Genomic DNA, 132,017 nt, shown 5'->3' with positions numbered 1-132,017 from the left:
TGTGTTCCAGGTTTGTCTTGATCGCCAATGATATCGGGCAGCAAAAGCGCGGAGCGATGAAAGCACGTGGAATGCCTTTTTTTTTTCCGCCAGCTGGCATCACGTAGCACGTGCTCTTTTAAGGAGTGGACAGTCGAACAATAAGCCGTCACATTGAAGGCATCAAGTTTGCCAGAGGTTGATGGCTACAGCACACTAAACGTCTTCGATAAATTCGACCGTAATTATTTCAGCATGACGTGACTTATCGTCGGATCTCGTTGTTCATCGTTGCCGCCTCAATATATATCATCATCATTAGCCACCAGTTCAAAATGGCTGGGCGCGATTCTAGCGCCCTGGTTGGGTGTTCATAAAGTGCTCGAACTTTGGACGAATAGCTAATTCGTGAGACAGACAGACAGACAGACAGACGGACGGGCGGACGGACGGACGGACGGACGGACGGACGGACGGACGGACACCAAATTTCTGTGTTCAAGTATCCCAATAAAGACTATAAAGACTACCGTCTTCAAAAATGAAATAGCTCACAGACGAAACAGAAAAGTGAAAGATTCTTCCTCCTCTTTGCAGGTCTCAAAGATGGCGGCACGCAGCTGAAGCTCATCATCGACTACGAAAATGGCGGGCAGGCTCTCTTCAAGCCTATGAGGTAAGGTCTTCCTTGTTTCGATGATGGTATCCGGCTCGAGCTATAGACGTGTCTTAGACTTTCTTTTCTTTTTCATGCGTTAGCTGTCCACGTGCACCCAAACTCTATATATTCAGCCACAGCTTGGCAATCTCACTCATTAGTCGACTCACTCCTACTCAGATCGAGCCGTAAGCTTTGGCAGTGAGCAAGTGCCTAATTAGGGGGGACTTTATTTTTGGCCCTGCGGGATTTCGACAGGGTCGTTCCGTAGAAGTGGCGCGGTCTCTTAGAGCTTCGAGCTTGAGCGTATGCACGAAGGTACACTTGCTGGCTTTGTATCCAAAAAAGTGGAGTGTCGCTTAAAAAAAACATACTAAATTAATTTGCGCTCACTCGTTCTTGCAACACACTCTTCCTTTAATTACTCCCATTAAAAAAGAGAGAATTAATGTGTGAGTTTAACAATATCCTCTCGAACACTTTGAGAAGCAGGGAAATTTCGCTCTTGTATATCCGATGGCCAGCACCATAAATAATTCTAACCTCACAGAACTCCGAGTTTTAAGGGGTGAAGCTGTTTACGCAGGACGTAAAAAACTGTGGTGTGTACAAGTAAGTACAAAAAAAAAATCCGTCATCATCGCGAACGGGTATCTACTCGCCACGGAGGGCACTCGGCTGCTGACCCGCAGGTCGCGGGTTCGAATCACGGCCGCGGTAGCCGCATTTCCGATGGAGGCGAAAATGCTCCAGGTCTGCGTGCATAGATGTGTAGGGAACACATTAAAGAACCCCAGGTGGTTGAAATTTCTGGAGCCCTCCACCTACGGCGTCTCTCATTATCGTATCCCTAACAATAATTATTCCTATTACCATTTGCCGAGACTTTCAGGGTTCTTAAGGAAACGTTTAACACAAAGGCACTATAGTCGAGCTGTGCCTAAAAATTTCCCGTGTTAAGCTGGTATTGTGAGGAAAGCGCTGTTTTTTCTTTGCTACGCGCCATGGCGTGATGTCTGGCCACTTGTAAGATGGCGGATTCTAACTTTACTTTCGTGGCGCGACTTTCCACAGAATTATTTCTTTTAAGTACTCCATCGTTTCGCCGGCTTTTTTTTTGGGGGGGGGGGGGTTGCCATTTTCTGTTCGAAATGCCTTCTTGCTGGGCCTCGTGATGCCAAGTACCTGAAAAAAGGGCTGACAAAACTCGTGCGTGTGGGCGGCAGTTTAGACTTGCTTGATGACAAGAAACCGCCGAGTTTCGGCCAGAACAACAACGACGTAAAATACGGCTTTGAGACTTCTTGCGTCACGTTTCCTTTTTGAGATCCAGACGTCAAAAAATGAGAGAAAAAAAGAAGAAAGGAGTTGCTGTAAACACTTCGAGAGACGGCGTGCGCCCAGTAGTTTTTTTTTCTTCTTTTCCGGTCGTAAAGAAACTTGCCTTTCTGTACTTGATGCACGTTTCTTTCCTTTTTCTTTTGCCAAAAAAAAGTCTTTGCGTAATACTAAGGAACTGCCCTCACGAAAGACTTCTTGGCACATTCTCGCAATTTCAGCTGGAATTCGTTTTTTAAAACTCGGTCTTTCTTTGGACCGTAACTCTCAGACGACGTGTCTTGCGCCTTTTAACAGAGGAGTGAAGAGACTTAAAATCTTTGAATAGGTGTCGCCGAAGCCGACGTTCATTGTCATCGAGAAACACAGGAGAAATGGCGACACCATCGCCCGTCTCACGGCTAAGGCGTCCAACGCGACGGGACTCCTCACACGAGTCGCGTCCCGGAGGGCAGGAATGAGAGAGGAGAGCCTGATCAGGCTCATACAATCCTCCATCATCAGTCACGTCGCGTATGTTGCAGCCTACCACAGATGGCTGCAACACGAACGCAACAAAATCAACGCCATCATCAGAAGAGCGTACAAGGTCGCACTGGGCCTGTTCGAGTCCATGAGTACGAGCCACTTCTTACAACTCGGTATACACAACATGCTCGAGGAAATAGCCGAAGCGCAACGAATTGCTCAACTGGAGCGGCTGTCTACGTCCAAAGCCGGTAGGAAGATACTGGAGGATCCGGGAATAGGATGCCTGAGCGAAGCACAGATTAAGCTCCCCATCCAGAGCGACGACACAGAACGACGACACGGATACAAAAGGACGCGAAGGACACGAGCGCTTCTAAGCCAGACTAGAACCGACCCCATTCCGGAGAACGTGAATCCCGAGTACAATGAGGGAAGAAGGGCGGCGAGGGCAAGGGCTATCATTGACCTGCACGCCAACGACGCGCACGCGGGGTACGCGGACGTGGCGCAATACCAACAGAACGGCATTCGCAGGGGTCGTCATCGAGGCGTCAACCAGCGCAACAACGATGGCAGCGAGCGTGAAAAATTGCAGAGCTGAACAAGCGGAGGAGGTGGCCATCGCCCTGGCCATCGCCGCCACAGCCTGCCACATGGTGCCGAGTGACTCTAGACAGTCTGTGCGAAACTTCGCCAAAGGCCAAACCTGTAGATAGGCCGAGCGTATATTCACTCTAAGCCAAAATTCGGCAAAGTTTGACTAACTGCAGATGTTAAACCAATGAACGAACGGTTCATCCAACAGGAACTAAATGCGTGGCAGTGCGTGACGTGCGCAAACGCCCGACAATGAAGGGACCAACGGGGAGGGCAACTGCGCCGCGATCGCCTCCTGTCGATGCTGCACTGCAATGCTCAGCGTGGTCGGCGATCATGAAAACAAGTTATATAGGCTATACGCCACAGTGAAAGCGAAGCAATATGAAACGAATAGAAGGTGTTATGAGAGGCAAGTAGTACAACACGCAGTCAGTGCACACAACAAGCGCCCTCGCGTTTTCACCATGCCGGCGCGGGCGGGCCGAAACCAAGTGAAAATTGCCGAGCACGGGCAATGCGGATAACTCGCTTCAATGTGCTGAATTAGTTCGAACTACAATGAACACTGACAACGCTAATAAAAGTAAGCTGTTCATCAGCGGTCGTGTGACCACAACTTCAAAGCGATATATAGAAAAAGTAGGCTTCGTACTTAATCGGTATCAAGCTGACTTCCGGTGTGACTGCATTGCCGGCACAAGCGAAGGAAACGTCGCGTACAAATTCACAGAAAATGTAGCTCAGGCAAACTTATGTCTTTTTCTCCATGCGACAATCGTTATCAAAAATCCAGCGTGTAGGCGATCGCGGATACGTCTAATCGTGCGGCCGGCGGTAAACAGGGAGCGACATACCAGCACGATGGAAGAACCGTGCCTGCGAATGGTCTCGTCGCTGTAAGTATAAAGATATCTACATCACCCGGTAAGACACCGCGAACATGGGACACTTACTTATTGTTCATTTGTGACAATAAAGTAACGACGACGAAAATTCCACGCGAGCCGCATGTTGCGATCACCGGTGGTCGTTTAGCCGTACTCGTAGTAAGCCTAGCGACGCCGTCGGCAGGCCGACACGGTATGGCATCGGCGGGGTGCCTGGCTGCTTCGCCGGCTTTCCCGCATAAGCGCCGCTGCTATGTTTGTGTTTGCGGACTCGCGCGCCAGCACTGCGAACGCTGGTTCAGTCGACATGATCGAATGCCAGCTGATAATTCGTAGTCTTGGGCTGGAGGCATGTTGAAGATTAGATGGATCCATATTAAAAGATCGGTGCGCATCAGAGCTATGAATTAGCCCATGTAAATTTTCGCGTTATTGTATCAATGTTTATTGTTTTTTAAGCCGAGTAAAAGTCGCCCACTGGCACTAGATAGGAGGTCGAAATACTGTGCTATATATACCCGATAGTCTGTTCTCGTAGTATAGCGCGGGCAGTCAGTGTTTGCGGTGTTTTACTTTGAAATAATAGTGCGTATGTATATATATATGTGTGTGTGTGCTGCATGAATAACACGCTATGTTTCTCAATGCTGATTAAATTGGAATAATCATAAAATATACTGCACACACGCAGTGTCGCTATTTTTTTGCCATTGGTCCAGACGGTTCAACTGTTAGTCCCACTGGAGCATTCTACTGCGACCAACGTTTAAACCAAGTGGAGTAAGTGCTTGGGGTAACAGTTGAACCCTTGCAGTTACTCCCGCAGTTAGTCCGAAATTGGTTCAAAATCTGTGGCAGCGCATTTAAACCCCTAAAGGACCAATGGCATACCCCACTTTAGTCCTTTTCGGCTTAGAGTGTTGCGTGCGGCCAAACTTCAAGACAGAAAAATAAGAATGAAGTGGTTCCCGGCGCACGTGGCCGACGCGTCGGAACGCAATGACAACCACAACCAGACGGCTCACGCAGCGGCGCGAGCGCTGACCAACCGCGCCCTGGTGACAGACCGTCCAACCTGGTTCGAAGCCAAGGACCGCATGACGGACTAACACGACATCACGAAAACCTTCCGCATGGCTTGCAGGACTTTCCCATTCCCGCACCAGCGGCTGGGTCGAGCGGAGGCGGTACTACTGAGACAGCTCCAGACCTATTCACTACCGAGTCCGGCACTGATGCAACGCATGTACCCCGAGACATACCCGGCTGACAAGTGCGAGGTCTTCCGGAGGGAGACGGCAGATCACACGCACATCTTGTAAGGCTGATTCAAGCACCTAGAGGAAGCAAGATCAAGAACAATCCCCGTCACGGCTCGATGTGGCCGCGAAGAGCTACGACTGGGAAGAACAGTTCTGGGCCGTTCAGCAGGTCCTCGGGGCGCTCGAAAGACAAGGACTCAGCGAGCCGGCAACGGCGAGCGGAGACTTTCGCTGAGTAACGGCAACACCGAGGACGGCGTAAGCCCCCGTCGGGACGCGCGAGTGCCCAACTGCAGGCACAAATAAAGTTTATCCAATCCAATCCAATCTACAAGTGGTCTATAGGCTTCTTGAAGTCAACATTTTCTGCCTTGAACAAGGCAAGACCATTAACCGAAACGTCGGCTACAGCTACAGCCCCGATCTTCTGAATTCGGCAGAGGCGTGTATATAAATTTTCCAGAGAAAAAATGGGGGTGGGGGGTGGTGGGGGGGAGGAGGCGTGGTTTTGGGTTTACAACTTTCAAGTTAATTTGCTGAAAATTTCAATGTTCGTCGCCGCAGGGTTTTTTCCAGTAGTGTGCAGCGCGTTTAGAACAAAATGCAGCCGGCAAGGTGTGTTAGGCTTGTATACGTAGAACTTTTGTTGCGGGTGAAAGGGGGGGGGGGGGCTTCTTTAATCTGAAGGGGGTGGCCGGGCAGGCAGGTGGTCATTTTGCGCTTAGTATGCCACAGCGAAACTATACTACGGGGGGGGGGGGGGGGGTTCGATGTGCCACACCGATGTGCCACACATGAATATGCCTCGGAGATGTGTAGAGTGGTTGAAGCTTTGTGTATTTGGATAGGAGTATAGAATAATGTCTTGTGTCTCACTCTGGTACACATACAGCTTCAGAAGTCCGGAGCAGAGATGCGAACGGCGGGAAAAAAACGATAAAACTGCGGAAATAAGCTGTTTTTCTTCTTCGTTTTTTTTTTGGCACAGTTGAAAAAATTGGCGAAAATTTGCGCGTGCAAAACGTACAGAAATATGGCTTCGGTAATACCCAGCGTTGAACTCGAAACCAAAACGTCGCACGTGAGACCAAAACACCAAATGACGGCTGACCAATCGCCATCGACATCACTTGAAGTCAGCTTTGTTGTTTGGGTCTGGTGATGTTGGAAGCGGTTTTCGATGCTTTTCGTACACGTTATTGTTCAGTTCTAGGGGCGAAGCTCCTTACGCCGTGGGCTGTTCGTCCCGTGTTTGTAGTAGTAGCCACCTCTAGTTTAGTCCTTATAATGTCCGCTGGATGGCGGTACTTGTATATGATGAATGAATGATGAAAAGATGTGATAATGACAGTACTTGGAGTGTTCACTAGATGAACGGGCGGACAGACAGACATACGTAAAGACAGACGTACAGATGGACGTACAGACAGGCGTACAGATGGACGTACAGACAGACGTATGGACGGTCGCACGGATGGATGGTTGCACGGGCGGACTGATGGATGCTTCGCCCTCCTCATCGTCATTCACTCCGCACGTTAAAGAACCCCAGGTGGTCGAAATTTCCGGAGCCCTCCACTACGGAGTCTCTCATAATCATATGGTGGTTTTGGGACGTTAAACCACATATATCAATCAATCAATCATCAATCGTCATTCACGCCGTGGATATGCTGTGATATTTTTTTTAATTCCCTCGTACATTTCTTCGACCTGTGACGAAAGCCCGCTTGTAAAGCCGTGTGCAAGCAGATTCTGCAATGGTTGGGTCAATTCACGACGTGCGCACGCACTGCACGATTGGGGACACCGTTGGCGGGAAACGGGGACTCGCTTTCAGTAAGCACTGCAACAGCAGTTGGACTTTTCCCAACGGAACATCTTAACATGATGGAGAAAGCTACAGATGAAGCCAGTGAGACCGACTCTGAATAAGAGCTCTGAACTTCATCTTTTTATCATTTCGATCGATATTTCCGCAGTCGAAACCACGACGAAATTGACATTTCTTGGTTTTTATTCTAACTGCCGGAAGAATTCTAGGAAGCCGCGCCCATTCACAGAGAGCCGAATCAGTTAGCGGTGATGCTTCTCGCCTGCCATCGATCTGTTAAATGCCGTATTCGTTTGTGAAAAGAAAGCGTTTCGTTTCTTTTATTAACATGATGAAAGTGATTGCTTTTGACACTTGGCAAAAAAAACTATAACCATATGACAATAAACTACTGCCATATGCTAAAAAAATTGTTATTTTGTATTTTTTCAACAATTGTGAAAAAAACGTGAAAAAAAGAGGTTTTTTTTTGTATTACTCGAAATTTCCGGAAATTTTTCATCTATAGTCCGGAAAGACCCCTTCGGATGACCGAAGTGCGGCAGCCCATCGCCGCCGCGACTGATGAAATAGCCCGGCCCGTGCACTCGACAATCGGAAGGCCGGGGTCCACCGCGGCTCCCTACCTCATGGCGTCAGTCTGTAGTGCGCGCCCACTGTAGTTTAGTTTAGTTAGTTTAGATTTTACCACGTACGGTTGTACAGTAAGTGGCTGGGACAGATGAACTAAAGCTGTATAAAACAGCTTGACAAAGCCTGATATCCCCATGGTAACTGTAGCAACAATGCGGCAAAAGCAATGTAAACACGGGAACGCTTAAACCAGCAATGCATATGCTTTGCATCGGAAGAAAAAAGTTATACAAACTTATAGAAACCAGAAACTCACATGCTACCCATCGAAAGAAAGAAGTATACAAACAAAAAAATAATACTACACGCATACTAATAAAGCGTATATAAAATAGAAATACTAGAAAGTGTACGAACATTTTCACCATGAATTCCTAATTTATTTAGTGTATTCGGCAAGCAATAACGCAACGTCTGAAAACCATAATTTCTACGCGGTCTCGGCACATGCGAATGTTCAGAGTGTCGGTTTAGACGCGTCGAAGGATTTATTTGCAGGTTAGCTAAACTGCGTATATAGGAGCTATACCTTTTATGGTATCAGATCTAAAAGAGATTGCCAAAGAACATTCGTAGAGCTGGTTTAATTTGATTATTTGTAGTCCTGCGTGCATTTCGTCTCCAAGAAAATACGAACGCTGCGGCCAAGTGCTGTATAAAAGCTATAGCCGGTATGGTCTCTTGCATCGTGTCAACCGAAGCCACATCGCCGTTCATTCCCTTCTTTTCAATTACCACGCTTCTCAGCACGACGCGGAGTCTCCTCTGACAGGTGCGCTGCAGTTTCGGCAGCGTATATAATTGACGCGCCACCTTCGACGCTTTGTCTTTCGGACTCGCTTCGCAGTCCCGTGCTTTCAAAAAGTCGTGATCCCGCGAGTGCGAAAGACATTCGAACACACTTCTATACAGTCGTCCGTACCTAAATCAGCTCAACAGACGGTTGCACGATGCAAATGAGACCCGCATGACGAGGTGCGGTCGTCGTTGTTTTAGTCGTCGTCGCTGGTTGTCGTCGTGAACCTCGTTATTGTTCTTGTTACTGCCGACACCGTTGTTGATGCTCGCGTCGTTCCTGTACAGTTCAACCACAAAAGCTTACGGACTGCGTGGCGAAGAGCCTCGTCGTGACATTTCTGCTACGACAAGGGCGTAGCCAGAGGGTGGCACACCGGGGGCACGTGCCACCCCCCCCCCAACTTTCGAAATTTTTTTTCGCCATAGCATAGATAGCGAAGTTTGCCATTTAAGGGGGTGTCCCTCCTTAAATCAAGGTGGCGCCTCTCCGAAAAAAAAATGGCAGCATATCCACGGAGTGAATGATGGGGAGTGGGGCGAAGCATTCGTCCGTCCATTCGTTCTTGCTTCCGTCCGTTCCTGCGTTCGTCTGTGTAACCGTCCATGCCTCCATCCACCCGTCTGTGCGTGCGTCTGTTCGTGCGTCCGTCCCTGCGTTCGTCCATGCATCCACGCCTGCGTCCGTTCATGCGTCCATCCACGCATCTGTCTGTGTGTCCGTTCGTCCATCTATTCAGCACTCCAAGTACCACCATCTCGCATTTTTCCATCATATATTCTCCATATAGAAGCACCGCCATCCAGCGGACATTTCAAGGACTAAACGGGCGGTGGCACATGCACACTATCTTACGGCTTGCGCTTTGGGTTTACTTCCCACCTTTAACTACCTCGAGTTCATGGTATATACTGGTTCACTGTATTCATGGCTATGCGGCCCAACGCTCGCTAAACCTTTCTAAAACCAAGGTGGTTACACCCAGCGAGTATAACGTAGCAACCCTTTCTTGTGAGATCGTGCTCAATGTACATGCCAATAGCTGCTAATGGGGATCGCAGCGTGCGCGTTACCTAAAGGCCGAATGCTCCTGTCTCTCATTCCCCATTAGCAGCCATTAACATGTGCATTGAGCACTATCTTTTATTGTTCAACAACGCACAGAAGAAATCTCTCACCGGAACCACCTTGGAGGTCAAAATCGTAAGGACCGCTACTTCGGGTATGTGCCAGTGTTGCTTACGTACTACGAGGGACGCACAAGCCACGCCATAAGGAGCTTCGCCCCTAAAAAATTCTGGCTATGCGCCTGGTCAGTGGCGATCGACAGCACCACTATGCTGAATTAGGACGCATCCCTCCCTTAATCGACGGCCTGTCGTCTCGCTCAGCTCGTATATCTCGCATGCACCTTCCACTTTTTTGCGATGCGCGCTCTTCGACAGCCGTGGCTATGTGCTTCTGTCTCAAGAGAGGTGTATTGTCATGCCTGCTACGAGTTACAAACTTTCCCACGAAGTGATACCAGCGCCTCCTCTATTCGACGGAAGGCGTTGGTGATACCTACCGTACGGCGCGTCGTTCGAAGCGCGCCTTGGTAGCTTTCATTCTGCCGTCATAGTAAAGGTGTGCCACTCATACATCAGATAAGCGCTCATCTGAAAACAAAGAACTAAAGCGATGTTCTGCGTGGCCGTATAAAATTGGTGTGCCAATGAATAGCAAGAAGACCCGTTTCCGGCCTGACGCTGTGGTCTGCGGGTGGTGGTGGTGGTGGTAAAAAACATTTATTTCAGAAAAAGTCTACTAGAGAGTGCCGACGTGGCCCATCGGCGTGCTAGAGTGGCAAGACCCTATTCCGGGACGCCAGTAAAGCTGGAAGCTGCCCGTGCGCGCTCCACCAAGGAGCGTTGTGCAGCCAAGGTAGAGCAGCCGAGCAGGTGCTCCTCCCAAGCCTCTCTAGTTGGAATAGGGAAAGGGGATGAGAAAGGGGCGGGATTAACTGGGCATGATGCTACGACGTGATATGTGTCGGCGAGGACATGACAGATCGAGCAGGTGCCATTGATTTCCGGCAAAAAGTGCCTGGCGACCGCCTGACTGATAAAGGTGTTCGTCTGCAGGCGGCGTAGCAGTCGTTCGTCCGCTTTCTCCAAACCGCGTGCGGGGTCCGGGTAGAGGCGGCGCGAAGCCCGGTAATAAGCCAAAATTTCGCGAAAGCGCGTCAGGTTGGTATTGCCAGATTCCGTCTTGGGACATGGAGGGGCAACGGCCCGGACAGGAGAAGCGCGGGCAGCGGCATTTGCCGCCTCGTTGCCGAGCAGGCCCAAGTGACCTGGGGTCCAGACTATACGAATGGGATGAGGGTTAAAGCGCCAAGAGGCTGCCTGTAGTAGGCTAGCCGCCAGCGGGGCAATTGAACCCTGAAGGTACTGAGAACAGGCCGAGCGCGAGTCCGTCAGGATGGTGCGTGAGGCAGGGTGAGAGGCGGCCAAAGCTATGGCAACCTCTTCAGCGTGCGTTACTGTGTCTGCTCGAAAGGAGAGGCCATCTACGTGTTTGCCCTCTGTAATCACGGCAGCCGTGAAGTGACCCGAGGGGGAGGGACCCGAGACGTCCACGTAGAAAACACCAGGACGATCGGAGTGTCGCGTATGAAGGGCCGCGGCGCGTGCTAGTCTACGGCCAGGATGGAGGTCGGGGTTCATATTACGGGGTAGAGGTTCCACCCATAGCTTTTGACGCCAGAGCTCTGGTACCGGCTGCAGAGGGTCTTGGTCAGATATCGGGTTAAGGCCAAGTCTGTGTAGCAGACGGCGCCCTGAAGGCGTCTGCGACAGTCGATTGATTTGGTTAACGCGATGAGCTTCGCGCATCTCTGCAAAAGTGTTGTGTACCCCCAGAGCCGCGAATCGGCTGTTGGAAGTTGCGATAGGTAGGTCAAGAGCGCCTTTGTATACTGAACGAAGAAGGACGTCCAGCTGGTGCTCGTGTCGACGACGCAGGCGAAGGTAAGGCAAGGCGTAGAGGACGCGACTGGTCACAAACGCGTGGGCCAATCGGATAGACTGAGACCCGTGGAGGCCGCCGCGCTTGGTAGAAACTCGCCGTATCATGCGGCTCACCTGTTCGCTGGTGCGTCTGAGGCCTGCTATTGTGCCCTTTGGATCCAAGGACGATGTGAGGTGAAGGCCAAGAACCCGAATATTTTGCACTGACGGGACGGGCCCGGACGGAAGAAAAATTTGAGGCGGCGGTAGCGGAGAGACTGAAAGAAGAGCCGATTTAGCTGGAGAGCACTCCAGGCCGCATGAACCTGCGTAGGTGTCCACCAGAAGGGCAGCCTTTTGCAGGCGTTCTTCGATTTGCGCTAAGGAGCCGGTGTTAATCCAGATTGTGATATCGTCCGCATATATAGTGCGTGTTGTATTCCCTCGACCTTGCTTAGAAGAGAGGGGAGGTTCATCATCGCCAGGTTAAAAAGCAGAGGAGACAGGACTGCCCCTTGAGGTGTAACCCGCGTGCCTAATAAGTACGGGCCGTGTTCGGTAGAATTAAGGCGAATGAAGACGGTGCGATGTGATAGAAAGGCGCGAATGTAGTTGAAAGTCTTCTGCCCGCAGTTTGTGGTAGACAGGTGAGTTAGTATAGTGCTGTGTTTGACGTTGTCGAACGCCCCGCGGAGATCGAGAGCGAGCACGGCTTTATCGTTATGGCGCATAGTAGTCGGCTCTATAATATCGTGTTGAAGCTGGAGCAGGACGTCCTGCGCTGACAGATGCGGGCGAAAGCCAAACATCGTGTCGGCAAAGGTCCTCCTGGCCTCCAAGTAGGCGGAAAGGCGTTCGCGAACCATGGTTTCCATGAGTTTGCCTGCGCAAGACGTAAGTGAGATGGGTATCAGTGCCTCAATAATAACGGACCTTGCCTATTTGGGAATGAATGTCACGACCGATGTGGTCCATTCCGTTGGAAGTGGAGAGCCGTCCCATATCGAATTTATAAGGTGGAGTAGCGAGAGGTGTGCTTGGTCGGGAAGATTTGCCAGGAGCGATACTGTGATTCCGTCGCGTCGAGGGGCCGTGCCCCGTCGCATTTTCGTGAGTGCAAATCGTAAATCAGAAAGCGTGTATGGGGCGTCGAGGTCGGTGTTAGGGGCGCCGGAATACGTATATGCTGGGCCTGTGGGATCAATTGTGCGGCAGATGTAGCGGTCACAAAGTTCTCGCGCGAGTTCATCTGTAGTGCCCTAAAAGGCATGCAGAACACGGTGGAGCTGGCGTTGCGTTTCTCCCCTGGTGGTGGAGGGATCGAGAAGGCTTCTAAAGAGTCGCCACGCACTCTTAGAGCTCATCTGGTTTGCAGCCTTCGAACAGGTGTCTGCCCAGTTAGCATCGGAAAGTTGTGCAGAGTATGCGGCCGCCTCTGCAGTGAGCGCCTCAATGCGAGCGCGAAGTTTCCGATTAAGTTTGTTGCGTTTCCAGCGCCTTAAGAGCCCGCGGCGAGCGTGCCAAAGATGTAGGAGGTGTGGATCAATTGCAGGAGTCAAATTAGAGGTTGCAAGGGTGCGAGTGTTCGCTTGTTTCAAATGGAGGGCGTATGATGCCCACGCTGCATATTCGGTCGAGGAGAGGACGGCGGGGAATGGTTGCATTCTGAACTGAGTCCAATCGGTGAGACGGGCTTGGCCCCAGTGTTGGCGCATTTTCTGCCGCGGTGTGAACGAAATGCGGAGTAAAAAGTGATCGCTGCCTAGGGTTTCGCCTAAATTTTCCCATGTAGCATCGCGGATGTGACGGGTGAGGGAGAGGTCGGGGCATGTGTCTCGCGTGACCGAGTTGCCGGAACGTGTGGGTTGTGCCGGATCGGTAAGAAGCGTCAGGCTCAGCGAGGAAATGAGCTCCTTGAGCTCTCTGCCCCGGGCCTTCTCGTAGTGGTAACCCCAGTGAGGGCTGGGGGAATTAAAGTCCCCGACAATCACCAGTGGTTGTCGGGCCGCTATACGCAGCGCCCGATGGAATGGTCTGCGGTAGACGGCGCGGACGAGCAGTTTGGCGCGCGCTTACGTGGTCCGTATATACTTTTTTTGCAGGTGCACCCGAACCTCTTACTGTCAGGCGTCTCGTTAGTCATCGTGACCGTTGTTTTCTTCGTTTTGTCGTTGTCGTCCACTTGTCGGCGTAATTTATGCGGTTGACTCGCTCATTATCTTCATGTCGTTTACTTCTTTGCCGTTTCGTTCTTGACTCTCCTGACTCTTTTTGTCATCATACCAGAGTACGTCTCTGTCAAACGACCTTCAAAGGGCCCTTTACGTACTTTATTATTTCAGTGACGCACAGTCAATAACTAACTAGCAACGTTCTGCGTTTCTATCTAGCCCCGCCGCGGTGGTCTAGTGGCTATAGGTTGCTCGGCTGCTGACACGCAGGTCGCGGCATCGAATCCCGGCGGCTGCATTTTAGAGGGGGGCGAACATGTTGTAGGCCCGTTACTCAGATTTGGATGCACGTTAAAGAAACCCAGGTGGTCGAAATTTCCGGAGTCCTCCACTACGGCGTCTTTCATAAACACATAGTGGTTTTGGGACGTTAAACTTCGCGTATCAACCAATCATGTCTGTCTGTCTGTCTGTCTGTCTGTCTGTCTGTCTGTCTGTCTGTCTGTCTGTCTGTCTGTCTATCTATCTATCTATCTATCTATCTATCTATCTATCTATCTATCTATCTATCTATCTATCTATCTATCTATCTATGTTGTTTTTTGTGTGCATTTGTTTGTGTGTGTCAATGGGGGGGGGAGGGGGAGAGGTGTTCGTTATTCGATACAGGACTCGCACTGCTTGGTGCCTACTCCTGCACCTCTTCACTGAATAAGATTCTCGGCGTCGCTTTTCTGTAATCTGCATACCACGCCGAGAAGTGAAGAAAGAAAGAAAGAAAGAAAGAAAGAAAGAAAGAAAGAAAGAAAGAAAGAAAGAAAGAAAGAAAGAAAGAAAGAAAAAAAGAAAGAAAGAAAGAAAGAAAGAAAGAAAGAAAGATGTAAGGCTGTTCGGGCCTTTGTCTTGACCAGAACACCGACTAGCGAATGCGCGCAACGGTTTGATCATTATGCGCGTCGGATCCTTGTGCGAGCGATTAAACACGTGCACTAGGAAACCGGTCTCGCGGTCGCGATGAATGGCTTCATTGTTTCAATCTTCCTCAAACCTTGGCTTTCGGCTGCGGTCAGGGTGCACCGCGTGAATTTGCTCTACACTTCAAGCGGGTAAAGATTTCGCTCGAAACGACGTCTGAAGTAAAGCGGCGTCTTAAACGTCCTCGCATATTATTAAGCGGGGAGACTTAGATGCCTCGTCAAACGCGAGAATTGACCGCTGGCGTCGTCAGCCGAAGTGACGCGAAAAATCATTACTACGTGACGATGTCGCCATATGGCGTCACATATTGCCCGAATCGATGTCGTAATCGTGGCCTATTTTTTTTTTAGCGCAAGAACTTCCGAACGAACGTAAAGAATTACCCCCGTATTCTAGAACGCCCCTTCACTCAACGCTTCACCTTCACTTGAGAAAGCCCCGCCGCGGTGGTCTAGTGGCTAAGGTGCTCGGCTGCTGACCCGCAGGTCGCGGGTTCGAATCCCGGCTGCGGCGGCTGCATTTGCGATGTAGGCGGAAATGTTGTAGGCCCGTGTGCTCAGATTTGGGTGCACGTTAAAGAATCCCAGGTGGTCGAAATTTCCGGAGCCCTCCACTACGGCGTCTCTCATAATCATATGTGGTTTTGGGACGTTGAACCCCACATATCATCATTCACTTGAGAAAGCCGATGGAAGCGCCATCTTGAGGCAGGGCAGGTCACTGCATATCAGTGATAATTTGCTGCTATTCTTCAGTAGCCCAGCGCCATTTTCAGCTGAGTAGCGGCGCAGTTCTCGACTCTGTCGAGTGATGGGTGAAAGTCGAGTCGAGGAGCGTTTGTGAATGCGGGCATTAGTCCTCACGAAAGAAGACATGGTCGTTTGGTCGAGAGAATGCCGATCACGGAGGACTTACGCAGAAGGACGCTCCAGCCTCCTCTTTCTGCGGAGCGAACATCGCGCGTTTCCGACCGAGGTCGTCTGCGCGCGCGCTTATCTAGTGAGCGAACATCAGCGCGCGGCTCCTACCCCCCCCCCACCCTCAGAAGGCGGGAGCTTCTACGTATTGCCTTATCAACACGAAAAAAGTGGTGCCAAGAGTGTACCTGGAGCGGCCGTCCACATATAGATGCGATCTACCCATAACAAACTGTCACCAGCAGCGACACACGACGTATAGCCCTTAGTACCAGCATGCACTGACCACGGCAGGCGCTTCTCATCAACGCCGTGACTACACACGATCGAGCCTTGTTGTGGTAATCTACTGTGGCCGCGCCGCAGGAATCTTGGTTACTTAGCAAGTGCATGTTCACTACAATTATTATTGCTCCTAAAAATTTTGCTCGTAAAGCATTCGAATATATTTTGCTATCGCATTCATTGCTTCGCCCTTTTGGAGAAACTCTGACTTCATTTTTTGCTGTTCTTTTGGTAAAACTGCGTGTGCAGTCACTTAGCCGTGTGAACACGCGTACGCAGCCCATAGAACGCACCTCACCTGTGAAATATGACGGCGCCACAGCTGCTGTCGTGGCTTTGAATAGTCAAGTAACCCTGCGCGAAAGTGTCGTAAATCACGTGGTTTCCGAGTCGTGATCCTGTCCTGGAGGTCGTACGTCGTCTGACGTATGTATACTTGCCGTTTCATTTTTCACTCTCGGCATCGCACTCGTAGGTGAGCTACGTAGCAATATTTTCTGCGGAGAGGGCGAGCAGCTCCTTTCCGAACTGTGGCCCGGTATAGTAGAAAGGCTGATGAGGGATTATGTCGATGTTTTGCCAATGCATTTTCGGGAAGTCACGCATACTCACCGCAGCGATGGGCCGTGGTCACGTGGTAGTTGAGCGCTCCTATCGGTCGGCTCGCTTTGATGGCGAACGTCTGCTGTGGGGCCCGATTCTTGTAGAAAAAGGAAGTTGGAATGCTTAGGAGGGAGCGTTTCTCAATGTCGTTGAAGCTTACTGCGTGAACCCAACACGTGACCGGTTAGCTCGTGTTCTTGAACTTTCTCTGGAGGCGGCCGGAGCTACGCGGAACAAGTGTGACTAAAATGGCTTACGTTCGTGTAAATATTGGTACGAGGCAGCAAGCCTGAAAGTCTCGGGGAATCTCACTTTTTTTGCGAGATCCCGACGCAGAATGTCGCCTCCTGGACCAACATGCACTGCTGGCTTCTCGGGGCGTCCAATGAAGGTCGGCTGCGTGATGCGATGCTTTCTCCTGCATCTTTCTTCCTACATGATTATCCTGCGCAACCGTAAATGAATGAAATGAACTGAGAGGTAGCATCACGTGACAATATTTAAGCCTCGAATCACAAAAGTGCTAAGAAACAGGCCCGGAAATCACGTGACAGGCGAGCTCTGCTGCTATTGGTTGTATCGTTTTGGATGCGTCTGCTGCAGTGCTGCGGCGTTGCAAGCGTTGAGAAGAAAAAATAAAAAAGGGGGGGGGGGAGCTAGGAGGGTGTACTACGGGACAACCTTAAAGCCGAGCAAAAAAAAAGTTATAATAATTGTAAAGAGGGGCATGCTGGGAATACTAGCGGAAGCAAGGAGCGCGAGGAGGAATCAGCTCCCGGGGAGGCTCTGTTCGTTTTTGCTGTTCCTGAGATTCTCGGTGCGACTAATCTCGATGGGTGAGCCGTGAATCACACAGTTCCCTCATTAACAAACCAATTATATTAATTAAGGAATATGTTCGATGATGAGTCACATATAGTTTCAACTCATTTATTATATAAACTAACGAATTTCAGAAAAGAGAGGATGACATGAGAACGCTCGGTGTAAGCGTTCGTCAATTATTTTCTTTTACCGTGAGTCCAGAAAAGAAACAAAATAAAATAAAGAGAAACAGGGCAAGCTGCGAAATATGCTATAAGCACGAGATGGTAAACGGCTTCAGACCTGGCTGGATTGTGGACACTGAATGCGTTCTCTCATAAGCTTTCTTTTTACCTGTGTTACTGCTTAAGCTCGCATTCCGCCATTTGGCGTTAACAAAGAGTATGATCATCACGAATCTTCGTAATCAGTATCATCATCATAATCTGTGCGCATCAAAGAACACCAGATGGTCAAAATTTCCGGAGTCCTGCACTACGGCGTCTCTCAAACTCATATCTTGCATGATTTCGGCACGTAAAGAAACTATATATTATATTTTTTTTTCTTCCATGGCTTTTCGTGTCTGGTATGCAGGTATGTATGTGCCACAGGTGATTGGCACTTAGTATGTACCCAGAACGACTAGAACACGCAAGCGTCATTTTAACGCGTGAGCGTTAACAAAAACCTGACATCGGCAGCGTTGACCCCACGAATACAAAGAATAAATGTTAGGGTCCCAGCAGAAATCGAACCCAGCATTCTGCGTGACAATCAAGAATTCTACCACAAAACCTTGCCAGGACTCGGAACTACTTTTCAAATAGGCTCTAATGTCCGTGAAACGCCACTTGTGGTCGCACTGCTGGCTACCTAATGTTATAAACATCACATATGTACTCCTATAATACAGCCGTCACTTCGGGTTAACGTCCATTGTAGTTAGATGCCATCAGTTGAAGTTCATTTATGTAGCTGTTCCCAGGGTTGCCATCCTCGCGAGCACCAGCGCTTCATATCGGCTTATCGCTTCTGTTGTTGGTAATACTCGTGTTCCTGTTGGTATCTTTGCGAAAGTGCAAACAACTGGTTTGCATTTACTGACTTGTTATATATAAACATCTGCAACTGTTCAACATACGTATGTGCGTACAACATTTGTACTTATACTTAACTTCATTTGACAACATTTCTCGATAAAAATGTTTCAACACGGTCACCTTCTCTCCGCTTTCTTCGCATAACGTTAATTTCCGAGGTATACGTGGGATATGCCGAATTTTTCCCTAACCACTTGCTCTGAATGTTTGAAACTGGGACAGCTTAATGTACTCTCATAGCAGAGTACGTAGTACTCCAAATAGTTTAGCATTTTCTTAAACACATAGCTGTAAGAAGGGGGACACTCACGAAGGCACAAGGAAAAAAAATGGATGCACGCTCCGCAGCAAAGGACGTCGAAAAAGAATAATCTTGTCACGAGGTGCTGCGTGAAATGTGGCGCCATCTAGGAGTAATGTGGCGCCATCTAGGAGTGTGGCGCCATCTAGGAGTAACGCGGAGCCACTGATAGTGGCAACACAGTACACTATAGTTCGGAAGCCTTGGTGTGTACGCCACCTCTGGAAACGGCGCGCTTAAGTAGGCTCCCTAGACAGGCACAGAACTTTATTGAGGTCCTCAGGAACACTACCTCAAGGAGGTAGAGCAGCGGGCCACTCCCACGTGGGAACGGGTATAGGCCGAGCCTCACCGCCGCATCGTGGGCCCTCTGGACAGCCCAGAGTTGGTGTGCAAGTTCTGAGCTCCTGAGCGCAGAGCTCCATCCCTCTTCGGCCATGTGCCGAGAATCGCGTGATGAGGGTCACTGCCAGAGCATATGTTCTAACGTGGATACGGCGCCACAATCTGGGCATGCTGGATTAATGCTTTCAATAAACTGGCTGTGGGAACGAAGACTGGGGTACGACCTGGTTTGAAGCATGCGGAGGGTAGATGCCTGGGCCCTACAAAATTGCATATGAGAAAGGGGGAAAATCCCATTGTCCAGCTCATAATGTTTGGTTACCTCGTTGAAAGTGAGGAGAACATCTCTAAAGACCATTAGGTTGGGTCCCGCAGGCTGCTTAGCACGGCGAGTAAGTTCGCGTGCTCGGGCGTGGGTGATCTCGTTTAGGTTTGCCATGGAGGCCAGATGTGATCCGAGGTGAGCCGGAAACCAAATTATGGCATGTTCTGAAATATCGCTATTACCTAAGGCTCCCTAGTTTCAGTTTCGAAACCCCCTGAATTGTTTAGCGAAACGTAGGATACACCCGTTTTGTTCGTAGCGTCCCATTGTCAGCGGGATGTAATAAGCCGTTCGGTCTTTAAAACTACGTATCGACGCATTTTCTAACTAAAAGTTCACACTGCCTAGCAGATGTTTTCATTGTTGCAGCTGAAATAGTTGTAATATCTACTTTTTGATTGACAATGTTCACAAGTATGAACGCAGCCACTAGATCAAGATAGGCGGACGTTGAGCAAGTGGTTAAAGCAAAGCGTTAGAAAGCGGTCGTAGAGTCGTTTCTCAAACACCTTTAGACACACAGGTATCGTTGAACAGCTGCTACGGGACGGCTTTATGCTCTCCCATAGTAGAGTACCTAGTACTCTAAATCGTTAACTACTTTCTCTAAACACACATGTATGATTTTTTTTTTTTCGTTGACGTATCCCAAGAAAGACTATCATCATTGAAAAGACGGCTTTCGTCTCGAGCGCTTTGAGTCGCTTGGCGCGAACGGATAATTGCACGCTGTGAGTATCGAAGTTCAGTCGTGTAGGACGCGTTCGATAATTTCCGTTCAGCACGGGCGTGAACGGGTCTTTTTCAACTCGCGGTGCCAGCTGCGTCGTATATACATGAACTCCTCGGCTCTTATGCGCCATAGGCGCGTCATCTTGCGGACCTATAATGCGAGCGAGTTATCCCGAAACTGTCGCGCGCCTTGATAAAGACCGAACGCGGTTCTCGAAGCTAGTTTCGTACGAATGCGCGCGCTTTTCTTTCTTTCTTTTTTGATGTCCGTCTAGTCGTGAGCGTCTCCGAGAAATGGGCGCGCAAACGAATTCGAAGTCGTAAAATATGCTGGAGCGCAGCGCGTCGATATAGAGTATGTGATGCGGTACCGAGCGTACAGGCTGTCAACTGGTGGTGCGGTTGTATCATATATGAAATGAACGGCTGGCGTCTCATCACGCTGGCGATGCGAGTAACGACTGAGCAATCGCGCGAGTTTTTTTTTTTTTTTTTTTTTTTCTGGTTTCGTCTCGTGCCGCGTTCTCGCGCGCACAGTCCGCACGATATCGTTCCACGCGTGTAGACCCACATGTACCACGTGCGGGCAATCTTTTGAGGAGGAAGGCCGGCGTTGCAAGGAGCCGATGTGACGGGGAACAGAAGGCTCTCAGCAGAGGCGGGCGGGGGGGGGGGGGGGTGAGGGCGGACTATGTAGGCAGGGAGAAAACAATAGGGCAAACTCGCAATAATGTACGCAACTGGGACAAAAATCGTGTTTTTCGTACTACAGAAATCGTGAAAAATGAAAGAGCAATCACGTATTTTTAGTACCGAAAGAGCCCCCCGCCGCGGTGGCTAAGGTACTCGGCTGCCGACCGCAGGTCGCGGGTTCGTATCCCGGCTGCGGCGGCTGCATTTCCGAAGCCGGAAATGTTGTAAGCCCATGTGCCCAGATTCGGGCCCGGTGGTCGAAATTTCCGGAGCCCTCTACTATGGCGTCTCTCATAATCATATGGCGGTTTTGGGACATTAAACCACACATATCAATCAATCAATCAATCAATCAATCAATACCGAAAGAGCTTCTTTATATTCAATATATGGGCAGTTACAGTCGAGACGGAAAGTGACAAGGGCAGGGAAAGAGGGGGAGGGGGGTTGTTCTGTTGTTTTGTGGGTAGCGTAAAGGTCTGACCACATGTAAGCGTCGCAGCGTGTCAGCGCATGGTTATTTGGCGTTGGGACGTGCCCTCTTCCTATGGAGAGAAAGGATGCGTGGCTACGCAAGGCTGCGATCCCTCTTTCTATAGGGACAGGGTGGGGCGCGGGTTCCGAAAAGCACGCGCTGCGACGCACACGTCTGGTCAGCCCTTAAGGGCCGTTCCCCGCGCTTCCCGCGCAGCCGCAACGCGCGTGCCGGGACCCCTACCGCACGCAAGCGGGGGACAAATAAGCCAATTGGCGACGCTGCGGAGGGTGAAAGAGCGTCGCCCATTGGCTCATTTGTCCCCCGCTTGCGTGCGGTAGGGGTCCTGGCATGTGCGTTGCGGCTGTGCGGAAAGCGCGTGGAACGGCCCTAACAGCGCCAGGCAGACAGCATGGGGCCGGGGGAGTTTGCAGACCCCTACCGCATAACACCGCGATGGCATAGCTGAGCTGCTAAAATTGCGCTTTGCTCTATACCTCGGGGGACGTTTGTTCCATCACTGGTCAAGGCAAGTCGCATTGCGATGGTGGAAGTAATGCAAACACCCGCGCAGGTTTACACTATTTAAGCGCATGTAAAAGACTTAGCAGTGGGCTTAGCTCGGCTTTGCCAGGATATACGTAACATGAGCTACAGACGGACGGACGGATGGATGGATGGACTATCCAGCGAGCTCACGCGAGTCGCGCGCCAGCTGTGCGCCGTGTGACGTCACTGGTCCTCGGGCATGCGCAGTACGTCTCTCGATAAGCCACGCGACTCCACTAGTACTCCGTCATATGACATGGATGATGCGCCTGGAGGTTCCAAACTTCTTTTCCGCTGCCCATGAAACATCATTCTTCGGATGCACAATGCGTAGCCAGTCGTGAAGTAAGCGCAGTTGGCTGCACGATTCTGAACGCACAATTTCGCGCAGGCGGGCATTGCGTCCCCTGGACGGGGCAACACCGCTAAATAGGGAACTCACTTCAGGTGGCGTAAGTCCTTTCTTCACGCAGAAACCGATGTATCTTGCACGGCGGGCAACGATGGAACTGACGATGTTGCTTGTGATTGTGTGTTCCTTTACTCTGTGTTTACGATATTTGTGGCCAAAGTATGTCATTAAGCAAGTACCAACTAAGCCAACAATCAGTCTTGAGCCTCGCGAAACTGCTCAACCTCGCCCAGTGTTGCTTACGCTACAAAAGAAAAGATAAGAAATGCCTAATGTCGACAGTGTTTATTCGAAATTTCTTCCGCGGCGACACTCGGAACCATTTCGCGCTCCTGGTGTGCGGGAAATCTGAAGAATTTCATTATCGGAATGGCGAGCTGGCCTAGTTGGTAATTAAACATGATCTTGCTGTGGGCAGCGCGACCCAGACGGAGGACTGAATGGAACGAACTCAGGCAAGCGCTGACTGACAACTGGTTTTATTTCTTCACACATTGGGTAGTATAAGTACTATGGAAATTATCACGTAACGCGTACACCATTCACGACAGGTACACGCAGCTTGATCATTTCTTTGATCATTTCTTTCTTTATTAAAGGGTCTTCCTTTGCTAGTTAGTGCTTGTCCTGCGTTGTGTCTGTTCTTCTATGTCCCGTACCTCGTCGATTGCTGTATAGACACACATAACCCTCGATTTATGTGATCTGTCATTATCTCCATCTGCTTCTTCGATGTTCAATAAGAAATCTTGAAGTGGAGAACCGAGTCACCGTATACGCAGTGACCGACGTTCCTTACAGCTGCGTCGATGCGGTACACGGATGAGTCGTTACATCTATATATATACACTCACACACGCACACTTACACACGCGGGAAAAAGGGGGGTTGGCGAAGCCTTTTCAATTTCTCCTCGCCGCGCGGTCGTGACGGGCGACACTTTTGACAGGCTTCCAGCGTGTACCGGACGGACGGGCCGTTTCTCGATCGGCGGCGCACTTCTTTTCACCCCCCCCCCCCCCCCACCACCAACCACGACATCACTTGTAACGTCGCGTCTGGCGTCCCCACTGTCGAGTCAAGACTCGGACGAGAAAAAAAAACTAGTTACAAGACGAGCTATAGATGTCCAAAGCTCAATAAGATGATTGTCAAGACGATAGTAAAAATAATACAAAGAGAGAAAGTTATACGGCCAGGTCTTTTCGTTTTTGGACACGTGGGCGGTCTGGAGAACGCTGCAGCCTGTTCCCCGTCTGTCTGCAAGGGGGAGTGGCGTGACATTTGGAATTTATTTTCTTCCCGAAGCCTTCTTTTTTATTCTGTGTGTTTGTGTGAGAGTGCCGTATATGGTATCGACACGTGCTGGCAGTTGGGACACCTCGAAAGGTCTTTACTGGTATTTACTGTATGTGACGCTCTCTCTACACGTAGTGTCCTACAGATAAGTTTAATCGTACACCTTAAGATGCTAGCGAGGACTCGTGCAATGTGCTGTTATTACATACACACGTGTCAGTAAAGGTCTACAGACTAACTTTCGAAGCTTAGTTTGGTCCGTCATACTTATCTTCTTTATTGAGAGAGAGAGAGAGAGAGAGATGGCCTTGAGCAAGTGTGAGGCTCAGAAAATGAAAAGTATATTTTGAATGGCGTACTTACTGACGTTGACAGTTGCATGACGTCAGGCTGCTGAGTCAAGTCTGCGTACTCACGCATTAGTACTAGTTGTCATGACCATAGAGTTCCTTATAAATACAATAGAAGGAATTCTTCGCTAGTGTTCATGGCAGCTGCAACGCACGGCGCTTCAGCCAGCGCGGCATTGATGGGTATAGTACACAACTGTGACTTTTCAGTAGAAAAACAATCTGTAGGGACAGCTGGTCACAAAGCGGTGGAAGGTCCAGTATCCATATACATGGCAATATCTCCTTCTCTATCATTTTTTTCATCTATACTATCCCCCACCCCCCCCCCCACGATAGCTTTCTTCACATTACCTGGTTTTGCACCGCTTTAAAAACTGGAGGCATTGCACGCACCTATCTGCACCTCGCGTGGTTTTGCGGCACCTCCGAGATGCCCACGTTTGACCAAGTGACTGTTTTATGATAACGCCATTGTGTGACGTCACGATTAGGGGTGTTGCAAGAATTCTTTTACCGGAAAGGGAGGCACCCACGATAAGACAGTTTTCTTCAGGGGAGGTGAAGTGGGGCAGGCAGGCGGGGAACTTTAGCACTGTGTCATGGCTATGTTTTCACTTGGGGAGACAATGGAGAAGCGCGCAGAAATTGGAGAGGGGGGGGGGGACTCCAGCCACTCCTCTCAACCCTGTGGTCCCCGCTGGTTCCGCCCCAGGTCATGGTGACGCTATAATGACCTAACAAATTTTGGCAACCTGTGACGTTAGATTTGTGACGCCATGATGGCGTCTCGTTATCGTGTCGTGGTCATTTTTTTTTTCATCGCTTCGTGTTCACGCCGATGCCGCCGACGGGAAACTTTCGTGTTTTGATGGCGCACAGGATGACGCGCTAGTCGTCCTGTTTCTTTTATTTCGTTTTTTTTTCACCTTTCCAAGTCACGATTCGAAACCAACTCGCCCTACTTTCCATTCTAAAGACTGTCGGCTTGGACATGTAGTCGTTAAGTGAACGTTGCGTAAGTAGCCGTAAACGCGTTGCTCATTCTGCTGAGCTTGCATGCTTTTCAACCGAATAATTTTTCGAAACCTTTTCTTCGTCGTTTTGTGCGCAGGTTCTCTCGTGAAACGGAGACCAACCCGAACCACTTCTACTTCGTCGACTTCGAGCGGCACAACAGCGAGATCGCCGCCTTCCACCTGGACAGGTATAATGCTTATTTCACGAGAGTAATCCACCTTGCGTGATGACGGGATCATTCTGTCTTGCGAGTTGTCTCGTGTAATTTATACTCGCAATTATTCACTGCGGAGGGACGACTTCTCCTTCCCCTCCCTCAACAACTGGTCCAGAATCGATAGCCACGTTAGACAACGGAAATCACGGTCTTACAACGTTATAAGTAAGGAGTTTTGCGGACGCCGAACAGCGAGACGTACTCGTCTTGTATAGAAGCCGGGACGTGTGAAACAATGTTCACTATAACGTTGACTATGATTGCAAGGTAGTCATCTTTCAGAGGGCCCCGCTATAGGACTCTAGCCCCGCGTTATGTCCGTCCCAGCGGAAGGCACTGTTGCGAGGACGTGTTGGCGAGCGTCGGAGTGAAAAAGATGTATCAAACTGGTCCATTGTCCGCCATGTCCGACCATGCAGCCTTGGAAATTTTTAACAGGCATCTATAGACTTCCCGGAAAGTACTGCACTGGATAAACTGTGTTACCTGCTCGTACTCGATATGCAGATCTCCTATCCTCGTCCCCATCATTATCATGTTAATCAATCTTCTTGAACCATTCCTCTCGTTCTAAGTGATGGAAAGATTGCTGATGCATTGCAGGAGTTTTTTAAAGGTTCTCAAAGGTATAGGATATTAAGTCTACCATTTTAAATTGTTTTCTTTTTTGCAAATTATTGTATTCATTGCTTCAAATCTATTCAATTTTTGTCTTAACTATTATTCATTTATATTTCTGTCTTAATTAATCGAAGTTTAAACATTATTATCATAATTTTCTTAAAAAACTAACCGGCTCCTGGCCAATCCCTAGCGAGTGGGCATGGGCCACAGTCTCTACGGTATACTCTACCTTACTCTGCTCTACTCTCCTCTATCTCCTGTTTACCCTTGGAAGACTATACCAGTCCAGAGCTAGCTCAGGCCGACATCCCTGCCTCCTTATAGATTCAATCGCCCTCGCTCTCTCGCAGACTCCTGGGATTCCGGCGGGCGCCTCCTGTGGTCGGCCGGGTGCTGAACATGACGACAGAGATATACGCCATCACGGACGAGGACATCCTCAAGACCTTCTTCGTGTCCCCGGGTACGTGCACGAGACGCCGTTTATACTTTCAAGAGGAGTTTGATGTATGCTGCTTGGTTCAACCGTTTATAATTCCAGAAGAACAGTTTGATGTATACTGCTGGTTGGTTTAACCGGTAATAGCTTGAAGAGGAGTTTGATATAGGCTAGCTTGTTTGATATTCTTAAAAAAAAACGCTGTGCAAAAACAGGATAACCAGAAAGGGACACAACAAACGCCGCTTCCCTGTTTCGTTTCCTGCTCGTCCTCGCGTTTTTGCGTGCCCTTTTCTTTAAGTGTGTACATTGTACTGTGCATCATCCAATAGAAGTGGTTTTTAAGTATACTGTTGTGACAATTACCGAAGGCGGCAAAGTACTCAGCCAAATTCCAGTGGTATCCACACCAAACATAACAGTTTTCCTTCATATTCTACAACTCACCATCTTGTCAGTTCTGATTGGTCTGTTGGTTATGCTGATATCGCAGAATCCGAGAGTTATTTATGCACCGATTTCCACAATGTTACGTGCCACCTGCCTCCTCGAACATTTATGAAACTTCAATAAAAAGAAACCCTCCCGAATGCATCATGAATAAATGTCGAATACGACGGAACAAGACATTTTGGTGTCCAAACAAGCTGGCGGCTTGAGGCTTGGAAACTCGTCACGAAGGGTCGTCTACTGGCAGAAAGGCGTACAATTAAGGATCTTTGTTTCCCCCAATTGAGTTACGCGGAGTTTCTTTTCGTTTTGTTTTTTAGGGGCGAAGCTCCTTAGGGCGTGGGCTGTGCGTCCCCTGTAGCCTGTATGTAGCCACCTCTAGTTAAGTTCTTGCAGTGTTGATGGCGGTACCGTCCCCTGTATGTAGCCACCTCTAGTTTAGTTCTTGCAGTGTTCACTAGATGGCGGTACCGTCTCCTGTATGTAGCCACCTCTCGTTTAGTTCTTGTAGTGTTTACTAGATGGTGGTACTTGTAGCTGATGATGAAAAGATGCAAGATGTTATAAACTAGAAAGCGGTACTTGTAGTTGATGAAAGACGCGAGATCTTATAAAATAGGAATGATGTCACATATGGCGCGTGTCATTGGTTGAAGGCAATCGTTCGATTTAGTGCGGCGACGTACGCTAGGGGGAGCGATGTAATAAAATCGAGTGGGCAAAATGTACAGAGGATTCATGGTTTACCAGGTTTACCTCCGGAGCTTCGCCCACTCATCATCATTCACTTCGTGGATATGGCGGAATTTTTTTATTGTGTTCGGAATCGAAAAAAAAAAAGGTCAGAGGGAAAAACTAAATTATGATTCTCTCAATGTTCTCTTGTGAATGAGAGCTGGCGAAAAGTCACGCCAACATTTTCTCAGCACGTTCCTTTACTGAGGCTTAGCTCTCCTCTTCAACTGCTAACACAGGCTTGTCTAAGGGGATACTGAAAAAAAAAATTTAAGCCGCTGATATTTTATTAAATATAATGAATTCGGTGCTTTATGCACTGATTGCCGCGTCTAGCAGCCTCGCCGGGAATCGATGGAGGTGTCGTGTGCGTAGATCCACAGCTCCGTACGACGCGCGCTTGCAGTGCTTGAGATATACACCCAACTGTTCAAAAACACGTCAAGAACACTCTGTTTCTCGGAACAGTCGCGTCTTCTAAATGGGATCTCTCTGATTTCGGCAATGAAATCTCTATGACTTATTGCGCGATTTTTTCACAGATTTCGACATCACTCTATGTTTGAAGTAAGTAAGTCGAACTTTTAATTATTATTGCGCGTAGTATTTGTGTTAGCAGCAAAAAAACATATGGTTGCAACGGAAACCACGTAGCATGACTCTCTATGCACAGATGAATGGCTGGCGAGCCGCAGTTTTGGGGGTGGCTCTTGTACTTTTATTGCGATAGCAATTATATGGCCAGTCTCGGCTGGATTTTACCATTGCCAAAGCTGCCGTCATGTACTGTTTATATATATATATATATATATATATATATATATATATATATATATATATATATATATATATATATATATATATATATATATATATATATATATATATATATACTCAAGAAAGAAAAAAAAGTTGCCCGCGCTCGGCACCCATCTCGTCGCAATGTGCGCCAACGCGCGCGTTTATCTCCCACGCGTTTTTCGCCCCGCGCATGGGGGCGGGAGGGTTAGGTGCTTGTGCGCTCGCGCTTATCTTTCGGTGGGGAGAGTCGTGGGCCATGGCCTCTCACCGGAATGATTGCTTTAGTTGCCCGAGAGACAAAGGTCAACTTCGCTCGCTGGACAGGCCCCGTTTGCGAAAAGAGCGCGCTTTTCAAACACAGGGAAGTAGCAACTGGGACCCTCGTTAGATCTCACTCATATGTGTGCCTGTGATTATGTTTCGTGCATCGTTTTTGTTTAAACAGTGCGTGTTGTCTTCGTGCGTCATTCGTGCGTCATTTGTGCGTCATTTGTGCGTGAGCAGCGCGCTGCACGTTTCGATCTGCTAGCCGTTCTGAGCGTTACATTTCAAGTTATTGCTATCGCATTCATCGCTTCGCCCTTGCCGCAAAACTGTGATTTTATATGTATTTTGATATTTATTTTTAGGTTGGTAATCGACTATAATAAACAACAAAAAGGATATCAAAAGGCTGTTAACCACAACAAACAAAATAAAAGGCCACAACACCGCAAGAACACTGACATTTAACCACCCATCAGTCAGAGCATACGACGGAACAAAAGGTTAGCGAGAAGAAAGTAAGAGGCTGTCAACAACCAGAATATAATACAATGCTACGATTCACGATCCGATGGCCTCGCCATGGTGCTCTAGTGGCTAAGGTACTCGGCTGCTGAACCGCAGGTCGCGGGATCAAATCCCGGCTGTGGCGGCTGCATTTCCGATGGAGGCGGAAATGTTGTAGGCCCGTGTACTCAGATTTGGGTGCACATTAAAGAACCCCAGGTGGTCAAAATTTCCGGAGCCCTCCACTACGGCGTCTCTCATAATCATATGGTGGTTTTGGGACGTTAAACCCCACAAATCAATCAATCAATCACGATCTGATGCCCATTGGTTCGCCCCGTCATCACCATTCACTTCTTGGGTCGACCAGAGCATTTTTTTTCCTTTCACAGCGAACAACCTGTGTTTCCACGGCAAGTGCAGCTACTACTGCGACACGTCGCACGCCATCTGTGGAAACCCTGACATGCTGGAAGGCAGCTTTGCCGTGTTCCTTCCCTCCAAGGACCTCGCGCCTCGGAAATCCTGGAGGCACCCCTGGCGAAGGTGTGTACACTGTTTCCCTGTCCGTACGGCTTACCTCGTCGCGGTGGTTTTGGTGGTTGTGTTGTTCGGCTGCTTACCTGGAAGTCGCGGGCCCGAATGGAGTCCGCGGCGCCCGCATTTCGTTGAAGTCGAAAAATTCCTGAGGCACGTGTACTTACAGGGGCACATTTAGGTGCTCATAGAAGATCCCCGGGTAGTTTATATTGATCCCCAGGCGGGTGAAAACTCGGACTGCGGCGTGCCTCATAATCAGCGTGGTTTGCAGTAGGAAAAAAATCGCGGAATTATTATGTTACAGACAACAGTCTTAGTCTTGCTTGCGAAACTTGATCGCAGTAATTTTGGTCTTTTTGTCTTTCTTTTAGGTGCTTTCTCAGCGCCCAGCCATCTTGAACTGGTGGCTGCGTTCAAGCTTCTGAACGTTGTCGATCAAAAAGCAGATATTACGCATATCTGAGGCACTGACTACGTCAGTACGTCAGTATTGGGCGCTATGTTCCTTTGCCAGTAAATACTTAGATACGTGATTCTAAAGACACTAGTGTTTCTTGGGCTGCGCTGCAAATGTGCTATGTGCAAAAAAAAAATCGCAGCATGTCTACGAAGTTAATGATGTGTGGGGCAAAGCGTCTGTCAGTCCGTCCCTGCTTCCAACCGTCCGTTCGTTCTCGCTTCCGTCCGTCCGTCTGCGCGTCCGTCCGTGCGTCTGTCCCGTCGTCCGTCTGCCTTCTGTCCGTCCATCTAATGAACACTTCAAGTACCTCCATCTCAGATCTTTTTATCATATATTCATCTTATACAAGTGCCGCTATCCAGCGACATTCTAAGGACTAAACAAGAGGTGGCTGCTACTACTACGACGACGACGACAGAGAACATAAGACCCGTGGCGAAAGGAGCTTCAGCCCTAAGAAAAGACCGGTGGAAGACTATCATTTTTCGACGACATTTTCAGTGAAACGCGCAGACACGCGGCCAATTTTCCTTTATCTGAGTGAACTGTGTCCTTCCTTGCAGGTCGTACCACAAGCGGCGGAAAGCCAAGTGGGAGCTGGACGACGACTATTGCGTCCAAGTGCGTAGCACGCCCCCTTACGACCGGGGGCGGCGGCTGCCGGACCTCATGGATATGGCCGTCTTCGATTTCCTCATAGGTGCGTTGCCATGTTTAAATGAAATCGAGATGACACACCCATTGCGCGTAGTCGCAATGATAAAGGAAACACACCCAGGGAAACATTAAGTTGATCAAAATTAAATATTAGGATTGCGATATTGTTGTGAGATCTTACCATTGTAAACAAGAAAACGACAAAATTGATAGAGTGGCACCCTCTGTCACACTCTTTGAGCACCGCATTATAATGGCGCCACGTCCTATATATTGAATAGTCAGTAAGTTACAGATCAAGAGGAAATTTTTATAAATATTGACAATAAGCTTGCAGTAAGCGAAGTCTTATTGAGTATTACGGCCGCAGAGCTGTCTTCTGGCCACTTATTCACAGAAATGGGCAGCTCAGCGAGTGATGTTTTCTATTCAGCGCGGGTGATATAAATTTATCAGCCAGGGACATTCTGTGGCTGTTTTCGGCCGAAAAAAAAAACATCCTTATTTACCTGCTTCCCTCAAACAGTGACTTCATCGACGATTTGGTAAATAGAGCACTGCAAACATAACGAACTGGAATCACTGGGTGTACGTGCAACGTATACTTCCTCACGTGTTACAGTATTGGAGCTGCCTTCTTTTTTTTTTTTTGGTGATAGTAGTTATAAGGACACTCTCAGCTGGATTTCGCTGCCGTCGTCGGCATTGGGGACTGCTGTCATTTACCGTAAATATATGTGTGTGTGAAAAAGCAAGAAAGAAAAAATATCCAGAAAAAGACTACGACCTGCTTGGGAGTGCAGGGCATTAGCCACTGAGCCACGAAAGAGCACCTCCTTCAACCTTGAAATGGCAAGCTATTTATGTGCACCATTTACCGCTGGCAACCAGCATTACCAGCGTTACCAGCGAAATAGCACAAGCAGCGCGCCTTGCCAGATTGTCATGATGCGGCCTTTGCCTCGTGGAGCGGGGGGGGATGTAAACGCACACACGTGCTTACCTCGACTCGTGGAGGGGAGAATCTTACGCCTTGGCCTTTCACCGAAACGATTCTGTTGTAGTTACCGGGTGCACTTGGATCGCTGCACAGTCTCAGTTTGCGAAAAGGGCTCGCTTTTCAGACACAGTGAAGTAACAACTGAGACACTTCTTTGCCTTCATCTGTACCTGCGAGTACGTTTCGTGCGTCATTTGTGCGTGAGCAACGCAGGGCATGTTTGGATCTGCTTGCCATTCTTCGCTTGACATTCCAATTTGTTGCTATCGCATTCACTGCTGCGCCTTTGCAGAAAAGCTGTGACTTTCTCCGTTCACTTCCGGGTTCATGCAGCTCATACTTTTCTAGACGGAATTTGTTTTCGATATTTAATATTTCAATCAATCAATGAACGGCAGATTCACGCAGTGCACAATACAAGGGCATATATATGTGGACATGTGTTCGGGAGCAGGTCTCATATATTTGCGCCTGCGCTCTGATATCGCAGGCAACATGGACCGTCATCACTACGAGACATTTCTCTCGTTCGGCAACAACTCCTCGCCGCTGCACCTCGATCACGGACGAGGGTGAGTTACCATGTTTGTGTTTTTCTTCATCTTCCTATTTCTATCGCTCGTCCACTGGACGTCCTTTTCTTCGGAATACAGTGATGGCTAGTGATTAATAGCCGTGTCACACGGTGCACTGCTGATTATGATTAACCCGAATTGAGTTCCAATTTTTTTAATCTAATTCGCTTATACAGTTGAGGCTTGCCTGAAGGTACTGGTCAAGATCCAGAAGCTCCATTCAGGTCAGGCTCGATCACTATAAAAAAGTTACCATGTCACTCCGCTATATAAGCAGCACAGTTTTGCGAGTTGACACTTCTACTACACCTGTCACGTCACAATACCCTCCGCCACTTTTCATTTCCAACTCCCGATCAGGCGCTCGAGCCACCGCTTAGGACACAAGTCCCTGCATGGCGTAGTCTAATTTTTATATTCTCTAGCTTCATTCATTTATATAAACAAGATTTCTCTAATGTGTGCCCTTTATGGTGTGCCCAAATAGAAAACGTGAATGTTCGACTAGGGCTGACATCACCTAGAACTAAAGTTATAAAGCCCAAAGGAGTACTTACACATTTTTGAGGGATACCAAAAAGGACATCTTTCATTTTTATAATGTGCATATCAATGCTTGCCTCCACAGAAGTCAGACAACACGAAAAAAATACTTTGCTTTGATTTTAAGGTTCGTCGCCCAGCATTGTCCAAGCCAGCCCCATCGCGATGAACATCATCACGACAAGTCAACACAGTTCATGCACTGGGTTGGAGAAATTTTGGTTCTGCGTGCAGCCTAAATCGCAGAAATCACTGTCAGAGTCGCCGGACTGTAAATCACTTATCGTTGTTTGAGTTAACCACGTGCGACTGACAGCAAACCGGCTGTTGCTGCTAGTATGTCACGAGTTGCAGTCGTCTCGTGAAGTCAGACTCCTCTTGACACATCACTGCGAAGACATCCTCTCGACACTGAAACCGAAATTGCGAATTCCCCACTACAGTTGTCTTAACCTAGTGGGTATTAAAAATATATGCAGTGACTTCCCAAGCACCAAGGTGCACAGTTTTTAGGGTTCTTGACACTCGTGTTTTTATTTAGAGCAACAACCTGAAAATATTTGAAATTCGTTTCAGCACTCCTGTAATAATTGTAGCTTACCTGCTACCACTCAATTCATGGTCCATCACCATGAGTGGGTACATGACGTAAAGAATGACGTCCATCCTTACAAGTCATCATCATCATCGTCGTTCACTCTAGTTACAGCTCTCAAATAACGTCTGAATACCTTCCCGACACACAGTGAGTTCATTTTTTTTTTCATTTATTCGCTGTTGTTCATTCTTTGGTTTATTTCTCTGCGCAGCTTTGGCAAGCCCAACCACGACGAGCTGAGTATCCTGGCTCCGCTGTACCAGTGTTGCCTGCTTCGGCGCTCCACACTACGGCGGCTTCTGTCGTTCCACAACGGGCCAGAACCGCTGAGCGTCGCCATGCGTCGCTCTCTGCGCCGGGACCCTGTGAACCCCGTGCTGACAGAGTCTCACCTTCGCGCCCTCGACCGGCGCGTCCAGCTGGTGCTCGATGTGGTGCGCGAGTGCGTGGCCGACCGGTCGGCCGCCGAGGTGGTCATCGTGGACGACGCCTGAAAAGCGCTCCCTTTATCCACCTTAGCTTGTACGCCGGTACGTTTGTGTTGGCTCAGTGACTCGTTTGGAGAGGCCGCGGAGCGTTCAAAGTGCTGGGGTTGTGGAGGCCGCGGGATCTATGAAGTAAGGAAAACTTGCAAATGAAGTACGCCATTATACCGTGTGGTGAAGTAGCGCACGCGGACAAAGGTGACAATATGGGCACGACACTCGTGTTTTGATACTGATCATACTGACACTGTGTTCTAACACTGATCATACTGAACGAATTCTAAAATATTTTGCGGCGCTGAATCCATGAGGCAATAAGCTCCTTCAGTGAATTCATTCCATGGCTACATTAAAAAGTGTTGCAGGGCCCCTTTAGACAAATGCATTAATGAGTTTGTGATGTTTAATTGCAGCTTGCTTGTTCGGCACAATGCTGTCCCCTGTTAAAAAAAACAGAAAATAACCGGGGGAGGGGGCACATAAACCTACCCCGCGCTCATCACGTGTTGGGCCGACACAGAATGTTTCACTCACATTGCACAATTCTTCCTCCTAACTTTCTTCCTTTCCTTATTTCAATCTTCGCACAGATAAAAGTGGTGCTTTCACGAAACACCTGACGTGTGTACCCTTGTGTCTTGTCCTACTTGCCCGCAGGTTCTCAAACTACCAATACATATCAGGTCTCTGCTATCCACGGTCAGAATATCAGAGGGACACCGGCCGTGCTGACCAGGATTCATCTGCTTCCTCCGGCGCACTCCCGTCAAGAACCCAATGTGACGTCGGCGTCTTCTAAAGACACGTGACCACTGCTGCGCTCTCGCTGGTCGAAAGCGGTGCACACGCACATTGCACTACGATGTGGTTGGGCGTTTGAGCATGCACAATGAACAGATTTATTTTCTTGTTATATGTGACGACAACCGGAGTGGCTGGACAGTACGGCGCTTGCTTGGAACCAAGGGACACTTACGCTTCAGGGATTCTTTCTGACGTGTTCGTGCTTTGAAAAATCCGGGTGCACAGCGAGTTTACGAATATGCACAGCGAGTTTACAACGGTGCACAGCAAGTTTACGAAAGCCGGTGGACGTTTTATGCATAGGCTGTGGTGTACGTTTTGACGACCACACCGATATCGAAGATGTGGCTCGCAGGCCCTTTTTTGGATGTCTTTCCGCTGCCCGGGACTGTGTAGTGTGCTCTACGTGAGACATATGTTCCCTCTCGGTAATAACGTGCAGTGGCGGGGAGGCTGCACCTGCTTGAAGACCTCGAAGGGGGTGGTCTACAAACAGCTGACTCCAGCAGCTGTGTCACTGTGGTTTGTTATATACCTTAGACGTGTTCATTTTTTTCAGGTATGTGCTGGACAGTGGGCAGCTTGTCGCAGACTTTATGTATATTTCAAAAGCACGCCCATCGTTCGCAGATCGTTGAAATTATAGGTGTCTCGTTTCTGTGTGAGGACGCCTAAGCCAACACTCGCTGTAACGAAAACTCGTTCGAGCTTCAAACTCGCTATAGATGACGCTAGTTGTTACGAGGTCGCCTTTCCTTGTTCAGCATTGCTAGGCTCAGCTTTTCCCCCTCCTGTGGTTCTGTTATAATAACAATGAAGCACGATTGTCAGTAACGCGTTTGTTTCGGGCAATAATAATTAGTAAAGCATACCACTTCCGTTCCCTATAGAAGCATCCGTCATCTGCAGCTTTACCCGCCTGGTAACCGCCGTTACCAATCATCCCTTGTTAAGTTTAGAATTAGCTAAAGCCATCACTCATTTTCTGTTCCGATCGTTGCTATGCGTAAAGCTTTCTGTTTGTCTTTAATTACTTATATACTTCATTTAAAGTTTCCCCTCTCCTTACCGTTGTGTACACACCGCTTTCGATGAAGCCTTCGGCCGTCCATTTCGTTATGATAAGGGTTCGTGCACGTCTCCTACTTTGCGAAATTGAATTCTAACGCGAATCACTTCACTCCGAAATGCCGTCATGCTCGGCTCCTGTACCACAATCGTAATATATTGTCAGTGCATTTGCAGCGCCGGCGCTTCTGCCGATGATGGCCTTGCATCGTCATCATGCGTGTTCACCATCCTCCTTCCTCTAAAATATTGTTTTCAATCTGTCGTCTCGGCTTGCTGTTGTAGAATATGTTCGTAAAGATACCTTCGCTTTTAACGATACACCGCTTAGAACGCGAAATTTGGCCGCGACGCGTTGACTTCGTTGTACCAAGAACCTACTAGCGAATTTCGTGCAAAAGGTTTCTCTAGAAGGTGTTTCCGGGAAAAGTTCAAAGAGTTTGGCCAGACCTGGAGCATCTATTGGCATTGGTGCGGTAACCACGATAACCAAACGTGCACCGCAGATACTGTCGGCGCTGGTTGGGATTCCTCGTGAAAGTGTAGTGTCTGCATTCGTATAGTAGCATGCGTACGAGTTACATTATCTGCTGTGTTAGGCTTTTGGCAGTAGTGTCCGTTTCTGGTCCTTTGTACTACAGCCCCGTTTCAAGCTGACAAAAAAAAAAGCCTTAGAGCACGCAGCGTCACGAGGTCCCTGCCACCAGGTGTGCTTCTGTTCCTGCCCCTGCATTACGCGATAGTGCTCAATGCGTAGATGGCGCTTGCTCTAAGGCAGTTGCCAAGAGGGATCATGTGTTTCAAAAGTCGCAGTGCACCTTTTTCAAAGAGAGAGCTACGTTATTTAACTGTGCTTTGTTTTCAACTGTAGTCTTCTTGGCCTGTGATGTGGTGTGCTGACGACATTTCCGCCCTTCGCCAAACATCCAGCGTGTCGCCTCGAGCTTTAAATGCTAATGTTGTATAACTTTTGATGCGTCTTCCTTTTCTTTTCGGCAATGGAATTACAGATAGTGAACTTGCCGAGCTCACTGCGTGTTACGGCCCACAGTTGGTCTATTGTGCCGGTTCATAGCGTCCTTAGGATGGGCAGCACATTTTTCCGGTGCGCAGATAGTGGTACAATCTCGGTCACATTTAAGTGGTGCATCTGTCTCGCACTTCGTGTTCTGGTTTAAGGTAACCTAGGGATAACGTCATCTACTAGGGCACAATTTTCAGTTTTCATATAATTCGTTGGCAGTTTTGTCAGGGCCGTAACGATGCGCCGAGCTATAAACTGATCGCATGCACGCAATGTTACACTTCAAACTTGGGCGCAAGTTTTAGTCGTTGGGGAAGTTGCGCCATCTTTCAAGGATTCGTTGAAACACGCTTATGTCATTGCGTTGTTTTAGTAGCCTGTGTCTTCGACAGATGGCATCTATGTTTTACCTGCTGGCTGCTAACTAAGCCTAACGTGGAGATAAATCTTTTGTGCGCGTTACATGGTTACATGACGTGCACAAAAGCTTTGCATAGTTACATGGCGTGATGTTACGTGATGTCACGTCACGTGATGCATGTGGCGCGCTTTTACATATCATTATCGCGAGCGTAGGCTCGTGCATGGCTAACAAAGTTACATTTCCGCTCAATTTAAGGGGTTTTGGGGTAATTTTAGGACACATAAGCTTTCCTTCATATCACTTTTTTTTATATGTGGGCGATGTGTCTTTGAACTAAGGTTTTCGGCAGCTTTAAAGTGTACAGACATTGCGCAGCCTGGGTTATTCGAGTTAGTTTCAGTTCACGCGTAGGTTGTCTCAGATCTGTGTTGATACAGATCGTGTTTTCGGTCAACCTAGCGATGACGATGTGCCTACATAATTCACGTCGTATAGTAGGTATTTTATTTCTTCATATTTCGCTGCACAAGTTTCTACAGTGAATCAGCACAATTTTCTTTTTTGTATTGTGTCTAAGATTGCCCGTCCACACTAAGGCCGACGTGGCATCGCTCCCTCGACCTTTCTTTTTCTCTACGTGTGTGATAAAGCTTTCTAGTCTATAGTACAGCTCTTTCTTTTTTTTTACTTGTCAGCTAGCGCCATCATGCAGGCATGTGTCTGCGGGAGACTAGCTGACAGACCGTGATGAAGGTGATTTCTCCATACGCTGTATTTGACCAAAACATCATTGTCAAAAATCATGCGTTTTGTTGCGACGTTAGCAGTAGCCTCACGCTATATTTGCTCGTTTGAAAACTATCAGACGCGTTTGTATAAACTCGTTTAAATGTTATCTTAAAATAGACTGTGTTTGCCTTGTACGCAATCACGTGAAGATTTCTAGTGCAGCTTTCAACGCGGGCTCGCCCGTAACGCCCGTTTGTGACGTCAGATCTTGCTGCGACGTCGTTTATAGAAACGCCGACTCTTCCTAGCCGTGCTTCGAAAGAAAAGTCGCGAACAATGTTGCCAGTGCCCCTCGCTCAGACGAGTCTGTAGGCCTGCACATACACGTGTCAATTCGTTCACTATGCGCAGGTCTTGAGTTGTATAGGTGGCGCCGGTAGCGCAGCAAGATTGTGGGGATCACGTGACAAACCTACGGCGTTATCTTTAGAGGGTTGTTCATTTCGGGTCTGTTTTTGTACGCTCGCGTCACGTTGATTGCTAGCATTTCGAATAAGGATAGGTCTGTACGCTTGCAATAGCCAAACTGTGAATCAAATGGGGAGGTGTACAGCGTGTTTAATGTGAACGTTTGTAATGTTTAGTGTGCGTGAACGCGCCAGGCTGTGTGCGCACGTGCGAGTTAGGTTTATTTTTTCATGCGCGTGTGTACAGAGCTGTGGTGAAGTTATCGCGTTTTGTCACGAGGAGCGCCCGCATTTGCAACTGTCGATTTTGTTTACATGCGTTGGCGTCAACGTGGTGCTGATGGCTTTTGTTCTCAACGCTTTGGCGATAACACCGGACGTCCGTCGTTGTCAGATAAGGTACGCCTGTTTTATGCGTTTTATGGATGTCTCGATGTTTATCTCTCTCACCTCATCCTTTTATTTCCGCGTCGGGTTCACTATCTTACCTGTGTTAAGGAAAAAAAAAAGTGTCGCGATTTTGTACGCGTGTATTTGTACAGGCTTTCACTTTGAACTGCTCGGTTGTGTGTACAGAAACCATCAACGGTTATCTTGCGGGTTTTCGGGGGCGTACACTGATCAGCCTTCGTATCCCTTTCACCAGGAGGCAGCCCAGTCTGTAGAAAGAACACTTTTGCCGTCTGAGCGTTTTGTGTGACGTGTGTGTGTGTATCCTCCCATACAAACCGTGTTCAAAGCCGCGAAAAGGCGCGCCTTACACGTGTGCAGCCGAATGTGTTTTCTCGAAGGCCTTCTCGCGGGATCCCGGTGACAATCGAGTGTGTCGTTTTTGGCTGCTGTTGTCTGGCAATCGCGTGTAGTATAATTACAATGTCCAGCGCTGTTTTGCAACGGAGCGTCGTAGCACACCATGAATTCCTTCTCCGGATGCTCTCGCGTGGTACGCGGGCTTGACTTGTTATTCCACAGCATGTGCTGAAAGCTTACAGCGCCGATCTGCGCAAGACGATCTGGTTCCAAACCGGGTTTTGTCGTATGCTGCATCCTCTATACAACAATCTAAGATTATACCGTACGTCTGCCTTCTCGTATACAGCCTCAAAGATCGCAGGATCAAATACATTTCTATGAAGTCTGATTGCTTGAGGCCTGTAGGCTTACATTTATGCGAAGGTCAAAGCACGCCAGATGGTCGAAATTTCCGCAGCCCACCACCACGGGGTCTCCTATTGTCATGTCATCGTAAAACTTCAATAGTTATTCTTATATTTTTCTATACCGCCGTTTATGGCATTTTTGAAAGATGAGGTTGATTGGTTAAGCGCAAGAACTGCTACGTCAAGTAACCCTTCAAAATACCATTGGGTACCCAATGTGAACTTGTCAAGAGGTCACTGTATAACACGATGAAAACGATTCAGTGTTTCTGTCATCGAAAACCTTATTGAACGAACGGACATCAAAGAAAAATGTCACTGTTGAAATAATGCCGGATATTCTACACTCGACGTTAATTTCGACCGCTAGCCAGTGGTACCAGTGTCGGCATAAAAATACCACAGTTTAACTTGACCAGAACTTATGGGACACCATTCTATAATAAGATAAAGCAAGGCCCACTTGCACGTTGTTTCCAATAAGGTCAATCGTGACTCTCCATTGAGACAGGATCGAAGCCGCGCACAAAGGCATTTGAGATACGTTCGCCGGTAAAGGGCTTCTCAGTGTGCTATGACTGTCCAGTGCCTCCGCCATGGCGTCCTGTTGGTAACTGGGAGGAAATCGCGACTTTGTACACACATCCCGCTGTAATAGCGGCACACCTTCATCGACCTGTACGTCGTCGCAGCCATCGAAAGCCAATGTTGTAGAGTACGCATCTGTAGCTGCGAGTAGTAGCATTTCGGCGAGCATTCGATTTTCGAGTTGATAGGGTTGAAACAACGGAGTTTATTGGAGGTTAAAAAGCGAGAAACTGAAAGGAGAAACAGTGCATAGTTTCGGACGTGAGAGCATCGAGACACGACGTACAATTTCTGTACACTCAGCTTTTGATTGATTGATTGATATGTGGGGTTTAACGTCCCAAAACCACTACATGATTATGAGAGACGCCGTAGTGGAGGGCTCCGGAAATTTAGACCACCTGGGGTTCTTTAACGTGCACCCAAATCTGAGCACACGGGCCTACAACATTTCCGCCTCCATCGGAAATGCAGCCGCCGCAGCCGGGATTCGAACCCGCGCCCTGCGGGTCAGCAGCCGAGTACCTTAGCCACTAGACCACCGCGGCGGGGCACACTCAGCTTTTGGAAACACTGATTCATTGAGATTCAATAGCATAGACACGTTAGTACACGTCATGAACTCTCCATGTGTCGTATCACTGCGTTTAACAAAGATGTCAGTAGTTCGCTGCGAAACTGAAGCGCGAACTTTTCTTTCCGAGTGTAAAGCCCGAATCGTTGCGCTGTGACGTCACATCTTTGGTTGTCACCAAATCGGATAATTCTTTAAAGGGGATAGTGAGGTCGTCCTTCTAGACACAGAAAACATCAAGTTTGGTACCACCTGCTTTCAAGGTTAACCTAATATTTATCTATCGATAAAATATACCAGAGACCCAAGGAGGTGCTCAAAAAGAAATTTTGTTACGTCGCGAACAGTTGGGACGTTATATATCGTCGCGGTTTCATCTCTAACGCCATTTCTTGTTTTTCCGATTCCACTCCCAGACAGTATACCCAGATAACGGTGCCGTCGACATGTCTAGGTATCTGAGGGAAGTTATCTTAACATACACTCACATAATGTTTCTTTTGTAATGTCTATTTTTGCGTATGACACAAGCTGTGATACGGCGGTGCATATCGACGATTAAATGGCTCAGTGGATCTGACGTTAACGTCAGGCAAGTTTCGTATATATATATTGTTTGGTCTACCGCGCAAGGATATGGAAGAAGTCGTTTAGACAAAGAAATAAAGTAATTACCCGAAAACACAATATTGCTGAGGTTTCTTTTTTTTTTTTGCTAAATCATATGAGGAATAGATTTCGAACGCTATGCAGCAACCATGTGACCGCTTTCCAATGGGGTGAATTCATAAATGTATGGCTGCTGTTGTTTGAGCGAACACGTAATTTTTGTAAAACCGTGGGACGTAGATGCGAGAAGCAGGGATGAGGGCGCCACCTTGCGACACCGAGTGTAATTAAAACGTTCGAGACTGATAGTGTCACTTCTGGTTATTTATGGTGCAGGTGGCAACAGGATCATGTCTATGTGTCGTTAGTTTTTCTTCTTTTTTTTTTTACAGAATAGTGCTTCGGCAAAAGCTTTTGTAACTGACGTGTAGTTCAATGAGCCGTCGCAAGGGGCCGCGACCATCTCACAAGCTGCCATTCCAATATCCGGTGTTCGGGTACAGGTGAAAGCCTATAATATCGTGGTTCACCGCGTGAACATCGTCGTTAAAACAGGAAAGGGTAACTCTTTGCGATCGTCTCAGGTTCTTAAGGTTCTCAAATTAAAATGAAAGTTGTGTTCCAATGATTTTTCTCCACTCTTTTCCCGTTTACCATGAATTGAAATCTGTAAGGGAACAACGTAAAAAATACTTCGGCGGTTTTTATTATGTTTTTGCCACAATTTGTGTTCTTCGCCGTTCTTTTCTCGCTTTTGCAACATTTACGCACATCTATCAATCTAGACGAAATTATAGCCCCTTCAACTCCTGTATATTTTCTATAAGTCCAACATCAGTTAACAACACCCAACCTAACCTCATGTCAAGAAACGTAAAAAGTTGAAGTTCGATTATAATTCTTCGTTACCTTGGGAAAGAACTCAGGGAAGGAGAGGGTATGGGACCTTGCTAATGTTCCCGAATTATATTCTGTTACGACCGCACATATACCTTATGTAGTCAATAAAACACGCACACTGGCGTAGGCTTCTGTATCGTGACGTTGCATTTAATCCCAGAAACAGATCAGTACCCGAAGACGAGACATTTCTTTTAATGTTCGCTATCTCGAAGTCATATCAGTTCCTTGAGAGACGCTGTGTACAACATGTATCTCCGTTTTTGACTCTCCAAGCAGGCCCTGGAGGCTTATCAGATAACGGCGTAAGAAGGAAATGTGTCGGGCCAACGCTGGCACAAATCATTGCCAATATTTTCCAGAACTGGGCCAATGTAGCCCGATGCTGTGCCGACGTTGGGATACGTTATCAGCTCTCTAATATCTGTCATCGCGCGCAGCAATGCGCCGAAAACGAGATACGCTTCATTTTTTTGTGTTATGTTTCTCGTGCCGAACTATCAGTAAACGTTACAGAAATGTAGGCGCCATATTTCTTCTTCTCGGTCTGGCGTGTCGCTACTTCATTTACGCTTTGGTGTTTCGCGGCAGGGGGATGTATTTCTTGCGTTTCGCGGAAGCTTATAAGCTGAAGCTGAAGGGAGTTGATTCTATACACGACGTGAATATGATATACATATGACCTATTTTGTACAGAGGTGACAAATAAAAGATATATGCCACTGTTGACACTCCTTGTGACCTTTGAGTGTGATTGAAAAGAACATCGTCGCCGTACCTGGCATTTTGGCGCGATCCGATACCCTTACAAAAATTGGTCTGGTTCTTGAGTCGCCTATGAGTCACCCAGTCCGCTTGCTCCCTGTAGACCCGACCGCCTTTTACACATAGCACTAGCAGACATCCTGCAGATGTCAAAGAACTTATCTATAGAATTTACGCTCAAAGTGTGTGCCGATATATATGTGCTACTTGCAGAACAACGGTAGCAAGCCCTTAATTTCTTCTTTTAAAAACGGTAGTCTTTCTTTGAATATTTCAACGATAAAATTGTGTTGTCTGTCGAACGATTCAGCCACCCGTCGGAAGTTTAAACCCATGCTCAGAACCCACCCCTCTATCTGGTAGCTGTGTTCATACTTAAGAACATTGTCAATCAAAAGGCAAACCTTACGCATATTTGAGGCGCAATATCAATACGTGTTTGGCAGTGCACCCTTTTATTTGAAAATTGCGTAGGTAACTAATTTTAAAGACCTTAAGTGTTTGTTGATCTGCGCTGACAACGCGACGCTATGAACGAAAAATCGGGTGTTTCCTATGTTTCGCTGAAAAATTCAGGGGCTTTAACTAAAACGCCCCGGTACTTCCACCTACTAATGGTTCTGCGTTTAAAAAAAACTTTCGTTTTTTTTCACATTACTTGCACATGGCGCCATACTTCATGCAGCGCCTCCACACAAGAGACCAACTTCTTTCGACATCCTTTGCAATGAAACGCTGAGACACGCGGCCAGTTTTTTTTTTTTAAAGAGAATGCACGGATACTAGTAAACGCAGTGTTAAATATATTCCTCGTATTAATTGGGATGTACAGTCCTGGTTGAAAGTTTTCAGGCCATGCTACCATAGAATTATATGGGATAGAAGCGTAGACACTTTGACCCCTCCCCCCTCTTGTAGCTTCAGTAAGTTTTTGTAACTGAATATATATATATATATATATATATATATATATATATATATATATATATATATATATATATATATATATATATATATATATATATATATATATATATATGTATATGTAACAGTACCAGAAATAAGATACCATTCAAAGCGGCAATCGCATAAGATAGTCAGGATAAAAAGTTGAATAATCGATGTAGATTATGTCAGCATTCTTCGGAAAACCTACTTTCGATCACCTGACAAGCACGACATGGAGACGGTGCACTAGTCAAAGCATACTCAAAACAGAACAGCGCGCTTTGCTCTTTGTATAGAGAAATGCGGAAGGGACGAGAGCCTCCTCCGCTCCCACTCAATTGCTGGTGTTTCTAGTCTATGCTGCCAATGATGCACAGCTGCTAACTGGCTTCACAGCCAAAATAGGTAGTCTATAGGAATCGGCATATTATTAAGACAAAAGACTGCACGTGATGTCATCGTGGTCTACATTCAATCCGAAATTAAATTTCAATAGCGACCCGCATTGAGCGCCTTCCGAATGGCTGACTGAACGCCTCCACACCAGTCGCGTCACACGAAGGCTGCTCCACGCTACGCCCGTGGAAGCCCAGCGTCGTGCTCGGCGAGGGAAGTGCCCTCCTGTGCTGAAGCGACTTCATCCCATCAAGGTTGGATGCGGCTTGCACAGTATGGCGGCCGCGGTCACGAACGCGCCAAAAGCGAACGTCACGGCCACCAGGGGCGCAGCGGCCTCGATGCCTTCCAGGGACAGGTCTGGCAACCAGCCTCGGCGTAGCAGGCGGGCGGGTGACCAGGCCTGTCGGGCAGGCGACAGGGTCCGCTGGGCAGGCGACAGGGCCCTTCTTGTAGGCGACAGGGACGCCGACCTGTTCGAGCCGAGGAACGATGGACGTAACCACGTGGTCTCATTCGCACATTCACCCTCCAAGCGTTAGCTGTATATACAGGGTGTCCGACGTAACTTTAGCCATTGTTTAAAAATATGCCGGTACACGTAATTACGACGCGACCAAATGCATGTCGTTCACCGTTGCCTGGAGTTAGTCGGACTATTTTTGTGTTCTCAAATATTGTTTAATCAGATATGTTTAAATAAGTAACTTTTGAAGGAACGAATATGGATAAAGAATTTCAATGAGAAAGTTGTGGATCAGTTTGCAAAACGTCCAAATATATAGCCTTTAACTTTATATCTGTTAAGTATTAGTGTTTTCCTGCTAATTACAAATGCCCGCGAAATACAAAAAATACCACGTGACAAACCCTCTCGCGCGCCAGTGCGCACAATGATTCTAGTGCTCTAACGTTCCGCGTACAGACGACCATAGCATCGACCCCATTGTGCTGTCTCGGCAGGGCCGCAACGGTGGTGGTGGCTTTAGGATGAACATGTTTTGCTATCGGCCACAAAAACGATAACCGCTGTGACTGCTTATCGCTGTCATGAACCGGTGTGAGAGGCGCGTGTCGTTCGTACACGGCATGACACAAAATTAACCGAGGTAAAAACCGGACCTGGCATTTGTTTTCATGCATTTGCCCTTTTCATGCGCCTGTCTTGGCCTTCATGTCCTTGCATTTCTCGTTGTGGCATTCTTAAGTCTGAACAACGTACCAACAAGCCCAGAAGCGCGTTTTAAGAATGCGGCACAAGCCCGACACGCAAATATACGGTGCACTTACTTTTCGCATCTGTAAGACACCAGTGCCGGATGTAGTCCACGAAATGACAAGCTTGTAGGTAAACATTACATAGTTGCGTATATCTACGCATAACATCGGCTTTTACTGCGTGCTGATTTCACAATCTTCCTCAATGTTTGTCAGGCATTTCAGGTTTCCAATCTGAAACCAACGACCCGTACGTATAGCTCTATGGCAAAACCAACTGCCTCAAGCGTCTGACGTCTGGGCAATGAGTGAACGTAATTTGTTGGCGTTTCCCCATTCCACTGTACACTTCCATGGAATAGCTGACTATAGACACATGGAATCTCATCACTTTAGCACGCGCCCCTACAGAGACACCCTCCTGACTATACAGCCATTGCAGCGACTTCCTTTCTTGCTCAATGGGTCTCTTCGTAGCACCCAGTCTTCATGTGAAATCACGTGCCATGCTCGTATCATCGTCTGTACGCAATGCACTTCAAGTCATGGATGCATCTTCTCGCCTTGCTGGCCTTTCAACATTGTCGTTGGCAGGCTCGATGCAAGTGGTCAGAATGGCTTGCTTGTGGGCGCCTTGGTGATCTTGCATGTTGAGTGGTCAGTTGAAGCAAACATGACACGTACGGAAAAGAATAACAGGACGGCAGCACATGCCTTCTTCGTATTTTCTTCTTCTCGCACGTCTAAGGTTTGCTGCAATTGACCGCTTAACAAAAAATATATATTTTAAACACCACGGCTGACACGCGAGGCTAGACAACACACCCACTACAAGACGTATATCACCCTCCCCCTTACACACATACACACACGTGCGCACGCCTGTACACACAAGTCTGTACGGCTGTCTGCGGGCGTTCATCTTCACCCTACGTTGAGGGCTAACCCTGGCGACAAAGACTGGCAACACACGTTATTTCGCTTATCTCTTTCAATAGCGGTACACTGTTCCCCCTGGCGCCGGGATAGAAAAGCGCTTCAGACTGACCTGGGAGCTGGCATCGCCTTGCAGATCATGCCTTCATCCTCAGACGAAGACGGGTGCACGCCCCGCACCGAGTGGGTGTGTGCCTGCTTCCGGTACACCCTGACGGCCCCGGGGGATAGAACCGTCGTACGGTGGCTGACGGCGGTGGCCGAATCCTCGCAGCGTGCCACGCGTAATACTTTCCTCTGCCTGGTCGCGGTGCCCGGGGTCTTGGAGAAGTCTGGGGACCGTGCGAGACTACACGGGAGGCTAGCGCTCTCTGCCGCGACGCTCATCATTGATGTCCTCGTTGAAAAAACGCCTATCGACAACCGGAGTCGAGGAACGGGTAACAACGGAATTTTTCGACAATAATAATAGTGATGGCCATGATCACCTGCAATGTGTGTTGCTTACCCACTATTATATATCAGCGTTTGGACGAGCATCGAAAATGAAGGTCAAGTGGCGTCGTCGAGGACTGCCTTTATTTCATTACCTAACATTAAAAGAAAAACTGCCTGCTCGTTTCGGTTTTTATAAATATATACATTACATGTTGGACATCATAATTTTCTCCCTAATATATTTTATATGCGAGGCAGCTTTTTTATTGACGTGTCAAACGCCGCGCGCACGTGCGTCTGTACGAACGCGCCGCAACGCGTTCCTCTAGCCGCAGGTGTTGGAGCGGTGCCAAGTAGGTCATTCCGCAGCTGTCCGTTGACGTCACGCTCCCCTCGCAGCTGCACGCTGTGTTGGCTGATGTAACTCTCTCCCTCAACCGCAGCACGCTCATCGCAGCGCCCGCAGCTGCCAGCTCCTCCGCTCGCTCACAACACACTCTCTCTTGCTTCACCCTCCTCACCACCCGCAAAGCTTGACCGCATGTCGAGGGGAAACGTTTTCGGCTCGTTTACCGCGATTAAACACGAAACCCAACCCGCCTCCCGTGTCTTTGCGTCTCAAACAAGATTTCACCCGAGTAAAACTACATTAAGTTTCTCTTCAAACCATTCTTCCAGCGCCCGCGTCGACGCCCTTTTCAACCAAGTCTTGTCTTGTCTTGTCTCCTAGGAGATCTTGGCTCATACCCACATGGGGGATTGGCCACACTGTACCTCATAATAGATCATTTTTTACAACGCTTGCTAAAAAAATAGAGAAATTAGATAGAAACGATAATAATGTTCCTTTGAAAAAACGTGAAAAATTGCAGAAGAATGAGATAAACCAGAATATATAAAACAAATTAACAAGAATGAGGAAGGGGGAGAAAGAATTGGATATATCTGGCAGTACCGCACCACTGCTTCTTCGCATGCCATCAGTGTTCCAAAAATCCTGTTCTATAACTTCCCTTGTTCTGATGTTCCATAATATTCAATGAAACCACAAAATTCATAGCCTATCCCACACAGTGGGTGTAAGCCACAGTAACTAGGTGAACAAGAACGAGGCTTCGAGCTCGCAACCACACATACATACAATAAACTTTGTTAATAAAATCTTGAGGAACAGGATTAGAAAAGCCTAGAGACCTGCCCAGTCAAGTCGGTGGATACACCCATATCAGTACCAGAGATGATGACTGTCGATGATGATATGAGCCGTCTGGACGGCGAGGTGTTGGTGCCTGATTATATCCAGGCTGCGCAGTCGCTGACTCTAGCTGACCGCGAATTGTGTGGAGGGAAGTACACGTTAAATGGGCGCAGCCTGGACATATAGTCGAAGGTACAGGCGTCATACAAACATTTCGGACTCGACTGCTGGTAGTAGTGGTTAGGCCGGTTGAAAGCTGTTGCAGTAAAATATAAGTGCGTGTCTGCAAAAGTCGTGAGTTATTGAATAGGCTTTGTCTAATTTGGGGTTGGGCGGACATCGTGCCCAGTGAGCCCGTATGCTTGAACTGTGCTAAACTACAATGAAATGAACATTACAATACCAACTGAAACAAATCAAACCAATAGACAATTCAGCCAAAAAAGCGCGGGTGCAATATTTGTCGCGGTTGTCTTAAAGTACAAAATAAATTGAAATGAGTAAAAATGGACCTAGGAAGAACCAGTTCCGTCACTGGTATTCGAACCCACTTCGTTGTAAATTGTGTCCTATAGTATCGTACCGACGGAACTGGTGCTTTTCAGCCACTTGAATTCAGCGAAGCATGGTAAAGTGAAGTAACTCCAAAGAAAGAAATGACATGACTTCAATTTACACGATACGAGAGACCCCCGGCTGTTTTGATAACATGCAAGAGCCAGATACAATCTAAAATGGCTCAACTTATACTGAGGACGACGCAAGAAGCCGTAACGAAAAAAGCGATATGGGCAACTTTCTGCTATAAATATTTAACATTTCAAGTAAATGCGTGCATCGTGTTCAGAACGTCGTCACGATACACTACCAAGCGACGAGCCGATGCACGTCACAAATTTTGAGGAGGAATCCCTTCTCCTCTCCGGGCCTTTCGATAATCCCAAGCGTTGGTTGTGGCATCGCATCTGGTAACGTGACCCACAAAAAAACTGCTTGTAGTGCCCGCAGGTAGGCGTGCACCGCCGCTCATCCTCCTCGCACTGTGACACGGCTGCTTGATCTCGATTCCCCTTTAAGGAAGAGATCGAGCGGCCGAGACCGTGAGAAGCACTTGACCAGGAAGAGAGACGAGGCGATGAACGGATCTTGGCGAAGAAAAAAGCGTCATGTGTGAGGGCCTCTCTCTGATCTTCTGACGCGTGTGACTCCGCTTTTACGTTAGAGTTACGAAAAATTCTCGCAGCTGCGTGTTTGTTAAAGATTCGTGCACAACTCCGACACCACAGTCAAGTTTCGACGTCTGGGTCATTCAGAGACTCTATATAAACAAGATAAGAGCAGAGTGGGTCGATGAACAGATGCGCGCTAATTGCATCTTTTCGAACTCAAACAGAACAAATGTGCATCGGGAGGGCATGTAGTTCAAAAGAAAGATAATCGCTGGTCATTAGGAGTGGAATTTAGGGCAACTCTTTATACCAATTGAAAAACGACATTTCCAGATGAGTCGTAAGATCAATCTACAAAGAGTCTAGAAATGATCCGTATCTAGACATAAACTCTAATTTTCTTATCAGCGTGGACCACGGCCATCTTCCTGTCAAATCTCTTCTCAAGGCTCGAGAGTACAAGTGGGGCCTCTGTAACGGCCACGCCCTCTGCAAACGGCCGCAGGACACCGCGAGAATTTGTGCACGTCTTCGTCAGCGGCAGCCGCCGCGGTGGGGCTTCGGAGACCTGCCGAGTATCACGACCGCGTAGAGGATGGCGCCCAGGGCCAGAGTAACGGCGACCGCGGGCAGCGCTTCTTCGATCGAGAACGCCGGCATCCACGTACGACCCGCGATGTAGTTGCTCCACGACGGCGGCCCGACAGGTGACCCCGACGATGGACTCGAGACGAGTTTGCCCTCATCGTCGTTGGCGATCTTGTCCTCGAACGGGTCGCGTAGCGAGGGCATGGGGACCACTGCCCCTCCGGAGCTGCTGGCGTTGCCCGTGTCCGGAGCCGCGGCGCGGTTGTCGCCGACGTTAGCGGCATTGCTTTTGGTCTCTTCTTGAGCTGACGCCACGTGCGTGATTGACCGACGTGAGAAGCTATAGCGTCTTTCGGGAGTAGGTGTCCGTGGGCTTTCAATCTGCTTGCTCATCGCGATGTAGAGGTTCGGGCTCGGGCAGTCGGTCGTCGGTTGGCGTTGATGGTGATGATGGTGATGATTCCCCTGGAATGATCGGAACTTACCCACTAAGGAGAATCGGCCAGGAGCGGGGCGGTTCATATAATCTGAATTCGAATCACAGACGGCACATTTCCGGCATTTGGGGACATCTGTGCGTGACGCCCTCTCTAGGCTGCAAGAACGGCGTCCTGCCATAACTAAACGGGGAGTTGGTGAAAAAAAATTGTATCTGACCGGAAAAGCTAGTTATCAAAAATTACTACGAGTTATATGCGGCAAAGGCCCACAGGAGCATGCTGGTGAAATTGCAGCGTTGCACTACAAAGCGGCGGCTCCAGGTGCTTTATAGTGCGACACCGTAATTTTATGTTACCGTGGGTCTTGCTGCATGTAACCAGGAATCATTTTCGGTAACTAACTTTTTTGTCAGACTTTTTTTGCCTTTTTTCAATGAATTTCTGAAGACGACCGCTTTGACTGACAAAAGATGGCGCTATAAAATGCCCCAAAATCCTAGTATGAGCAATGCTCGGGGAGACGTTTGCTTACGCATAGGCATAATTATGCCTATGCCTAAGCTTTAGAATTTTAGAATTTTGAGATTTTATTGCGATAGCAATTATATGAACACATTCAGTTGAATTTTGCCGCCGGCGTCGACATCGGCGTCTCCGTCACTCACCGTATTTTTATACGTATCTATACTATATATAAAAACGCAAGAAAGAAAAATAATCCATAAAAAGACTCCAGCGCGCGGAATATGGGACCTCTGAATGGTGAGTGCAAGGCGTTAGCTACAGAGCCACCAAGGAGCACCTCCTTTATTGTTCAAACAGAAAGCTATTTATATCTACCACTTACCACTGGGGATAGGCATCTTGGGGGGAACTATCGTGTTTTCACCATTACCAGCAAGATGGCGCAATGAGCGCGCGTCGCCCCATCGTCACGACGCGGCGGCGTGCGATCTCATCTCCCACGCGTACTTACCCCTGTGCAGAGGGGGGGCAGTGTGGACCTCACGCGTGTGCTTATCTCACAGTGGGGGACGGTCGTATGTCTTGGCTGGCCTTTGGCTTTCACCGAAATAATTCTGTTGGAGTTACTGGGCGTACAAAGGTCACCGCAATCGGGGCACAGTGTCCGTTTGCGAAAAGGGTGTGCTTTTCAGACACAGCGAAGTAACAACTGAGACGTTTATTCGCATTCATCTGTATCGGTGAGTACGTTTTGTGAGTCATTTGTGTGTGAGAAACGCGGGAGGCGTTTTGATATGCTTTCCATTCTGCGCGTGACCTTCCGATTTGTCGCTCGTGGATTGGCACAGACAGAAATCGTGGATTGGCAGAGACGGCCTAATTTCATGTGGCCCCGATGTCACCTGACATTAACACCCCCCCCCCCCCCCCCGATTTCTTTCTTAGGAGGTATGCGAAAGGTAAGTTTTATAAAGCGGCCGTTCCTGATAATGTGACATTGCAACAACGCGTCAGAGATGTCATTAGCACAATTACACCAGGCACTTTACAGAACGTGTGGAAAGAAATGTAGTACTGGGCTTGTTATTTTGCGTGTTACCAAGTGTACCAGTTCACATTAATATTGTGTCTAACCAACAAAATGAGCCCTTAATTTTACACTTTCCTTCAGTTGTACCTCTAGTAATAAGTAGCTGGCCTGTTAAAGTTATTTATTGTTGATGCGTGTTGCGTGCAATAAGTGTTTCAAAAGGTAGAAAACAACGAACAGGCGCACATGCGGTATAACGCCCGTTTATATTACCGTATATGCGATTGAGGGTTACATTTTTTCATCGTGGTAAAAAAATTGTGGACACGTCGCATGTCAAACATTTGAAGTATTTTTTTTTCTTCATACAAATGCGTGGAGGTGGGATGTGTTCGACTTTCCGTGCTCCATGTAGACGCTGTGCGCCGAAGCACGTGGCGTCCGCGATCGAGGCCTTACTGGACGATCGCAGAGTCCACAGTTCTTTTCGAACAAAAAAGAAAGTACACAAGTCTTCGTCAATGGCCCCCACGAGAAGCACTCCGACGACCGAGTATCACGACGGTGAAGACGAGCGCGCCCAGGGCCATCGTCAGGGCCACCATGGGCAGGACGTCCTCGAACGAGACTTCGTGTAGCCAGCCTCGGACCGCTAGGTAGTTCCTCCACGACAGTGACCTGGGCGGGGGACCGACAGTTGGCTTGACAGACGACTTCGAGGAAAGCTCCGTCGACGCCGAGCCGTCGCTGACGATCTTGCCCTCGTCATCGTCTTCGTCGCACAGGCTAAGCATTGAGTGCGTCTTCTTAGCTGGGACCCTGCTGCCGGTCGCGGAGATGCTTCCCGTTCTTTGGAGGTCGTGAAGGGGCGTGACAGGGCCGACGACACCGTCTCCGGCGAAGTATTCGGGCGGCGACGCCACGCGCATCACCCGTCGATGGTGTAGGCGTGAGGCGCGCCTAGAGGCAGGGGCCTTGTCTTCTGTCATAACGTTTATGGTCACGCTGCCGGGACTTAGGGGGTCAGGGATCGACGTCGTTGCTTCAGCGTTGATGGTCCTCTGGGGATGATGATGATGATGATCCTCTCGTATTGCTGGCACTCGCCCACAAAGGGAGGTCAGCCGAGAACCGGGCGGCAGAATCATTAGGTCAGTTGGTTATGTACCTAAAAGCATTCAATAAAAGTTAAATAAAAACAAAAAAACAAATAGTATATAACGTATCAAAATGGAAACAGTCTCGGAGCCGAAAATAATAAGACTAGACTAGTATTTTATAGCAAAAACTCACAGATTTTCGATGGTGATGGTGCTAGTGTTGGCGATGATTACCATAATTTCGAAGAATGACGCACACCCGCTAAGAAGGAATTGGCTAAGAGAAACTCGCGTTGAAACGCGAATACTTGGGGCTTAGTAATATCCGCACTTTTTTTTTCTAGTGCCTAAAGCTCGTATTATGTGGCTGTAATTTTGACTCGAATAGTTACGTCTGAGCCAGCATTACCTCTGGGGGTATATTCCCAGCGACAGGACGTGGGGACCACGATCAATCACCCACGGCAGCCGCTGTAGGCTATATTACCTAAGACATATGGGCGGCGCCATGTTGGGCGTTGTTGTGACCATCGTCTGAAGGCGCCACGCTGGCCATGAGAAGCGGAGCGAAGCAGCGTTTCCACGTCCGGAAGCCCCAGCGTTATTCCCTCGAAACGAGCCCCAAGCGGCGCGAAGCAACAAAGGGATTAGAATGTGGCAACTTCCGGCTGTTTGTGAGCCAATATCCCTATACGGGCATTTCCTCCTGATGGCTTGTTCGGCGAGACGGCGAAAAGACCGACTGCGCAGGTGATGTCTAAGCGATTTAAGTCCCTGGCTGCATTTCCAGGGAAAGACGGCAGCATGCAGCAACCCTACCGCCAACTTGTTCCGTTAAGGACCCCACTTCCCCTCTTCTCAGTGAACTGGGCGGAGAAGCATTACGTCAGGAGATGCGATGTCTATACGGCGGTCGTGTGTTATTGACTGCTGCCAAAGTGGGTGGCGTGATGTATGGGATTGGTGTTTCAATAAAGAAAGAGGAGCCCGCCAGGGTTTAAAACGACGCTGCAAAGGGCTGGACGTGGCTCTGCACAATGGTCTGACAGTTCATCCACCACGCTCGTGGTTTGCGGAACTCCTAACCCCTATGCTGTAAATAGTTCTAAATAGTGTCATAAACCTGATTGTTTTTTGTATTCCCAACTTGTCATTGTTTGTTTCCTCCACCCGAAGTTGCGCCACGCTATACCACATGACGATAGTTATAGCGCGAGAACAAAACGATGACACAGAGACAAGAAGGACACGAAAGTCTCTGTGTCGTCGTTTTGTTCTCGCGCTATAACTATCATCGTGCCATACCAACTAGCCCAAGCTGGCACACTTCTAAGCTGGGCCCACAAGAGTGTGGGCCCAGCGTAACCCTGACGTCTCGGCAACCCACGTCAGCGAAGTCGATGTATTCTTGTTCTAGGGGTGAAGCTCCTTATGGTCGAGACTTGTCCGTTGGCGTTGTGAGCCATAGCCGTCACAGACGATGACGATGAAGAACAAACGCGTCACAGACCTGACATTCTCTTTCTTCCATCGCGGCACAGCACATGTTAGGTACCCACTATAAGTCATCACGATGACGATCACGGACGACGACTGGCTTGTGCAGTATGAGACGGTTCGATATGCTTTTTACGATGCACTTCGTATGACTTGAAAAGCAACATCCACCAGAGAAAAGTGCCAAGACCTCGTCTTTGCCGAATTCAGGCTAGATTCGATACCACAAAGCGCTATAAATGACGGCAAAACGAAATCCACAACTTGACACAACATACCAGTCATGAACGGTAAACATTGAAGTTTGAAGTTTGAAGTTTATTCATCATCATAGTTTTAAACATACATCACTTATCCAGTGGTTGAATGGAAAGGGGTGGTGAAAAGGCAACTGAATGCCTGACAATGCACCGATCCCCGCCCAGACCACAATAATGCACAACACTCAGCATGTGTGTCTAGAGCATAAATACATAGATTCAATACAGTGAAATATACAAAGTGTAGACGTAGAGCATGGAAAAGATAAGAAATATTTACACATCTATAAATGCACTCTTTACACATAAAAGCCCTTTAAAATCCTATAAAAAACAGAAACGTAGTTGTGAACAGTTGTGAGGAAGTGAAAAATTTACAGTGCGTTTCAGCAAAGCCACACGAGTTGCACTTCATTAACATACAAAAAAGACATATCACGTTTGAAGCATGAGTAGATAAGCGTGTATCTTCTTTTTGAAAATTGCTGGGGATTGACTTTCATTCACTATGGTGGTGGCCATGGTATTTGAGTTTAAAAACGAAGGAATAAGGTGCGCTAGCTTTTGTCTACCGTAGTTGGTCCGAGTCCTCTCACTGTAATAGGTGGTTCTTCTAAAGTTATACATTGGTAGTTTCCGGGAGTAAGCATCATGAAATTTAACTGCGTTTGATTTGATTTGATCGTAAATGACTGTCGCTAGCTTTTTATGAAAGATATTTTCAAATGTTAGGATTCCATGCTTAAGGAAAAGAGGAGCAGAAGGCGTTCGACGCGGAACATTCTCGATTATACGTAGCATTCTTTTTTGCAGTCGGTGAATCCCAATTTTATTTGTTCTTGTTGTCGAGCCCCAGATTAACAGGCAGTATTGTATGCGGGAATAAACTAAAGCGTAGTAAAGTTGCTTTGTCACCCAAAGGGGTAGAAAGCACCTAATTTTTCCAATCACACCAATGGACCGTGATACCTGGGTACGTAGTTTATCTATGTGACTAGACCAGTTCAACGTTTCGTGAAAAATGACGCCTAAGAACTTTTGAGTCTGGACTCGCTCAAACTAAACTCCTCTGAATGACAGCTGCGTATTACGGAGAATGGAATTGTTTCGAGGGTGAAAAATAATGTACTTTGTTTTCTTGATATTTAGTTCTAACTGATTTATTTTCAATCATAGAGACAAATTGTTAAGCCAAAGGTTAGCTTGTTTTTCTATACTAGAGATATCCTGACCGGAAAAAAATACATTAGTGTCGTCTGCGTATAATATAATATCTTCTGTTAGAGGTACGTTTACGATATCGTTTATATATAATAGAAATAGAAGTGGCCCAAGTATGGAGCCCTGTGGGACGCCATAATTTATCTTGCCCATTTCAGACTTTGAGTGTTTCATATCAGTATATTGGAACCGATTACTAAGGTAACTTCTTATTAAATTAAGAGACGAGCCCCTTATTCCGTATTCGGCAATCTTTTGTAGAAGAATTTCATGCTTAATAGAATCAAACGCTTTCTTAAAGTCAAGAAATATTCCGATTGTGAGGCGTTTTTGTTCAAAATTATCGATTATTTTATCTTTAATAGATAGTAGGGCTTTTTCAGTAAACTTATTCTTCTGAAATCCATACTGATGTTCTGTAATTACTTTTTTTGAGCTACAGAAATTTGCAAATCGTACATATATCACACGTTCTATGATTTTGGAAAATATGGACAAAACAGAAATGGGCCTGTAATTACCCATGTCATTTTCATCACCACCTTTGTGGATAACAGACACTTTAGCTACTTTTAATTTGTTCCAGTGTTCAAGATAAGATTGCAGATATGGGAAAAAGGTGCGCTAATATTCTCTGAAACTGCTTTCAAGGGTTCAACCCTTAAACCGTCAAAGCCAGCAGCAGAATTGTTGTTTAAATTCTTTATCAGCAAGGCTACTTCCGATTCATCTGTGGGAGTTAGGAAAATGGATTCCGGGATGCATGCTGTAATATACGATTTATAAGGCTGGACGGCACCAACTGAAGTATCGGAAGCTCCTGATCTCAAGAAATGGTCGTTGAACATATGGGCAAGTTGAGTACCGGAATAAGATCTGCCCTCTATTTGAACCTCAGAAATGGTCTTCGTATTCTTGTGTTGCAAAAGATCGTTGATAGTGTTCCAAATAGCTTTTTGATCATTGAGTATATTCGCAAACTTATTTTCATAGTAGTTTATTCGGGCCTTTTTAATATCAGACGCTAATTTATTTCTGACCTGCTTAAACTCCATCAAGTACTTTAGGCGTTTAGATTTTATGAATTCAGTGAATAACTTATCTCTTGCTTTCATCCTTTTTAGAAGTGCAGCATCAATCCATGGTTTTCTTGCCTTCTTGGGTTTTTTGTATGCCACGAAAGGAAAGGCTTGATCGTAAAGCTCTGTTATCTTTGTTATAAATATGTCGTAGGCGCTCACAGGGTCAGCGTTATTGTAAACACCATTCCAGCTCTCTCGTGCGATAACGTTTTGGAAAATCTTGATATTTTCTTGGTTAATTTTTCGATAATGCGTAGGATTTACTGGACTTCGTTGTTTTATTGCCCAGGTAAAAAATGCAAAAATTGGAAAGTGATCGCTGACTCCAGCTGTCAAAACCCCTGCGCATACCTCATTTTTACAGTTCGTGAAGCATAAATCTAATGCAGTTTCAGTTAATTGTGTAATCCTGGTGGCTACATAAATTGTATTTTCATAACCAAAAGAAAGCATTTGGTCAAGAAAGTTTTGCTTGTTGCAACTTGAGGACAGCATATCTATGTTAAAATCTCCGGTAACAATTGCCCGTGCGCCACTTTTTTCACAGTACTCAAGCATTTCATATATGAAATCTAGGAAATTAGTCATAGCGCCTGAAGGGGGCCTATATAGAGCAGCTACTAAAAGGCTTTGACATTTTACCATGACAGATTCAAAATGCGTCGATATTACAGTGTATTCTTTGACAATATTGTATTTCACGCTCTCGTGAACATAAATCGACACACCACCCCCGCGTTTATTTTCCCTTCAGATTGATGCACAACTGTAGTTCATAAACTGTATGTTATCACGGTTATCAATAGACCACGTTTCGGTGAAAGCTAAGAAGTCAAACCGGTGATTCAAGTTGTTCAGAAGGAAGTCAACAGATTCTTTTTTATTTTGAAGGCTTTGTGCATTAAAATGAATCAGTGATAACTGTTTTTTTTTTTGTGCAGTGAAGCAACTTTTTGCAAGGCCTCGGCGTTATAGTAGTTGGTTGCCATGTTTGCGAATAAAAAGCAGTCATCTCTTGTGGTCAGCTATCTTTCACTTCATCGTATTTTTTCAAGGTCTTGCGCAGTTGCGATTCTAATCAACCTATCATTCGGGCTTCGGCGCACGAAAAGTTTGCCGTTCTTGTGCCATGCAAAATTGTAATTGTTTTCAACTGCTTTAGTTTTCATTTGCCAGAAGAGGTTCTTGTTGTATGCCGTTAGGTTTTCACTGAAGAATATAGCTGACTTTGCTTTCTTCAGTTCCCCTTTCTTTTCAAGCCATTTTTCTTTCGTTTTGCGAGATGCAAATCGAACTATCACAGTATTGGGCTTGTCTCGAGTTCTTTCGTTTCTTGACGGTACTCTGTGGGCGGCTTCGATGTCAGACTCGGAAAGTTGTGGAAGCTTTAGATCAGTTGCCAGTTGGTTGAGCTTCGCCAATAGGTTTTCGTTTTCGTGATAAGTTAACCCATTCACTTCGAGGTTGAGACGCCTGCTGTACTGGTCTAACTCGTTCAACTCCTGCTGAAGTTTTTCCACATCTTTTTGTTTATCTTGTGTTTCAAGCCTCATAACCCGCTTTCTGAGATCTGACATTTCTGCCGATTGTTTTGCCATCTGTGCAAGAACTTCATCGTATTTACTGGACATAACTTGTATATATATTGTATATAACATTGTATATATATTATAACTACACACCGCTTGGCGCTCATATGCACGTGTGAGCGGCAAATGTTACGAGTGATTTAAGGTAGCACCGAATGAGTCCACAACTTCGCCAGATTTTCATTCACATCATGGATATGCCGTGATTTTTTTTATATTGTGACGTCGTTTAATAAGGTCATAAAAAACGTATTCACTTGCTCGACCGCTTTCATCCGGATGCGTCGACCGTAACACTGTTCGTTTAGTTGTTAAAGAAGCAAAATACAAAGGTTAATAGCCCGATATGGCAGCGCTGAAACCACTTCTTGTATTAGCCTTACAAACTATTCTACGAATTTTCAAAACTATATTCTTGCGTAGCGAGGAATGTATAGTTCTAACGTTCGCAATCCTGCGCTGAATGCAGCTCTGACACCTGAGCAAATGCGTAGCACGGGTCCCAGCGATTCCCGTTCACAAAGATCGCGCTGCTACCTTTGCGATTACGTCAATGTTAACGCGGTGGCTTCGCGGACTGTCTCCGTCAATGGGTATGGCTGATTAGCGACAGCGGGCGGTTCGCAGCAGTGGTGGTGGATTTACACAGTGTACTTATCATTATGTTTCGTGTGGCCATGGTTCGAACCAAGGGCTCTCTCCTCGTCCTCGTCGGCTGGCCTGGCCGGGGCATGGCGATGGCATTGCGATAGCATAGCACAACGTCGGCACAACGGGGTTCAATTGGGTTGTCGGTGGCCTCGCGCATATAGAATTTTTTTTCATATCACTTCTTACTTGTGTTCACGTCTGTGTTATCTGTATTGTGTGTTTCTTTTTATTCCCTCTGCTCTCTTTTTTTCTTTCCTCCTATGTATCTTCCTTTCCTCTGTATTTCCCCTCCCCGAAGGAGCAGAAAAGTGATGTGCCCCTCGTGACAGTTGTCAACTGTTCTCTCCCTGTTTCCTGTTATTGTTGTTTCGTGGAAGAGTGGCAAAACCCACCTCGGGGGATCGGCCTATTTTGTACGTGCCTTCGAGTTTTCTGTGCATACAAACAAAATATATGGAATAAATGTAGCACCTCTCATTCGTCGTTGTTATTGCACACCACGTCGTACAAATCGGCGCACGGGTTCTGGGACCGAAGCACAAAAGGAAGAGGAGGACAAAGTTGATGAAGATAACGAAGAGAGTGCCTGTTGGCTCTTGAAGATGGTACTTCTGTTTTTTTTTTATGCGACGCGGCAAACTATACTTGCTTCACTATACATAGCTATGTTTTCTCTCTCTTTTTCTATATTCTTGCTGTGTCTCTTGCTTCCTATCTTTCTTCTTTTTCTGCGTATATTTTTCTTTTTCTTCCTTTTCTTTCCGTACTTTCCTCTATCACTTTTTATGCCTTCCTTCCTGTTTTTCTATCTGTGTATTTGGTTCCTTACCTTCTTTTTTTACCTCCTTCTTCCGTTTGTTACTTCTATGTCCCTATATCTGCAGTAAGGCTTTCACCGTCTACCTTTTCTTTGCTCTTTTTGTGCTACTTTCAAAGTTTTTTGTCCTGACAATTTCTTTCTGCGTCTTTGTTTGTCTATCACTCTACCTGTGTAGTTGGTGCCTCGTCCTCTCTCGGTTTTTTAGATTCTTTCCCATATATATATATATATATATATATATATATATATATATATATATATATATATATATATATTGTGGGCATTTAGTATACGCATCCTCTTCACCGGTACATTATCATCATTATCATGTGTGGCTCATGCATCCCCATCGTTGTCGCGTAGCATCATCATCTTGGTCCGATCATCTCAGCTGTCGGCTGCCGGTTCTTCGGGCCTAATAAAGGTCTTCCAAACCAAGACTCCATACGTGGTGGAGCGTGCTGTTGGATCCCCCGCCATCCTCTCGACCACTCTACCCCCTGGAGCTACGTTCAGGTCGCCGCTTGGGCCAGGTGTCCGGAAATATGTCGCACCAAGAAGAGGTCGGTGCTGCAGCCGTTCCCACTCCGCCACCGCGTGCCGCGCCTTTCCACGTCATTAACAGCCTCCAGCGTGAGCCCCATCCCTTCGCTGGTATGCGCGGGGAAGATGTGGAGGAATGGCTGGACGATTTCGAACGGGTCGGCGCTGCTAACCGGTGGGATAACACCTACAAACTCGCTTACGTGTCATTCTACCTCACGGGTGTCGCGAAGACGTGGTTCCTCAACCACTTCATGGACATCCCCGACTGGTCAGCCTTCAAAGATCAGCTTCGCCATGTCTTTGGCACACCGGCTGTCCGTTCAGCTCTCGCAAGGAAAGCTCTTGCGACTCGGAAACAGCACATCGGGGAGTCGTATACATCCTACATCGAGGATGTCCTTTCACTTTGCCGCCGGGTTGACACCCCAATGACAGAGTCAGACAAGGTACGCCAGCTTCTTAAGGGCATTGGACCCGTCGCATTCAATGCCCTTGCAATCCAGAATCCGGCTACCGTTGCTGACGTTGCGACAACCTGTCAGCGCCTCGAAGAACTTGAGTCGATGCGCCTACAACCGGACAGTGACGCGGCCCGTATTACGACTGATCCAAACCTACGAGAAACGATAAGGGTGATAATACGCGAAGAATTAGAATCAATGGGATTCACACTACCATCAGTATCTACCATTCAGCCTTCTTCAACGTCATTGCGGGATGTCATCAGGGAAGAGCTCACGTCCATGACCCACATGGCCAACCTGCAGCCCATTGTCTCTCGTACTCTACCATCGTTCCCGCACACCGCCGCCGCACCACCAGGCACCGTCAGCTCGACGTCCCCGCCACGAACGTACGCGTCGGTTGCTGCCGCACCTCCCACAAGCTTTCCCACGAGCTTTTCATCACCACCGCGTGAGCCGTCACCTGTCCCTCTGACTTCTCTCTCTCCTGGTGCAGTTAGCGCAAGCTACTACCCTCCTCATCGATCGACTCGGCCTACGTGCTATTATTGCGGCTATCGTGGTCACATTGCACGCTTTTGCCGCAAGCGCCAGCAAGACGAGCGCCGACGGTATGACATACGCGAACGGGACTATACCGCAGGAGCCTTGTACCAGGGTCGCCGTTATTCGTCACCGCCGCGTCGGTCTCCATCTCCGCCAGCATCGGGTGAACTGCGCAGTAGTCACCGATCAACCCGACGCCGTTCACCGTCGCCTTACCGTCGCTCTTCTTCTCCTCTTCAGCCCGCTTCCCTTACTTCTGATCGGCGTCCGGAAAACTAAGCGATGCAGTTTTTGGAGGACAAACTGCATTCCAACACAAGACTCCAATTCCTCCAGCGCGCCCCTACAATATGATTGCGGTCACAGTTGAGGGAGTGGACGTTGATGCTTTGGTGGACACTGGGGCTGCGTTTTCTGTTATTCGTGCTGATTTGTGTGCCCGTCTTCGAAAAGTCACGACGCCTTATGATGGACCGACACTGGTTACAGCCCAGGGAACAATGATTCGCCCTTCCGCTCTCTGTACTGCCCGTGTACTAATCGACGAAATTCTTCATCATATAGAATTTGCTGTGCTATCCCCGTGCTCCCATGAACTCATTTTAGGCTGGGACTTTCTTTCCTCTGCTTCTGCGGCTATTTGCTGTGCACAACGTGTCGTCCATCTTACTGACACGGACCACTTGCTCAACGACGAAACCTACAGGCCACTTCGACTCATCGCTGCAGTAGACATCGAGTTACCACCAAACGAACATCAATTAGTGACAGTTTTGTCCAACGACGTCGACTCTGGTGACATTTTGGTCACTCCGTCACCGTATTGCCTTAATAAAGGCATAGCTCTGGCATCAGGTGTGGCTCGCTTCAACGATGGATCAGCTGTCCTCGCTGCTACGAACACCACACCAGATAAAATTTTACTGCCGCGGGGCACTACTGTCGCCTGCGTTGCCGATCTGGAGCCTGTGTGCGTCGTGCCTCTTACCCCTGCCTCCTCTAAAGGCCATCCTGGAGATCATGCTGCTTCCTCGGCCTTTACAGCAGCCATCAACAAGGACTTGACAGATTTGCAGAAGCAGCAGCTGCTTGATTTGTTGCAAAAGCATGCAAACTCTTTTGACGTTCATTCATCCAGCCTGGGTCAGACAACTGCTACAGCACATCGTATTCAGACCGACGGAACATCCATTGTGCATCGTCGTCCGTACCGCGTCTCCCTAGCCGAACGAAAAATCATTGAGGAAAACGTAGACGATATGCTGCAACGGGAGATAATCCGACCCTCAACCAGTCCTTGGTCGTCTCCAGTGGTTTTGGTGCGTAAAAAAGACGGTTCGGTACGATTTTGCGTCGATTACCGAGTACTCAATAAGATCACTAGAAAGGACGTATACCCCATGCCACGCATCGACGACGCCCTAGATTCCTTACAGGGTGCTGAATACTTTTCGAGCCTCGACTTGCGTTCAGGCTATTGGCAAATCCCCATGCACGAAGATGATAAAGAAAAAAACTGCGTTTGCAACGCCGGACGGCCTATACGAATTCAATGTTATGCCGTTCGGTCTATGCAATGCGCCCGCAACTTTTGAGCGCATGATTGACACCGTGCTGCGTGGCCTGAAATGGAAGACTTGCCTATGTTACCTCGATGACATTGTTGTCTTTTCATCGACGTTTTCTCAACATCTGCAACGCTTGGACGAGGTCCTGACTTGTCTTGCGGGCGCTGGTCTTCAAATTAACACCAAAAAGTGCCATTTCGCCAGCAGATCTATCAAGGTACTCGGTCATATTGTGAGCAAGGACGGAATTCGCCCAGACCCTGATAAAACTGCTGCAGTGCTTCGCTTCCCTCGCCCTGACAAACCAAAAGATTTGCGAAGTTTCCTTGGTCTCGCCTCTTACTTTCGGCGATTCATACAAAACTTTGCCTCCATAGCCGCACCACTTCATAAGCTACTTGCTTCCGGTATGCCCTTTCAGTGGTCTCAGTAATGTGAATCAGCTTTCGACAGGTTGAAGAGTGCCCTCACGACCGACCCTGTACTTGCTCATTTTCACGATGATGCACCGACCTTCCTGCACACAGACGCTAGCGGCCGCGGTTTAGGAGCCGTGCTCCTGCAACGCGACAACTCTTCGCGAGAGCGAGTCGTTGCATACGCCAGCCGCGTCCTCTCCGCAGCCGAGAGGAACTACACGATCACCGAGCAGGAGTGCCTCGCCATCGTTTGGTCAGTACAGAAATTTCGTCCATACCTGAATGGCCGCCATTTCACCATTGTGACCGACCACCATGCTTTATGTTGGCTTTCGACACTCAAGAACTTGTCGGGACGCCTCAGACGCTGGATTCTACGCCTCCAAGAATATGATTTTGAGATCGTGTACAAGTGTGGCAGGAAGCATAGTGACGCCGATGCTCTTTCTCGCTGCCCACTACCAGCGACTCCACTCGGGGTTTCAGCCGTCAATTTGCACAACACGCCCTCGGAGTCCACGTCTACGGCGGTTTCCTCTCTCGCCTCTATGGACCAGCTGCCTTCGGACGACCCGCACGATTTTCCTTCTCGACAGTTGGCTGACCCATACTGTCGACGTATTATAGACTACCTCACTGGCAGTTCCCGTCCACCTAATGCAAGGCTCCGTCGCCAGCTCTCGCAATTTAAGCTGGACAACTCGGTGCTGTACCGCAAAATTTACCATCCTGACGGTCAGCGCTGGGTTCCCGTTCTACCCCGATCGCTTCGGTCCGAAGTCCTCAGGGCACTTCATGACCATCCGACTGCTGGTCACCTTGGTTACCATAAAACCTACGATCGCCTTCGAAGTCGGTTTTATTGGCCAGGCATTACCACTAGCGTAGCTCGGTACGTCGGGTCCTGCACTACCTGCCAATGTAGAAAACTACCAACATCTGCTCCCGCCGGTAAACTACAGCCTCTTCCGTGCCCAGCCACACCATTCGAAGTTGTAGGCGTCGATCTTTATGGCCCCCTCCCAGTCAGTGCTGCTGGAAACCGGTGGATAGTAACAGCCATTGACCATTTGACGCGCTACGCCGAGACGGCATCCGTTACTACAGGTTCAGCTTCTGAGATTGCCGATTTCATCCTCCGAGCCATTATACTGCGTCATGGTGCTCCACGTGTGTTGCTCAGCGACCGTAGAAGGGCCTTCCTTTCACAACTAGTGAACGAACTTCTTCAGGCCTCCGGCACAACTCACAAGACTGCCTCTAGTTATCATCCCCAGACTAACGGCCTCACTGAGCGATTCCACCGCACTCTTGCTGACATGATCGCCGCCTATATTCAACCAGACCACAAAAACTGGGACGTTGTTCTCCCATTCGTCACTTTCGCCTACAATACGGCCATTCAGCGAACAACCGGCTACTCGCCATTTTACCTAGTTTATGGACGCTCCCCTACTACTTTCCTGGACGTCTCCTTCTTTACCTGCCAAGTGAATTCATCTCCATCCTCTTCAGAGGAATACGTTTCACGACTCGCACAGTGCCGCCAACGAGCTCGTATAAACACTGAAGCCCGCCAGGAAGACAGAAAGCTAGTTTATGATGAATCGCATCGTGATGTATTCTTCCAACCTGGAGACGAAGTGCTCCTTTTGACGCCTGTTCGCACACCTGGTTTGTGCGACAAACTTCAGCCTCGGTTTATTGGACCGTACACAGTTCTTGAAGAGACTTCACCAGTGAATTATCGCGTGACGCCACTTGTAGCCCCAGCAGATCGCCGTTATCGAACTACAGAGGTCGTCCATGTCTCCCGTATGAAGCCCTTCATGCGACGTTCTTTGTCCCCTTGACTTGACGCGGCCAGGCTGGCCGCTTTCACGTGGGGGGAATTGATGTGGGCATTTAGTATACGCATCCTCTTCACCGGTACATTATCATCATTATCATGTGTGGCTCATGCATCCCCATCGTTGTCGCGTAGCATCATCATCTTGGTCCGATCATCTCAGCTGTCGGCTGCCGGTTCTTCGGGCCTAATAAAGGTCTTCCAAACCAAGACTCCATAATATATATATATATATATATATATATATATATATATATAGAACTGGCAGAGCTTTCAAAGTTGATTAATAGACGTAAGGTATGCCATGTAAGAAGGTATAACATGGAGAGAATTGAACACGCTCTGAAAAACGGAGGAAGTGTCAAAGCATTGAAGAGGAAACTTGGGATAGGCAAAAGTCGGATGTATGCACTGAGGGACAAAGAAGGCAAAATAACTACCTATATGGATAGGATAGTTAAAATAGCGGAGGAGTTTTACAGAGATCTTTACAGTAGCCGAGACAACCACGACCTTAATACCATAAGAACTAGCAGTAACCCAGATTACACCCTACCAGTAATGATAGAAGAAGTCAGAAAAGCTTTGGAGAGCATGCAAAGAGGCAAATCTGCTGGTGAGGATCAGGTAACATCAGATCTGCTGAAAGATGGAGGACAGATTGTGTTAGAAAAACTAGCCACCCTGTTTACGAGGTGTCTTCTGACGGGAAGAGTACCAGAGTCTTGGAAGAACGCTAACATCATCTTAATACATAAGAAAGGAGATGACAAGGACTTGAAGAATTACAGGCCGATCAGCTTGCTCTCTATAGTATACAAGCTATTCACAAAGGTAATTGCTAACAGAGTAAAGAAAACATTAGAATTCAATCAACCAAAGGAACAAGCAGGATTTCGAACAGGCTATTCAACAATTGACCACATTCATACTATCAATCAGGTAATAGAGAAATGCTCAGAGTATAACCAACCACTATACATAGCCTTCATAGATTACGAGAAGGCGTTTGATTCAGTAGAAATATCAGCCGTCATGCAAACACTGCGGAATCAGGGCGTAGATGAAGTATATATAAACATTCTGGAAGAAATCTACAGGGGATCAACTGCTACCATAGTGCTTCATAAAGAAAGTAACAGAATACCAGTCAAGAAGAGTGTAAGGCAGGGGGACACAATTTCCCCAATGCTACTTACCGCGTGCTTACAGGAGGTTTTCAGAAGCCTAGAATGGGAACAGTTAGGGATAAGAGTCAATGGAGAATACCTTAGTAACCTGCGCTTCGCCGATGACATTGCATTGCTGAGTAACTCAGGGGACGAATTGCAACTCATGATTACGGAGTTAGACAAGGAGAGCAGAAAGGTGGGTCTTAAAATTAATCTGCAGAAAACGAAAGTAATGTACAACAACCTCGGCAAGGAGCAGCGCTTCAAGATAGGTAATAGTGCACTTGAACTTGTAAAAGACTATGTCTACTTAGGGCAGGTAATAACCGCAGAGCCGAACCACGAGATTGAAGTAACTAGAAGAATAAGAATGGGGTGGAGCACATTCGGCAAGCACTCTCAAATTATGACAGGTAGATTGCCACTATCCCTCAAAGGGAAGGTATATAACAGCTGTATCTTGCCGGTACTTAGCTACGGAGCAGAAACCTGGAGACTTACTAAGAGGATTCAGCTTAAATTGAGGACGACGCAGCGAGCAATGGAAAGAAAAATGGTAGGTGTAACCTTAAGAGACAAGAAGAGAGCAGAGTGGATTAGGGAACAAACGGGGGTTAAGGATATCATAGCTGAAATCAAGAAGAAGAAATGGACATGGGCAGGGCATGTAGCGCGTAGACAGGATAACCGCTGGTCATTAAGGGTAACTGACTGGATTCCCAGAGAAGGGAAGCGGGTTAGGGGGAGACAGAAGATTAGGTGGGCAGATGAGATTAAGAAGTTTAAGGGTATAAATTGGCAGCAGCAAGCACAGGACCGGGTTAACTGGCGGAACATGGGAGAGGCCTTTGTCCTGCAGTGGACGTAGTCAGGCTGATGATATATATATATATATATATATATATATATATATATATATATATATATATATATATATATATATATATATATATATATATATATATATATATATATATATATATATATATATATATATATATATATATATATATATATAAATTGTAATGAATTAATTAATCTGAGTAACGGACGCTATGCTGGCAACGAAGAAGACGATGATGATCGGTGGCTGCAGTAGTAGCTCGCGCACGCCGCTCGCCATTAGCCAGACCTGCCTGATAAAGGACATTTTGCCAAGCTATGTCTGAACCTTTCTAGACGTACAACACCTCTATTTTAAGTGGTGGAGGAGCCGGGGTTCCCATCAACCTGGAACTTCGCAATCGGACGCTACCCTCACCGTTCACCATGACTGCTCCTGGCCCTTCTCAAGCTGCCTCACCAACGACAGTCTACTGTACTGGCGCGCCTCGGCAACGCGACCCACCAATTTTTCGCGGCAACGATGAACAAGACGTCGAGGACTGGCTCGTCGAGTACGAAATCGTAAGTGCTTCCAACGAGTGGAACGCCTGCGACCAGCTCACAAACGTGCGCTTTTACCTCGCTGATGTGACCAGCCTCTGGTTCAAGAACCACCAAGGCGAAATTACCAACTGGTCCGCCTTCAAGACCACCATCTCCGCGGTCTTCGGCCGTCCCGCCGTGCGCCGGCTTCGCGCGGAACAACGTCTCCGTAGTCGAGTCCAGCGCAGGGACGAGACCTTTACGAGTTACATTGAAGATGTCTTGTCCCTTTGCAAGCGCGTCGATGAATCTCTAACCGAACGCGACAAAATCAAGCACATCATCAAAGGAGTTGACGACGACACCTTCCAGATGCTCGTCGCTAAGAATCCACAGACCGTCACCGATGTTGTCCACCTCTGTCAGGAGTACGACGAGTTGCGTAAGCAGCGTGTCTCGACGCGCAGGGCCGCAGAAGATACGGCTGAAGTTTCCGCCCTCGTACACGACGTCGCTGCTGATCACACCGTCTTACTCCCCCAAATCAAACAATTCATTCGTGAGGAAGTTGCGCGTCAGCTTTCTCTTGTGGCCGAAGCATCCGCGCCAGTGACCTCGTTAGACCCACGTCTACGCCAGGTCATCGAGACACAGGTCACGCAAGCACTGCCTCCATCGCCACCTGTCCCTACGCCGCTGACCTACGCTGCCGTCGTTGCTAGACCCCCAGCCCCACCTGTCTCTGGCGCATACCGGGGCACCGGGTCCTGCTACCCTACGACGCTGCCTACATACACGGCACCCCATCCCGTTTCGCCCCCTGCACCTTCTGTCGTTAACCCATGGCGCACCTTGGATAATCGACCCATCTGTTTCGCATGCGGTTTCGGGGGACATATAGCACGCTACTGTCGCCGTCGCAACTTCCAGCCTCCAGACCATGGGAATTCTGCAAATTACCAGGCTGCCCAGAATCCCCAGCGACCATCTTCTCCTATCACCGACTCATTGTCCCCACGACGCCCCGTCGATTCTCGCCGGTCATTACCACCCCGTCGCCGATCTGTCTCCCCGATGCTTCGGCGCACGAGCCCCGCTCGAGAGGAAAACTGACAGCCGCAGTTCCGGAGGCAAGAACTGCGTCGTCGTCGAACTTTCCAAGACCTCCTCTTTGTCCGCCCAACGAAATTGATGTGCTAGTAGAAGGTGTTGCTGTACGTGCACTTGTCGACACAGGCGCCGTCGTTTCTGTAATTAGTGAAAAACTGTGTCGCGATTTGAGAAAAGTTACAACGCCGCTTACGAATCTTGCTCTGCGTACAGCCACCTCCCATTTCATCGCGCCGACAGCTCAGTGCACAGCACGCGTTCTTATTCAAGATGTTTGGTACGCCGTCAACTTTGTTGTTCTCCCACGTTCATCTTACGACGTGATACTAGGATGGGATTTCCTTTCTACCCATCAGGCCCTCGTCGACTGCGCTCGTGCTGAACTCACGTTGACGAATCCGTGCCTTGATATCGACCACCACAGTCCCTCGAAAGTGTTTGCCGCAGCTGACGTCCGCATCGCGCCGTTGTCCGCCGTCATAGTGCCTGTGTTTTCCCCTGCTGCCACCAACTCGACGCTCCTGTTCCAACCAACTATAGCTAGTGTGCAACACCGAACCATCGTCCTCCCGTTTGCCGTCATCAACTTTTCCAATGGTTCGGCGGTACTTTATGCGTGCAACGTTTCTGCTTGCCCATACATCCTGCTACGCGGTGAGTGTCTGGGAAGCCTCGAGACCTTAAATTGTATTTTCGAAGACCCGATCTATCCAGACAAGCAATTTCTACCGACTTGTGCCATTACACCCGCAACTGACGCTAATGAACCTATGGATGTATTCCGCAAGTCCATCGATTGTAACCTCACGCCTGGGCAGCAGAAACAGCTGATCAAGCTCCTACAGCGTTTTCGAGCCTCGTTTGACCACAATCAGCCTTCCTTAGGTCGAGCGTCATCTGTTGTACACCGTATAGATACCGGTCAAGAGACGCCATTACGGCAGCGTCCATATCGTGTGTCAACTACCGAACGCCGTTCCATCAATGAACAGGTTGACGACATGCTGACACGTGGCATAATCGAACCGTCAAGCAGTCCCTGGGCCTCTCCAGTTGTGTTGGTGAAGAAGAAGGACGGATCCATCAGGTTTTGCGTGGACTACCGGCGTCTCAATCGAATCACGCGCAAGGATGTCTATCCGCTGCCACGCATTGACGATGCCTTGGACTGTCTACAGGGAGCCGAATTTTTCTCTTCTTTAGATCTCCGCTCTGGATACTGGCAGGTACCCATGGCAGAGGCCGATCGTGAAAAAACTGCTTTCATCACGCCCGACGGGCTTTACGAATTCACAGTGATGCCCTTCGGCCTCTGCAACGCGCCAGCCACTTTCGAGCGGATGATGGACTCTATCCTTCGAGGCCTCAAATGGAACGTTTGCCTTTGTTATTTAGATGATATTGTCGTCTTTTCAACTGATTTTGCAACCCATTTAACCCGCCTCGAGAAAGTCCTCGCGTGTATTTCTGCCGCGGGGCTGCAACTGAATCTGAAGAAGTGCAATTTCGCCGCTCGAAAGCTTACGATCCTTGGCCACGTGGTTTCAAAAGACGGCATTCTTCCTGACCCTGCCAAACTTACAGCCGTTTCAGCGTTTCCCAAACCGACCACCATGAAAGAGCTCCGAAGCTTCATAGGCCTTTGCTCGTACTTCCGGCGCTTCGCCCGCAATTTCGCGACGATCATCGCTCCTTTGACCAAGCTCCTCGCCGGCTCCAGAGACCTTTCAGCCTGGTCTGCCACCTGTGATGACTCTTTCAATGAACTGCGCCGCCTCCTCACGTCGCCGCCTATTCTGCGACACTACGACCCATCGGCACCCACAGAGATCCACACCGACGCTAGTGGTGTCGGGCTAGGCGCTATTCTTGCACAGAAGAAAGACGGCTTCCAAGAGTACGTGGTTGCCTACGCAAGCCGAACTCTTAGCAAAGCCGAAAGCAACTATTCTGTCACTGAAAAGGAATGCCTCGCCATTATTTGGGCGATAGAAAAATTTCGACCTTACGTGTACGGGCGCCCTTTTGACGTCGTGACTGACCACCACGCCCTCTGCTGGTTGTCGTCATTGAAGGATCCAAGCGGTCGCCTCGCCCGATGGGCATTACGCCTCCAAGAATATAATATTCGCGTGGTCTATCGCTCCGGCCGGAAACATTCGGACGCAGACGCCCTATCCCGTTCGCCTCTACCCCCTGACCCGGACTGCTGCGAAAGTATAACCTGTGATGCCACTGCCGTCACCATCGCCGACATGCCATCTGAGCAACGCAAGGACCCTTGGGTTGCTTCGATTCTAGACATCCTGGCTGGGCGGACGGCTTCCCCCCCTTCTCGCACGTTGCGTCGGCAAGTGGAGCACTTCGCCACTCGCGACGACGTGCTGTACCGACGCAACTACGCACCCGGTGGACGTCAGTGGCTACTCGTGATTCCACGTCATCTGCGATCCGAAATTTGTTCCACGTTTCATGACGACCCCCAATGTGGCCACGCAGGTTTCCTGAAGACTTATTCTCGCATACGTCTCCGATATTACTGGCGTGGCATGTACCGTTTTATACGACAATACGTTCGGGCCTGCTCGACGTGCCAGAGACGAAAAACTCCCCCTTGTCACGCCAGCGGTACCTTGCTACCCTTACCATGCCCATCCCGACCATTCGACCGCGTCGGCATCGATATCTATGGTCCCCTTCCCAACACTGCTGACGGTAACCGCTGGATCATAGTTGCCGTCGACCATCTCACGCGGTATGCCGAAACTTCATCCCTTCCCTCGTCTACAGCAAAAGACGTTGCGACTTTCGTTCTTCACAACATCGTATTACGTCATGGAGCACCTCGGGAGTTACTGAGCGATCGTGATCGCGTATTCTTGTCAGACGTCATCACAGCATTGCTGCGTGAGTGCCACGTCGTTCACCGCACTACAAGCGCCTATCATCCCCAGACCAATGGAATGACAGAGCGCTTCAACCGCACCCTTGGTGACATGCGGTCTATGTATATCTCGTCAGACCACTCCAATTGGGACCGAGTGCTCCCGTTTATCACGTTCGCTTATAATACCGCCATTCAAAGCACTACTGGGTTCTCTCCTTTTTTCCTCCTTTACGGACGCGAACCTTCTTGCACTATGGACACCATTCTTTCGTACAAACCTGACTCCTCAGAGTCCACGACTTTGTCTCAAGCCGCTACATACGCTGAGGAATGCCGCCAACTGGCAAGAGCATTCACAACCCAAGACGACCAAGGACGCCAAAAGCACCACCATGACGCATCAAATAACACCACTTCCTACGATCCAGGTTCACTCGTCTGGCTGCATGTCCCTTCTGCTACACCTGTCCTTTCTACCAAGTTGGTCCCCAAGTATCACGGCCCATATCGTGTGCTACAAAAAACGTCACCGGTGAATTACCTCATCGAGCCACTGGAACCATCTTCTGACCAACGTCGTCGTGGCCAGGAAATTGTCCACGTCTCGAGACTTAAGCCCTGCTACGACCCTCCCGTGTTTACTTGTCCCTAGGTCGCCAGGATGGCTCCTTATTTCGCGGGGAGTAATTGTAATGAATTTATGAATCTGAGTAACGGACGCTCTGCTGGCAACGAAGAAGACGATGATGATCGGTGGCTGCAGTAGTAGCTCGCGCACGCCGCTCGCCATTAGCCAGACCTGCCTGATAAAGGACATTTTGCCAAGCTACGTCTGAACCTTTCTCGACGTACAACACCTCTATTTTAATATATATATATATATATATTCGTTCTCCCATCCTCCTTTTCCGACTCGTATCCCTCACCTCTCATCTCATCCTCTCCCTCCCTTTTCCCACCATCTTGCTGTACTATTTTCCTCAGGCTTAAGAATTCCTGCTAAATTTATTTCAAGCTTCTTCGTGTAACTCCTGAGAGTACACGAAAACGAGAAAACAAATCGTTCGAATGAACACTGAAAAAAAACTGGCAGAATTCAATTATCTTGGTAACAAAATTTAATCTATTGGTATTTATTTGGTTAAACAGTGGTTGTCCCCAATTCACTGCACATAATATGCATAAAAAGTGGATGCACAAGGTCACTCCGAAGAAAACGAAACGCATTATCCGCACGGGCGTAGGCGGAATTTTTTTATGGGAGAAGGCGGGCACCTGTATTTTGGGGGGCGGGGCACCCCTGAAAATGGTCGCCTGGCTACGCCACTGACTTGATTACTACTTTGCCATGCGACATATGAGACAGTTGATGGACATCAAGCCAATTTCCTGAGCTGCTACGCACTTGGAAGGGCCGCAATTCTAACGAAATGACCGTTTTAACTTAGTCGTTGTAAGAACTAACAGGTGAAACTCGTGCCGTTTTTCACTGATCGATAGGGAGCCGTTTTCTCGCCTTCCACTGGTCACTCGCCCTGCAGCCAAGTATATATCCCTGGACTTGACCGCAGTTGCTCAGACAGCAAGGCACTCTAACGAGTAATTTGCTGATAATCCTGTTTATATAAATGATTTGAAGTGGTTCTTTAGTACGAACAGGGTGATGGCGGTCTTCTCATGCGTCTCCTTGATGCCTCCGCGATTGGCGAATCGCTTGTGTACGATCACGGAGGCCACGAAGACGGCAGTATACGTTGCGTCAGCGCCCTCCAGGTGGAGCCCTCGGACGGCTGAGTGTTATGGCCGCGCATAGGAACGCGCCCAGGGCTAGAGCGAGGGTCACCGCAGGCAGAGCGTCCGACACCCAGCATCGGAGGAGTTGGACGCTCGATGACCGAGACCTGGGCGTAGGGTGACCAAATTATTAAAAAAAGAACTTACTTGGCCTCCAGAAGAAGGTAACTAGATATATCGTTGGTGTCACTTAGACTGCCATTACTCAGAAGTTATTTGAGCAATATAACACTGTACTTGTGCATGTTATGTCTGAGTATCGCTGCCTCTACTGCCTTAGATTCTCACCGTTAATGTGCGTCCGATTTCCAGAAGACACTTGCTGAACGTCAACTTCATTATTCATGAAGGATGCTTCTACCAAAAAAAAAAATTGGAACGTTCCCCGAACCGGGACACGTATTCCACGGTAACCGCAGTTTTAGTTTCACTTTACCGTGTGCACACTGAATTATCAAATGAGCACTTCAAATACTTTTTTACAGCCTCTTTGAGGAACTTAGCCCTGTATCTTATTACCGCACCACCGTCTTCCTTCTGCTTGTCTAGATGAACTACAAAAGAGCCTCTCATTAGTGTTCGGGCAACGAAGCCTCGCAATCTCTTGAAGAGCATTTCTAGAAAACTTTTTTTTTTGTTTCTATAGTATCCTCGTCTGACTTTTTATTACATCTCGGGCGCAAATTTTCGCGGTTTGCTATTTCGTCACATTATAGAGCGTGAATGCATTAGTTAACAAATATACACATGCTTCCATTGCTTTGATTTTTTTTTTGCTTCGTTGGGCCTCGTGCACTTCTCGCGATACCCTAGAAGATTTTCGTTCTAAGCCCATTTCCTGTATTTCGCTGGATTCATTTACCCATTCAAACATGCTCGATCTCACATAAAACAATAGTATACATCAACATGAAAACTTGGCTACCCAGAGGACAGTCACTCACAAATCAGCTGCGGCTTAGCTTGCACGCATTACTGGTTATTACAAACACGGATGTACCCGACAGCGCATGTTTTATTTTCTTCAAGTCATAGAAAACTCTGAGTGCTTGCAGTTAACAAACCTTCGAACAGGGTGGCCATGTGGAACACCAACTCAAGGCGCTGCTGAGCAATAACAATACAGAGTGAAACGCGGCACATTATCGGAGATTTCATTAACAAACAGCAAAGCTGCGCTCGGAGAAGCCCCGCTAGTAAAAAAAAAAAACATCATCATCATGAACTGCGCAGGCTTTCTACGGTCCTCTTCCTGTTATGCTTCCGGCGTAGGACGCGAAACTCGGATGGGTGTGAGAACATGTGCAGAGAAAAAGCGATAAGAAGAGAGAGCGAAAGAGGGAGAGTGAAATTGAGAAAGAGCGTACGTAGAGGAAATGATGAAAAGACAGAGAAGAATGCACAGAGAAATAAGGATAGATGAAAAAAAAAACAGACTCGGAAAATGGATGGAAGCTTCAGACGGCAGAAACATGAAGAAAGTCAGCAGTAGAGAAAAAGAGCAGTAGATTGAAAGAAAGAAAGAGAGGAAGAAAGTATACCACTGTCACGTATAGAAAGTAAAACAAGGAAGTGGGAAAGGGATGCGAAAGCACGGAGTAGAGAGAGGGTGTAGCATAAAGGAACGTGAGGGCGTGGAGTTGGGAAAGGGAGAAGGGAATGCCATCAGGGGCTTTAACGCGATCAGCTCATGTGTCTTCTGTGTCTTGGCACCACTAGTGCGGGTTCCCCCGCTATTCTTTACGTATCCCTGCTGGACGTGAGACAACAGCCCCCAATGTGGGACAGTTGGGCGAGTAACGTGACGGGTGGTCCCCTACCTGGACGGCGATCGAACCGGCGACGACGCAATCGGTGACCCCGACGGGGGCCTGGTCATTTTGTCTTCCTCGTCGTCGGACATACCCTCGCACAGGTCGCGCACCGAGTGGGTGTGGACCTGCTTGTGCTGGACTCGGCTCCCGGTCGTGGTGGCACTGCTCGTGCCCGGACTGTCCAGGTGGGCGAGAACGGCTTCGCGTGCGACCGGGTCTTCGGCCGATTGGGCCGACACTCGGAAGACCCGCCGACCTTGGGAGTCGGGAGAAGCGCTGCCGGAAGTAGGGTTCCGGTTTTTCTCCGTCGGTGGGTTCGTCATCTTGCGAGCGTATCTGCTGGGTGCTGACCGGTCAGACGTCGTAGTTCCCTCGGCCTTGTTCTAGGACGTCAGCGCGGGCACCCAGTCGGCTGGCAAACTGGTTAGGTGGTGGGTTGATGGCTAACCCCCACTAGGGCGGATTTACCACGAATCGCGGTCAGCAGTAGAAAGTGATGATGATGGTGCTCATCAGATGATTGGTACCTTCCCACTTGGGGGCATCTGCCAAGAGTCGGGTGGATGATATACTATGGTCATATCGGCTAACAGAGGTTATATCGTCGAATAGAACGAAGTAGTTTGCGAAAGGAAAAAAAAGAAAAATAAGACCGTAAATAAACGAAAATATGAACGGGAAGATTTTGATTTCTTTGTCAAACAATTATTAATAATAAAAATCTCCGCCCAATAACTCTTCAAATGTAGTTCTGCAGCGAAGATACAACGTGTGGCCTTTGTGCTTATCACTCGGTTAATCGCGATGGTTAATTGAAATCATACTCGATTATTAATTACACCCGCCCGGAAACTTTCATTGATTCTTGTGGCCCGTGCACAAATTTCTTCGTGACTTTCACAGCAGCAATGGTGAACAGGCGTATTTTCCCAGTGCCTGTGGGACATGCCCCTTCGTGATGACGATGGCTTTTCAGTACGTAGAGCGACCGGATTTTCTTTTCCCCGAGTCATATAAAGCGTCCCTTCAAAAGTGACACTTACTTTTTTTAATTGGTCACGTAGTGGACAGTGTGCTTCGTGTCGGTGAAGGCCAAAGAGACAGAGCAGCTCGGACATCATGGCCGTGACATGAGCTCATGATCAGTCACCCGACTAATAAATGTTTCTTTTGAGCTGTCCAGAGATCCCACGATGCCCTGACGCTCCGTTCCCTGCTATCTGTGCAAGACTGCTACTGTAATCGGACTTTCCGTTTACCCGGCACAGGTTCGCCCAAATAAACAGTTAAATCCCAACATAAAGTCTCCTGTCTTCGGACACGTCACGATCCCGTGACACTATATTCTAGATTATCGCCACTTTTTCCGTGAGTATCTAGATGATAGTCACGTTTTCGTCATCTGCTGGAGTAAGGTTCCTTTTTGCTGCTATTAGCCAAACGCTGTGAAGAGTGACTATAATTAGGTATATTGGAGGATAGAGAATCCACGCACAAATGGATGAGAATGGGATGAGATAATCCTGCCTCGACATGCGGTCAACCAATGCCATGTCAGAATCAGGAAGGCCTCTGACACCACTGACATATCTTGTCATTCTGTGATCGAAATGGTTTTCTAGTAGGCGTACGATCTCGTCTGAGGGATGCCTGAATGTTGTCCCACGCTCCTCTAAAATTAACTAAAAATACGGCAGCAGTAACCGCTCTTCGAATGCCGCGCGATTTTCACCTAACGTGGGATCATTTGCCATCAAATGCCATCTTGCTTTTTTATGTTTCCAGGTGTTTTTTCTTTAGGTTTATGATCAATTTTAATTATGTTCAGCCTCTACAATAAACAATTGCAATATAAAAACCATATTAAAACATTTTGGAGGCCACAATAGTCGACAGTAGTCTTACGACTTGTTATTCTGTCATTCTTAGCCGAGCCAAACCAAGCCATACGAGCGGGGTGCGCGCCACCGAATAGCGCGCGTAATTGGTCGTTCGCGCCGTTTTAGCTCGTTGAATGGTAATATCATCGCTGGACCGTAACAAGCAATCGTTTCGTGCCAAAAAAAATGCCCATGGCTGTTGACGGAAAGCTGACCGAAGTGAAGTACACGCGGCCGGAGTGCGCTTTCTGCGATCTCAGCCAGCAGTTCACGCTGCCCGATCGTACCTTCAACCGGCAGTACGCCGCATTCTACTGCGCCCGGTACAAGGCTGTGCGTGCCGTTCTCGAAGACCGCGCCAGAGGAAAATGGGGTATGCCACGCGCTGATTGCCCTTCGTTCCTTTCCTTTTCTCCTGCGGTGACGGTTGCCGTAGATTGTGCGAACAGGTAATGAACACAACGCACGGCGAAGGCACGAGAGGTGCTACAGGAAGGAGCATCACTAGCAACGTTTTGAGGGCAAGGTTCCTTTTGGCGTTGCATAAGTGGTTGCTAGACTGGAAGGGTCAGTGTTGCCAAATTGCCGCTAAGTTTGACTGCAAAAGTGTTTCTTCTTTCCTTAGCTCCGCGTTGCTTTGTTACCTTTAGCACAGTATGAACCAAGTGGCCCTACGACCTTTTCTCATAATGTTGCCTACGAGAAAATCCGGCCAATGCTGAAAGCGTGCCGTTGCATGCAGCAGGTATGAGATGACAGCGTAGGACATGGAAAAAAAAAACAAAAAACAAAGTGGATCTCACTCGGAGACATCAAAATGTTTGCTCAACCAGACCCTTTGGGACCCAGACTGTGAAACTGAAAAGCTGCATGTTGTTTTCCGTCTCTAATTCTGTACTCGGGCCTCCAGGCAATGTCTGTTGAACATAATGATATGTATAATTTCAAACATTCCCTGGATGATCATCGGTTTTGATAACAGTTACACCACGATGTAGTGTGTAATCTCATTCTCCTTTATTCATTGTTTATGAATAATGCTAATTTGTATTTCTTACTGAATATCTCTCTCAGTGAAAATTATCAATAGCATATTGATGACATTGATGAAATTTTTAAAATCTGAAATAAGTATCATGGTATCGCATACCGTGGGGTCGCACCACGGTGGTGCAATACCATGCTGCTATGCACAGCAATCGAGAATTTATATTACATTGTAGGCAGGTTGGGTATTTTGCGTAGCTACTGATTACACAACGAACACCCACTATACAACAGATGCTATAGAGTGCTGACAATAATGCACATTTTATATTCATTTTGCACTATCGAAGCATTGCAGAGCCTTATTTTTATGATACACCGGTAACAAGTACCATTATGTTACATTTGGATATCAGGTGAGAATGCATTTGCCTCACAGAGCGCTAGTGTTCTTATTCTTAGTTCCTGGATGAAAGAGGCTTTTTAAAGAACCTTTGTGCCAATGCTGCTGTGAATCGCACTAATTGCTTGATGTATACCTTGGGATGCCTTTTCATATCATCGTGTCACAGATTAATATTCAAGAAGGATGTGGTTGTTTCATAAGCCATTGTTCATTTGCTTATGGTTGTAAATGGCCTTTAAAGAAACTCTTTCATATGCATCTGTGAGCTGCGTTAATTAATGTCCCGACTTCTATCTTTTGTTCTAGCTCATGCCCAATAGCATTCTTCACTTTTGCTCTCTAAAACAAGTGTTGGGAATTCCATTAAGAAATTGTAGGCATTGTTTAATCAAGGGTACACAGTTATTCTGCATTCCTTCATGGAATGCTCATGTTTGCAAAACCTAAAGCTGTGACGGATGAAATAGAGGAGGCACACCAACTAAGGTAAAGAGTAAAAAGTAAAATCTTTTTTTACTTGACAAAAACACTGAACTCAAATTCTTGGGTACCACTTGGACCCTCATTCAGGAGTTACTGGCACGCATCAAAGAGCAAAGATGCTGCCCCCCCCTTTTTTTTGCCTCAGGCCATGGGGTCGCACTTTTTTCCATAATCTTGAAGTCTGTTAGAGTAAACGCTCGGCAGCGTATCCGTAGATAGATCGGTCTATGTTTCCTTGTTGCCTAGATGTGCAACGATTATAGCAAAACCTCATTATTGTGGTTGGCCTCAAAGTTGGGGATGTTGGAATAGTTAAGGACTATGCAGTGGTCATTCACGTCACTGGGCTCAGCGAGTGCACTCTTCTATTGGATGAATTCGCCAACTTGCGAACCCGTTTTTGTGTTACAGCAGCCTCTCAAGAAAGTTCTTTACTTTCCCTACTTAGTGAAGAGTTACAGTCAGCACGCAGTATTGAGCAAAATGAGTCACTGATTCTTTCCCCTTGGGCTTTTACTTTTTCTATACTATTTTGCGCTTATCCGATCTTGGTTGATGTCCTTCTGTTTGATGCTTAACTGCCTTCCTAACCAGACAAAATTCTGCGGAAAGTTCACATTTAAGTGCAGCTGTTCTTGTTTACCGTGCGCCTCCCTTATCTGCCCAGGAAAGCTCGACGTTCCAATAACAACCTTGTGCGACCTCATCGAGGACAAGAGGTCAGTCGTTGTGGGCACGCTTTTCAAGATCATGGAACTCCAGCCCAGCATCTTGAAGGAAATCAGCGAGGAGGTGAGATTGATTGAATGTCGGCCTCGACTTGCCCTGCCTGATAGGTACGATTCATTTTGGCATTTTTTTTTTCTGTGAAACAATAGAGCGACCATAAAAAGCTACTAAAGTGAGGGGCCTGACACGATAGCTGCTACCTTAGACGACAGCAACAAACAGTTGGTGGAACGAAATACGTACTGAAGACTGCGGGGTCTTGAAAGAGTGCCACTCGTAGAATATTGGAGACAGCGCAGTGCACACCGTAATGTAACAAGCATGCGGACATTCATTAGCAGCTTTTATGTAATGGCTAGCTTAGTCGAATTTGGCGAATAACAGCAGTAACATGAAAAATAACCCAATGGAATGCCTGTATAACTCGCATAAATAACGTAACACACACAACACACCATAAATACGACATCACTAATTTGACTGACGACAAGAGTCTGTGGGACTGAACCACAGAATCTTCCTCACAGACCTCGTGCTAGAGACAGCCGCTGACTAGCTTGCCCAACCCCAAAAAAGAGTAATTGCTGCTCCTTGCACACCGTCCAACGCCACCGGGCTGGTGCCTCTGCAGGAACAGTGCCATTCCTCGCACAGTTGCGAGTTTGCTAACTGCGTCACAGGACCCACAGGCACCGTGAGGTAAAAAAAAAAAAATGCTGCAGAGCGTGTGAGTACACCCATAAAATTTTAGGTGTAAGTCTTGAACAGGGGTGGTTAACAAGTGACCTCCTGGCAGTACCTTTTGTGTGCATCCCGTAGCTGCACTCGGAATAAAGTTTCGGGACTTTGCTAAATAGAGCTTTTATCATTTTCTCGCCTCTTACAACTAACAGCCTTTTGTTCAGGTATGCCATAGAGATGAGACTGGTCTGAAACATTTTTCTTTCCCCCCCTCCCCTCCTCTTTGTGAGGCACCCCATGCAGTAACTGTGAGTTGAAACATCACCGTAAAACGAAAGGTCTATATTAAGAATCGACCTGCAGGTTTTGGTCATTCATGATGTCAGTACCGACATGTTTTTCAAAACCTGACGTTCAGTCCCCCTTCAGGAATGACTCGTGTATGGGACATTGGAAAAGCATTCTTTCAAATGGCATTGTTATGTGACATACTCTTCAAACTCTCCGCACCACCTCCCCCCTTTCTGTTCCCACCTTGTTCGCTGTGCTGACCTTTGTGGGACTAAATTTCATGACTGCAAGCAGAAGTGAGTTTCCGACCGCAGGTATATGAGAACACAGCTGTAAGAAGACTACACATTGCCTGACAGGCAAGCTTTATTGAACATGAGTATTTCACGGAAAAAAATATAGTATTACTTTTTTCCACGAACATCTGGGTTTTGGCACTTCATATGGGGGCCATTGGTGTGAGCGGCCAAACCGCTGTTGCCGTCCTGTGGAACACAGAGCAAACGGGCTAACACATTACTGATATATTAGTAAACAAGTGTGGTTGATATTCACCGCTTGCGTAAATTTGAAGCGATGGTGCGATCATGGACGTGTTCTTTTTCAACTATTTTTTTGACGGGAACACGAAAATGTGTCTAAATGCATTGCAGTTATAGACGGGGTCTCTCAATGTTGCGGCTGCCATTTATTAACCTGGTAGTACACAAACGCCATTGTGTACACCGAACATGCCAAAACTCTCTCATGGGACAGATTCAAAACAGAGTTTGAAATCAAAGCAGGAAAGAACGTTTGATTCCACTGTTCAAAGGATTGTCACGGGAAGGCATCACATAGTTTTTCTTGCAACAGGACAAACATTACAGTCACTGCTCATGTGTATCACCTGACATCGACACTGCACTTTTCTCTGCTTTCTAGAAAATTATAGAAGGTTTTCTATAGCTTAAAAAACACCAAAGGTAAGGTAGCTTCATTTTTCTCGGCTGAAACCCAAATTCGTGCAAGTTTACAGTGTGCTTCGCCTACTCGGGGGTTCGGCAAGTGTTACAGCAACGTAAGGCATACTGCGCAGTTGTGAGTAATCAGGAGCACGTGGATCTGCTCATAACTGGATGCGCAGTATGGCTTGGTCTGCTATTGAATGGAATACCTAACTTGTAAAAAAAAATTTATAAAACGATATTTCTTCTGCTTCTATGTCGTGGGAAAGGGGCTAATCTGATGGAAGAATGTAAGTTTCTACGTGCTGGTATTGCATTTAGCTTTTAAGTACAAAGAAATGTGGATACATAAATGTGCTTTGTCCCATTTTAGGCTTTTAACAGGTGATTGTGTAATTTCTGAGCTGAGAAGGGAAATAACTGAGGCGAAAATGTACATGTGAACAAGCAATCTGTATAGCTTTGTAGTGTATTAGAAGGTTGATCAATTGGCCCAAACATCTTTGCGGCTCCCATTAAAAACCTACTGTACTGCATGTAAGAAAAATCTTGAATGTTCTTATGGAGCCTAGAAATTTTCAGCGTTTTAGCCCTCTGTACGAGGTAGGCATTGCTGACATATGTAGTACAACCTGGGGCTCTACTGAATGCAATGTCTAACTCTAAAAAAAGTTAAATTTAATCCAAAATTCCTTTTGCTGTGCTGTGAAGAAGTGACCTATCTGGTGAAAGAATGCAAGTTTGTTCGAGCTGAAAACCTATTTAGCTTTACAGCGCACGACTAGACACAATGGCAGTGCGCCTATTTTGTCCTGCATAAGAACTCCACCATCATAATGGTTGAAATTCATACCACAGTTTGCCTGCATTTGTCGGCAGCCACATTTAACTTGTTTTCGAGGATGGAATACTGTTCTTTTGATTCATTTCATGGCATTGGAGTTGCATTTGAGAGCTTGATTATTTGCGCGGGGTGTGGTATAAGTCAATTTCTCATGCTTGTTTCTTCTGATGAGGTCTTGTGGGGTCTTGCATCTGCAGCAGGGCTAACGAAATGACGAAACCCCTCCTTGTTATTTCTGAATCATTAATTGATCATTATGATTAGCATCCAAGACACAATAACATCGCTTTCCTGTATGGCATTGTTAGGTAATGAAATAAAAAAAGCATTTTTATATGTACTACCTATAACCTAGATTTCCAGTGATTTTCAAGTGTGCTAAAAATTTTGGGCTTTTTTTTTATGCTCAATAACACTGCATGCAGCCTTACTGTAAGCATTCCTAGTGACTGCTTGGAATGCCTCTTGACCTTTTAAAAAAATTGTTTTTAACCCATTGGTCATTGATCTTGGCTATTTGATTGTCTGCCGTAGCACCACATTGCACCGCAGCCACAACGGAGCCATTTCACCGACAATGCCGACTCGCTTGTTCTCGAAGATGACAAACAACGGCTTGCACTTTCCGGGAACATTGACGTTCACACTCACGTCACAGGTTAGAAGCTTTCATTATTTATATACTTTTCCCCCTCTGTGTCGCTGCCGTTCTCCGTTTACGTGCTTATTGACTTAAAGGGGCCCTGCAACACCTTTTGAGCCTGGTCAGTAGAGGCTCCCGACAACACGCGAGCCAAATATTATAGCACAGCACATGGCCTGGAATTCAGAATAAATTATCAAACTCAGCTAAAAATTGCTTTCTCTTCTCTTGACAAATCACATTATGTGCCCAAAAATCACACATCAACTACCCATCTATTAGCCATTGGCTGATTTGAACATGGCACCCTCGCGTGGTACAGAGATTGCCGCGGGAGGCCGCTACTTGTCCACACATGCGCGCGCGATCACACTGAAAAAAAAACGGCACATTCGAAAAAAAAAAAAAGAGTGCTCAAGGTTGCAAGGCTCGCGTGAGATTTTTCTGTGGCCCTACCATCCCTCCCTGCTTAGCTTCCAGTGCTTTCGTCGGGACCAAAGAAGAGAGAATGCAATTGCAGCATGCGACAAACCTTCCTTTGTAACTCCACTCGCACTGGACGGATTCTTAAAATTTTTGCGGCGTTGAATTCGTGAGGCAATAAGCTCTTCCAATGAATTCATTTCATGGTTACTTGAAAAATTGTTTCAGGCCCCCTTTAAGGGGCCATGGCACTAAATTTTTTATCATAATCTGTGCCTTGTGAGTTAACCACTGGATGTTCACAAGCAAGCTGGTGAAATTTCAGCGCATTTGGTTGAGTACTTAAATCATAATGAGCATTTTTTAAACACATGAGCTGCCCAAAAGTCAGGCAGTACTGGCGCCCTCACCAGCCGTGACGTAGCGAGCCGCTTGCACTGCGAGCAGTTTTATTTCGGCCAAAGATTGTTTTTCGTGGTCATTTGTGTGTACAGTGAAGCTATTACAGCTTTGTGTTATATGTTGTATGATGCTACATTGTTGTTGGTACACATTTCAAGTGATGAAATATTCTATCAAAACAGTATTTCTGTCAATTTTGTGATAGCAGTTTATTATGAGGACTGAGAGTGAAACTTGGAGCTTCGTTCTCTCTCTTTATTTTTTAAATTTTGTTTTAAAAAGTTCTATGTCAGTGTGGTGTTAATATTTTCAGATTTTCTCTTTTAATATGTGTAATTCAGATTTTTTCTTGTTTTGTTTATTTATGGGTGCTGCTCACTGTGAAGCTTCACTACAAAATTTAATTTCTCAATGTGGCACATTTTTTTCTTAAAATCTCCTGTGATCTACCTTCGGCAATACAAAAATAGAGCTTGCGCCCCCCGCAGACTCCATCAAAGTTTATGTCGTATAAGTAAGTTACTGTGGGAGCTTGAAGACAGTGGTGCCACTTGTATTTTCTCCTTTGGGTATTTTTTAAACTTACTGCAGTTATCTTCTCGCACCAAGAGTGGGGTTTTTGTTATTATGAAAGGGCAGTTTACTAACGCATGAGAAGTCAATATTCCTTTTCTGGTGTCCCTTTAATGCCATTGCCTTGTTTACTGCCATGCTTAAACCGGCATGATTAGAAAAAAGTTCGAGAAAGATACTTTGTGGTTTTGTCTCGAAACACAACCTTCAAATAAATGTTCCAAATTCTCAATCACATTGCTACTTTTTACACTCCATAGCCAGATTAGAAGGATTGTACACTAATAGAGCAAAAATTTGCTATTGTCAAGCCAGCATCGTATAAAGTTTTCCTGTTAGGTATACCTTAGAGTTGAGCGATAGGGCTATTTCGTGCGGTTTTGTGACAGAACAGAACGAAACGTATGAAAGGACGGGACAGAGCAAATAGTCAACAGACGAGCCGAGGACGAGAAACGTTTTCAACGCACGAAGAAATACAGAATTATCGAGCATCCTTTTTTAAAACTTGAAATTGAAGAGTGCAATGAATTCTACAATTACTGTGGGTCTTGAGTAAACCCTAGATGGTGTTGAAATTTCACAAGTTGTTTTGTGGTTTGGGGGTCGTTTGCGATATTAGCCAGCTATCGGCACCGGATTGCAGTAAGCGAGACACAAGACGGGATAATTTTATTCTATGGCCCCAGGGCTTGTGTTTTGGTCCAACACAATCCTTCAAAGACTATTTTGTATCTATTCTATCGGATGGAGCAACGCCTCCATTCATTCCCTGCCCTTATTTGCCAAAATAATTGACATCACTCCTTTTTCTTATTGCCATTCTTACGTCTGGCCATCAGGCAACCTCGACCAATCCTGTTCAACTCCCTCGTGTGACGTTATGTTCCATTCTGTCACAGAGCACATACAAAATCTACACTGCCATCTGTGTGCACCCATCTGCAGGTGTTCCGATTGCTGTGCTCGGTCGGGTGGGAACAGACGGTCGCTTCGCCGTGGAGGACTTCTGCTACGCTGAGCCACCGGAACAGATCAAGAGGCCACTCTTCAAGTCTGACATGTGCGTTTATGTCTTTTCAAAGTATCTTGTGAATCAAAGCAAACGTAGCAATAATGGGACACAGTAGAGACGAGAGACTGTACCTGGGCTGTCGCAGCAGTTACAGCACTGCTTAGTACATGGTACCACACCTTCTACGTCTCATTGTTGTGCTGTTCGTTGCGCTTTGTTATGCATCAATCCGGCCATTTCAGTGCTCTCCCGAAGTGCCTTCTTAGACTTTTGGGAGCTCGATTCACTAAAGCTGCTTGCGTCTGAAGTAGCTGTGGATACACATATGTCTTTCAATACACATACAGTAAAGCCTCATTAATTGGAACTCGGTTATTTCGAAATCCCGCTTCATTCGAAGTACTTCCGTGGTTTGGTGTTTTGCAATGTAAGTTTCAGTGGATAATTTGAAGCGGCTTTGGAAACTTTGGGTGGAGCGTACCTATTCCCTATCCCAATTTCGCCACAAAAACCGCGGAAACGACGGCTCCTATGAGCCAGTAGGCGATGTAATGCTGCAATACTAATGGAATGGCAGCTGAAGCACTCCAGCCTCGATACTTCCAGCACAAAAAAAATCAAATTGGAAGAACAAAAGAACGGTCTTGTGATCAGTCGAAATGTGCGCCTACAGAAAACCAGAGGTGATTCACTGCAATACAGCGGCGACGCGCGGGCAGCATGTCGCATGCTTCTCGCAACGTGAGCTCGTGGGACTCACCCATTGGTTCTGGGAATGTAGAGGAATTAATAAAGGACAGTGTGGCGGAATTCGCAATGTATGCGAACCTCCGAGTGCCAGTTTCTCCTGTATTTCGCGAACTTGCACTGCTGGTAGAGTTCCTGTCTGCAATGCCTGCTTCGAAAACTATGTTTGAAAGCTTCAATGATCATGTTTTCCAGCCAAAACATTGCGAATTTCATCACACTGTCCATTACAAAATTCTTTATTTTACTAGGAAAAGTGGGCGAATGGCCTCACCATGACGCGCTGACGCAGCGAGGAGCAGGGGATATGCAGCCCGCGTGTCACTGCTGTGTTGCAGTGAGGATGTCTTATTTTCCGCAGGCCCGGCGTTCCCCCTTGTTTTCGGCGAAATTGTGACCTGGGTATTGCTGTAAAACAATCGTTGGAGCTGCAGACTAGCCGCCACAGCAAACGACCGGCCCTGATTACCTTGAATAACTTTAAGTTTCTTGTGTCCTACTTTTTGCATGTTACGTTAACTCTAAAACACACTTAATTCAAAGATTTCTCACAGTCCCAGTGACTTCAAGTTAACGAGTTTTACTATTATGAATACTATTATGAATATCAGTGCTTGTACTGGGGCTGGAGGCGGCGGTTGCATGTGTATTTAATGAAATCGTAGGTGGGTGCTTATTATTTCTTGGCATAAGTTTTCTTAATTAGATGGAATTTTAAAGGACCTTGGATTTAATTTCTCCAAAGGTACCAGCAAGTAACGTTTATCTTACCTGTTTTATTTGATGCACTAGAGAGCTTATCTGGTCAGATTGTCTTTTTGTGCAGTGGTTAAATGAGAAAGCGCCATGTAAAAATTTTTTATTACAATTTTTCTATCTTCAGAACTGATAAAGTCATGCATTGAGTGCATGCTGCATACAGTGATAGGGGAGTGGAATAGCAATTACGCGCCAGCAAAAGTGTTGGGCCCTGTGAGTCGGGTTTTTGTCACGGTGGTCAGTGTATAAACATTGCAACATGCCGCATGCGTGCATCACGGCTCGACCTAAGTTTTTTAGTCCATGAAGGCGGCACTGCCGTTCAGTGCCGACTCATTTCACCTCTTAAATACGGAATAAAGCAAGGATGCCTAGTGATATATGGCATGTAATTATGAGCACAAGTTTCGGTCTGCCTCACAAGTGTGCACAATAACTGTGTGCAAGATAAGAAGAATAGATGTACCAAACTCATTTCTACAAGAGTAATGGTATACTGATCATTCACATGTGAGTCTATGTCAAGCTGCAATTTTACTCACGAGTGTTCATCATGCGATGTCTTTAGTCAAATGAGTTTAGAACACCCGTCCTTGTTTCCTTGCTCAGAGTTGTTATTCCAGATTATTGTGATCTTCCGATTTACTTTGGAATAGACATTTCATAACTGTAAAGCTAGCTTTTTTGTGGTACAGCTAGTCTAACTAATGGCGGCTAGTCACTTACTGCGAGCAGCACATTCAAGCGCAGTTTGTGCTATGACGCGGAAAATGTTTACTCACCTCTTTCAACATCAGCATGCTTAACAGACAATCCCCGAAAGGTGCAATTAGAATCATATCCACTCAAAGGACAACAGGTCATTAGTTGGGCAAATGTGCAGCGCAGGGAAGTCCACGTACAGATTATAAAAAGTGTCTTTTCTATCGCTTAACTCAGTGGTTCTCAAATGGGGGTCCGCGAAGCCACTTCTATGATCCGCGAAACCCTCACCTGCATTTTTCATTAAGCATGACTATGCCACCTATTGATGAACTGTCCATAATGAGGTGATGTGGCGCGTTTATTTCATGTTTTTTGGTAGCAATGAAAGTAGGCTTGTGAGAATATTCGAATAGTAATATTCAGACGAATAGTAGAGTATTCGCTTCAGTTCGAATTTAAATAATTGAAAATTTCGAAGTATTCGCAATGAACGAATAGGTGTATACTAATCCGCATGTAACGGCTTGTAAAGGTAGTTTTGCTGCAGTGTCGGAGTGCTAAGCCGTGAAAGCACCTATTCAGGGCAAGTCTGCTTCGCCGCGAAGCTCCCCTGCAAATTTAAAGGGGCCCGCACCGCAACACTTTTTGAGCATAGTCGGGAAACGCTCCCGATCGGCAGTCGAGGCTTCTGAGAACACGCGAGCCCAATATTGTGGTGCAGCACGCGACCTGCGATTCACGGGGCATTCTCAAAACCAGCTGAAAATCGCTCTCTCCTCTCGGCAAATGACACCACGAGCTCAAAAATCACTCGTCACAACTATTGCATCAGCCATTGGCTGATTTAAACATGGCGCGTTCTGTCGTCACTGGAGCCGCAGCGGGAGGCCGCGACGGGTCCAGGCGTGCGGGCGCGATCACGATGAAAAGCCGCGTATTCTAAGAAAAAAGATAAAAAAAGAGGAGTTCAAGGTCACGAGGTGCGTGTGACGTATTTTTTTTTTCCGCCGTGCCATTCCTCCCTGCTTAGCTTCCAGCTATTTCATCGGGACGAAAAGGGAGGATTAAATCGCAGCGTGTGACTAACTTTTGGAACTCCGCCGCTCGTACAGGACTGTTTCTAAAAATTTTGCGGCGGTAAGTTTGCGAGGCAACAAGCGTTTTTACTGGCTCCATGGCTACTCGAAAAAGTGTTGCAGGGCCCCTTTAAATGAACATGTTACCCTCAAATCAATTCATTGTTTGATTAAGCTTAAAAGCGTGTTATGACAACGTATATGCTCTAAGTATAATAAAATTTAAAATGTTACCTATTTTACAGGTTGTCACTCGCATTCTACCAAAACTCATATCCTGCTACTACTCGAAGTTGTTTCCACTTCCTGTTAACGAAAAAAGAAAGACATTTGCATGGAGGCCTTATTTCAATATAAAGATATATTGTGCTGGTTAGTCAAGTCACGATAAATATGCCCATTTTTCTTTGTATGTCATATATACTATTCAAATTCAATTCAAAGTTATTAGACCAATATCACTATTTGCACAAGTCTAATAAAAGGCACCTGTTTCACGCTCCAGTTGTGTTCATTTACCTACGTACCCCTCTCCCCCACCCCTGCTTCGTCCGCTCTGCTGCAAGGGGTCCCCCATCACTTCCACCAGTCCCCAAGGGGTCTACATCCTTTGCTGAGAACCACTGACTTAACTTATAATCTTGCCTGGGAAAATAGCCATCACATGTTTGGTATTTTGAATACTACAGATTGCACCACAGAAGTGATTGCTTTATTTGAATTCGGAATGCAGATATATATGAGCTCAGCAAGTTTGAGTGAAACCAATTGAGATTAAAAAAAAATTTTTTTTGAGGAGAAGTGGACATAAGCAGTCCTCCCTTCCTCATTGCCAGCAGAATGCATTCCCGCCAACCGATCGCACTGTCTTGCAGGTTCGTACTCTTGGTCTCAGGCGTGGGGCTAACCGAGAAGGCGGACAGTCTGCTGCCCTTCCAGCTGCTCATCGATTATGTGTCGGGCTTCCTCGGCTGCGACGCCGACCAGGAGAGGGCGTCGCACGTCGTCCGCGTCATCCTTGCCGGCAACAGTCTGCGGCAGAAGGGCTCGAGCAAGGACATGTCTCGGGTACGAAGACACCGCCTCCTAGATCGTCGACGCGATCGTCATCATTTATTGACTGTACAAGTTTGGGTTGACCGCACATATATAAATTTAATAAGTTTAGAAAAAACATAGAATAAGATCCATAAGGACAATGCAAAAACTGAGTTATAGACTAATAATGTGAGCAAAGCAAGTATGTTTTCAAAGGCTATATTTTGAGCAGCTTAACAGTAATATCTTTATGTCAGGGTTAATAGTGTTCCTAATAGAAATAGGCTGTTGTCTATCGTAATTATTAGCAACCTTTGGTCGCAGAAGTTTATTTGACAGACCGAACCTAATTGAATGATCATTTGTAAACCGATAAATCGGGAAGGCGTCAATTGAGATATGACATTTGGTGGCGTTATACAGCCAAACCATCAGATTTATTCTATATGTACAGATAACATCAAAGGGTATATTGTTTTTTTCACTGTTCCTCCTTAAGTAGTGAACTTCAGACATGTTTGCAAGTGTGTGAAGGCAAGTGTGGACCTTAGGCTCTGTTGGTTGGCTGTAATCTTGGTGTCGCACGTGATCTGCCTAGCCAACCGCATATGCTCTCACATATACAGCTTCGCTGTTTGACAGTTTTCAAGGCGTGGAACTGGCTAGATTTTAAAAAGGGTACTGTCGCCAGATCTTGTGTAGTAAGCAGCTTGCCCTCTTGCTGCACCTACCATGCTTTTCTACTGCGCCCATTTCATTCGAAATTCTGTTGCTTGTGATTCTTTTCTTGCGTTCAGGCCAAGTTCACTGTTCGCAAGGAGTCGTCGGCAGATGCCAGTGTGGCAAAGCTTCTTGACCGCCTTCTAGAGCAACTTTCGGTAAGGACCTCGCGGAACTGTACACACTGCGTTGTTTCTCCTCTTCTTGACTGCCAACTGGGACAAATTTTTCGTTTTGTTTCAAAGGAGTGTGTAATCGCAGTTTGATCCATGCCGAGTTCAAAAACCCATCTGAGAGTCAAAAGGGAGCACAAGTGGCGTTTCTTGGCAAAAACAGCTACTGCGACCACGGAGCTTTTTGAGGTACAGATCGAACAAGATGACGTCACATTCGTTATGTTACACACTCAAACCTCATTATAATTAGCACAGATATAATGAATTATAGGTTGTAACGTACTAAATGAAAAATAGTCTTGCAAAAGATACGGTGTTAGAAATAACCTAAGTAACAAATTTTCCCATGTAAAAAAACTTGTTTTCTTGTAAGACCCAACTGTGTTATGATGAGGTATGATTGTATTGTTTGCAATAGCAGCTTTGTCAAAATGTGAAATCTGGGATTAACTCCGGCAGTGATGCGTAGCTGGAGCTGATAAAGGAGGCCACGGTTCAAGGTACGAGAGACGCTTGTTCACATTGTGCTTGGCTGTTTTTCACTATGGCAGATGTTGTAATCCGGCCACAAAAAATTTAAGCATCTCTTATACTTGCGTGAGCCTCCAGCGCATATGCAACTGTGCTCTCAAACATCAGGTCAGCGAGTGGCGAGAACCGTGAACAGGAGTGCTGCGCAGCTCCGCCTAAGGAACCAAAGATGACCTAGTTCTGGGCAGTTATTTCTATGCCCACACTTTCGGCACAGTCATGTAAGCGGATTAGGCGAACTTTTCATTTACGTATTCTAAAGCTCCTTCTTTAAGAACCATCGAAGAAATTACAACATCAACAATAACGTCAGTCTTTATTAACCACATAGCCTTTAGGAATCGTATAGCTACATCAGATTCATATTGATTGCTTAATAAATGAGTAGTAAACAGTATTCATGAATTGAAACTTGACATTGTTTCATTTTTAGTATAAAAACTCCTATGAGCGATTACTTGTTATAACAGTATAATTTCACCGCAGTCTGGCCGCTAAATATAATGTCGGCTCTAACTGAAGCGTTCGAGTTAAAATTGCACTTAAATGACTCAAATTCTAAATACCGGAAATGTGGGTGTGTGCATTAATAAGTCCTAAAATTTTGCGTTTCGATTCATGAGTACCCTATATACTGATAAAGCAGGCTCGGCAAAGTTGTGGGGCTGCTCATTCTAGTTTTCTCCCTGCTTAGCTTCCAGCGCTTTCGTCGGGACGAGAGAAGAGAGAATGCAATTGCAGCATGCAACAAACCTTAGTAACTCCACTCGCACTGTACGGATTCTTGAAATTTTTTTGGCGTTGAATTAGTGAGACAATAAGCTCTTCCAGTGAATTCATTCCATGGTTACTTGAAAAAGTGCTTCAGGGCCCCTTTAAGCCATCCCTCATGCAAAAGATACAAGGGCCTGGAAGATATCAAATAGGAAGTACTATATTCCAGTGCATGTCACACCTGAAGTTTTTTTCAACATCCAGTGGACAGCCACGGAGCAGCAGGAAATTTCAGAACCTATCATTTTGGGCTGTCTTCTCTTCCTGTGCCATTTAATTGTTTTGAAGCACCTTTTTTGGTAACCTGCGGTACTGAAAAAAGAAAGAGGACCAAAGCATGCAAGGCTACCTAATGTAATAGAAAAGAATATGGCAGGCAAAGGTGTTTGTGTGGAAAAGCTAACAGAAATAAGAAAAAAATGAGGCACGATAATGACGTCTTCGACACAAGGTTAGCGAAGGCCTGTTAATATAATTAGCTCAGCGTTGTACTAAAGGGACTCTGATCAGAATTTTTTATTTTTTTTCAAGATGTCACTTAATGGTACACTAAAGAGCAAAATGATTTTTCGTGTATTAGTGAAGTACGATCCCGAAAACACCATTTTTACTGTGACGCGACACTTGGTAAGAGAGAAGATGCGCGAAGAGAAATTGCGGGTGGCCGGAAAATGCGGATTCCCAGGCATACACCGTGACGTCATAAACTTTGAAGGCATCTAAAGGCATTTACTAAGTCCTGTGCAGTGTCCAATCGATAAAATTGAAGTACATTGTCTTTTGTGGGTACCATGAATCTAGCATATGGAGTTTCAGAAAATATCATCTAGCTAATGTCGCTAAATTATGAAAAGAACATTTCAACATCAGTGAAGTGCCGTGCGGAAATTTCGGCCCGAAACTTAGAAACGAAACTTCAACCTTAGTTTTCTCCTCTAACTTATGATTGTGATTTTCTCCTCATGAACTTATGATTGTGAAAGTTATGTCATTGGAGTTCTCAGAGTGCACTTTGTCAATCCAAACCAAGCCATTGTTTCTGTTTAGTGTCCCTTAAAGTGCACGTCTGTACTGTTGTTGCCATGTCCTAGCATTCCGTGGAGGTGGACGTCATGCCTGGCCTCTCCGATCCTGCTGCCAGCCTGCTTCCGCAGCAGCCCATGCACCCGTGCCTCTTTCCCGGTGCTTCCCAGCGAGCCTCGTTACGATGCGTCACGAACCCTTACCAGTTTGAGCTGGACGGCTTGAGGTAAGTGGCAATTACCACTCCCAATGGAACGGGTAAATAACGAATTCTTCTGCATTGCAGACGAGCTGAGCTTGCACATCCCGCCGCGGTGGTCTAGTGGCTAAGGTTGCTGCTGACCCGCAGGTCGTGGGATCGAATGCCGGCTGCGGTGGCTGCGTTTCTGATGGAGGCAAAAATGTTGTTGGCCCGTGTGCTCAGATTTGGGTGCACGTTAAAGAAGCCCAGGTGGTCGAAATTTCCGGAGCCCTCCACTACGGCGTCTCTCATAATCATATAGTAGTTTTGGGACGTTAAACCCCACATATCTAAGCTTGCGCACCTGTTTCTGGTATCATCATCGTCCTTGTCCAGAGCTTGTTCTAGTGCACTGCTGGACAACGACCCGTCCAACCCACCCTGTGCTGTGCAAGCCAATTTCATTTTATCGCTGCAAAGTTTTTAATTTCATCACTTCTTTTGACTCTCTGCCTACCTCGAGTTCGTTTCCCGTCCTTTGGTAACCCTTCCGTTGCCCTTACTGTCCACCGGCCACGCGTTGTGTTACCAGCCTAAGTCCATTCCTTTCGCTTGATGTCAACCGGGGTGTTCACTATCTCTATTTGTTTCGTGACCCATTCTGCCACCCTTTGATCTCATTGCGTTACTCCTGTAATTTTCCATTCCATGGCGCGCTGCATGGTCCTCAACAATGATTGAACCCCTCAGAAGACATGCACCGGGGAGCATTTCTCGTCCCTTGCGTGAGCTGGCTCTTACACGCCGGGTACCCGGTATGCATTCCCTTATCGACCCCTATTTTAATACAGGCACATTGGTGTGTCCAATCGTCGGTTACACTAGTGTCTTTTATAACGGGGTTGAACTGTATTTCTCCAGTTGCTGTGATATCCTCGACGCTTCGGCTCAGACATTGAAAGTACTTCTCGCTTTTGTGAGAGTGACAAATTTTTTTAAAAAGATTTTCTGACATTATTTTTCATCTTGCTGAAAGCGCTTTAGCCCATTTTTCTTCCTTTGGTTAGTTTTCTTTTCGTGATTAGGCTCTCCTGTTGGTGGGTGAATGGCTTTGAATCGGGAACTTCTGTATGCTCACGAACAGCTTTTCTTGCCAACGAAGGGAAAGCTATGGGGGCAGAGCATTGGCACTTGTGCATACACCTACGCAATGCAGTCTTACTTGGCATGCGTTTTTTGCTGCTGTAAAGAGGCGGCGGTGGCACGACATCGGCGTTGCATAGCATTTGCTCTGTCTGCTTATATGGCCGTTCGTAAGTGAAGTTCATCAAAAGTTTCTGAGGTGAGTGCACGGTGGAGCCGTAAGTAGAAGGGTGCTCTCCGAGAACGCCGACACAATTAAGCATTTGGGGTGCTAGTTAAAAGCCCATCTTTCTCGCGCATGCAAAAATGCAAAATGACTATATGTAAAGTAAAAAAGTTTCGATATCTCTCTGATGTGTCCCGTCTCAAGGAGCTTTATGTAGCAAACAAAGTGCTTTTACTAATTTCCACTTGGAAAACACAGACGCATATGTGGGGCAACATTCACTTACTGTAGCATTTGTACAATTCGCTGTGTAGCATTTGTTTCATCGCCAAAAAATGTTGTCCACAGGTGTGAAAGTGGCCAATTTATTTGTTAATGGTACCTTTTTTATAGCTGGAGTCCCTCAAGGTTTGTCACGTTTATGGCAGATGGTGGCACACAATCTGGGAAATGACATTGCGAGCAGGGGCTAGGTTACCCGTTAGAGAAAAGAGAAGTTAACCATAATATAGTTATGTTTATTGAAGCGAGTCTGTCATTACAGAGGACAGATTTGAGTACTGTTCAAGATTACCATATTTTTGAGACATACATTCCTAGTTGTTGTTTTTTTTTCCTTTGTTGCAAGCAGTTCCCTTTGACTCAGTTAGTTCTTGACACAGTTCTTCAAAACAACAGTGTTTTGTTGGCAGGAATATTTTCATGCGAGAAGGGAGGACGGTGATTAAAAAAGTGCTAGAGCGTAATGTGGCTTAGTGTTCAATATCTCTTGGTTTGTGGTTAACCTCTTTAATATTGCCATGCAGAGCTGCACTTTTGTGTGGTCTTTCCAAAAGAATGATGCATCTGTTTGATGTCGATCATAATTCTTCAGTAAAAACTTATTCATTCAAACTCGGCTATTTTGAAATTCTGCTTGATGCGATGGATTCTTGTGGACCCGTATTTTGCAATGCAAGTTTGAGTGGATCATTTGAAGCAGCGCCTGGAATCGGCCCGGTTAATTAGAAAGCTTTGGGAGCCATTCGCAAATGCCCAACCCCGAAATGGCCACAAATTCGCGGAAACGACGGCCCTTAGAAGCCACAAAGTAATACAACACAGTGATACTAATGAGAAACAAAAGAGTGGTACTGTGGTCAGTTGAAGTGTGCGCCTGCAGAAAAGAAGACGTGCTTTGCTGCAACACAACAGGGATACAACAGCAGCATGTCACGTGCCTCTAGCAACGTCAGTGCGTCATGATGTACCCATATCCTTTCTTGAAATCTAAAGAAATTAATAATGCTGTGCATATAGAAAAGTTCGAGGGGCAAAGCGAATCTGAATAGTGAAGTGCAAATGCGAATCGAATCTTTGCCGAATATTTTGAAGTGAAATTGCAGGGAAAAAAGCTGGAGAGGAGTCGTAAGCATAATATGAAATAAAGCAGCATGAAAGTGTTTGTTTTTTCGCTAGGTTGATGAGGAGCCGAAAGGGGGGGGGGGGGGTATTTCATAGTTGTTGTTTTATAAAGAATGAGGCAATGCAGAGGTCGAATGGTATTAGTGCATGATTTGATGCACCCAAAGTGTTTATACTGTATATATCCGTGCCAAATCCCTTCTTAGTGCCTTTCTTAGTTCTTCTTAGTGCACCCTGTCCACTACACTACGAACAAAATTTGCTAGCAGTATTCATATACTAGACACGTTATGAAGTAACAGCAGTTCGTGTGCTTACTGTGGCTGCCATGTGAGAGCACATTATAAAAAAATAAAGGTGGTTCCTTTTTTGTTTTAGCATCGTTTAGGAGCAAGGGGTAGAGGTATGTATGTGCGAGGATATATATACATTAGATGCATGTATACATTAAACGGAATTGCAGTGCTGACAACAGTGAAATGCCGAGGGTGTCCATATAATTGCTGTTCCAATAACATCAATTCAATTCCTCGCAGAATGCTAGGAACGTCCGGACAGAACGTGACAGACGTCCAGCGCTACAGTCAACTCACCTGCCCTCTGGAGATCATGGAGAAGACACTGCAGTGGCGTCACCTGGCACCAACTTGTCCAGACACGCTGTGTACGAAATTTTTTCACGCGTTACTTCATCTTCGCTGGTTTCTCTAGCTGCTCCGGTGCATATTGTTAGCATTGTCATCCGAGAGTGAGTGCCTGCCGCATCAGCGCTGTTTGAGGGCATTTATTCTTCAATACTTTTGTTGGACCTGGTACCATTGGCAAAGCAAGATGTTTGGTCGGGTTACTTGGTCCTAAATTACCTAATAGGGCAGGTAAGCAGGCTCCGACAACTTTGTCTGCTTTCCAAACAAGCTCGTTAATTCATTCAGGAGGCTCCGGTGACCACATTTTGCAATCACATTTTGCGCAGCGCTGCACATGCGCTGATGCTCCCTTTCGAAAAAACAATTTTCGTGCCCACCCTCCTGCTCGTAACCAGTTCTTTTCTCCCATGGGCGGAACCTGGCCTGTGGGCAACACTGACTTGTCGATTGGTTCTTTGCATTGTGAATCATTGCCTTGGCCCAGCAGTGAAGAAGCTTTGGCCACGCAGTCTGCATATTCGTTTTTCTATGTTGCTCTCTGCATCCCCGCCGCGGCGGTCTAGGGGCTAAGGTACTCGGCTGCTGTCGCGCAGGCCGCGGGATCGAATCCCGGCTGCAGCGGCTGCATTTTCAATAGAGGCAAAAGTGCTGTAGGTCGATGTGCACAGATTTGGGTGCACGTTGAAGAACCCCAGGTGGTCGGAATTCCCGAAGCCCTCCACTGCGGCATCTCTCATAATCATATGGTGGTTTTGGGACCTTAAACCCCACAAATCATTCACTGCTGCTCTGTGCGATTTTTGCAGCTCCGAGACTACTGGCTCAAATGGTGTGGCCAGAACGAAAGCCTTGCAAAAATTACAATGCCAGTGCAAGAGCCCTGGCACAAAAATTCAAAGGCTAAATAATGAGTGCGATAGTTTTATTTAGAGACACACACAATATCTACAAAATATCAAGGGCAAATCTAGCCTAGAACGCATTTAAATCAATTTTAAAGTGCATGCCACGCGACTGAGCGAGATGCAGAGCCCCTCGCGAGGCCGACATCAACGTGGAGGGAGTGTAAACAAACCTGCGTCACTAGTTTGGGTTGGCTGCAGTGATGGAAATGCTGCTCCAATTGCTCCAAAAGAAAATCGCTACTCCATGCTTCTTGGAACAGTAATTTTTATTAGTAATTGTTCCAAAGCTGCTCACAAATTACACTTAGAGAATTAAAATGATGGACTTTTACTGTTTGACCGATTCATAAGTCCCAAACAAACTGAAAAGTGTGTGTGCTATCGTACCATTGTACAGAAATATTGACTCATATCACACATGTGCGACAAGAACTGGCATATTAAGCTTATATAGCTCATTTGGCTGCTTTTTTTTTTCTCAGCTACACATACAGGTTAGTGTGGTGAAATGTGAAAATGAGCAGGATTGCTTTTCTCTTGTACCGACTATCTAGTGCTTACATGGCAACAGTTATATGGGACTTTGGTTACCTCTAAAACGCGTCGCTCAGCTTTCGCACTTTGATTTGATTTCTGCCACAAACACTAGTATTTTAAATTGTAGCTCATTTCACAGCACATTTTTGACAATCTGCCATTGTTTCCTTCATAAAATTTACGTTGATTGTTGTCTATTGAGTATATTTTACAAGAAGTAATATTACTTGTGATATGCCTCGACAATGCCTGAACTACTATTAATGTAGAAGAAATTTAATATGTCCCCCTAAAAGATGAATAGCTTCTCTAAACTAGCATTTTTTTCTGCTCAGAAAGCAGTTATGGCTGCCCCAAAGCAGTACTTTTCTAGATCCAAAGTATAATCCAAAAAGTAAAAAGTCACTTTCATCACTGTGGCTGTCTGTCGGCACATGCCCTGCGCTTGCGCTGGCTGCAATTTCCTCCCCAATATCTGCGGCTTTGCGTGTGCTGGCTGTCAGTGCGGCACCCAGGTCACAGTTTTGCATGGTCAGAAGGAGAGCTGTGTTTATTTGGCTATTGAAAGTTTTCCTGCTTAGCTCAGTACTCATTAAAACCAAAACTGTCACTGGGCGCTATTAAAAACGTCTAAATAAATAAATTGGCCCCGTATCTGCATGTTAATCTGCAAAGGTCGTCGAAAGACGATAGTCTTGCGTGTGGAGAGAGTGAACGAAACATTTATTTGATGTTCTGGGCAAGAAAAAGGGTGAATGGTATTCTGGAAGCGCTGCGTTCGAGTGCCTCGAGAGTGCAGCGGAGGCGAACGAGCACATCGAGTCATGTCAAACGTGAGACATGAGCGTCATCTGGCAGTTTTTTTGGAATTCGAAGCGCGTGGCTCTGAGACAGGTGTGCGCACCCATCTCAGAGGTGATAAGGTGTAGAACGCAAGGCGACGGGTAGGTGCCACCACCATGTCATATTAGCAAAGCGTTGGAAACACTCGCCTTTTCGTGCAAGCCTTTCATCGTGTATACGGTGTGTTCTTTTCTTTCTTTTTTTTTCACGCAGTACACATTTTCAATAAATGTTTTATGGCAATCGGGCTCCTGTTGTATTACACTTAAACTCTGAATCGAGAAATAAATGCTTTGCCACAGTTAAATTGCTGCTAATGTGGCTAATCAGCAAAAGCTTGTTGATTATCTTTTTGATTCTTTACTTGAGGGCTGTCGTTTATCACTCAAAGTTGTAGTACATCAAAATTTATGGCTTACCCTTTTCTTATAAATCACAGAAGTTGCATGTAAATTGAGGTATTCATCATCAAATTTAATCGCAATATCTAAATGACGATATCGAGTGCCGGGCATGCAGGAAACACGGCCTTTCTGGTATGTCAAAGGGAGCTATCTAGGACACGAAAGTGGTGAAAAGGAAATTCAAGGTGTGCCGAAGTAAAATCTGGTTGGGAAAAATTGACAAGAATTCTGCCATGCACAACTGGACAGCTTATTTTGTGCGTGCAATGTGTGGTGCTTGTCTGCCCCTTGCTTAAAGGGGCCCATCACTTTTTCAAGTAGCCATGGAATGGATTCACTAAAGGAACTTATTGCCTAACAAGTTCACCGCCCCAAAAACTTTTATAATTCGTCCAGTACGAGTGGAGTTACAAAGATGTGTCGCGCGCCGCAATTGCATTCTCTCTTCCCTCGTCTTGGCGAAAGCACTAAAAGCTAATCAAAGATAGAGGGCACGGGGGAAGAAATACGTCGCACACGGCTCGTGACATTGAGCCCTCTATTTCTTTTTCTTCTTTGAGTATGTGGCTCTTCAGTGCAATCGTGCACACACACATGGACAAGTCGCAGCCTCCCGCTGCGGTTCCTGTATGTATAGAGTTTTCTAATATACACTAGAGGGAACTCTGGCGCTAGTGTATATGGGAGCTGCAACGCACGACTCTTCAGCGAGCATAGGAAGGATGGGTAGAACACGTAATTGTCTAATCTTCGTACTTCTGACCTGCTTCTGGCTCCGTGTGTGTGTTTGTGTGACTTGGAGCTGTTTTCTCACGAAACGAAAATCGGCAAATGTTCAGGGGTTGCGCTTTTGCACCTTATTCTTTTAGGCTTACTATTTCAAATCTGGTCACGAAGTTCAAAAAGGTTTGTTCTTTTCTGCAAAATAAAACCGAAATCAGCAAAAAACGAAGCCACAAGTACGATTCGCAGCCCGTAAGTACGAAGACTAGTCAAATCTGTGTGCTACCCATCATACCTATGGTCGCTGAACGGTTGCAGCGCCAGAGTCCCCTCTAGTTAATTTTAGGAAAACTTTACGCCTGTAACGACCGAGCGCGCCGTGTTCGAATCAGCCAATGGCTTATACAACGGCTGTGACGAGTGACTTTTAAGCCGGTTGTATCGTTTGTCGAGAGAAGAGAAGGCAATTTTTAGCTGAATTTCAGAATTCATTGTAAATTCCGGGCCGCATGCTGGGCTATAATGCTTGGCTCGCGTGTTCTCGGGAACCTCAACTACGGATCAGCAGTGTTTTCTGACTGTGCTGAAAAAGTGTTGCAGGGGTCTTTAAAAAACACCAGATGGTCAAAATTTTCGGAGCCCTCTACTAGGTTGTCCCTCATAATCATATCGTTGTTTTGGGATGTGAAACCCCACATGTTATTGTTATTCTCTCTATTTCCTGCTTCCCTTTTCTTTATATCTCTCTATATATGTTTTCTCTCTCCCTCTTCTACCTTTCTTTCTCACTCTATTTCTTGCTTTCTCTTTCTGCCTTTCTCTATATTTCGCTCTTTCTTTTTTTTTCTTCATGGTGCTTGAATAGTCGAGTGGTTATGATGCTCGCTTTCGGATGGTGGGTATGCTGCTTCAGATCCTGCATCTGCAAAAAAAATTTTCTCTCTCTTTACCTACTCGTCTCACTCACGGAGGTTTCATAATCGCACACTGGACGTACGCGCACATGTGTCATCTGCATGAAGCAAAATATGAACAAAACAGGAGCACTAACAGAGAGTGTGACAGTTCGCGATGACGAGAAATTTCTGGGAACAGGTTGCAGCCCACAGCTGGTGTAAACTCTATTGCTTATTAGAAAGAAAAAAAAGAAAGCTCTCTGAAAAAAACCGATGCTTCAGTTTGACACTTTGTAGCACAGTCGCAAAATGTCTTCCCGCGATTATCTTCTGCCTAGTGTTCGCGTTGCAGACGTATTTTATTTCCAGAATAAAAAATGCAACTACCGCTATCCCTAGCACAAGTATAGTGGGTTGCAGTGAAAATGTTTTTTTTTTTTTTTAGATCAATGTGCGAGTCCCTAATAATTGGGTACGCTTGTGTGTCTGTCTTTACCCTTCTTTGCGCAGCCTGCTACCCGTTCACGGATCAAGACCCCTTCATTCTGGATTCTTGCCCGCACGTTTACTTTGTGGGCAACCAGAACAAGTTTGCCACCAAGCTTTACAAGAGTAAGAAACCCATTGTGGCACTTGAAGTGGTAGTTGGCGAATGTTATGTAATAAGTGGTATGTTTTATTTTAAAAGAAATTGTAGTACGCAGAGATAGGCGTGTAGGTATAGATTCATCATTATCGAAAACAGTGCAATGGAAAGAGACAAACACGATGCTTGTGTTCACGTGTTTTCAGTTTTTTTCACCTCTTTCTATCGCGACATATTTTTATAATTATGTCATACATAGACCACTTCCTCATTTCGCAGATGGGCTATGTAAGTGCCAACTAGCAAGAAAAATTTGAATGATGTGTTAGCTTAAAGTTGAGAGTATGATGGAAACCCGTCTGACCGGCTTAAAACATTTTAGAAGAATGGATCTGGACACTGACCAAAATGATTTTTAAAAGTGACATATTTTGACGTTTGGGTTCCTCCACGGGAACCATGTTCACAAATAATGTATTTCGATGCTTCAGTTCCTCCACGGGAACCATGTTCACAACTAGCGTATTTCGACATTTTGGTTTGCCCATGGGAACAATGCTTATTTTGAACATGGTTCCGGTGAGAGAGCCGAATCGTTAAAATACATTCGTTTTTGTAAATCAGTTTGGTCGGTGTACGGGTCCCTTCTCATAAATAGTCTTAGCTTACCACTTACGTAGTGTTGAATGATTTTTCAAGTAATTGCAATGGTGTCATGAATAGCGGAAATGCTAAGACTAGCACCATGGTTGGCAAAGAAAATATGACGCAGTATTACGAGAGTGGTTCAGTGTCCAAAGCTTAACTGTACTGTGTGCATGCATGTCATTCTAATTATAGTAGCCCATTTAAAGAAATTACCACACTGACATCATGTGAGTTATGCCATTCGCATCATGTCATATGTGACATATGCGTCTTGCATATGCAGTTCATACGTTCTAAGTATCTTTTTATTTTACGTAATTGTTTCCTAAGACCGATTCATTTCCGACCTTGAGTATGGTATGTCATCACTTTGTGTGATTTCATATTTGTGGCATTTTCTGATTGATTTCTTTTTTTTTTTTTTTCTTTCAGGTGAGCAAGGGCAAGCAGTGCGTCTTGTGGCCGTACCTTCTTTCTGCAAGACATTCACCTGTGTATGGCTGAACATGAGGACCCTTGAGTGCGAACCAATGAGCTTTGATGTTAATCCGTAATGTGAAATCTGTGGCCAAATTTTAGATATCCGTATTGATTTTGCGATGCTTTGCATTATATATTTACAATGAAATAAAGCATGGGATACGTATGTGCCTTGCTATTGAAGTGGGTGTCCGTGCTGTCTCTTCATTGTCATTTTTTGTGAGCACTTGTTTTACGAAGTTGCTGATAAACAGATTTGGGTGCCCTCTAAATGGCCCATTTCGTCTTTAATTTGTTGCAACAGACTGTTGTGAGCTTCTTTGGTAGCATGTCACTGCTTCAATATCTATCATACTACGAAAAAAAATTCATTCCCCTTTGCGAAAGAACTAAAGTTAAACCACTCATTTGCTGTCACATGATAGGTTCGTATAATCCCTGCTGCTGACTTGAACATTATTCTGGTCAATCACACTAGGGCAAGCGAACAGGCTTGCTTTTCGAACAGTTGTCACAATAGAGCATCTGGTTAGGTTAACTGCCTAGCTTCATCGATTGGTTTGAGCTTGTTTACACATGATTGGTCCTATTCACGCTTGATGATGCAAGCACGATTCTGACCTATCGCACTAGGGCAAGCAGATGGGTTCACTTTCCACACAGTTTGTTGCAGCATATTGTGTACCTGCATGTACTTTGATAATTGGTTTGCATTCGCCTTGCGTGATTGATCCAAATCAATCTTGCCGACGCAATTGTTATTCTAGCCAATCGCGCAAGGGCATGTAACTGGTTCACTTTCTGAACGATTGTGACAATACCACGTCTGGTTCACTGCATATGCTTTGCTTATTGATTCGCGCTTCTTTCGCGTGGTTGGTCCACGCGCAATTCTGGCCAATCACGCGATAGTAAGTCAACTGGCTTCCTCAACCAGCCTTGTCTTGTCGCCTAGAAGATCTTGGCTCATACCCACAATGGGGATTGGCCACATGGTATCTTATAATGGAAATTTTCCAGCCGTGGCGATGATAAGCGCTCACGCATCGCTGCACTGCCGATGATAAGTGCACGCGCATCGCTGTACTGGTTTATAGTTCCCACCGTGAAGACTCGCATCAAGCGACAGGGTTATATTTTTGATCGCTTCATGTTTGTCTCGCGGTAAACTTGTACTGCGATAGCCTTCACAACTGGCTTTCTTTGCAAATCTTCCGTTTCGTCGCTCGTTCCGCTGACTCACTGCCTGTTGTGCGCGTCTCTTGCGAGTGAAAATCAAACAACAAAAAACGCGAGTGTCACGAAGCTGCGGACTCGGTTTATTCTGTTCCTCACTGACTGGTGCAACGCTTTCGCAGTTCGTACGCCGCGATTTCACATCGCTCCTTGCGCAATTTCTTTCTCTGCGCACGCCAGATGAGCGACGCCGCCTCGGAGCGCGCAATTGGTCTGGCAACGTTCATCCGGGAGCTCGCTTGTGCGGAGTTTCTGGCGCATGCGCAGAGAGGTCGCTACAAGATTTGTTCGGAAAAGAGTGGTGCGATGTTAGCGAAAAATCCGAAGAATCCTCGCAACGGATGGACTCCAGCAGCATGAAAACAAACAAGAACGGTGCTTCGATCGTGGACTAACACCGTGCCGCAGGTCCGGAGCCGGCCGAGCGACCAGTGGACGAGGTGAAGCCCCCCGAAGAGTCGCGATATTGTTGTCAGAATCGCCCACTGTCCTTCCAAGATGGCGGCGTATTTTCGTTGAAAAAAAATTGACAGGGTATCCCCCCACCAGAAACCACCGCCAGTTCGTTCTCTCCGGCCGGGGGCCTCACGAGAAATGGAGCTTCGAGTCGGCAACAAGTACCGGCTCGGACGGAAAATTGGCAGCGGATCCTTCGGGGATATTTATTTGGGTAAGTGGCGTTCCCTTTTCTTGCACCCCCCCCCCCCCCTTAGCTTCGGGCAGTTGTTTCAGCTGACGATGACCCAGACCCATTTTGGACGTCGCCTTGTTGCCCTTCCGGACTCTGGGTTTATTCGTTTGCCAGTAGCCTACTCTGTCGAGCCTTCAAACGCCAAGGAACCAGCAGTATCGTAACAGAGCCCTGTTCTTCCGTTTCGGGCAAGCGACCGTCGGCCCCATCAGAGTTCTTTGTACCCTGACTGGGCGTCTCGAAACGCGACGGGAAAAAAAAGTACCCTCGATTGCTCAGTCGCCTACGTTGTTCCCGTCGAAGTCTTCTCAGAGCGCGCAGTGTCGAAATGAAATTCGCTGCGTCGCACTACGATTGTGTGGCGAATAAGAGCGAGCTCTCCCGATCGTCTTTGTGGTGCTTGTTTAGTTGCTTCGAGGCGAGCATCCAAATAAGTCTTCCGCGGGTGTGGACAGTCTGGGAGGGATGTGCGATTCCGTTTCGGTCGTCTCCGATGTTGTCAGACTCAAAAGGTGGCTGTTTCGCAGAGCCGAGGGAGATCTTTAAATCGTTCGCCGCCCGACATCGGGCGGGGTGAAGAGAGCCTTTGCGAAAGGGCCTTCTTCGTAACGGTGTGTGGCGTTCGAGTTGCAATAACAAAAGAAGATAGCCCTCTTCCCCGTACCTCCCGGTAATCGATAGGACTCGCGAAAGAAAAAAAAAAATAACGAACTAAGGCGTTTTTTTCGTCATGTACCGGACGGCGAAGCAAGCGGGGTGGCTACCCCCCGTCGAGTTTTTCTTGCGAGCTAGCGCTCGGTTCTTCGGTCAGCTGTGCGACGGCAGTCGCCGAATTTGGATCCGCGACCACGGCGGTAGTCGCCTGCCTGCCCTCGCTCAGCTGTTTATGCGCGCAGGGCAGGCTTCGCTGATCGAATAAGATGGTCGCTGGCCCGTGGGAACAATTGAGGTGCGTTTTCGTTCGTGGGCGGTTTTTGTTGCGCGGAATACGGTGGTGGCCCCCGTTACGAGAATCTCGTGCCCTTTTGGCCGCTGACGCTTCTTGGTGGCATTTTTCCTTTTTTTTTTTGTCAGCTTGTTTTACGAGACGCTCTCTAGTCCGTAGTTGAGCGCGTCGTCGCTTCTGCCGGGCCCGGCGTTTTTCTTCTTTTTTCACAATTCCTGCGAACGTGCGCGAAGACTACACAAATCCGCTAGACGCTGAGTTTACACACTACATTCTTCTTGCGTGTTCGCTACTGTTATGAAAACATTCGGTCAATACCGACTAATCCCTCTGGTGTATCTTTCGTAAGAGAAAGAGGTGCAACTAAATTGCCATGCAAATGGAGCCACGAGAGCTGCCTTCGATCGGCGCTCCACTGGTTGAAGAGTGGTGTGCTTTGTGGAAAAAAAAAAAAAGACAAGAAACGTCTCTCGTTTCTTCATTTTGTTCGGCGGCCGCGTTCATTGCAAATGAGACCCGTAGCAACGCGTCCTCTTCCCGTAGTGCGCAGTTCGTAATCAGGCCGGGAAGAAAGAAAGAACCCCGATGATGGCCGACGCGCCACAAAGAGGCCAGTCGGACGCAGAAACAGGAGAAAAAAAAAATAGAAGAAAAACCTAACCCGTAAACATTTGCGCCTTCGAAGGTGAAGGTCTGGGTCGGGTCGAGGCATTATTTGCCTAGGAGCGGCCCAATTGCTCTCCTGATAAAAGGGAGGCAACCAACAGCCGACGTCGGGAGTCGTCTCGCGTTGCTTCTACCGCGAGTTTTTCTCGGGGGTGGCTTTGAAAGTCGGGTTAGTTTGCGTCCGATATCGTTTACAACCTCCAGCGAACCCGCCTCATCGGCCCGCCAAAACGCGAGTTTTTTTCAGTTTTGGTTGTGTTTTCGGTGAAAGCCGGAACGCGCGGTGTATCGTCTTGCGTCTTTATGTTATTTATTTCGATCGCCGCGCGTCTTGTCCTTCTGGCGATGGTGACTCACCGCTGTGAATTCCAGATTCGGGGTTGCTTTTCTCTCTCTCTCTCTCTCTCTGTCACTCACTATACTGAAAAGTAGAGTGTTGCTGGTCGCTATTGCCCAACTAATCTGGATTCGGCTGTGCCTGCAGTGTTGTAGAGGGCACAGTGTTTACAGGGTGCGGTTTAGTTTTAAGCTTCTATTGAAGTGTTTCCGCCATCGTCATTGAAAGGCTGGTTCGCCGGACACATTGGTAATGCTTCCTTAAAAACAAAGCAGTGCTAAGTCAACAAAGACACAGCTTGAGGTGCTGCTACATTGAATAGAGATCGTAATAGTATCAGCACGTTTGACTCTGACAGACGAAAGTTCGCTCGCATGGACACATGTTTACGCAGCTGAATGAAACACTTGCCTTTATAAGGGAACCATGCGTTACCCCTAACTGGCAAAGAAAAATAAAATGCTTGCAAGGCACTAGTTAAGAATCTGCAGTCACGTTTTGCTGATTCGCAGTCGAGTGCCATTTAAGACGTAAATATCGTCTAGCAGAGCAGTCTGGCGTTAACTTCGGAACTGTTAGTGTTGGACTAGAAACGTAAATTTTGCCCGACATGTAGTCCTCGTCAAACCTACGGCATGCACTGTCGATTCATACGTCGTTATCTCATGGAGTAGGATGATAGTTGAACTTGAGATCTAGTGCAATTCGTTGAGAACAATCCTGGTGGGCCGAGACTGGATGTGCACAGCTTGGTGCGACAAGAAAGATGTGCTTGCCTAGTGTTTGATACAATTTTTTGTGCAGTCTGAATCGCCCCTGTCCAGAGCAACTAGTCTGCCACCATTTGTGCAAGAACATGTAGAAGTCTGGTGTCAAACATTGTCATACAACTGGCAAGGCACATTTGTCAGAATTCAGGTGTGAATGAAAGCTTGTAGATAACACAAGGTAGCATCTGTGGATGGCATTAGTATTCATAGCCAAGCTTTCAAACGCTCTTCAATTGGGATTCGGGCTCCATGTATTGTTGATCCATGTCTAATCTAAGCAAGGTGACACTAGTATTTGCTGTCATCATCCTCTCCCGTTTACCGGCATGCGTTCGAGAATTTTAGCAGCTCGTAGCATCACACTGCTGCTGTAACCACATGTTTCCTGATATGCTCCGTCATGCCGTTTGTCTCTGTCACACGTACCTGCCACTCACATTCGGCAAGTCGGCAAACCAGAACACAGCCATTTTTTACTGGACAATGCACAACTTATGGCAGCGTGGCATGACACTTACTGTACAGTGCTGACGCATAGCACCTGACACCAGAGTCTCAAATCAGGCCGAAGTTGGTCACTGCACATGCGCTACTTTGAAACCAACAGCAGAGCATGTGGTGAGGCCCCGGTTGTAAGACTCCAGATATTATTACTGAATTATAAACCGACAATACAGTCTCAAATCAAAGCTGTACGCTATTGTGATGTACTTTGAATTTGTAACTCTGCCACAGCATTACAAGTTTCGCCTTGCGGCATATATATATATAATCATACACGATTCTAAGCTAGGCTAATATAATTAACCAAGAATTATGCACCGAACAGTTTCTTGTTGAGTGAATTTGTCAACACTGTCACAGATGACAGCAACACTTTCCCTACCTTCTGCACGATGCCCTACAGTTTGAGCTCACTTTATTTGGACTTAGTCTTCCAAGTCTTCTTGTGTGTGCACATGCTTGGCATCAAATCTGCAGGCAACTGCATCACTGGTGGGAAAGTTTCCAAGGCGGAGTAAACAGCTTCATTACCTACAACACGAAATGGTTAAATAGATAAGAAGCTGCAGCAATGGGGGTGAATGGTTGCCCGGCCAGATTTTAAGATTAGATTAGATCTGGGTTTGTACAAGGAGGCTTTGTGCATGCGTCGAACTGCTAAGAACACAATAAGAGTAGCGTGTATGCAACCACTGTTGAGGACTTGTCGCTAGTCGGTGACATCGGTGTCGGTAGCCGAACGTGAAGTGTTTTTCACACCTGCCCACGGAACTTTTCCGTCCGACTAACTGGCTCATGCATACCAACATGAGGTAACCGTGAAAAATGGCAGAAGTTTCTTGGAACTGGGCAAAAAAGGTATTATTGGACAAAGTGCAGGGATTGGAAACAATTTTGGACAAAACTTTCAGGGCCCTAATTTGGAAAGAGCTAGGGATAAGAGTTAATGGAAAGTATCTTGGTAACCTGTGATTCGCGGATGACATGGCCTTGATGAATAAGTCGGGGGACGAATTAAAGCTCACGATTACTGAACTGGACACAGAAAACAGAAGAGAGGGTCTGAAAATTAATATGCTCAAAACTAAAGTAATGTGGGACAGTCTTGACAGAAACAGCACTTTGCGATAGGTGGAAAGACGCTTGAAGTTGTAAAAGAATAAGACGGGTAGTAACCGCCGAGCTGAACCATGAGAGCGAAATAACTAGAAGAATAAGGATGGGGGTGGATCACATTAGGCAAGCATTCTCAAATCATCAGTAGTAATCTGCCAATAACCCTCAAGAGGAAGGTGTATAACAGCTGCATCTTGCCAGTACTTACCTACAGAGCAGAAACGTGGAGGCTTACTAAGAGGGTTCAGCTCAAATTGAGGATGACACAGCGAGCGATGGAAAAGGATAGGTGTAACCTTTACAGACAAGAGAGCTGAGTGGGTCAGGGAACAAACCGTTTTAAGGATATCATAGTTGAAATCAAGAAGAAGAAATAGACATGGGCAGGTCACATAGCACGTAGGCAGGATAACAGCTGGTCATTAAGAGTAACTGACTGGATTGCCTGATTAGGCAAACTCACAAAGGGGAGACAAAGTTAAGTGGGCCGATGATATTAAAAAGTTCTCAGGTATAACGTGCAGCAGAAAGCACAAGCCTGTGATTGGCGGTTCATGGGAGAGGCCGTTGCTCTGTGATGGGCGTAGTCAGGCTCATGATGATGATGGACTGACAAAATCTGTTCAGCCACTGTATCGTGCTGTAATTGAAGACATCCTGTGGTCACCAGGTTATCTTACCTGTCATATTTTCATCTTGCGAGCGCACTTGAAATATAAATTCAAGTGCGGCAACAGAGCCGACGAGTTTACTGGCCTCAAATCTCTCTAACACCTGCAGTTCTAGACGTTTGGCTTCTGGTAAGGGAGGCAACAAAATTATTGACAATGTCACTCAGTTTTGGGTTGAGTAGAGTGCAAAAACAGAGTGCAGCACTTGGTCGATCTGTTACACACCCGACCTAACAGTTGTTCAGGTCGGGTGTGTCCCATCAGCATGTTTTTCCAGTGCCACGCAGGGGCAGGTTAGCCATTTCACCAGACAATCCCATACGCTCGCGTGGTTAAAGCTTAGTTGTTCGGTAGCTTTCGTGTTGTGAAAGTGGGCAATTCTTCTAGCCTCTCTCTCTCTCTCTCCGTGCAGGGACAAACATAACGACGGGTGAGGAGGTGGCCATCAAGCTGGAATGCATCAAAACGAAGCACCCGCAGCTGCACATCGAGTCCAAGTTCTACAAGATGATGCAGGGTGGCATCGGCATCCCTCTGATCAAGTGGTGCGGCTCGGAGGGTGACTACAACGTCATGGTGATGGAGCTGCTGGGCCCGTCGCTCGAAGACCTGTTCAACTTTTGCAACCGCAAGTTCTCGCTCAAGACGGTGCTGCTGCTGGCCGACCAGCTGGTGTCGCGCGTGGAGTACATCCACTCGAAGAACTTCATCCACCGCGACATCAAGCCGGACAACTTCCTCATGGGCCTGGGCAAGAAGGGCAACCTGGTGTACATCATCGACTTTGGCCTGGCCAAGAAGTACCGGGACTCGCGGACGCACAACCACATCCCCTACCGGGAGAACAAGAACCTGACGGGGACGGCCCGCTACGCCTCCATCAACACCCACCTGGGCATCGAGCAGAGCCGCCGGGACGACCTGGAGAGCCTCGGCTACGTGCTGATGTACTTCAACCGTGGCAGCCTACCCTGGCAGGGACTGCGGGCTGCCACCAAGCGGCAGAAGTACGAGCGTATCAGCGAAAAGAAGATGTCGACGCCCATCGAGGAGCTGTGCCGTAGCTTCCCCTCGGAGTTTGCCACCTACCTGAACTACTGCCGGTCGCTGCGCTTCGACGAGAAGCCTGACTACTCGTACCTGCGGCAGCTCCTACGCAACCTGTTCCATAGGCAGGGCTTCACCTATGACTACGTGTTTGACTGGAACATGCTCAAGTTTGTGAGTACGCACAAACGGGCCCTCTGCCTACCTTTTTGTTTGAATAATTCGTAGTAGTCTGTACACACCTTCTTTGGCCAAAGCTCGTGCAGTTTCCATTGGTGCCATTTTTAAATGTGTGCTTATGCTAAACGCCAAAGTTTCAGTTGCAAAGTCGTGCCACATTTTTAGTTGCTGACGTCCATGCAGAGATGTTCGTTATATAGTGTGTGTTTTATCGTCGCCCTCAGTTGCTTGTGTTTGTAGTTTCACTTGTGTGGTGTGCACTGCACTACAACACTGAGCATGTGGCAGCGCGTTTTCACGACGCAGTACATGCAATGCTACTAAAACCTGTGGTCGTCTAAGGTCCTAGGCCAAGGCCATGAGATGTTTAGAGGCAAAAGTATGGGGCGTTAGATCCACATCTAGCCGGAATCGCTATTCTATTATTTATTGCTTCTAATCTAGGTTGCGATGCTGACAAGGGGCTAGAGAATTTATTTTGAAGTGATGCTTCCATGCAAAATGATATTCTAGTTTTCTCAAACGTTTTGTCTTCCGCAAAGCTTCTGCTGTTCTATGTACACTTCACGAACATTGGTTTCACACACCAGCCTATTTATGTGAGCTTCCACGAGGGTCTTCTGCCTTACTTCAGTGTTGAACTAGAAGTGGTGTGGTTCGTATAATTGTGGACTGGGGATTGAATTGCATTTGCCCCCTTTCTCTATCTGGCCTTCAGAGCTCAGTGAGCTACACTGTAATATGTAACACCATTAATTAAGAGACCCAACATGGCACTCCTTTTAAAGGTACTTTGAAACAGTTCTTTGAAAATTTTGTTAGCGTTTTAGCTGTAGCATCGATAGATCATTTGCATCATAGTTTTGCTTTGTATCAAGGCAGCTTGGATAATCGATGTTCTTTCTCAAAACAGCCTTTCATCATTAACTCGCTAACTCGCACCTGTCACTAGCGACAGCAGCGCCCTCGACAGAGACGGAAGTGCATCGGGGTGTAGTTGGGATTTGCTCCTCTGAATGCCGCAACACTGCCAGTCGTTCCACCACGCCAACAATCCGTGAACGCCAAGTATGCGAACAAAGTATTTGAGAAAGATTTCGGATAAACACAAGCTCGGCCAATGAGGTTGTGCCTTCAGTGGAGGAGTTGCAGATGGGGGGAATCCTGGTGAGAGCCTGCCACTTACTGTACCGAAGACCTGAAATAACTTGGCTAGCCAGATGCCTTGCATGATGTCGCACCTTGAAAGGCTCCAATCTCTAGACTTTTTGCAGATAATGCAGTCTGGGCAATTATAGTATCCAAAGAAACAAAACCTTGAGATAAACATAAACGCTGTGGCACAGTCGGATCACATTGTGTAGTACAGGGCAATGACATTCACTGTGCACCGGACGTTCGGTGACCTCAATGGACATATCCAAATGGTCGTCAGTGCTTCATGCAACTGTATAATCCTGATAAAATGGTAGGGAGAAATCGGAAACTTGTTCGGCACGCTGCGCCCTGTGGCAATTGGCATGTTTAATGGTTTGTAATAAATTACACACTTGACGCAGAGACCTTAAGTTGGTCAGCAAATGATCCATGGGAATCGCTTTACCAGCTGAATGCGCTTGTACAAAATGGTGAAAAATGTTACAGGGTTTTTTCATTGTTATACGAAAAAGCAGTACGTACGTCTTTTGTGTGACCGCCACAGCCACATGAATAGAACTTTTACTGTAGGCGTTATGGGAGGCAAATTTTCACATGCATCATCCTCCGACTAGTTTTCTGCTTCAACTTTCTTTGCCGAGCGGGCTTCAAGAATTTGGTGGTACCATTGGAGCAGGCCAGTACAACTGTGATAAGAATGCAAAATCAAACACTCATAGGAACACCAGACTGGAAACTGGGAGGACTAAGCGCCAGTCTATGAGCAGCCCGAGAATGTGGCATTTCGCGCAAAGTTGAGTAGAGACACACCAGTTGGCCCGAATGTACTCATCAATTGGGTAACTTCTACAAAAGCACGTTCACAGTGGGAAGTTGTCACATGCGTGAGTGCCATTGCATCAGCAACCAAACTGGTGAATTCGCGCTAGTGCGCTACTCTACCACACGTGGACACACTCATTCGCGGGCCTAGAGAGGAAACCCTGTGCTTGTTTGTTCATATGAGCAGCTTCACCTCTCCCCTCTAGCCCAAGCACTGCTGCTAGCAACTTGCCCTCGATTCTTCATAATCCTGCCTTCTAATGGGCTGTGAAAAATGAGCGTTCTTTTTTTATTTTTATTTCCTGGTGTCCAAAATACAGTAAAACGCCCTTAATTCGGACTTCACAGGACCGGAGGGAATGTCCGAATTAACCGAAAGTACAAATTATCGTGAGTGCGAACAAAACACTTGAAAAATGTCTCCTATACCATCAGTCTTTTATTTCTTAAAGAAGTCTGTGATCGCGGTTTGCTTCATGGATGCCATGTGCAATGAAGTCACAATTTTGCGAAGTTCCTGCAGGTGGCTTAGTCCGTGCACACTCTCCGAGGAAAGCATGCATATGTCCTCCAAAACGGCCAACGCATGCGCAGCCTCTGTCATAGTGTGGCATGAACGCTTGTGAGCATCATCCTCGTCAGCCAATTCCCCTTCTCCGTCTAAGACTTTGGCGCAATGTCGCCGTCGGTCACTGTGCCGGCCATGGCAACATCGCAGTCAATTCCAAAGTAATCGCCCAGGGGCACACCAGCTGACATGATGCTCACATAGCGGCCGTCTTGCTCTTCGCCAGACGCCAGTTACCTCATCGGCCACCACCCCTGGATCACCAGCGTAGTACATAAAGCCGCTATGCCTAAAGCGGTTTGCGACTACTGTAGGCAGTTTGTTGTTCCACACGTATGTCAGCATGTGGATTGCGCTTAACAGGCTAATGGGGAATTCCACTTGTCGAGCGGGAACAAGTTTTTTTGCTCCGCGGCCGAGAATCTGCATTCCGCTGGTAGATTAGGAGCAAGTCGCTCCGTGACAGAGCGTTCCGTGTGCTCCGTCTTACAGAGACTGATTTCGCTGGAACTCCGAGAAAGTGTTGCCGTCATTTCCAGCACACTCGGGCAGCACCGTTGCCTGCAGCTGCCTTGAGCTTTTTTTTTTTTTTTTTTTTTCTCCTCAAGGCAGTGCCCTCTGCACTAGTTCACATTTCTAAAATGGCGTTGTTTGATGCCGTTGGGCGTGCTGCTGCTGGTTGCTTCTCGCTTTGAACGACAGCAAAAGCACTAGTAGCAGCAGCGAGGACGAGCCGCACGTGCTTTCCCGCCGTGTGCATGGCCAAAGTCTCGACAGAAGATAATCAGCTAAGTCGAAGTTTTCAGGACTGGTTTGGTGACGTTTGTGTAAACAATTTCCGGCGCAGATCTCAGAAGTTCCACTCGCAGGTCTGGCTTGGTGCAATCGGAGTGCTCGTTCCAGGATTTCGGTAGCCGCTCCGGATCTACCAGTGGAATTCGCCATTACTTCGTACTGGTTGCCTGAGTTCATGCTGAGCAACATCCGCTCAAGTACCTGCCATCGATAACGGCTTTTCACGAACTGTATGATTCCCTGGTCCATCAGCTGCAGTGAAGCCGTTGTGTTTGGAGGCAGGAATAGCAGTTCAATGTTCTCCAGCCCGGACACCTTCGTGTGTGCACTACAGTTGTCTAGCACGAACAACACCTTCCGAGCCTTGGCCGCAAAGCGGCGTTCGAGCTGACGCAGCTGACTGGTCCCCCTTAAAAGCGATTGTCTTGTCAGGCAGCGCCTTATAGAACAGCGCTGTCTCATCAGCGTTGAAAATGTTACACGGCTCGTACGTAGAAAGACGCACGGATAGTCCAGACTGCCAGTCCTGCACAAAACTTTCGTCAACTGCACCTCTTTCACCACACACGGAACACAAGCCCGTGTTGCTTCTTGAAGTGGTAGAACCAGCCTTCCGACGCATGTTCATGGTCACCGCGAACTTCTCTGCTTGTGCGCAGTAAGGAGGCCGCTCAAGGGCAAATGCGCATTACACGAAACGCACATCTATCGTGACAGTGGTTCTTCTAGCTTGGGATGCGCTGCCGTTCGAAGCCTCTTCCTTTTGTCGCCAAACATGTCCCCGTCATACGCTTGCATAATCTGCTCTTCGTTCTTCACTTAAGTGCTCAGCATGCTTTTCTTCACATTGAACTTTTTTATCACTTTTTTTTCGAGATGCTCCCAGTTGAAATGCCTTCAATATTTTAACCTTCGCAGCCAAATCCTTTGCTCCGTACTTTTCCCTCTCCGCTGCGGGATTTGGGGCGGTCGGGGCCGCAGGAGACGGAGGGGAAGCCATCCCAGCGTAGGTCGCGCGGTGGTCACGCGCGCGCGAAATAGACAACACAAACACACACACAAAAAAAAAACGCACGGTGATAAAAACGAAATGAAAGCCAGTGTACTTTTTTAAAATAGCAAACAGTAAGACTGCAGATGGCAATGATCACGTACAGATAAATAATTTAAAGCACACTAGAGGTGAGCAGTCTAACTCAACAGTCACACAGATGTGTTCGACGCGCAAGAAAAAAAGAAAAGGCAAATCCGTAGGTTGCCTGTTGCTGATGACAGTCGCGATGCACTGGCTTCCATTTTGGTTGTTTAAACCACCGCGTGGTTTGTTTTTTTGTTTTTTTCAGGGGGGGGGGGTGCCTTTGTGATGTACTACCCATAGAGAAAGTTTTGAATCTCAGAAGCCGCAATCTGACCCCAAAGTTGTTCAGGTGCGCCGTCGATTTGGCTGACAGAATCCGCTGACAGAATCCCTGTTGTGACTTGACCGTGGTCGGGCTTTCGATTCAACCGAAGCGCCGCCGAATTTGTTCGAAATAATGAGAGTTTTCAATTGTAGAACAATGTACATTTTTAACGGGACCAGATGTGTGGCCTAATTAACCAAAATTTGAGTTAGTGGGGGTCGAATTAACGAGATTTAACTGTAGCTCTCAGACCAATCTGTTTAATGAGGGCCTTTTTTTGATGGCCAACATGCTGGCGATATCGTCGCCAACTGCAAATTTTTAATGTGAATGGTCTTTGTAGCTCGTACATAAATTAAATGCGCTGCGGCGTCATCTGTGTATAAATGGCATTTCACATTTGCCACCACGGCCATGAATAGTGCTGGCCAACGTTCTCACAGTTGGGCTTACGGAATACAATTGAACCTCGTTTTAACGAGCCGGAATATAACCAAGTATCTGTTATAACAAAGTAAATTAAGAATAGTCTTGCAATAAATAAAAAGGTAGGAATATACTTTTTAGCGAATTTTCAGATATAACGAACCGATGAACCGATTTTGTTGCAAGATCCAACTTTGTTTGAATGAAGTTAGAGTTTATTTCGGATGGTGGACAGGGAATGACAGCCGCTGGGGCTCGGTCAGGAAAATGTTCCGGTGAAGATGCGAAGGCCGTTGGTTCGGCCTCCACCAGCAGCGAGGTGTTTTTGTCTATTTTAGTTCATTTTCGAGCCACCTGGTATTTTACTACACGATAAATGGACAACGAATGACCCCTTTGCCATCTCTCACTTCATATGGCTTACAGCAAAGGCTGGCGGGTCCCTTTGATTCATAACTCCTTCTCTTGTTCGATCGTCGTTGAGAAGTTCTTCTATTTGGGAGTCAAACTGAAATGCTCTAGTTGTGTTTTTTTTTTTTTGTCTTCTAATGCACTGAAACATTTTTCTCTAATGGGTCGTTTAAGTACATGTGATTAATTCTACTAATGCCCTACTATGTCATTCGGCTTGTCCCAGAATGTCTGGCTGGTGGCTCAAATTGTGTCCTATGTCTACCTTAATTTCACAATTACTAAAGGGCTGCTTTGTGTACATTGACATATTAAATGTTCTCAGGTTCTGACTTCTCACTCTGACATGAAGTCTACTAATGCCTTACTATGTCATTCGGCTTGTCCCAGAATGTCTGGCTGGTGGCTCAAATTGTGTCCTACGTTTACCTTAATTTCACAATTACTACAAGGCTGCTTTGTGTACATTGACATATTAAATGTTTTCAAGTTCTGACTTCTCACTCTGACATGAAGTGTTTATTTGCGGTGTCCCTTTAAGAGTGTACGAAAAAGGCTGATCACACATGCGGCGAGCGTCCCATCCGGTGACACCCTGTTCTGCCTTGCAGGGCGGGAATCGGAGCCAGGCTGGCGGTGCCGAGGCCGGAGCCACGGGGGTGGTCGGGGCGGAGGGGGGACCCGAAGGAGGTCACCGGGCTCAAGGAGGAGCCCAGCAGGTGCACCACGCGTCGACGGCGGCCTCGCGGGGCCTGCCCCCCACCACGGCGTCGGGATCACAGCGGCCTCCCTACCGAGGGACCTTCCTGACCGGCATGAACGGCGAGCAGCACGGCATGCCCGCGTCTCCCCCCTATCCCCCCTGGAGGAAGGGCGCCGACCACCACAACGCCGCATCCGGAGCTCTCACAAAGGTAGAGACGCGGGTGGATTGCTGCCCCCGTAAGCTTTGCGTGTACCACCTTCCTTGAGCACCTGCTGATTGCCCCCCCCCCCCCCCCCCCTACCTTGTGTAAACAGTGGAAGCTCACTAATTTACTGTATTGGGTAATTTGGATGTGTTGCCTAGTCCCAGTCAACACATGTAATGTTCGCGGAGGAACAGACATTTCGGAGGTGGAACTCAGCTCCTTGGAGGTGTCCAGATGTCACGTTGCCGGAGGGCCAAATCATGCTGGCAGTGTCTTTCGGAAAGAAAGGGAATTGCCGCCGTTTCATTTTCCTAGCGAACCGGTCCCGCGCTCCGCGAAAGTCAGGGAGTGGGGACGCAGAGTGCATTCGGGTAAGAAACTCTATGGGAGAGCTTTGTGCGCTGCAAGCGGCGCTGCATACTCGCACGGGGCATGTGGCAGACCCGAGGGAAGCTGGCTGCTGGTGCCGTTTTGGGTTCACTGCATGATATCGTGGTGCGTCATCGCGCAGTTTTCACCGTATGATTACTCTTCTGCCTAGTGTCCTGTGCCTGAAGATTGAGAAGGACCTGGTTGTCAATCCAATTACAAAAGAAATGACGAAAAAGTCTCCACATTCTCGCTGCCTAGAGACGGGGAAGAGCGGAAAAAGTGGAAGCGCGCAAAGCCGCAACAAGGCACTAGTGGTTTCACATTTGATTCCCCGAATATGCGCATGTGCGAAAGCACTTGGATGAAAGTGACGTTCAGGTAGACCAGTGGCTAATCGGAGGTGGTGTTGTGAAGTCACCGCGCGGCGTTCCGCAACTTCCACTGACGCTGTGCCGAGGATTTTTCACGGCCTCGCAGCGTATTTGCATAGTGCAAAAAGGTGCAGAACTCGCCCGCCTACCAAGTGTAGCTGGGAACTGTCTGCTGAGCTGGAGACTGTTGAAGCTGGCCGCCTCTTCCACGTCGCATGCGAGTAGGTAATGCAAAAGCTCAATGAGTGAAATGCTCGTTTTCTTTTGTACAGGCAGTGAGATGGTGACCAAAAGTGTAGAGGTGACATGCCAAACGGGCGGAGCTACATGCAGCTCCTCAAAGCTTGAAAAAAATCAAAGCACGCATCGGTTGTATGCACCAGAGACTTCAGCACCACCAATAGATGTTTGCTAGGGTGACTGCGCAAAAGTGGTTGCACCAAAATGCTGTAAATAACTTGCGCAAGCTGTAATAGCGTGAAAAGTTAATTTCCGATATGATTGCCTCCTGGGCACGAGAAAACGTTTTGCGTCACATTGACTCCGCTGGTGCCGGACGCAGGCAGTCAATTTTCACGTCTGAGGAGGCATGCAAGACCTTCCACTTAAGGGGGGACGCGGGTCTTAGAATGGTGAAAAATGGCCAAAAAGTCGATTTTGAAAAAATGCAATATTTAAAATTTTTAGACCTATAAGCACGTGTCCTCAAATTGCGAACGCTGAATTCGATCAGTAAGTGGATTGATATTGATTATGAAGTCGCCACGGGAGCCGCAAAACAACCCACGGCAGGTCAAATTCGTTCAAACTTCCTGCGCACGCTGCTGGTGAGGCAGTCGGCCGATCGCCGCCATCTTTGGCTTGTTTTGAAGCTGATTCCTTTGTGCGCATTTTGCCACCCTTCAAAATGGCATCGCTTAAGGGGGGACGCGGCACTTCGGGACCGAAAATCAGCCGAGAGATCGAGTTTTCGCGGACCTTCTTTTCGCGTTCCCGACATCATTGCGCACCTATTTACAAAATTTCATAGCCGAATACCATCAACTTTTATCGTTATTCAACTTTAAAAAACCGAAAACGGGCGTCCTGCCCTTTAAATTGAGGGCGAATAGCGCAGGTTTCGGCTCTACGATACGCGGGAACTACGCGCTCGATCGGCGCCATTTCGGTCTTGTTTGAAAGAACGCGTTTTCAGCTGTTTTTTTTTATTCAGTAAGCAACATTGAGCGTTTCCCCGGCTCGAAAAACGGGGCCTCAAAGACGAAGAGCCGCGCTCACTGCCATTGGCTAAACGGCGCACGTGACTGAAATGGCACTTTCCGGTTGGCTGGAAGCTCGCGGCTTGCGCCTGCATACGCGACCCGACGCCATTTTGAAAGGGTTACCGCTGTGACGCCTCGAAATCGGCAGAGCACTCTGAAGCTTCTGATCGTATCGCCATGCCTGGAAACGCAAAAAAGTATCGGACCGTGCACGCATTTGGTCGCAGGAAACGCAAAGGTCGTGGGAGAAAGTCTACGAAGTCATCAGAGCCCTTGGTTGACTCCGACGAACGATGTGTCGACGCTCCGCGGCCGTTCAGCGATGGTGCGACCGAGCGCGTTGCCTCCGACGACGATGACGGTGAAGCGAACTCCGGACGACTACGAATCGACGCCAAGGTGGTGACAAACGCCGAAGTTGAAGAAAATCATGCCCGGGAGAAAGCGACGCTCGACCGGCTTTCATCGGCGCCAGCAACTGCACGGAAAATTGACTTTTTCACCGCGAGTTGTAGCGAGGCAACCGCACAGGACTCGGACCACGCTGCTCCTTATCTGCTTATGCATCTAGATATTCAAACGCGATAATGGGTGCCTTGTGTTGCAAAGCCTGCCATGGACCGGCTACGATCGTCAGAGGGGATCGGGACTACGGACTTGCCGTGAAAGTGCTAGTGCAGTGTGAAAGGTGCGGCGAGATCGCGAATGAATGGACTTCGCCCCGCGCGAACGGCACGAAAACGTGCAATCCGTTTGAAGTAAATCTTCTCGCTTCGAGGGCGATGGTGGCTACCGGCAACGGCCAAACGAAAATGAACGATATTTTCGCAACAATGGGCATCTCACACCGCGGTATGCACCACAAGACGTTTCAGCGGCATTTGAAGAACACGCTGGCACCCACTGCAACGCGAGCGGCTGAGTCCGCTATGAGCGAATGTGCGGAAAAGGTTAGAACAATTTATGATGACTTGTGCTTCGGCCACCGGGGCAATATTGCCGTTAGCTACGACGGCACGTGGAAGACGCGAGGCCATTCTTCCCACATCGGCGTGGGCACAGTTATCGAATTATTTAGTGGCTACGTGTTGGACTACGTCTTTCTTTCCAACTTTTGCCTAGGCTGCGAGGTGGGCCCAAAGCCTAGTAGTGAGGGCTATCAAGAATGGAAGGCTAACCACAAATGCCAAAAAAATACGAACAGCAAAGCGGGGCAAATGGAAGTGGAGGCGGCTCTAATTCTATTTCAGAGGTCGCTTGAACGCCATGGCCTGCGCTACACAACTATGCTGTCTGATGGAGACTCTAGGACATTTTGCGCCATACAAGACGCCAAGGTGTATGGTTACATTGACGTGCAGAAGGAAGACTGTATTAATCATGTACAGAAACGGATGGGCACCGCATTGAGAAACCTGGTGCAGAAACAAAAGTGCGATGGGAGAAGAAGCCTTGGTGGGAAAGGCAGGCTCACAGGTGAGCTGATCACCAGGCTGAGCACATATTATGGCCGGGCTCTGAAATCGCATGAAGGTGACGTGGGCGAGATGCAAAAGGCTGTGATGGCCACATACCGCCACGTCACCTCCACTGATGAATGCTCGGACCACAGTCTGTGCCCAGCTGGTGAAACTTCATGGTGTCGGCACAATGCCGCAAAAGCAAAGGGTGAGCCCGACCCCAGGCATGCCTACAATCTACCGAAAGACGTGGCAGAGGCATTACTACCGGTTTATACCCGGCTTTCGGAAAGAGCCCTGCTTCAGAGGTGCGAACGCGGCAAAACGCAGAACTCCAACGAGAGCCTACATTCGGTAATCTGGAGTTTGGCCCCCCAAGGAGCACCATGCGTCCCTGTTCGCTGTTGAAGCAGCTGTTGCAGAAGCAGTGCTGCGCTTCAACACGGGCAATTTGTATTCTGCAACGGCAATCTTAGGTGAAATGGACATGAATGCGACAAGTACTGGTGCCAGGAGAGCGAGAGAAAAAGACCACCGTCGCAGCATTGTCTCCAACAAGAAAAGAACAGCCTCATTGGAACTCCGGAAGCTAGTGAAGAGGAGGCATGAGCACAGAATGCATTCAGACTATGCTTTTGGTGCGTTTTGAGGTTGTCTTGTTGCATCTTCTGCAATAAAAATGTGTGCCCACGTTTTTTCCTCGATTTCTCAAAACGACAATTTTCATGTGCTTCCCATTATGCCGGAGCAATATCTCTTGTTCTATCTGGGTTATCATTACGATTTCTTTTTTGTTTCGAAGATAAATGCAGTGGATGGGTCGTAAAGTAAGTTTTATTGTAATAATTTTTGGAGAAAATTCTCTAAATGGATCTTTTGTTTCATGTGTAGATGGGGAAATTTTTCATGTCATATTCAACATCCCACAACTTTGCTTCGAAATAGCCCAGAACAATGATTTATACTTTATTGCACACTGTGAACATACCGAATTGGTTCTATAGGTTGCACATCAATATCCAAGTTACAGTTAATTAGCTAATTAGGCCTTAATTGAGAAAGTCGCAGGTCATTATATCTTTAAAACTAATTGTCACAGCAAAAAAAGAATTAGATTTTTTAAATCAGCAGTAAAATCTACATAGGCTCTCCAAATTTGACTGAGGTACTCGCAAAAATAAGAGTTTTTGGAAGGTGTAGCATCCCTCCTTAAACAGAACGGCTGCCCTCGCCCCTTTTCCAGAGCCCCCTTTCATGCCGCTGATTGGCCGGAGCACGCGCGCACCAGGCGAGCCCCCCTGTTCCTCGCTTCCCATTGGTTGATGCGGCCAAAGTTGACCACGATTTTTTTTTTTGTATATTGTTCGGCGGCCCCCGTTTTCGTTCGCACACAATGTTCGTCTGCTTCCCGCACGTGCCTGCTTGTGCTACGCGACCGACGCACCGACTTTCCGTCTTTTGCCGGCATGATTGGAGACGCTCGTCTTAAGAAGACGCGCCAAGCGTACGGCAAGAAACGGAGGCATCCGTGGAACGCCCGCCAGAAGAAAGCAGCCGACAACGTGCAGCCGATTTCGCCCGCGGCCGCTTGTGTCCGAAGCAGTGCACTCTCCTATGCCTTGTAGCAGCACTTCATCGGATTGTGTCGTCGTCTGATCGTCATCTTGCACTTCCAGCGGCATCCTAGACCGCATTGACACAGCGTTTTATTCGGGGGACGAGTTTGCTGAGTGCGCGAGAAATGCAGCGGGCTTGAAGGCATCACTCGCATCGCAGTGCGTGACGAAACGTAAGTTGGAGTTACTAGATATTGATCTGGAGAATGGTGGCAAAGCAAACGGGACAGAATTTGATATTGTTGATCTGGCGGCGATACGCTCGTTATTTGGACTTGTCGCGTGCCCAGAATGCGATGAAAGAAGCGTCACTATTTCAAAGGCCAAGAAAGAGTACGGGCTGTGTTCGAAGCTCGTAGTCACGTGCGGCAGTTGTGACTTTCGCGAAGAGCGTTTGAAGTTAATATGCGGGCCATGAAGGCCATCCACAGTATCGGCGAGGGGGCAAAGGCTCTGTCGGACTTCTTCGCCGGGACGAATATTTCGCATCGAGGGCTTCACCACAAGAGTTACCAAAGCCACATGAACATAATGAAAGAAGCCTGCTGTGCGACTGCTGCCGAATGCGAAGCGGCGAGCGTTGCTCGCGTCAAGGAGCTCTATGCGGAGTTCGGCAATGCACCCGAAAACGTCGACGTCATTTATGACGGCACCTAACTTACGCGTGGACATAGCTCGCATATATGTGTTGGCTGCATTGTTGAGATGTATAGTGGCCTCGTGATAGACCATATCGTGCTATCGAATTTTTGCCTGGCTTCTACCACAGGACCCAAGGAAGGAGAAGCAGGACATTCTGCCAGGCTCATTCAGCATGCCCCTCTGTGCCAGAAGAATGTTCATTGTAATGCTGGCCAGATGGAAGTGGAGGCAGCATTACGCTTGTTTGAGCGGTCTTTTGAAAAGCACAAGCTTCGTTATACGACAAAAAAGAGGTGGACGGCTTCATAAAAGTGGCCAAAAAGGACTGCATAAATCATGTACACAAGCGTATGGGAGCTGCCTTACGTACCCTTATAGAGAAAAAAAAAAAAAAAGCTCAAGGTGGCTCACTTGGTGGAAAGGGCAGACTTACGCAACAAAAGATAAAGAAGATCACGTCATACTATGGCTGTGCATTGAGAAGCCACAGGAACGATGTTCCAGGTATGCAGAAGACTGTTCTAGCAACTTTGAACCACATGTCTTCAACTGTCGAGGCACCAAAGCATGACCTTTACCCTGAAGGCCCTGAATCCTGGTGCAAATTTCAGAGAGCTCTTGCGAAAAATGAGAAGCCGCCACCAGACAAGGACGGCCTGCCTGATTTCGTAACTGAGGCATTCGAGCCTGTGTTTAGGCGGCTGAGCGACAATGCCCTCTTGGAAAGGTGCAGCGATGGGATCACCCAGAACCCAAGTGAGAGCCTGCACGCTATGATTTGGCTGCAGGCCCCCAAAACTCAGCATGCATCCTTGCGGAGCATTGAAAGGGCAGTTGCTGAAGCCATCAGCCGCTTCAACCAAGGCACAACCAAGAGCAACGTGCAAACTGCCGAGAAGCTGGGCTACAGCGCTGGCAATGACTTGGTGCGTCGCAGCCTTTAGAAGGACAAGGGCAGGCTGCAAAAATCGCGAAGAGAGTATCTCGACAGCAGTTCAATAAAGGAAAGACTCTCAAAGCGTCACAAGCCAGCAGGGGACTCTGCTTACAGCCCTGGTCTGCTGTAAACAGTCATGATGGCAAATAGTGAAAGTTTTTGCAAAAATAAATATTCTTGGTTTTAGATCTAAACATTGTGTAAATCTATTGTCTATCCAAGGACAACATTATTACATGATTTTTTTGTGTTCCTTTCACTTGCAAGGCACTGGAATGGCCACAAAGTAAAAAAATAATAATTCTCATGCTGAGTCAATGACTATTTTATAATTTTAGAACAAGCTGTGAGCAGTATTCTGGGTGGGTACAGTGAAATTTAGCATGGCCATTTATCTTATAATATATAGCTACAGAATGATGTCATTAATATCGCTGTAGCTTCACTTTAGCAAAAGTTAAAGTTGCTAGAAACTTCAAACGCATTTTTCTCAGTTCGATGTTTTTGCACATTGCACTCGGCCTTACGGGGGTTTTTCCTATGTTAAACTTGAGTGAATGCGACAAAGTTGATATCATTTTACTCGCCTTGACATGACCTAGGGGGTGGTGCTATTTCTATTTCTCTAGCTTCACTTCAAAAATTACCATTGAAGATTTTAGTGAGAGAAATTTATAGTAATATAGTGACCATAAGTGTTCGTCCGTTTTCTTGCTTATAAAATGCTTTCAAATGGATAAAAATAGCATCACCCCCTACAGCAAGTCTCCAGCATTGGGAATATGCATTCATTTTTTGGATTTAGCAAGAATAAATTGCCAAGAAGTCCCGTATGAAGTATGCAATAATCAAGATTCAGACCTTCATATTTTCTAAACCACACGAAATATTAAGAAACAAATTAGAGATTTGAAATCAGCATGAAAAACTAGCTTCGATAGGGAAGTTTGGTTAAGATTGAACAAAAATTTTTAAAAAATTTAGTACCCACGTCCCCCCTTAACACAGAAAACAATAAAGAAGAACATGGAAAATGCAGAAAGGACTGAGAAACTATATTTTTGGGCCAACCAAACTTGGAACGCGCTACGGCACCGTAGTGATAAATCAACGTAAAACAAAACACGAAAGCTAGGCAAATGTTAAATGACATCGTATTTCACTTGCTAAATTCAAAGCACTGATTCATTCAATGTGGCTGTTGGTTTAGTAAATACAAGGCAATTTTAAGATATACCGTATTTACTCGCGTAATGAACCCACTTTTTTCTCGAAAAATCAAAGCAAAGTTGGGGGGGGGGAAGGGGGGTTTACTATGCGGTGTAAATTTTATGAAAACTTTTTCGGGAAGAGCAAAAAATGCAGTAATGCAAAAAAGGTTAGCTTTCTTAGCTTTTCACAATTGACATACGCGTACACTGTTTGGAAACAGTTTCTTTGTTGCACTTTACTACTCATCTTCGGTGGTTGATGGCATTTTCTTCTGCCCACTGTTCCCGGGCGCGCACGCCATAAAAGCATTTTGCGGCTATCTTTTCTCGCAATCGTCTAACCGCAATATCTGCTGTGATCTCATGGGTCACCCAGAAGCGCAACCTCGCACGGCAACCGTGACGATGCCGTTTTAACATTGTAGCAAGTAACCAGCATTGCAGCAAGATTAACCACAGCCGCCGCCTCGCTTCTACACGAAAGGTTCCTCTACGCGCGGATAACAAGTGAAGCGAGAATCGGGGGTGCTACCAAGTTGCGGAAATCGTCACGATATTTTCTTGAAGACAAGCTATTTTTTCTGGTTTCCCAGAAACCTGCAACAATAGCAACGAATGACCCTTACAACAGCAAATCCTGTCGTCGTCGCTCAAAAATTGCATGTGCATGGTTGGGCTTTTTCTTATTCGCAGGGAGCGATTGTTGGTTGGTGCGGGCAGCTTCGTGACCTTCGCTCGCTGGGTGCTTATCAGCTGGGATGTCTGCACTTGCACTGTTCCGTGAACCCTGCTCTGGGGCACAGATAAGATGAGGACGTTCTGCATACAGATAGAAAAACAATGCGGCACGCAGCAACAGGGGAAGGTGGGGGGAGGGAGCGAGCCAAGGTGGCCTGGGGGGGGGGGTGACAAAATAATAAAATGCGGAAGAGATCCAGTAGCGGATGAATTTAGGGGGCACATTTATTACGGGGTGGGGGGGGGATTCGAAGTTGTGTTTATTATGCGAGTGTGTTCATTACGCGAGTAAATACGGTATATCTTCATATAGAAACACCGCATGTATATATAGCCTAAAAGGTTACGCGCTGTCAACTTGCAACCACTGAAGTTCTACGTTCTAAGAACCACCGCAGTTGGTGAAGAACTGTGGGCGGTCGACAAAGTTTCACTAGATGCTTCAGGGCAAAAAAGAAGCATGCTTTTATAGCAGTACAGTAAAAGCTTGTTAATTCGGATTTCACGGGACCGAAAAAACTGTCCGAATTAACCGAATGCCGAATTAACGAATGAACAGGGAAAACAACATTTAAAATTAAGCTGCATAAGCATACCTTTATTTGTTGAAGTATTTTGTAATTGTCGTCTGCATTTTCGCGCAGATTGCGGCTGACATCACAATTTTTCTTAACTGTTCCAAACGGCCAACAGCACGCAAGCTGTCGCGAGTGTTCAGGCAAGCGTCCTCTAATATTAACAGCGCCTCCGAGACGATGAGGTCGCGGCTGTATCTCCTCGCATGATTCTTCGTCGGAATCGTGGTCTTGATGCGCGCCCGTGACATCATTAATAATCTCTTGATCGGTCAGGAGACCACTCGTGGCGACACCATGATCAATCGCGATGTAGTCCTGAAAGGTCACATCTGTGGGAAGGATAGCATCGAAAGTCGGGCAGTCATCGTCGGTGGACTCTGCTGACACCTCCTCGATGCCATCGTCAGCTACTGCTGCATGCTCGGGCCTCACAAAACCGCTGTGCCGAAAACAGTTGGCGATGACTTGCGGCGGAGTGTTTTTCCACACGTGGGCGATGATGTACACTGCGCCGAATAAGTCCACTTGATACAACTTTCCAGCTTCTGAGCATAAGATCATTCGCTCTAGCAGGTGCTTGCAGTACTTCGACTTCACGTAGTGAATGATACCCTGGTCCATCGGCTAAAGAGCAGACGTAGTGTTGGGCGGCAAAAAAACTACTTTGATGCTCTTCAGTTCGACTGTACAGTTATGAGCACTGCAGTTGTCAACAACCATAAATATCTTGCGGTCCTTCAACGTGAAGTGCCGGTCCAACTGCTGCAGCCAGCCGCGAAAAATGTCCGATGTCATCCATGCCTTCCTGTTCGCTGTGTACTCGACAGGAAGGCTTTTGACGTTCTTAAAATAACGTGGCTTAAGCGCCTTCCCGACGACAAGTAGTGGCACGCGCTCCATGCCAGTCATATTGGCGGCAAGAAGCACAGTTATCCTTTGCTTGCACTTCTTGCCACCAATGCACACGTCCCCTTTGTAAGTCACCGCCTTGTCAGGCAGAGCTCTGAAAAATAGAGCAGTTTCATCTGCATTGAACACGTCACGTGGTTCATATGTGGCGATGTGCTCCAGCAGCTTCACATTTCTCCACTCGGTGGTCACGCTTTCGTCAACATTGGCCTTTTCGCCGCACACACTCCTGAAGACAAGTTCGTGTCTCTCTCTAAACCTCGCAAACCACCCTTCTGACGCTTTGAACGATTCAATGCTCATCATTGCTGCGTACTTCTCACCTTGCGCCATGTTTAGAGGTCCGCTCAAAGGCAGATGCGCGCTGCGACAGTCAGTAATCCACTGGAGCAAAGCTTCTTCGAGCCGGAGATGAGCTGCGGTTACCGCTTTCTAGAGGCATGAAACTTCTCGCTTTCGAAGGCTCGTCGAATCTGTTGTTCATTTTTCACGTACGTTCCCAACGTGCTCCGTTTCACGTTGTACTTGGTCATAACCTGCTGCTGTCGCGATTCGCCGTTCTTCAGTGCTTCCAAAATTTCCACTTTAGTCGCCAAGTTCTTCGCGTTGTAGTTCTGCTGCTTTTTCAGCGTTGCCATCACTGTAGCGCACGATGGTGGTGGCATGCAAATACGGTCACAATGGAAGAAAAAGAGAACTCCGCAAGAAGAGATGGTTCCGACACGACAACACAAGGGAAAATGGCGTCGGAGGCGCTGAGTGGAGAAGAAAGAAGACGCCGACGTTCGTTGACGCTGCGATCGCCCGCACTAGTTGATGATGATGGCGATGCCACTCAGGTTTCGGTTTCACTCCAGTGGTGCCAGCGCTGCTTTATCACATTTTTGTGTAGCAGCAGTCGTCAGCATTTGTCCGAATTAAGCGTTGCGGAGCCGAATTTCGACGAAATAACGAAGGTTTGGTCCCATAGATTAACATGCACTTTGGCCGGGACCAATAGAGCCGTCCGAATTATCCGAATTAACGGGTGTCGAATTAACGAGCTTTTACTGTAGTATATCTAGCAGTGAAATCAGCATGCCGTCGAATTTCTAGCTTCAAGGCCTCATTTGATGTTAAATTTCACTGCATTAGTGCTTTTCTGAGTTTCTTTGAAGGTAACATCGCTATGAAGATGTATTTAACCTTCGCGGCTACATTTAATAACATTTCACAGCTCCGGCGGATGCCATACGTTTGCAGCGCCGCGGCTGCTCAGATCCCCTGCCATGGGCGAGGGCGCCGCTAGCGGTTGCTCCTGTCTCTGTAGCAAACTTTCGCGGAATCTTCATCACCGGTAAAAGTATTGACGGACTCTGCTTACGGCTGAGCATGATATCGTGGGAAGTTTGTCCAAGGAAAGATCGGCTCAAGCATCGACCCAAGAGCAGCGCATGTGATGCGAAGTTTGTGTTCACAGCTTTTGTAAGTCCATGCCCTGGCACCAAAGGCAAATGCTCAGATCACGAAGCCGTTAAGCTTTTAATTTTGTGGACAAGGTAGCAAAAACAATATCTGTAGCAAGTGGAATAATGAGGATGCTTTTCATATTAGGAAGCTCTGTGCTTTTTGTATTGGATTAGGAAGACAAGTTTACAGACTATTTTCTTGCGACACAACGTGTGGCGACTTGCAAAGTTCTCACCTTGTTTATCATACTGCAAGCTAATCATGTTAGCACTTGTTATGATTTTCAAACACTGTTTCGAAGCCTGGAATGCCTTATGTATGCATATTTTGTATTTTGAAATGTTCATATATAGGGGAAAACAATATTGCGGTCTCCTTCAGTTCAATGTATTCGGGATTGACTGCATTAGCTTTAGCATACTGAGTTACTGTAGTCGTGAACTTGTGAACGGGTTGGGGGCCGAAATTAACCATGCAAGCACATAATTTTTGCAAAATATCTACTGTATTCTACTTCCCGGCTGCACCATAGTTCAAGAATACGTTGCCTTTTTAAACATAATGTTCCCTGCTGTTGCTCAGTGACTAAAAAAAAATAAAACTAGCCTACAATTGTTGCTGTATAAAGCATCATAGGTTGTCAGTAACATCCGGTAAACCTGCTCTTCGCTAAGATCTGTGCGAATACCAGAATTAAGGACACCCTCGTATTTTTTACTAGAGATCTTTATTGAGTTTTGAAAAGCATCCTGATGGTTGCTCGCACGTGTATGTGTGAGAGCAGACTATGCAGCATTGTGTTCATCTCAGCTTGGTAGCCTCGGGCGTTAAAGCTTTCTATACCACGGCGTTGCTGTCCATCTCGGTGCCCAGAAACCGAAACTGAAAGTTGTTATGTCAGTGAGGTGATATCAAATCCTATAGAGAGAATACATGTATGTTGGGATGTGTTTCATGCCTACTAGTAACAAGAAACGGAACATGAGATGTGCAAGCTTCGGTTTTGATCGTACCGCCCCATTAAAGTTGGACTGAACTAGAGAGAAACTGTTTATAAACGCCCAAAGGTTTCTTTAGAATCGACATGTGGCAGTATCTTGTTGCCAGTCGGCACGATATTTGAAACTGTGCCCTTTTTTCTCTCTCTCTCTCTTACAGAGCGGCGTAGCAAAAGCGTCGGACAGGTAGAGCGACGGCACCGTAAGCACCGATTGAGTCCTCCCTCGCCACATTAATATTTTTGTCTCCCTCCCCTCACTGCCGCTTCCACCCCCTGTTGCAAGGGGTTCGAATGTCAAAGGGCAGAGGTGGGGAGGTTCACTGTTGCTGCTGTTGCTCCTTCATGTGGGACTGTTAACAATTTGACACTGCAAGGAGGATTACAAGGAGGAGGCTTTGCTTGTCCAGTCAAGAAGAGGTCAGGAGGGGCTTACGCACACGGCAGTGGTTCGTCCGACCTGCCCACGCCTCTGACTGGTCCGTCGTGCATCAATCTGCAAGGGAACAAGAAGTTGTGGCGGCTCGTGTTCTCTCGAACCACGTCGCCGTCGTGCGCGTCTCCTCGTCGTGGTGTGCCGGCGAGCAGCGCTGCCGTCTGTTTTGTGCGGGTCTGCTGCTGCGACTAGGGTGGACGACGGGAACTCTGTGACGTTTGGGTGGGGAGGGCAAGTTTTGTTTTGTGGCGGATGAGCCCTCCGCAAAAAAACTTTTTTTTCGTCGTTCCTTCTGCCTCTCCGTTCTGTGCCTCTCCGTTCTGTGCGTGTGTTTCCCATCCTCCTCCCACCCAGCCCTCACTTAACTCCTTGGCAGGGACAGCTGAAACGGAAAGTGAACTTTTCAAATTGTTGCCCTTTGACCGTAAATCGTTAAGCATTAAAAGAAAAAGCAGCGTACCTCTAAGCAAGCGCAAAAAGAACAGCTGGCCGGTTGCTTTTTTTCTTTTACGTTGCGATTTCTTGCATGTGCCTGTGCCAAGTTTGGTGTTGGCAGTATGTTTTTTCAAGTGGAGGCACTGTGGCTTCACTTTTCTCAAGGTGTGTTCCCAACTTTTGTTTTCTCTCTGGATTCCTTAGAGACTACTCTCCTAGAAAAAAAAAATAGTCCCGAGTGACCGCGCTCCATTGGAGTTCGATGAACACTTGCGAAGATGTCTACTCCCAACGAGTGTGCTTCTTTTTTTCTCCCTGTATTTTCTGTGCAGAGTTGTTAGTGCTTCTCATCCCGTCCGCCATGACCTCACACTTTCTCTGCGCATGTTGTTTATTTTTCCCCAGGCTCAGTGAATAGCCTTTTTTTTGCAATATATTTTTCTTTGGTTGGGTAGGCATCAGTCACTTACTTAGAGCCGTCCCGACAACAGTGCATAGATACTGAAATCTCAAGAAATTAGCTACCCAGTTAGTTTTGGTAGAAGGGGGGAGAGAACTTGTTGGTCAATGCTTTTATGGACTTCGTCTGTGGCATTGTCGAGAACGAATCATTGTTCCGACAGCAGGGGCGCATGGCAACTCAGGGGAATAGGAAAGAAAATGTTCTGCTGCTTTCTCCGGTCTGTAAATTACATTGTGTGTAATATATATATAACCCAGGCGGGAGAGGGCTCTGTGCACGAAGCGCGCACCAAAGCGAAACGAAGTGTTCACATCCGAATGGGGGAGTGTTGGTAATGGGGTGGGTATTGTGGGAGCTACGGCCTCTTTTTCTTTTTTTTCTTTCTCTCTCTCTCCCTTTTTGTGAACAGCCATGCATTGGGCTACGCTTCCTCTGTTTTGTTGGTGTCATGTGCGTTTCATTTTAGTTTCTGCATCCGCTTGGAGAGCTGTGTGCCGTCGTTCTCTGTGATGACAGCGGAGATACCGGCGTCCCAAGCTTTGAGGTGCACCTACACCTCCCATGCCCTCCATTCTCCCCCTTCGTACAAAGAAGTGTGTGCAACACGGATGCTTAGGGAAAAATGCACAGGCTGCCAAGATCTCCGTCTGGCTAGTAACCGTGCCCAGTTATACACTTGTGTATATTTTTTTTTTTTTGCCTGTTGGATGTATCTCCGTGGCGCCTG

The 132,017-nt window shown here is 47.1% G+C and overlaps 4 protein-coding genes across 7 annotated transcripts in view; 3 read left to right on the top strand and 1 right to left on the bottom strand.

The window, feature by feature from the left end:
* The window catches only part of LOC119179282 (extracellular serine/threonine protein CG31145), a 281,455-nt gene extending 238,734 nt beyond the window's left edge, over nucleotides 1-42,721 (top strand). For 3 of the 4 annotated variants that reach the window (XM_075868977.1, XM_075868976.1, XM_075868978.1), the window contains 8 exons: nucleotides 577-655; nucleotides 24,905-24,997; nucleotides 26,002-26,114; nucleotides 29,240-29,393; nucleotides 30,411-30,547; nucleotides 31,995-32,076; nucleotides 33,432-33,750; nucleotides 34,363-42,721. In XM_075868977.1, the coding sequence (XP_075725092.1) occupies nucleotides 577-655; nucleotides 24,905-24,997; nucleotides 26,002-26,114; nucleotides 29,240-29,393; nucleotides 30,411-30,547; nucleotides 31,995-32,076; nucleotides 33,432-33,714 (941 nt within the window). In that variant the 3' untranslated portion in view covers nucleotides 33,715-33,750; nucleotides 34,363-42,721. Of the gene's footprint in view, nucleotides 1-576; nucleotides 656-24,904; nucleotides 24,998-26,001; nucleotides 26,115-29,239; nucleotides 29,394-30,410; nucleotides 30,548-31,994; nucleotides 32,077-33,431; nucleotides 34,334-34,362 lie in introns of those variants that run through there. The other variant, XM_075868975.1, reaches the window with a different exon arrangement.
* Nucleotides 42,722-73,335: 30,614 nt separating this feature from the next.
* On the bottom strand, nucleotides 73,336-75,769 carry LOC142766891 (uncharacterized). Its single transcript, XM_075868095.1, has 2 exons — nucleotides 75,347-75,769; nucleotides 73,336-73,633 (listed from the first exon to the last, which is right to left on the bottom strand). The coding sequence occupies exons 1-2, from the start codon at nucleotides 75,661-75,663 to the stop codon at nucleotides 73,492-73,494; spliced, it is 459 nt and encodes a 152-aa protein (XP_075724210.1). The 5' UTR covers nucleotides 75,664-75,769; the 3' UTR covers nucleotides 73,336-73,491.
* Nucleotides 75,770-77,279: 1,510 nt separating this feature from the next.
* On the top strand, nucleotides 77,280-102,939 carry PolD2 (DNA polymerase delta subunit 2). Its single transcript, XM_037430927.2, has 10 exons — nucleotides 77,280-77,593; nucleotides 79,764-79,888; nucleotides 83,123-83,246; nucleotides 85,578-85,692; nucleotides 89,807-89,999; nucleotides 90,767-90,847; nucleotides 93,262-93,419; nucleotides 96,624-96,751; nucleotides 101,553-101,654; nucleotides 102,709-102,939. Exons 1-10 carry the CDS (start codon nucleotides 77,407-77,409, stop codon nucleotides 102,828-102,830), a joined length of 1,335 nt encoding a protein of 444 aa, XP_037286824.2. The 5' UTR covers nucleotides 77,280-77,406; the 3' UTR covers nucleotides 102,831-102,939.
* Nucleotides 102,940-104,295: 1,356 nt separating this feature from the next.
* Nucleotides 104,296-130,285, top strand: LOC119180183 (casein kinase I). Its single transcript, XM_037431325.2, has 4 exons — nucleotides 104,296-104,662; nucleotides 110,106-110,914; nucleotides 117,115-117,417; nucleotides 130,118-130,285. The coding sequence occupies exons 1-4, from the start codon at nucleotides 104,587-104,589 to the stop codon at nucleotides 130,145-130,147; spliced, it is 1,218 nt and encodes a 405-aa protein (XP_037287222.1). The 5' UTR covers nucleotides 104,296-104,586; the 3' UTR covers nucleotides 130,148-130,285.
* The last annotated feature ends 1,732 nt before the right edge of the window (nucleotides 130,286-132,017 follow it).

The sequence above is a fragment of the Rhipicephalus microplus genome, chromosome 7 (genome assembly GCF_043290135.1).
Source record: "Rhipicephalus microplus isolate Deutch F79 chromosome 7, USDA_Rmic, whole genome shotgun sequence".
Taxonomy (NCBI): Eukaryota; Metazoa; Arthropoda; class Arachnida; order Ixodida; family Ixodidae; genus Rhipicephalus; species Rhipicephalus microplus.
This window is presented reverse-complemented; position numbering and strand designations above follow the sequence as displayed.

Coding starts and splice junctions, on each gene's coding strand:
- LOC142766891 (XM_075868095.1), bottom strand. CDS start 75,663: ATGACGAACCCACCGACGGAGAAAAACCGGAACCCTACTTCCGGCAGC. Junction 73,634..75,346: donor CCGGTTCGATCGCCGTCCAG/GTAGGGGACCAC, acceptor CCCTACGCCCAG/GTCTCGGTCATCGAGCGTCC.
- PolD2 (XM_037430927.2), top strand. CDS start 77,407: ATGCCCATGGCTGTTGACGGAAAGCTGACCGAAGTGAAGTACACGCGG. Junction 77,594..79,763: donor CCGCGCCAGAGGAAAATGGG/GTATGCCACGCG, acceptor TTATCTGCCCAG/GAAAGCTCGACGTTCCAATA. Junction 79,889..83,122: donor TGAAGGAAATCAGCGAGGAG/GTGAGATTGATT, acceptor TGTCTGCCGTAG/CACCACATTGCACCGCAGCC.
- LOC119180183 (XM_037431325.2), top strand. CDS start 104,587: ATGGAGCTTCGAGTCGGCAACAAGTACCGGCTCGGACGGAAAATTGGC. Junction 104,663..110,105: donor CTTCGGGGATATTTATTTGG/GTAAGTGGCGTT, acceptor CTCTCCGTGCAG/GGACAAACATAACGACGGGT. Junction 117,418..130,117: donor CATCCGGAGCTCTCACAAAG/GTAGAGACGCGG, acceptor TCTCTCTTACAG/AGCGGCGTAGCAAAAGCGTC.